Source organism: Schistocerca serialis, chromosome 4, assembly GCF_023864345.2.
Source record: "Schistocerca serialis cubense isolate TAMUIC-IGC-003099 chromosome 4, iqSchSeri2.2, whole genome shotgun sequence".
In the NCBI taxonomy this organism is placed as follows: Eukaryota; Metazoa; Arthropoda; class Insecta; order Orthoptera; family Acrididae; genus Schistocerca; species Schistocerca serialis.
The window spans coordinates 11,867,058-12,011,236 of NC_064641.1; the positions used below are offsets into that span (position 1 = coordinate 11,867,058).

The following is a 144,179-nucleotide window of genomic DNA, read 5'->3' on the forward strand; positions in this document are numbered from 1 at the left end:
CAAGCCTAACAATCCATTGCTTACACCAACAGATAAAGTAACAGAATAACACTCCAAAAGATCATTATTATCATAATGATAGTAATAATAATACCACCCAACACCTTTTCATTCACTGGTCCATGAACCCCTCCACAGAACATGTAAACAAAAACTCACATCAGCTGACCACCAAAGCTTTCAGCCACTCTCTGACAGGTATTACATTCATATTCAACACTCTACAACTCAAACCACACACACACAGATACAAACACGCACGTAGAGAGATAATCATCATGAATAGACATCAGTTTTCAACATAGACTTCGCTAGATTGGCAACATATAGGTAAACAAACCAAACAGGAGGAAACACAACATGGATACACAATATTTACGTCTTTAAAAGTACAGTTTTCGAACAAGTAGCTATAAGTAGTAGCAAAGTAATAATAGTGCACCATAAAGAAGAAAGAGAAACGTGGCGAAAAGTGTGAAAGAAAAAGTTCAGAACATAAAATTCTGCTTATGTTTCGGAAATGAAGTGGTGGTGTGAACTCCAGATCATATGAGAGGAAATGCAGATGCCAACAAATTGTAAGTAATTACTTATTTACTTAAAAAATGAGACGTGAACTGTTAGGCAATCTAAAGATAATAAAACTGTATCGCTCTAGATCCCACTGAAGATGTCTCAAAGTAAGAAAAAGGCGAAACGCGTCTGGGAAAAATAAGTTCAGATGCAGCAAGAGAAGGCAGTTTTATTTACAAGACAATTTTGTTGTTTGAAAAACCAAAAAACTTTGTTGGGCAAAAATATCAGTCCCATTACTTTTTCCACACACCTCGTAGACATGGTCTATCATCTTATCCAATAAAAAGCCAGGATATTAATACAAAGAAAAGATTTAATATTCATAAGAATAAATAACAAGTAAAGCCTTTGCTTTGAGACATTTTATGCGTTTTGTTTACTTTGCCTGAAGGTCGCATCCGCCACGACAGCCCTATTTACAAATTATTGACAATTCAGAGTGCCGATGTGCGTGGGGTCAGCCATGGCGGCGCAGCGGCGGCCCGTCGCTGTCGTCGTCATCTTCAGAGGGGCGGCAGGTAGTCGCCGCAGGTGGGGAATCCCCGCGGGGGCGGAGCCATGTCCTCGAGCTCGCCCACCTGCAGCACCAGCTCCATGCCGCTCAGCTGGTGGTACACGAAGTGGCAGTGCATCAGCCAGAAGCCTGGAAAACAGCCACACGCCTCGTCACTTCAGCCGGCTCACAGGCGTTCCACAGTGGCTTAGCTAATGCTGCGTGTGCACTGGCACGCAGTGTCAGTCGAGTGTCTAATAAGTATAAATTAGTTAAAGGCTCATAGGTGAGCAGCATCATAAGACATATTCAATAACTAAGGGGAAATTTGTATATGACATTGATCATTTGGGCGTTAAAATAATTCAACAGCTTGCGATGCCACTACCCGAATTTACTGTATTATTATTAGACCGTGTGGCATCGGACTTCCGGAAAGCGGCTCTCGCGTGTAATAGGTTTGAATAGACACCCTGTGGTGATCCAACTACAACACGGAACTTTTGGAACAAAACTTATTTTTACGTCTGTATTTGATTATTAGTAGCATTGATAATCTCTTTGAAGTGATTCAACAGGGAGCACTTAATTCTGTATGTTTGATATTGCCTAGCAGGAGGACCTTATTCATTTAAAACAATACCACAGCCTGAAATCGTTTCACAATACATAAACACACATGATAAATACTTGAACTTGTTTTAGGTCAATGTAAACTACACAAATTGTAATTACTCAATTTAAAGTTATTGAGCTTGCATTGTGCTGAAGGCACAATGTGTACTGTGGTGGCAGCAATTTCCTTAAACGCTTAATTAAACAACAATGTAGATCTGCTTGTCAATATAGTTACTGAAAACACCAACTGATAATCACGTTGCTCGGATGGAACCGAATAATTTTTGACTATGGCAATGTACTGAAAAGCCACCACATCGAGCTGGATAGTAATTAAGGTGGCACAGTACCTGGAATCTTCCATCCATTGCATGAAGCGGCGTCTGCTGCCAATTTCGGCGTTAATTCCGACTATTTTCTCTTCTAATATAGCTACCCCGATACTCACGCACTATGACTTTGCACTGATGTTGCTGCCCATAGAAATCACTGGATATGGGGTAATAATGAGCTATTTCCTTTAAGGGGAGGAACATTTATGACTAAACTACCAAATAGAAAAATTTGAATTTTTTTTTTACATATAGAGTGGTTTAGTATTGCAGTTATGACAGAGATATTTTGGAGTATCTTTTCTAGTTTCCTTCCAATTATTTTTTTTATTAATGACCCAAATTTTTTTACAAATAATTGCTTTATAATGAAACTGAAATGAAACTACTGAAGATATTGCCAAATGGCTGTGTTACAATGTAAGTTTGACCACTAGGAGTGCTGTATAAAAATTTCATTTCTCTAGCTTGAGTGGATTTTGAGAAAATTTTCCTTATATTCGAAAAATTCTAATTTACGGGAAATGGCTATCAAAGTTTCTCAATACATTCCTGCACTATAGGATGGATTATCAGGGTCTTCTTCTTCATCCTCCAAAAGCTTCCTCTTCTGTCTTCTTTTCTGGCCTGTTGTTCCATCATACTTCATATGCCTTTCTCTTCTTTCTGCTCCTCTTATCCTTTCTCTGTCAATATTTCTTAGTGCTGGTACAGTGTTCACCCCAGCTGTAAATCCTAATGCCTTCAGAACTTCACACTTCACACTGTTGCCTTGGTTGTAGGTTGCTATTGCATCATAAATACCAAAGTGCGGTGTTTTTATACTTACAAACACCCTTTTAGGAATCACTCTCCAAATCAAATTGTTTATGCTCTCATTAGGATTCTGCATCTTTCCGTGTAGACATTTCTGTAACAATTCTGGCTGTGCTAAGTCATGAAAAATTGGTTTTATTGTTCCCTCCTGATTCTTGTACATGCTGCATATTACCTGCTTTATACAAGAACTACAATACTACCAACAACAGGCGCAACACTGAACTAATTCGAAACGGTAAACAGCAAAGAGACGATGTTCCGCGCTCTTATTCATTGTAGTATCGCAACTAGGTATTAGTGTTAATTTTCTTTTCCCTACGTTCTTCCTCTTCTTATATACACGGTTACTAAAACATGGCATTGTAACCAGAACAAAAGTGTACGACAGTATTAAATGGAGCAAGATGTTCGAAATTCTGAGGGAAATAGGGGCAAGCTGTAAGGAAATACGGGTAATATTTGTCACAGAAAACAATGTAGCCAACCCTTGCACACTCGCTGTATGCATAACATAAGGCGCTGTATGCGTAACAGGCCGAGAAAATCCCAAGCAGTTCACGAGGATGTCACGAGAGGGTGTTAGATGCATTCGGCGGCCGCCCATTTCCTCTGCAGGCGTGGGGGAAAATGGTAATAACTCCACTTCTAGGGCGAGTAGAACAATATTTCAAAGTTTACATTAAAGAGGAATGTTGGAATTAATTTTCGGTATCAAAAAAAAAAATCGTAATTTTTTGGATTTGACCACCTCCGGCTCCCCTTAAATAATTGATTACACCTGGGGAATGCAATTTAAACCACAAAATTATTATTGTCTACAAACTTTACACACTGTAGAGAACTTGGTTTGACTATTACACAAACTGATTCACAAAATATAAATGTACTGGTAATGGCGTCGGTATAACAACCACTGTTCATAATAATACTCTTGTAAGATAAGTTCTAGTTCGTTGCTGCCGCAGCGAGCTCACCAATGGAGCTCATCAGTTATTGAGATCGCAATACGCCGTTGGATGCGGCTACTGGTCCCTTCACACCTCGCCGTTGGCACAAGCAACTCGTCGCAATTAACACAGCATTGCACCATGCAGTGCCATGTACCTCAGAGCGGGAAACCGTACTATTTTGCCGCTCAAGCCCATCTCCGTCATCTCCGTCGAAATACTGCGTCTTACAAGCTTTAGTGTCCATTTAACTTGTAGCCATACGATAAACGAAGTCCATACCTGTTTTCAGCTCACTTCTAAATGGTCTGTTAGCAACGTTACTGTAGCACACACCGGCACTCACTTTTACGCCACTTAACATCTGCTCTGCCTCAGAGCTACGCCAACTTACTTCTACCGCCAATATTACGCGCCAACCTGAACACTGTTCTCATTCTCGGGGATTCCCCCCACACCTGAACATTATTTTACATTACGCCAAGTTCTCTACTTACAATTAAACATACCATAGCATTACAATATTCAATTATATAAAAGTAATATTACATTTATAGTTTTACTAAACGTAACAATATTATTTAGTTTAATTCTTCTGTTATTTCGATGTCAGAGTGCAGCACAAGCCAGACACTGTCTCCCGCATAGCGTTCTTTAATTTAGCTGCCACCAGGCGGAAGCGCTTCCGCTTTGCCTTCGATTCTGGCCGACAGATGGCATAAGCGTCCACTTTCTCTACCGTTGCGCCTTGACTACTACTGGCATTCGCTAGACGGCACGTTGTCACATTACAAGCTGCCTGTCCAGGACTCAAACCCGGATTCTCTTCTTCTTGCCAACAGTCGACTTGACAGACTCGGCCATCTGCACACGTCCCCAAAAAGCACAGTATCTGAGTTCGAGTCCTGGTCCGACACCGATTTTAGAGTGTAGCTGTCGAATGATTTCAACGGCCAAAGCGGCAATGTTACACAGCTTTCCGTTTGGTTATAAATATAAGGTTGAACCGTACTTGGATGCTCCGCTTCTTGCGAATGATAGCTTTGACTACCCCGGTCATCTCTACATGCTTCCCGACCGACCCAAATTCCGAACTGCTGCTCATCTCTGAGGTGATCCTGTTCACATTCCCCTTTGCCCGTAGTCTCATGTATTCCTTTGCCCGTAGTCTCATGTATTCCTGCAAGGGGACAATGATCATATGCATCGGACGTGTCCAAAAGAACAGAGAATATGCATATCATAATATTAATATGTGAATACGAAAATTGAAGTACTGATTTTTAATATTAATTATACAAGCAGGCCAATGAAACTTATCTAATTCGAAAGGTACTATGTCGTTGATGTGCACAAAGAAAAAAACATATGTGTACATATCCGTTAAGAGAGGTAAAAGGAAGTAGATGCTTTCAACTTCATAATTCTGATGATATCTTCTCTATCAAGCCTTAAAATCTCCAACACATGAACATCGAAAATTGAAATGTTGCCCAGCGTGTCGATCAGCTGCTATTGTAGAGATGACACACGAAAGTAACAAATGCATAGGGGCAGCCTCTGTGTGACAACTGCTATGTCGACGATGATGTCAGCAGTTAAAATCAAAATATCGTACTAACGACGCCTGTAAATAAAGTTGTGTATTGGCGCCGTTATTTCACTTACTATTCTATAAGAGTAACTTTGTGATCATTTGCCGCCGTTATCTGAAAATTTGAAGTAAGTTCCTAATTTTTAATTTCTTTATTTTGAATAACTATGACTTCTGACTTCCCTTATAATATGGAAATTATATTTGTTTCAGGCTCTGCCTAGAAGGATGATGCTAACAGTTCAGAGTGAAAGATGCAAAACTAGACAGACACAGTCTTCGTTAACGAAGTAATAGGAATGAGGACATTCATAACGGTAATGCAGTTGTTCTATTGAACGAGCATAATTTGAATACATAATTTGAATACATGAACATTGAAAATTAAGGTTTGTAAAAATAATTAGTTAAGGAGGCTAATGAAGCTTATATAATTCGAAAGGAACTTTGCCATAGATGAGCACAAAAAAATCATGTGTACACGTAGCCATTAAGAGAGGTGAAAGAAAAGAGACATATACACACGAGAAAAGTTTTTCCCTGTCTCTCACATTGCTACCAACTTCTACCAAGCGCACCGATCAGGTGCTATCGTAGAAACGACACAGGAAAGTAACAACGTTCCGTGAAATCACATTCTATGGACGTCCATATTGAAATATTAACATCGCCCATTTAAATATTTGCAGTAACACACGCATTCTGGGCAGTTACTGATGTGTTGGTAAATGTGCCAACACCTTGTAGATAGAGGCGGCCTAAATGCACGCTATCTAACGCAGACGGGCGTGAATTCTGGAACAGGATAAGTAGTGAATTCTAATAAGAAAAGTATGCAGCTCCTCGAATACTTAACTTTATTCTATCCTTGTGGTACATCGCTCTTGATAATACAAATAAGACTATCTTCAGATACGGTTAATGGCGCCTTGCTAGGTCGTAGCCATGGACTTAGCTGAAGGCTATTCTAACGGTCTCTCGGCAAATGAGAGAAAGGCTTTGTCAATGTAGTCGGTAGCAAAGTCGTCGTACAACTGGGGCGAGTGCTATTCCGTATCTCGAGACCTGCCTTGTGGTGGCGCTCGGTCTGCGATCACACAGTGGCGACACGCGGGTCCGACATGTACTAAATGGACCGCGGCCGATTTAAGCTACCACATAGCAAGTGTGGTGTCTGGCGGTGACACCACAGTTACAATGCCACAAATGCTAGATCGTGAGGCTGTCAGCAGCCGAAAACCCGAAACGTAGTAACGGAACAGTTGGGGGGCAGCAAGCGTTATTTATTAGCGTCGTTTTTGGACTTAACTTCTGTCTCGTAGTAAATGGAACTAACTTTGTGTTCGTTTGCGTCGTCACCACAAAATTTTAAGTGTTCCTGATTTTCAGTTTCTTCATTTTGAATAGCCACAACTTTTCTTATTGTTCAGAAACTATATTCGTTTTAGGCTGTGCCTCGAAGAAGAACAGTAAGGATCTGGGCAAAAAAGACGAAGAGCTAGAAAGACACAATTTTTGCGTAGACAATGTAAAGGGGATAATGTGAACGTTAATGACGATAATACTATTTTTGTTTTGAAAGATACATTTAAATGGGCGCTGAACGTAATTCCAAATTATTTTGAGAGTTATAATTGCGGTTTGATGAATTTACTGTGCAGGATTTGTACTGCAAATCATTCGTACCTGAGGTTACGCGATATAATGACATTCACGTCGTGCAAGACAGACAATCTACAAAACAATTGAAGACATGGAAATGACAACATCTGCTGCTGACAAGAAGAAGAATACTATAAAATCTGTCGCTGCACATTCACTACTAGATGGACCCGCTGTCTTTTGTGGATGTAGACTGAACTTCAGTATTGATCTGAATGATACATTTTCGCATGGTAATGGTTGGCTAACTGTCGCAATTGTACGAGGTGGTACAGGAGTACCCAATGTATCAGGACTTGAAAGCTTCGTCGAGGGAAAAGAGAATTTGCCACCGTTAACACGAAATTTATTTTTCAACTCAATGTATCAAGGACCTCAAATAATCGATTAACTGAAGAGAAATCAAAGAATTATTTCGAGAATATTCGCAGCTACAATGCAGTATTTGCTATGGGTCAGTTCTGAGGCTGAAATTTCAGATACAGTTTTTCTTGGAGTGTATCACCTTTAAGATACATGGCATTTTTATCACAGGTCAGGTCCACTGAGCCGCACACAGTAGCCGCACGGTCTGGGGCAGCTTCTCACGGTTCGCACGGCTTCCCCCGTCAGAAGTTCTAATCCTCGCTCGGACATGGATGTGTGTGTATGTGTGTGTGTGTGTGTGTGTGTGTGTGTGTGTGTGTGTGTGTGTGTGGTGTGTTGTCCTTAGCGTAAGTTTAAGTTAGATTAATTAGTGTGTAAGCCTAAGGACCTATGACCTCAGCAGTTGTACAGATACGCGTCGAGAGACTATACGACTCTTTCAATGTGGATGTATAATATCGTTCTTCCCTTTGCCGTAACATTGTGAGGCGGCAAGCAGAAGAGGAACGTGAAAGGGATCACGTCAGAGGCGTGCAGAAATTGGGAATTTGGGTCGGTCGAAAAACATCTCCAGAAGACACTGTCCATTCCATTCAGCTGCTCTTCCAGGTCCTTTGCTGTCTCTGACAGAATTACAATGTCATCGGCAAACCTCAAAGTTTTTATTTCTTCTCCATGGATTTTAATACCTACTCCCAAATTTTCTTTTGTTTCCTTCACCGCTTGCTCAATATACAGATTGAATAACATCGGGGATTGGCTACAACCCTGCCTCACTCCCTTCGCAACCACTGCTTCCCTTTCATGTCCCTCGACTCTTATAACTGCCATCTGGTTTCTGTACAAATTGTAAATAGCCTTTCGCTCCCTGTACTTTACCCCTGCTACCTTCATAATTTGAAAGAGAGTATTCCAATCAACATTGTCAAAAGCTTTCTCTAAGTCTGCAAATGCTAGAAACGTAGCTTTGCCTTTCCTTAATATTTCTTCTAAGATAAGTCGTAGGGTCAGTATTGCCTCACGTGTTCCAACATTTCTACGGAATCCAAACTGATCCTCCCCGAGGTTGGCTTCTACCAGGTTTTCCATTCGTCTATAGAGAATTAGCGTTAGTGTTTTGCAGCCGCGGCTTATTAAACTGATAGTTCGGTAATTTTCACATCTGTCAATATCTGCTTTCTTTGGGATTGGAATTATTATATTCTTCTTGAAGTCTGAGGGTATTTCTCCTGTCTCATACATCTTGCTCACCAGAAGGTAGAGTTTTGTCAAGGCTGGCTCTCCCAAGGCTATCAGTAGTTCTAATGGAATGTTGTCTACTCCCGGGGCCTTGTTTCGACTTAGGTCTTTCAGTGCTCTGTCAAACTCTTCACGCAGTATCATTTCATCTACATCCCCTTCCATTTCCATAATATTGCACTCAAGAACATCGCCCTTGTATAGACCCTATATATACTGCTCCCAGGACATAAATACCACATTTTCCCCGGGCGCGCTACAATTCGAACAAATGAATTTCTTCCGTTGCTCCATAATCCAGGTTTTATGGGTTCAGCAGTATCAGTGACGAGTGGTTTTGGAATCCCAGCTAGTTCTGCAATTTCCAGCTTCTGGAGCTTCCTTCTTGTTCTTTTGCTGCTGAAGGTGTTCGCGAGTGCGGCATTCAGTTCTGCAATGACTTTTGGAGTTGACGTCCATTTACTTTTCGTCACAATCCTCTTCAATGGCTGTCTTTCACTTTCGTCCGGGTTCTAATGTAGCGGACGGTCTTTCTCCGCTTTCACAATATGCGCTTACATAGTTGGTGTCTCTTGCAACACCAAACTCTTCGGCTCTCTTTGTTACGGAAGCACCCATAATAGTAGCGTCAGCAATTTTTCGAACTTCGAATTCAATAGCTGCGACATAAGGCGCTTACAACTACACAGAACATTCTGTTCTGACCACGACTCATACTTACAAAATATTGAGGACATTGCAAAGGTGCCGTTCGTAGTCACATAAATACGCAACCTGCAGGCTGGGCTAGCAACTACGTTTATATTCAAGAATGCATTTCTCACATCGTTTCCATGTCTTTGTCCGGCACACTCTTAATAAAATTGCGCTCGTTTTGTTATTCCACAGCTAAATTACAGTTCTCTGGCTATAATTTTGCACGTACGGAATATCGTCCCGGCGACATATTTCAGACTGATTCGAGCGACTGGACGCACAGTAGCCTATCAACGCGTTAAGCCAGTGACAGCTCGAAGCAGCCGCAGACACACGGGTGGTGCGAGGCAGAGCGAGAACCCGGCCGCTGTTGAGGGCTCTCACTCCAAACCGGTTGCGGCAATGTCTACATAAAACGAACTTTTAAACTCGTAGAGTTATTTCATATTTCTTATTAATATTCTGTCTGATTCCATCGTTTTTCATTCCGGGCGAGCGTCTGTATACACTAATACTGCTCGTAAACTTGAGCCCGCTTGTAATTATTTTACTCGGCCGTGTTTTACACGGACCGGGTGATTCGCCGTTGTGTAGGATTCTTCTCAGTACAAAACTTGCCCTAACTTTTTATTCGGTTCCTTTCTCGTTTTCGTGTTTCACGCTAAACTTTATGGTATTGCGTAAGTACGTCTGCTTGTTAAACTCGTTTTCTGGCTTCTGGTCACAGTTTTACGATGAAACGCAATTTAAATAATCAATTTGTGCGCGATTGAAATACGAGCATTTTTTTCTCTGTATTTGCCTTATTTACATGTTCATTTAAAATTCTCTTCCTTTCTATCTCACCTTCCTTCTGGACCATAATCGTTTTTTCGAGCTGCAACAAACAACTCAGGAATTTTTCTTAACTCATTTATTTTTTTCGTCAATTTTGATACTAAAATTATAGCTCGATTACTTAATTTTTTGTTTTCGTCATAGACTACAAGCTGCATCCCAAAGATTTCACAAGGTGTTCTTAGAAATTCATCTTCGAATAAAAAAAGGTGTGAACATATTGAACACGCTGTGTTATCATGTTCTGGAAATCAGTTGCTCTACGCGACAGTTAATTAACCGCCGTTTTTTAATTACTTCTCGCTTGCACAGGTGCCGCATTTTATCAGCTTCGTAACATTATTATTCTACATCTACATCCATACTCCGCAAGTCACCTGACGGTGTGTGGCGGAGGGTACCTTGAGTACTTCTATCGGTTCTCCCTTCTATTCCAGTGTCGTATTACTCGTGGAAAGAAAGATTGTCGGTATGCCTCTGTGTGGGCTCTAATCTCTCTGATTTTATCCTCATGGTCTCTTCGCGAGATATACGTAGGAGGGAGCAATATACTATTGCCTCCTCGGTGAAGGTATGTTCTCGAAACTTCAACAAAAGCCCGTACCGAGCTACTGAGCGTCTCTCCTGCAAAGTCTTCCACTGGGGTTTATCCATCATCTGCGTAGTGCTATCGCGATTACTAAATGACCCTGTAACGAAGCGCGCTGCTCTCTGTTGGATCTTCTCTATCTCTTCTCTCAACCCTATCTGGTACGGATCCCACACTGCTGAGCAGTATTCAAGCAGTGGGCGAACAAGCGTACTGTAACCTACTTCCTTTGTTTTCGGATTGCATTTCCTTAGGATTCTTCCAATGAATCTCAGTCTGGCATCTGCTTTACCGACGATTAATTTTATATGATCATTCCATTTTAAATCACTCCTAATGCGTACTCCCAGATAATTTATGGAATTAACTGCTTCCAGTTGCTGACCTGCTATATTGTAGCTAAATGGTAATGGATCTTTCTCTCTATGTATTCGCAGCACATTACACTTTTCTACATTGAGATTCAATTGCCACTCCCTGCACCATGCGTCAATTCCTTGCAGATCCTCCCGCATTTCAGTACAATTTTCCATTGTTACAACCTCTCGATATAGTACAGCATCATCCGCAAAAAGCCTCAGTGAACTTCCGATGTCATCCACAAGGTCATTTATGTATATTGTGAATAGCAACGGTCCTACGACACTCCCCTGCGGCACACCTGAAATCACTGTTACTTCGGAAGACTTCTCTCCATTGAGAATGACACGCTGCGTTCTAACTCATTTTACTGTCAAACTGTCTCACTTCTCCCTCGGAGGGACTGATGGCCTCGCAGTTCAGTCTCGTGACACCCACCCAACCAGTTTCACACTCCGGTACAGTCTTCACTGTCACCTTGAAGTGTGTACGCAAACTAATTTTACTGATTTCGGCTACCTTTGCAGAGATTACATCATAATAATAGTATATAAAATTCTGTGAAAATAACATCTGCTTTCAACATCGAAACATTTACAGTTATAAAGTTGGTAGTTAAATTCCTAGGATCCTGAAAATTCGTTTGAATGCAAGGGTAGACTCGAATGCTGAAAGTATCTATGTTCACACCGTATTCCCATAGATCAACACGAGTTTTCCAAAAATAACCAAAATTCATCAGATAAAAGCGGGGAGCATTGTTTCCAGAAGATGGGTATGTTTCTTTGCTTCGTATATCAAACTATCAACAATGAGGTTGCATTCTAACTCATGGTCTAGCATTTCTCAGACTTTCTTTTTTTGCTCAAAGAATCATGTGAAGATGTTCAAGCTTAGTTATTCACTTCCCCCTGCACGACTGCTGCATTCCAGAGTAAAATGTTCCTACCATAGGAAGGCCAACAAAATTACTCGTCAAGTAAATGTTGGATACATCCTGATATGCCGGCCGTAGTGGCCGAGCGGTTCTAGGCGCTACAGTCTTGAACCACGCGACCGCTGCGGTCGCAGGTTCGAATCCTGCCTCGGGCATGGATGTGTGTGAGGTCCTTACGTTAGTTAGGTTTATGTAGTTCTGAGTTCTAGGGGACTGATGACCTCAGCTGTTAAGTCCCATAGTGCTCAGAGCAATTTGAACCATCCTGATATTCTCGTTTACGATTTTCCAGTCGACCATGCTCCTGAACGAAGACTCTGTAAATAATAACGAAGAAGAGAAATAAAGGGTAACACATAAGACAAATCTGTAACTCAAACCCGAATAATGGAAAGTGTTCAGGATGTAGGGCACGTTCTTTGATATACAGGGTTATCCGACATATACTGTGTCATCCTTACAATATATTATGTATACCGTACCTCCCCCTTTGCAGAGAAATGAGAGCTATCACGAAGCATTAAAACTGTTTGCCAAAGCAAAACGTTGCCTTTCACAGCCAAAATTCGTGACAGCTGAATTATCACTTTTTTATTCACCTCGTGTTCTGAATAGGTGAAGAAACTTGAAAACAATAAAATAAAGAGAGGCAGATAGAGAGACTTCTAGGCGAATAAGGGTATGCGGCATGGGCGTGATCGTCACCGATCCTGTTTAAGCTGTGTCTAGCTGCACTCATGCAGACTTGGCATAGAAAAAGGCAGGTTATGGGAGTGACAGGAAAGGATAGCAAGGTATGCGGTCTGTAGCCTGCAGATAAGCAGACTGTCCTAGCAGAAAATGAAGATGGTCTGAGCTATGTGATAAGAAAGTTTATAGAGGAATACAATAAGGTTGGCCTGAAAATGAACATGAAGAAGTGTGAGCACTTGACCACTGGAAGTGGAACAGTAAAAAATTTGGAGGTAGATGGAGAACCAGTTGTAAGTGTGGAAACGGCAAGGTACCTTGGCGTGTTAGTTAATAAACAACGTGCAAGTACCGATGAAATCACTAGTAGGATTAATAGCTGTAACAAAGACAATGAATCCTTTTCTGTGGAACAAAAAGATAAGAACAACGGAGAAGAGAGTGTGTAAGACTATAGTGTAAAGTGTAGTTTTATATGGAGCAGAAGCCTGGGACGTTAGCAAAAAGTAAGACTAAACTGCTTGCAATTGAGGTGGATGACGAAAGACGAGGGTCAAGTTGTAGTTGGATGGATAGGATAATATATGACGTAATCCGACAGAGAAGAAAAATGGATAGAGGTCATATCAAACAAAAATAGCTGATGTTGTTTGGCCATGTGAATAGGAAGACAGGGCATGGAGAACCAATTGTAAGTGTGGATGGGAGCTGGCAAGATGATGTGGAGCAGGCAATGGAAGCAAGGAATACGAACGTTGAGGAAAGGCAGCACAGAAGAATATGGCTACTGGAGGCGGAGAAACGGCTTCAGCGGTAGATAACCTCTAAGAAGAAGAAAAAGAAGAATAGGACAAGTTTATCCTGGTTCCAAGCCGTCCTCAGCAGCAGAAATGTGAAACCTATAGCTGTATTGAACCACACAACAATTCCCGCTATGCCGGCCGGGGTGGCAGAGCGGTTCTAGGCGCTACAATCTGGAACCGCGCCACAGCTACGGTCGCAGGTTCGAATCCTGCCTCGGGCATGGATGTGTGTGATGTCCTTAGAATTAGTTAGGTTTAAGTAGTTCTAAGTTCTAGGGGACTGATGACCTCAGAAGTTAAGTCCCATAGTGCTCAGGGCCATTTGAACCATTTGAATTCCCGCTATGTAATGTTGTAAACGGCTTTCTGGTACCTACCATATTGACAACCAACACTTACTTTCCCATATGTCGACAGCGTTTATTATGGTCTACGTATATGTCGTAACCAGAAATTTCAACCGCTTTTTTACCGCTTTCCTCCTACAGTGTCATCCATGTGTCCCCTCCGATGACCTTTGTAGTTTGGTCCCTTTAATCTTTAACCCAACCAACCATGTGTCCCCTAAATTTGTCTTCGTAGGCTGTGGTTTCTTCACCATTTCCTTCCTGCAGTTTTTCGTCGTTCTTTTAGTTTTCATCTTTCTGCTCTCTAAAGAGCTACTTTGAGTCGCTATAGTGGCGGGGCCTATTCACGGCTTTTCTGATGCTCACACGGTGCACTCTGGTCTTACAGAAACCTCAGTGAATAAGTCAACAGTTAAATGAGTAAAACAGCTAACTTAATACCTATCCAGGTACCAACGACGGTTGGTATCACTGCTTTGGCTCTGCTAGTAGCTCTCTCCTACATTCCAGACTCCAAGGAAGTGCTGCACACCATTCTGTACTAGCACTCCCACAGAGCGAGGTGGCGCAGTGGTTAGCACACTGGACTCGCATTCGGGAGGACAACGGTTCAAACCCGCATCCGGCCATCCTCATTTAGGTTTTCAATTATTTCCTTAAATCGCATCAGCTAAATGCCGGAATGCTTGCTCTGAAAGAGCACGGCCGACTTCCTTCCCCATCCTTCCCTACTCCCATTGGACCGATGACCTCGCCGTTTAGTTGCCTTCCCCTAATCAAGCAACCAACTAGACTCCCGGGAAAAGTACATAACTGAGAAATACAGAATTGATATGCGCGAGCCTTCTTCGAAGAACATCAGATACCGCTGATGAATTCTTCTCGTGTTATCAGCCGAGAGGTGGCGTCGTCTTGTTGCAACGATTCAATGAGTTTCGTACCCATCATCTTCTGGCTTCGCATATATCAGATACCGCTGTTTTGTTGGTCGAAACGTGGCCTCACACACTGCCCGTCAAGTTATTCGGGAGGAGGACTGTTCAAACCCGCGTCGGGCCATCCTGACTTAGGTTTCTCGTGATTTTCCTAAATCACTTCAGGTAAAAGCCCGGGGTGGTTCCTTTGAAAGGACACGACCGATTTCCTTCCCCATCCTTCCCTAATCCCAGCTTGTGCTCCGCCTCTAATGACCTCGTTGTCGACGGGACTTTAAAAACCAATCTCCTCCTCGACACGGTCATCCAGTAACCTTTGTGGGTACGCTTATGGACTGGAATACAAATCGCGTGGTGGGAGATTCTCGGGAATAGTTTCAGGACCTCTTTGATTCTTTGTGCTGAGTCGAGCGCATCCAGCGTGAAAGATATCGCGTAAATAAGTATAGTCGATTCAATGAAATGGAAATATGATTAGTCGACCGAATTAAATGGCGCTGTATGTTCTATTTAATGCCAGAAACAGGGCGCTCCTAGCAGTACCACGCCCGTAGCCGCTGATCGGCCATCAAGACACCAGACACCTACATCCGGACCGCTGCAGCCCTACATCCTAAACAGCTTACTGTTGGACCCGCCAGAGGTGGGTGCCGAGGAATAAGTGGGAGTGGGTGCTTTGACAGAAAGCAGAAATATTTAGAAGTAGACGTAATCTGAGTGACAGTGGTGTTTACTTAACTTAAATACAGCAAGTCCAATTGTATTCCATAAATCCGTTAGTCAGGGCCTAACCGTCATAAGTAATCACATTACAGTGAAACAACGGATATGGCTGCTGGGATTCCACTATCAGACTGAGCGATATCGGTGCTGCGACATTTTTGAGTCGTCTCGATAGAGACGTTACTCGCGCATTCAGCAGGAGGTGTGGGTTCAAATGTGTGTGAAATCTTATGGGACTTAACTGCTAAGGTCATCAGTCCATAAGCTTACGCACTACTTAACCTAAATTATCCTAAGGACAAACACACACACCCATGTCCGAGGGAGGACTCGAACCTCCGCCGGGACAAGCCGTACAATCGATGACTGCAGCGCCTGAGACCGCTCGGCTAGTCCCGCGCGGTGTGGGTTCAAGCCAGCCACTTTTGCGAGGCCTTCACGAGGTTTGCTGCCAACCTCGGGATGCTTCCTGCCTGGTGCGGTATCAATGTTGTACGACAACACAGTTGGAGTCTCGATATTCGACGACACCCGTTCTCCCGCCGAACTTCTGATTTGGACTGCAATTAATACTTTGTGGCAGCCGTCGACGACCTTGTACAGTGTATCCATACAGTCCCACTATCATTTCAAAAAGTCATAAGTTGGATACTACACTCAGCAGGGGAATAAAAGGACCACTTTTTTGAAACCCAGACGTCTTCTCCCATTGCCACACTGAAGTTTGAAATTTGGCTTGAAGGTGCCAGCAACCTTCCTCTGTAGTAGTGCAAAAGTGTGGCTCCCTGTGACGTCATACTCGGACTCGGCGATGCTCCAAACAACAAGGTGTCGACACGAGCAAAAATCAAAAAAAGGCCGCGGCTCAGAAGCTGATGTCAGGTGTAAAGTGGGTTAAAGATGTCACTGTGACAGCAGTTTCACCATAATTCTACCTAACGCCACCGTGGACACGTCACACCAGGGAAAAGGTCGTTGCAACCTGCCTATCCACGCTTCACACCATCATTTGACGCCTCTGCAGCGGATGTCAGAACCGCGACCCCCCGCGATAAAATTTAATGCATGCACACTGGATAGGTGTTCACAGCGAACTAAAAACGACAAAGACATTCGCTGCGCCACGTTGGAGCACACTCCGCTGCCCAAATAGCAGTATTCATTCACACTTGCGTTACCGATAATGAGGTACCCACATATGGCTTACGAATCCTCTTCCCAGTGCCAGCCGCTGTGGCCGAGCCGTTCTAGGCGCTTCAGTACGGAACCGCGCAACTGCTACGGTCGCAGGTTCGAATCCTGCCTCAGGTATGCAAGTGTGTGTTGTCCTCAGGTTAGTTAGGTTTAAGTAGTTCTAAGTTCTAGGGGACTGGTAACCTCAGATATTAAGTTGTAACGCCGGAAATGCATATCCTCCTATTTCCATCTATTTACTATAAATTTTTTCCCTTATTTTGTTACCTCAAGATATGACATTTCTGTGTCTTTATATATTGTGATTGTTTTACTATTTGTATATATATATATATATATATATATATATATATATATATATATATATATATGCATTTATGCCGATGTACAGGGTTATTACAAATGATTGAAGCGATTTCACAGCTCTACAATAACTTTATTATTTGGGATATTTTCACAATGCTTTGCACACACATACAAAAACTCAAAAAGTTTTTTTAGGCATTCACTAATGTCCCATATGTGCCCCTTTAGTGATTCGGCAGACATCAAGCTGATAATCAAGTTCCTCCCACACTCGGTGCAGCATGTCCCCATCAATGAGTTCGAAAGCATCGTTGATGCGAGCTCGCAGTTCTGGCACGTTTCTTGGTAGAGGAGGTTTAAACACTGAATCTTTCACATAACCCCACAGAAAGAAATCGCATGGGGTTAAGTCGGGAGAGTGTGGAGGCCATGACGTGAATTGCTGATCATGATCTCCACCACGACCGATCCATCGGTTTTCCAATCTCCTGTTTAAGAAATGCCAAACATCATGATGGAAGTGCGATGGAGCACCATCCTGTTGAAAGATGAAGTCGGCGCTGTCGGTCTCCAGTTGTGGCATGAGCCAATTTTCCAGCATGTTCAGATACACGTGCCCTGTAACGTTTTTTTCGCAGAAGAAAAAGGGGGCCGTAAACTTTAAACCGTGAGAGTGCACAAAACACGTTAACTTTTGGTGAATTGCGAATTTGCTGCACGAATGCGTAAGGATTCTCTACGGCCCAGATTCGCACATTGTGTCTGTTCACTTCACCATTAAGAAAAAATGTTGCTTCATTACTGAAAACAAGTTTCGCACTGAATGCATCCTCTTCCATGAGCTGTTGCAACCGCGCCGAAAATTCAAAGCGTTTGACTTTGTCATCGGGTGTCAGAGCTTGTAGCAATTGTAAACGGTAAGGCTTCTGCTTTAGCCTTTTCCGTAAGATTTTCCAAACCGTCGGCTGTGATTCGTTTAGCTCCCTGCTTGCTTTATTCGTCGACTTCCGCGGGCTACGCGTGAAACTTGCCCGCACGCGTTCAACCGTTTCTTCGCTCACTGCAGGCCGACCCGTTGATTTCCCCTTACAGAGGCATCCAGAAGCTTTAAACTGCGCATACCATCGCCGAATGGAGTTAGCAGTTGGTGGACCTTTGTTGAACTTCGTCCTGAAGTGTCGTTGCACTGTTATGACTGACTGATGTGAGTGCATTTCAAGCACGACAAACGCTTTCTCAGCTCCTGTCGCCATTTTGTCTCACTGCGATCTCGAGCGCTCTGGCGGCAGAAACCTGAAGTGCGACTTCAGCTGAACAAAACTTCATGAGTTTTTCTACGCATCTGTAGTGTGCCGTGACCATATGTCAATGAATGGAGCTACAGTGAATTTATGAAATCGCTTCAATCATTTGTAATAGCCCTGTATAATTGGTTTGTTTTGTAAATATTATTTGTATTTTTACGCTGAGTCTGGCCTAGGGAAAACTATGCTATCGATCGATTACATCGAGAGGTGGTGTGGAGGACTAAAGTGTTTAGGATCTTTGGTAGTGTTAACTCTGCCGCATGGAGCGCGGGCAGAGGAGGGTCTGGCTGGAGTAGGGCGGTGGAGCAGGTGTGTTGTGTGACGCTCCCGCGAGTTGCCGCGCTTTCGGGGTTTGGCAGCATGTAATTGCGCCCGACTTGCTATGATAGTTTCAGACACGGTGTCGCGGACAGGAAGCATTAGCTGGCGCACATCAAGAGCCCGTTTTGCCTGGTGACCGTGTCGAGAAGAAGGCGCGCCAACATCCAGCTTCTGCAACAGCGACGGCTGACAATGAGTGACTGTCGCCACCTCCACGACTGACGACTCCAAACCTTCAATCAGCCAACAAGGAAGACTGGAAGCATGTAAAGTTTTAGAACAGTATGGCAGACCTCAGCTTTTCAAACTGTTGTATCACAAAAGTACAGCAACTTAGCATGAACCTTTGTTGCTCATTGTCCCAATTGCGTTACCAAGCAGGGTCCCTTCCTTTTCTGGAATGAACCCGAGTGTCGTTGAAATTCATACGCCAGCATTAAAGTAATATCATTCCATTTCACTGCTTTAATTTCATAGTTCAGTTAAAGTATTCATAGCTGGCTACAATATTTATATTACACAAGCAGAAATTAAGAGTGCGAGTTTTGTTACCATATTTTAGCTTACCTGTGACTGCAGCTCAGCTTGGTACGAACTAAATTTTACTATTGTTAATTGTTCAGAATCATTTAATTCAAGTTCAAAGTTAAATCTCTTATTTCTAAATTGCGTAGATTCAAGTAGCTTTTGAAATGATTGCTGAGGTAGCCCAAGACTAACCTTATTTTATTGAATTTCGTAGTGCTTCAGAAACAAAGTTCACTATTAATTTCAGTCACTAAATTAACTCTCAATTTTCCAGTTTTATTAATTCTTTTGCTAAATTAAGTCAGAGTGTAGCGCAATGTATTACTTCTGACAAACTTTCAGTTTTCACACAACTAATTATAGTGCTAATTGTATGTGCATTAATCTTTCATTTTCAGTTATTATAGTAGTTGTCCATAGGACTGGCGACCGTAATTTTCCCCAAATCTCAAATATCTAATTAACGCCAATTAATTGTTAACATAACGACTGCACATTTACTTTGTTTATTAATTTTACCCTTTTCTCCAAATTAATTTCCACCAATTTCATTTGATTTTTCCTTTCATTTAGATGTAACCCTTTCCTCCCTCTTTACCGACAGATTAACTTCGATGACGATTGCTTTTCCCAAATTTCCTTGAGGTACACGTGGTTTAATTTTTTACTGTCATTAAGGTCGATAAGTGAGGGGGAGGTTACAAAGTGCCATAGTACTTAGAGGTTCTTCGCAGTATGCAAACGGGAAAAATTTTCCGGAGTTTCTCAGGGTCGTTTCGAATGATCTTCCATCCTGTCTTGTTATGTAGGTGTTACCCTCACTTCCTGTTACTGTGGGTTGGCGATTCTGGGCTCATAACCTGCGAATCTTTTATAGGAAAATCCTCAGTTGCTATTAATTTCGTAGGTCATTAGGAAGCTCTTGTGTACGGAGCTTCGAGTTGATGCGTGTACCCATGCTGACGGAGGGCATATCAAATATTTCATACTGTACTGGTACATCCTTTTCCTGTGTGTTTCTCGTGATTGTGTTCGAAGAGTTGTAGAAACTGAGCTCTAACATGGAAATGGAGTGTTTACAGACCCATTTTCCTACAACACATTTTCTTCCTCTGCATGTGAGGGATGTTTGCTGGAAGTTTAGCGATAGCATTTTGTTACACCCTGTGTATTCCGTGCATATGTACGGGGTGTAACTAAATTCCATTTAAAGAGTTTGACAACTTGTAGTATGGGCCAAGACGATTAAGTTCAGCACAGGAACTTAAGTCCGGAAACTTAGTTTTCCTGCTACACGCAAAGTATCACAGCACGTATTCAAATCATCCACATTTTCGGGGCTACTGGCTAGAGTATTTCGTATGTCATTCCCCGATCACGTGAAGTCCCATTCCCAGCCATGCACGTGCGCCAAAACATGTGGTTCTAGCACGATGGCGCACCGCGTCATATTTCTCGTGCGAGATGATCTGGACCAACGATTTGGGCGACTGGGGACAGGTTGTGCTACCGCGATTGCATAGCCTTTACGTTCTCCCGACTTGAACTCGCGAGACTGCTGCTACCTGCGATGTCACGTGAAATCCTTGGTTTACGAGTCCCCTGTGGCACCCGAGGAAGACCTGCTGGTGAGGATTTTGGCTGCGACCAACGATTGGTGATCGCGTGTATCAGACTCTGGCAGAAAATCCAAAGGGACTTTATAGTATGCAGACTATACTAATGAAAAGACACAATCGATGTCTTCTCTGCGCGATAGCAATGGAAATTCTCTCGATGACAATGGTAACGAAGCAGAGTTACTAAACACAGCCTTCCTACATTCCTTCACCAAATAAGACGCAGTAAATATTCCAGAATTCGAATCAAGAACAGCTGCCAACATGAGTAACTTAAAAGTAGATATCCTAGGAGTAGTGAAGAAACTTAAGTCACTTAAAAAATGCGAGTCTTCCGGTCCAGTCTATATATCAGTTAGGTTCCTTTCAAAATATGCTGTTACAATAGCTCCATACTTAACAATGATAGAAACCGCCCGCTCGACGAAACATCCGTACCCAAAGACTGGAAAGTTGCACAGGTCACAACAGTATTCAACAGTATTATAAGTAATACGCTAAATTGCATGTCCATATCATTCACTTCGACATGCAGCAGGATTTTCGAAAATACACTCCTGGAAATGGAAAAAAGAACACATTGACACTGGTGTGTCAGACCCACCATACTTGCTCCGGACACTGCGAGAGGGCTGTACAAGCAATGATCACACGCACGGCACAGCAGACACACCAGGAACCGCGGTGTTGGCCGTCGAATGGCGCTAGCTGCGCAGCATTTGTGCACCGCCGCCGTCAGTGTCAGCCAGTTTGCCGTGGCATACGGAGCTCCATCGCAGTCTTTAACACTGGTAGCATGCCGCGACAGCGTGGACGTGAACCGTATGTGCAGTTGACGGACTTTGAGCGAGGGCGTATAGTGGGCATGCGGGAGGCCGGGTGGACGTACCGCCGAATTGCTCAACACGTGGGGCGTGAGGTCTCCACAGTACATCGATGTTGTCGCCAGTGGTCGGCGGAAGGTGCACGTGCCCGTCGACCTGGGACCGGACCGCAGCGACGCACGGATGCACGCCAAGACCGTAGGATCCTACGCAGTGCCGTAGGGGACCGCACCGCCACTTCCCAGCAAATTAGGGACACTGTTGCTCCTGGGGTATCGGCGAGGACCATTCGCAACCGTCTCCATGAAGCTGGGCTACGGTCCCGCACACCGTTAGGCCGTCTTCCGCTCACGCCCCAACATCGTGCAGCCCGCCTCCAGTGGTGTCGCGACAGGCGTGAATGGAGGGACGAATGGAGACGTGTCGTCTTCAGCGATGAGAGTCGCTTCTGCCTTGGTGCCAATGATGGTCGTATGCGTGTTTGGCGCCGTGCAGGTGAGCGCCACAATCAGGACTGCATACGACCGAGGCACACAGGGCCAACACCTGGCATCATGGTGTGGGGTGCGATCTCCTACACTGGCCGTACACCACTGGTGATCGTCGAGGGGACACTGAATAGTGCACGGTACATCCAAACCGTCATCGAACCCATCGTTCTACCATTCCTAGACCGGCAAGGGAACTTGCTGTTCCAACAGGACAATGCACGTCCGCATGTATCCCGTGCCACCCAACGTGCTCTAGAAGGTGTAAGTCAACTACCCTGGCCAGCAAGATCTCTGGATCTGTCCCCCATTGAGCATGTTTGGGACTGGATGAAGCGCCGTCTCACGCGGTCTGCACGTCCAGCACGAACGCTGGTCCAACTGAGGCGCCAGGTGGAAATGGCATGGCAAGCCGTTCCACAGGACTACATCCAGCATCTCTACGATCGTCTCCATGGGAGAATAGCAGCCTGCATTGCTGCGAAAGGTGGACATACACTGTACTAGTGCCAACATTGTGCATGCTCTGTTGCCTGAGTCTATGTGCCTGTGGTTCTGTCAGTGTGATCATGTGATGTATCTGACCCCAGGAATGTGTCAATAAAGTTTCCCCTTCCTGGGACAATGAATTCACGGTGTTCTTATTTCAATTTCCAGGAGTGTATATTGTGCTCGAACATTTTGAATTACTTCGAAGAGAACGGTCTATTGACACACAGTTGACATGGATTTAGAAAACATCATTCTTGCGGAACACAACTATCGGCTAACTCACATGAAGCATTGAGTGTTGTTGACAAGGGATTTCAGATTGGTTCCGTATTTCTACATTTCCAGAAGGCTTTTGACACTCTATCACACAAGCGGCTCGTAGTGAAATTGCGTTCTTATGGAATATCGTTTCAGCTATGCAACTGGATTCAAAATTTCCTGTCAGAGAGGTCACAGTTCGTAGTAATTGACGGAAAGTCATCTAGTAAAACAGAAGTGATTTATGGCATTGCACAAGGTAGTGTTATAGGCCCTTTGCTGTTCCTTATCTACATAAACGATTTAGGAGACAATCTGAGCAGCCGTCTTAGGTTGTTTCCACAATATGCTGTCGTTTATCGTCTAGTAAAGTCATCAAAAGATTAAAACAGATTTCAAAACGAATTAGAGAAGATATCTGTATGGAGCGAAAAGTGGCAGTTGTCCCTAAATAACGAAAAGTGTGAGGTCATCCACATGAGTGCTAAAAGGAATCAGTTAGACTTCGGTTACACAATAAATCAGTCAAATCTAAAGGCCGTACATTCAACTAAACAACCAGGAATCACAATTATGAAGAACTTAATTGGAAAGAACACATAGAAAATGTTGTGGGGAAGGCAAATGAAATACTGCATTTTATTGTCAGAACACTTAGAGTATGCAACAGATCTACTAAAGAGACTGCCTACACTACGCTTGTCCGTCCTCTTTTGGAGTACTTTTGGGCGGTGTGGGATCCTAACCACACAGGGTTAACGGAGTACATTGAGGAAGTTCGAAGAAGAGCAGCACATTTTGTATCATCGTGAAATAGGGGAGAGAGTATCAAGGACACGATACAGGTTTTGGTGTGGGCTTCTTTAAACCATAGGCTTTTTTCGTTGCGGAGCAATCTTCTTACGAAACTTTTATCACAAACTTTCTCCTGCGAAAATATTTTGTTGACAGCGATCTACATAGGGAGAAACGATCATCATAATAAAATTAGGAAGATCAGAGCTCGCATGGATATACAGGGCTACTACAAATGATTGAAGCGATTTCATAAATTCACTGTAGCTCCATTCATTGACATATGGTCACGACACACTACAGATACGTAGAAAAACTCACAAAGTTTTGTTCGGCTGAAGCCGCACTTCAGGTTTCTGCCGCCAGAGCGCTCGAGAGCGCAGTGAGACAAAATGGCGACAGGAGCCGAGAAAGCGTATGTCGTGCTTGAAATGCACTCACATCAGTCAGTCATAACAGTGCAACGACACTTCAGGACAAAGTTCAACAAAGATCCACCAACTGCTAACTCCATTCAGCGATGGTATGCGCAGTTTAAAGCTTCTGGATGCCTCTGTGAGGGGAAATCAACGGGTCGAAGAAACGGTTGAACGCGTGCGGGCAAGTTTCACGTGTAGCCTGCGGAAGTCGACGAATAAAGCAAGCAGGGAGCTAAATGTACCACAGCCGATGGTTTGGAAAATCTTACGGAAAAGGCTAAAGCAGAAGCCTTACCGTCTACAATTGCTACAAGCCCTGACACCCGATGGAAAACCGATGGATCGGTCGTGGTGGAGATCATGATCAGCAATTCATGTCATGGCCTCCACGCTTTCCCGACTTAACCCCATGCGATTTCTTTCTGTGGGGTTATGTGAAAGATTCAGTGTTTAAACCTCCTATACCAAGAAACGTGCCAGAACCGCGATCTCGCATCAACCATGCTTTCGAACTCATTGATGGGGACATGCTGCGCCGAGTGTGGGAGGAACTTGATTATTGGCTTGATGTCTGCCGAATCATTAAAGGGGCACATATCGAACATTTGTGAATGCCTAAAAAAACTTTTTGAGTTTTTGTATGTGTGTGCAAAGCATTGTAAAAATATCTCAAATAATAAAGTTATTGTAGAGCTGTGAAATCGCTTCAATCATTTGTAATAACCCTGTATACAGGTGTTCGTTTCTCCCGCGCGCTGTTCGAGATTGGAATAACAGAGAATTATTGTGAAGATGGTTCGATTAACCCTCTGCCAGGCACTTAAATGTGATTTACAGAGTGTCCATGTCGATGTAGATACTGTATCTCTGTTGACTGGTCGGTCGTCACGTAGAGCGCTGTTTGAAAATGGGCCCAGAAAACAAACAGCAGGAGAGAGAGAGAAACGTGTATTGTCGTATTGTGCATATAGTGGGAAAACGGTACTTTTCCGGACGTGGTTTCCTGTGCTAAACTTAACCGTCTTGGTCCCCAGTACTAGTTCACAGTCTGTAAAGGGAATTTAGTTACATGCTGTAAACTTAAATAATATTCATTCATTGTGTTCTGTCCACATCGTTAATGCGCCTTGTTTTTTGACCGGTTGAACTAAAAATATATTCTTCTTAAAAATTTCTTGTAACGTTGCGAACTTGCCAGCGCTTCTGTAGCTGTGCATGCAAGAGCTTCAATGGAAATAACAGCCAAACAGTTACAGAATACTGGTTTATTATACCTTGACAATGGTTCGGACAGTTTTAAAACTGTCTTCTGTGGAAGATATCGTACGTAGAATCTCACATTATCACCACCCAGTGTGGGAGTCGTTGACTCTGTCTAGTATATCTGCGTATCATCCACTTAATCACTTTAATTTTATCCATGTTTTTCAGCTCCAAACGTGACTGTACTCAATACAGTCGAAGTATGAATTAAAAAAAAACGCCTTCAGTCACAAATTTCCGTGTTTTATTCAGTACACGATGCATTTCGGACCCTGTGGGTCCATCTTCAGGTGTAGTTCGTCTTAATACATGCTTTATTTGTTCTCTTGGATGAGATGAAATGCATATTCCTGTCACGAAAAGGTTTGATCTTAGGTTACGAACTTCGTAAGTCAGACGCGGAAAATACGTGCCAAATAGTGGAAAAGATGAATAGTGAATACTTACCAAAACATCCAAGAAAAGCGTTTTTAACGTTTTAGTAACAGCATAATTTTTTTCTACATCGTTTTCAAGCATATCACTTCATCCAAGAGGCACATTCGCTAAAACATGTTTGTAAACACTTCACAGATATTATTGTACATTGTGTGGTCAAAGATGAATTTTTCATAGTGCTAAAGATATAATTATTGAACAATTGACATATGCAGGAAACAATTGACACATGCAGGAAATAATTTTGGAACACATCTTTAAAATTACTGAAATAGCTGTGGCTTGCGATTTCTGTTTGTTCCTTTAACATCTATTCTGGTTTTTTGACTTTGTGGAGGTATATCTCCAGTTGTTCTAAAAGATTTAGGGTCTTACCACTGGCTTCATTACATAGTACTACCAAATTGTTTTCTATATTTTTGATGACACGCTTCGTTTCCAACATATGTTGTGCAATGACTGATTTTTCAAAGTTGTTGAGCCTGAAAGCATGTACACGTTCTTGAAAACAGGCAGAAACTTCAAAAACCTAACATCAAACCTTTTCGTGACAGGAATATGCATTTCGTCTCATCCAAGAGAACAAATAAAGCATGTACTAAGACGAATTGCACCTGAAGATGGACCTACAGGGACCGAAATGCATCGTGTACTGATTAAGACACGACAAATTGTGCCTGAAGGCGTTTTTTTAATTCGTACCTCGAGTGCACTTAATCACCATTTGAAATACGTGATTTGAAGGTAGTAGCTCTCTAATGTATAACTTTGTCTTAAAAAGTGCTTCGCAACTGGCTGGTTGTTATTTCCAATCCATTGAAAATTTCTGTAACATTCACTTCAATTTTTTTTTTCTAACTACTGGCAAGAATCAGCTTTCGGAAGACACTCCATAATGCTCTAGATTGAAAATGGAAACTGGCAGTGCTGTAAGTAGATGAGCCCTGTATCGACTCGTGCTACGCCTTGTGTTTAGATTGCATTGGTTTTCCTTTTCTTCCCCTGACATGTTTGTTTGATATGTTGTCCGTCATTAAGTGGCTGCTTGGTTGTCTTTTCCCTCTGCTATCGATATCTGCGTTTTTGCTTCCGGGAAACTGCTATGGAGGAAGTGAGATCTTTGACCGGTTGTAACTTCATGTGGTGGCACGGAAGTAGGGGAGTTGCGCGCAGAGAGTGTGGTGGACACGAGAGGGCAGTGTGACTCTCCAGCGCGGAGCAGGCGTGGTCGGTGGTACCGAGTCGCCACGTGATGTATGTCGGCTGTGTGTAACGAGCGGGTCGAGTTGACGGAAGAGCTCCCCGCGTGTTGGTTCTATACAGAATCGCCCCACGAGTAGTTGCTGTTCATTTCGCCTTAGTGGGACGTTAACAAGCTTCTTTAAATCCTCCGTTTCAACACTGGAGTTTAAAAGGAGGCACCTAACATGAAAGAGCGGTCACTACCCGTCAACGTTGCAGAGAAGACGTGAACTCCGGTGACAGAGCGTGTTGTCACGTGACCGTCGCATGTTGGGTATGCTGGCGACGCGTGCGCGATCGGATGTGTGGATCCTTGCCATCAGAGGTCGTGTACTGTCTGGTCGAGCATAATTGCAAGTTAAATTCGTGGAAGGTTTAATCATTAAGTAATAATTTTGTGTAACGAGCGTCTCTTCTGCCTTGTGACCTCCGGCGACCGTGTTTCCTGTCCCCGGCACCGGTGTAATTGAAGACAGTGGTCTTTCCTCCTCCTCTCGTCACTGTCCGATGGAGGCGTAGTTTTGGCAGTTTAATTGTTTCGCTTCTTGTTGGTTGATCATGTGGTCGCTCATTCAGGACTGTGTGGTGTAATGTTTCCTTGCATGAGGTTAGCTGTAATACTGTCAGCAAGTTAAGCCGTCTTATGACAAGTTTTCGCTGGCTAAAAGTCGGTGCAGTGACCAGCCTGAGAGTAGCAATTGTGTTTAAGGGGCGTATTTAAATTGGTCAGTATTCTGTCTGGCCACCTTACACGGGTCCGTCGTATCTGTTATGTTCTAATGATATTCCAGGACACTTTTGTTTAATTTTTTTTTTAATTCCTCCAAGTTTGTAAATTCTTTTATTGCCATTAATCGTGTGTTTGCTGAGACCTGTTTAATTTCCTTAATGGCGGTGTTGGAAGCTTCACTACCTCACCGTACTTTATTAACAAAGTTCTGTATTTACTTTAGTAGCCTTATAGGGAAGCAGCATACCCACGCCTTATGAAATTCTCATCAGTCTTTCCACTGTGTGCCAGCCTAGTCCGCTGTAACTAGCTCTGACGTTATAAATGTTGCGAAATACTTTAAAAATCAAGTAAATAACCTGAAACGTTTCTAGCATGTCAGGAGTAATACTAAATCAATATGTGTTGAATATCATTTCAATAACTTCAACCATTTTCGAAATTTGGACGTTTTTCTGTAAAAACCATTGGCGCAACAGAAAAGAGCTAGAAACTTAAAAATTTATATTTAGATTCCTTTTTCATAATAATTTAGTAGAAACAGTATTCTGGATCTCACAAATTAAAATTTTAGTTGAAATTCATGATTTTCTGGTTTTTGTCTTACAAATTAAGGAAGCAAGATAGATTAAGTAGGCGAATAAATAAGGCTAGGATGTTTAAATGTAAGTAGAAGGGAGATCCGCTATAATCATAAAAATGTGAGAAGTTTCAACTGAATAACTATAAAACTATAGCAATAGCGTATCTCCAAAGGGCAAGTTCAGAGCTCGTCTACTGCGTGTAGTGTAATTAAATTAATTCTCTCGCCCAAAATATTTGACTTAACCACGTCAGACTTTTATTATGATTACTTACCTGTGTGCTGATTGCACATTTAAATTGAGAGCTTCATCGGCCATCAGCAAAGGAAGCGATGATTTATTCAATAACTTGAAGTGGTGCATTACTAGCCTAGGGGCTAGTCGGGAGAGCCGATTTGATCAGGCGTTCCCTTAGCCGTCCGCACCGCGGCTTTGTATATAAGAACGCTGCGCGAGGAAGCAAGGCCCCAGTTCTCTCCAGACGCTGAATAGCCATCTGTGTCGGGAGTCACGTCGCATCGGTATCATTGCTATAAACAGCCTCGGATGCCGTACTAAGTTACTCGGGATACGCGTAACCATGAAATCGTTTTCGAGTGAAGCGATAATCCTGGGATGACATTAATGAGCTATCTTCAGTTTGTGTATGACGTATTTTCACGTGCCATCGTGGGACAGACATTCTACCATTATTTAGTGTGGCGTTTGATGAACATTATCATCAAATTATGGCGAGCATTCATTTAAACAGTTAATTTGAACAGTTATAGTTGCATCAGCGCATTAGACTCTGAACTGCTCTGTTAGTTGGATTGTGTGGATTCTTTTTGGTCTGTGACTTTCAGAATATAGTGAACATTTTAGACAGAATCGTTTTTGATTATGAATCCCAGACAATCTCCTAATTCCTCAGAGCTATAAGCTGTAGCTATTAAGTGTATTTCTCAGATGAAGTGGGCACTAGGAATTCTAATTACAGGCTTCACATTTTGCTAATCACTTTCTGGTTGCCAATATTGTAGTTAGAGAGCCAGTGTTGAGAACGGCAAACAACAGCATTAAATAAATAAATAATAGGAACCATTTTATACACAATCATTCCACCCACCATCCCACATATGGTTAATCGGCCAGGAAATGCATCTTTTCTACATTACAAAACATTCTACATTTAAATAACAACATAAATTCCACCAGCCACCCCACAGCCTGTTTACTAATGTTCTTTAATTTTTTTAAATTGTTGTATTGCTATAAATAACTTGATTGCTGTTAGTGGCGTGTTTAAAGGCTGTTTATTGCCGTACTGCTACTTTCTGTAAGACACGAATAAAACATTTGTGAAAATCTCAACTTTACAGTAAACTACCAGAAATTTGGCCCCGTTTCCCAACTTGTGGTGTGGCTTGTAGTAACCGCCACCACCGTATGTGTCAGTAGTTGCGATGCCTCTTGAGCCATCCAGTCTCGTGCCAACCCACTGTACCAGCCCACGGCAGCACGCTGCCCTTCCTTTCCCTGCGGCGGCGCCAGCCCGGCCTCCTAGCGATACTCACCCGGGTTGTCGGCGAGCAGGCGGAGCCGCACGTAGCCACCGGCGGGCACGGCCACCGTGTCCTTGGAGGGGGGCGCGCCGTTGCGAGGCAGCCACTGCTCTGCAGCCGGCGGGTGCCGCACGCCCTCCTCCAGCACCCAGGCGCGCAGCCCGTGCACGTGGAACGGGTGGCTCAGGCCGCCCATCACCGGCGCTGCAACACGTCCGTTCAACCCATTCAGTGTGTGCCACGTGTCAGCCCCTTCAAGCACTAGTCGTATATTCTCGATTTGAGAAATTAGCAGTTTACGAGGATTGTTGTACAAAACTCGACAGTATTTTAATTACTTTTTAGTCATCTTCTTTTATAACACAAATTAACAATTTTGTTAAATTTTATCCAGTCATAGACCTTGTAATGGTTCTCTATTTACGTGACCATTATGGCACTCCAACCCCTGTTCTCGATACCAGTAATATCGCACTACTTTTCTGCGAAGTAACAGACCTATTTTTCTGACAATATTCACGTTTGGTATTATTAATGTATAGGTATTGTATGTATTGTACTGTATGTTAACCAGGGGCCTAGAAACGATGGAGAGGCTCCATCCCCACCACAGCCGCAGTGGTCCACAACCCCACGACGACTACCACAGTCCACTTCACCCCTCCGCCGCCCCACACTGAACCCATGGTTATTGTGCAGTTCGGCCCCCAGGGAACGTCTCACACCAGACTAGTGTAACCCCTATGTTTGCATGGTAAAGTTATGGTGGTGTACACGTACATGGAGAACTTGTTTGCGCAGCAATTGCCGACATAGTGTAGCTGAGGTGGAATAAGGGGAACCAGCCTGCATTCGCCGTGGCAGATGGAAAACCGCCTAGGAACCATTCACAGACTGGCCGGCTCACAGGACCTCGACACAAGTCCGCCGGGCGGATTGGTGCCGGGGACCAGGCGATCCTTCCCGCCTGGAAAGCTGTGCATTAGATCGCACGGCCAACCCGGCAGGTGCTAATATATAGGTACTCCGATGTATCGATATATTACAGTGATATGGTTCTTGTCTGTATTCATTTCTGTGAGACTGTCATAATCTTTGACTTAATTGTAACCGTTTTGGCGCGAATGCGCACAGAGCAGTCTTTTTTTCACTTTGGCAGAAGTTAAGTTGTTATTTTACTTTGTAAAAGAACAGTCAAGTCTTGTGTTTGGTGGAAATTAAATATATCAAGATTGATACAAAACTGTTTTGTTGATGATGTGACAATTAAGAAGAAGTATGTGTGAATTTAAAAGAAGTTTAATAAAAATGTGAATCGTGAACACCAAGTAAAAAATTATTTTTACCACACCATTGTTCAGATCTGGGATTGTTTGATCATTAAGAATTTCCTGAAAAACGCATTTGTTAGGTCTTCATATATTGCTAAAATAGAGATCTAGACCTTCCAGCAGTCAAAGTGGACTCACCCTAGAATCTACAAGATGAGTCATAACAACTTTGACGGAATCTATGTGGGGAATCCATTCACGATAAGTGCCAAATTAATGACTTCTTTACAGTGACCTCATTATTTCCATTCTGACGATACCATCCACAGTCAATAACTATGTTGTTGCCTGATAAAGTGAACATATGCTGCGTAAGCAACATTATTAATCTGATTTCTAACCTACTTTGCAATTGGTGGTATTGTTAGAACCTGATATAGGGCAACAGCCTCGCCGCAGTGGATACACCGGTTCCCGTCAGATCACCGATGTTAAGCACTGTCGGGCGTGGCCGGCACTTGGATGGGTGACCATCCACGCTGCCATGTGCCGTTGCCATTTTTCGGGGTGCACTCAGCCTGGTGATGCCAATTGAGGAGCTACTCGACCGAATAGTAGCGGTTCCAGTCACAGAAGACCATGGTAACAACCGAGAGAGCGGTGTGCTGACAACGCACCCCTCCTAGCTGCATCCTCAGCTGAGGATGACACGGCGGTCGGATAGTCCACTTGTGGTCTGACGACGGAGTGCTAATAGACCTGACATAAGGGTCCACATGAAGTACACCACCAATGACACCAAAAGGTTCCAAGCTGCCTACTTTCCTCCTTGCTTTTGTATGTTAAGTTCATCTGCCACATGTCACGAATAGCGATAGGCAGAACACTTAACGTTCATCTAGCTAAAAGTCTCCTGACGTTACTTAATGCTGGAGAATGTAGACTGGTGTCCAAAATCAAAGCAACAAAAGGAAATCTTTCAAGGTTTTGCTGCAAAACAGTATGAACAGGTGATAGTAAAGTGCAGTGTGTTCGAAAAGTCTCTCCACAGTGCCGCATGATTGTTAGCCATGCGTGCCTTATGCCGCACTGAATATGCCGAAATGAAACTCAGTGAAATAAAAATTTTTAATTTATTAAATATTCATTTTTACTTACAAATTTTCACAGTAAATGTTGAAAGTGTCCTCCCTGTCGTTGAATACACAATTCAATTCGTCTAATCATGTTTCCAAACATAAGCTGTAACATTTCTTCTGTAACAGCAGCAGTGAAAGTGGGTATTGCAGTTTTCAGTTCATCGACGGATTTTGGACGATTTTTATAGACAGTTGCTTTCGCTGCACCCCAGAAGAAAAAGTCAGGTGGTGTTAGGTCAGGCGATTGTGGAGGCCAAAGTCCCTGTGAAATTATGCGATCGCCAAAAACATCAGCAAGCAGTGACATTGAAACGCGAGCTGTATCTGCGGTTGCACCATCTTGTTGAAGATAACTGTTCAGTATTTCACTTAACACAAGTTCTCCTACGACTGAGTACAGAATATTACTGCACTATCGTTGTGCGTTTTTTGTTTTATTGAAAAACCCAGGCAAGCAAACAATCATACGGCACGCGTGGCTAACGATCATACGGTACTGCGGAGAGACTTCTTGAGCAGCTCGTAGAAACGTGTAAAGAATACATAATGTAAACAACTGCAACATGCATAACGATAGGCAAAAATGTTCTTCGTTTTTTCCGAGTTACCAGATTCACACACACATTCCGACAACTGGTTAATGTGGTCAGTATGGGCTGTGACCACCTCTGGCAGCAATACAGGCCTGACAACGATGGAGCAAGCCGTGAATGATGTCATCGCAAGTCTTGGAGAGTTGGTGGATGCTTACGTGACGAAACCAGTGTAGTCCGGAGTCACACGACCGCTACGGTCGCAGGTTCGAATCCTGCCTCAGGCATGGATGTGAGTGATGTCCTTATGTTAGTTAGGTTTAAATAGTTGTAAGTCTAGGGGACTGATGACCTCAGTTGTTAAGTCCCATAGTGCTTAGAGCCATTTGAACTATTTTTGAAACCAGTGTCCCTGTTGTATCCCAGACGTGTTCTAAGGGACTGTAATAGGGAGAGCGAGCAATCCACGCCATGCATGTAGTATCTTCCGTTTCCAAGAAAACATCAACCACTCGTGCTCTATGAGGTCGAACATTATCGTTCATCAATATGAAGTCTGGGCCCAAAGCACCTCAAATGAGGTCCCAAGACCTCGTCACGATATCTGACAGCAGTTAAGCCTTGCCGGTTCAAGAATACAATTTCATGAAGAGGTGTTTGAGAGGTCAACACAATCCCTGCTCACACCAATAAGGACCCTCCTCGATACCGATCACGTTCCACAATATTTGGGTCCCGAAATTGTGTTCCACTTTCCCTCGAGGATCACACTCCAGACCAAATCAGGACTTACATCTGAAAAGAACATTGGCCCACCTGCTCGAACGTCCAAGTGGCCTGTTGACGGCGCCACTCTGGACGTTCCATTATGTGCAGACGCATCAGAGGTAGACATACAGTAGGTCTCCGATAATAAAGGCCATTCTGTTGAAGCCTCCTGTACACCGTTTGTCACGCTACAACACGTCCAGTGGATGCTTCGAGGTCAGATGCCAGTTGTAGTGTATTACGAAGGTGGTACTATCCTACACTTACATTCAAATAAAGGTCCTCTCTTTCTGATGTCACACACGGTCAGTCCTGCCCTAGTCTTCGGGATAGACTTCCAGTCTCTCTAAACTGTCGCCACATCCGAGGAACAGCAGAACGACTCACGTTAAGCTGTGGGGCCACACCAGTTTGCAACTGTGCAGCTCACATTCTTCTTGTAGCCCTCCACCACAGAGAGCCTTGTAGACGTCTCCTCTGTGCCGTACTGCACCATCTGCGAGCGTATACGCAGCGACTGTGGATGTGGGACTACCAAGCAAACACTACCCCACTTGATAGGACCCCTGACGTCATCTTTGGCGTGGTTGTCTGTTGAACCGGAATGCCATCGTCCACGCAGAACACCATCATACGGACATCTATTGACAGTTTGATTATATCGTGAATTAGACACAGGACAGGGAAATAGAGGTTTGTTGCTTTAATTCTGGTCACTAGTGTATTTTATAAAACTGCAGTGGCTGTCGGTCGAGGGTTGCAGTTATTTTGTAAGAATGCGTGACAACTGCTCAGTTCGCACACAACTGTGAAAGCAACAGATGAGGCCACACGGCTTCCAAAGGCTTTGTTTCGGCTTACGCGTGACAAGCAGTCCCTGAGAGGCCTCACCGAACACCACTTTTTTATTTATTTATTTATTTATTGCCAAATTATATACCTGTTACCTGGTGTTTTAAAACAGATCTTACATCTTATAATTTTCATTTTTTATCTTTTTACAGTTTTCTTTTGTTTTGTTTTTTCTACAATATTAACAAAAAATTATACTTTTCGAAATAATATTTTAAGGTTGAAATATAAATAAATTTTGTTGTTTTTTGAGAAGAATATAAAAAGATGACAGGATAGAGGAGAGATTGTTAGTACCATCACTGAAAGTGACTGACGGTGAATACCTTGGAATCGTTTTTTCGAGCCATTGACCGCCAGTCTCTCTCTCTCTCTCTCTCTCTCTCTCTCTCTCACACACACACACACACACACACACACACACACACACACACACACACACACACACACAAATGATAGAGAAATAGTATTGCTTATCCTATTTATTACTGATCCTATGTATTAACTACATTAGGTGCTCGTCCATGTACAGCATTTGGTGATTTCTTGACTAGATCGCCAACACCTTATGATTATTTACTGTCACATCTCAGCTTCCTCCTCCTGTCGCCCCTAATTGTCACTATTTTCGCTGTCACCGTGGGTATCGCTGTCCACCCTCTGGAGATCGTTGTTACGCTGCACATACGCATGTCTGTTATGTCGTGTACGCATGTACTCTTCATGTGTTGTTTCTGAAATACTGTTTGTCAGTGTGTTTAATTGTGCCCATTGTTCTTCGTCTCTTATTGCTGTGTATATATCTATGTCTGTATCTTTGTAGTCTAAGTGTAGTGAGTGTCTATTATTTGCGTATTGCCCGCAGGAAAAGACAGTGTGTTCTGTGGAAGCTTCTTCCCTGCATGTGCATGTAGGTGTCTGCCTCAGACTCACACGGTTTAATTACATGGGATAAGGTCCGAGTCCGGTTAAGAAATGTACCGTACAGCAGCTGGGATAGATATGTTTCATTCTCAACTGCTCCCTTATGTCAGGGAGAAAGTCGTGCAGTCTACGTCCCTTATCACTTACATCCCACTCACCTTGCCATGTATCCACACGCCAACTTTTAAGGTGACGTATCGTCTCTATCGGCACACCGGGTATTGTGTGTACCTTATATACTATCCCCACCTTTAACCAGTACCTTGCAACTCTGTATTTGATCGTGATATCTATGGGACAGTTAGTTAGTTACGTGTTCCATTGATCAATAGCACGGAAAACCGTTATGATGCTCACAGGAAACAAGTTTTTTTTTACATTATAGTGTTATACCTAAATATTTCTCTTATATATCCCATTCCCTTAAATGGCATGAAATGCGTATATCATATCTACAGATTTATTTACTCATATTCTAGAATTCATCTATGGTATAGAAGGAGTTGTCAAGGAGGTATGATTTCAATTTGTTTTTGAAACTATTATTGCTGTCTGTCAGACATTTTATTTCATCTGGTAATTTATCAAAATGTTTTATAGCAGCATATTTTACCCTTTTCTGTGCCAAAGATAGGTTAAGTAAAGGATAATGCAGGTCTATCTTTTTTTCTGGCATTGTAATCAGGAATGTCGCTGTTGATTTTAAGCTGGTCCATGTTTTTGAGAAAAAATTTCATTGCTGAATAAATGTACTGTGAAGCAGTTGTAAGAATTCCTAATCTTTTAAACAGATGCCTACAAGATGTGCGACTATGAACCCCACACATTATTCTAACTACTTTCTTTTGAGCACTGAATACCTTTTGCCTAAGTGTTGAGTTGCCCCAGAACATTATTCCGTATGACATCAGAGAGTGGAAGTGTGCAAAGTATGTTAGCTTACTCATTTCTACATCCTCAAAATTGGCAATTGTTCTGATTGCAAAAGTTGCTGAACCTAGTAGCTTTATGAGATCCAAAATATGAATTTTCCAATTAAGATTATCATCTTTATGTACACCCAAAAACTTAGTATGCTCTACCCTGACTACTGACTTCTTTTGATGTGTTATGTTTATTGAAGGAATTATACCTTTTTCAGCAGAAAATTGGATGTACTGTGTTTTTGCAAGGTTCAGAGCAAGCCATTCGCAGAAGACCAATTAATAACTTATCCAAATACCTTATTTGTATCATTTTCTATATGACTTTCTTTTACTGGATTAATAATTATACTTGTATCATCAGCAAACAGTGTCACTTCAGCATCTTGTTTCACATAAGAAGGGAGGTCATTCACGTATATCAAGAACAGGAGGGGACCCATGATCGAACCTTGTGGAACACCTAATGTAATTTCACCCAAGTTAGATATTCCGACCGCCACACACAGTGCATCGGCTGAGGTGGTGCTGAAGGCTCCAGATAGCCTAAGTAGGACACTTCTCTGCCCTCGTCTGAATGATGCTTTGTTGGTGACCACGTGCTAGCTGCGAAGATGAGTACTGATTCGAAGGGCACACAGTGCTATGTCCATATGACTGGTAGAGCTAATCTGTACTGTTTTGAATTTAGCCTCACCAGTTTGTGTAGTATTTTTTCTGCTTTGTCTTCTGTTAGCCTTATGTGTTCGTGGAAATTCAATTTTAGATGTATGTGTACCCCAGGATAGCACATAACGTGTGCTCGTTTGATGTTTGTGTCCACAATTTTAACCGAAGGATTCCTTTGGAGTTATCCTTTCAGTAATGTGTATGTTGTTTTGCTTTCGGCTATCCTGAGTTTATTGTTGTGACACCACTGTGTAGTTGTTTATAGTATTCCACTGGCTTTCTCTTCTAACTGGGCTCTGTTATTTGCGGTTACTACAACTAATAGGTCATCTGCATAGGCGACAATTCCGTCTGACCTGTCATCCCCATTCAGAAGTTGTAGAAGGGGGTCCGATTGTTATATCCCAGAAGATGGGGCCGCAGATCGACCCTTGAGGACAGCCTTTGGTAATTCTTTCAATTACTTTCCTACTGTCCATCTGCCATTCGACTAATCGGTCTTTACAGTAGTCTAGGAAACTATTGTACACTGACTGCGGTACCTCCAGATGTCTTTGAGAGGTGGCATGAGCCCCCTCTCATATTTCTATCTTACGATTTTCCTCTCTTATTGTATGCAGTGAAAAGTCGCTATTCCTTCACACGTAGACTTCTCACGCAGCGTCTCTCGTCACCCGGGTGGTCCAGTGACAGGCGGGCTCCGCTGATCTGGAAAGAGTTAAGCCAGCGGGTGTGAGGAAGTCGAGTGAATGCTTTGCAGACGCCGACATTGTCAGAAGACACGCCTGGAGGGGTCTGAAGTAGCCGCTGGGCTAGAGGTTCCATTACTTCGCAGAATCATAGCGAAAACACTTTCTGGCGGGCTACCAGCGAGGCGTGGAATGACTTGTGTACCCAGGCAGTTGTGGCGGGAAAATTCCCGCGCTTTCTGCAAAATAGTAACTGTGATTGGTTTGCTCAGGGCATAGCTCCGTGACGTAGCAAAATCAGCGCAGAAATTGGCGCCAAGAATCTCCATTGGTGGAATGGTAGTGCTCCGGCAATGGGGTGGAATTTTCCGCCGGTTTTCGAGTTGCTGATTGGAACGTTTAACCACGGCCACTGTCGTGGGGGCGGGAATGTTGTGTGTTCGGCCTGTATGGGTGCTCTAGGTAGTCGGCTCTCGCCTTTCGGTCGAGGACGTCGAAGCAACCAGCCATCGCCTCCGGTACGCCAGATCGTGTTCTGGCAGTTAAGAAGACAGTTTGGTAATGTATGTCCGCAGCACCGGCAGATAGGGATTTTCCTAGATGATAATCAGAGCTAAGCAGAGCGCGCCTGTTCGGCTTTTTCTAACTTTGCTCTGTCTTGAGTACCAGCAATTAATGTTGGGTTAGCTGTGTGTCTCTCTTAAGATTTGAGTGGCAAGGAATTGACTCCACATACCACTTCGTCATAAACCTCACAATCTAGTTTAGGGACAACTTCACCTTCACAACGTTTGTTTGAGTATCCGATTTGAGCCAGTTTGATGTATTATAAATGTTTCATGTGTTTTTGTTTATTATTTTGTGTTTAGTCTTAATAAATCATATTGGTATATTGGACAGAACTTTCATTCTGTTAATCGGTAGAGCAACCCTATCATTCCTCACTATGTTAATGAAACCTTCGTTTATTTAACTTATTTATCAAATTAAATTATTGCAGGTGCCAAACTCTTTTCTACTCCACTTGCAGGGTTGATTACAGTCAGTTCGCGTATATTTTTTAATCCATGTGCAACAGCAAAAGTCGGAGATAGAATAGGGGGGGCTTAGAGCATCATTTACATATGTAGATTCTAGAAGAATTTAGTGTTGAATACACTGCTTGCCCCGGCACCTCGCATCTTAACCTTTGAAACAGTGCGGGCACCAGAGATTATCGAATGCTCCGGCAATGTCAGTCATTATCGCCATGTCGTATTTCTGTTTTGTGGTGTTAACTATGTGTAGGGCCTGGCTGATGGCATCATCTATTGATCTTCCAGTTCTGAAGCCGAAATGGTGTTGGCTCATACCCCTGCGAGATCTGTGTGTTTGCAGGCGCTTACACAGTAGCTGCACTGTAGATCAAGCTAAGACTGGGTTCGCGGTATTCGGTACAGTTGGGCGTTGTAAAAGGCTGCGGGCTGTAGCCTCAAGTGCTGGCTGCCACCTAATAATTTGTGGTGAGGAATCACAAGTCTTGCTATGTCTGGGCCTACCGCGATGCGAGAAAAAGACGAAGTTCTCGTCACGGTGATTAGCCTTCTGGAAATTCAGAAGTGTATAAACAACGCTCTGATTCGCCCATCGCCTACCGACGGCAGACAGGAATTTCTAGAGCAAACTGCCGAGGAAGATGTGCTCTGACTGGGCCTCATCTGGAGTCGTTCTGTGTTGGGAATTTATTAAACGTGGCAGTTTTCAAGGTATTGGCGGAAAACAGTAATGTTTTTCTTGGTTGGCGATTGCGGCCGAAACGGCACAAACGGAAAAGTCGGGAGCAGCAACACTTGATGATAAGACACTCTTGTTTTGTATTTGGGAGGTGAAACGTCGATTCTGGTTCTTCACACGCGACCACGCAGCAGCAGATTGGTCGGGGTATGCTTCAGCATCAGCGATAAGTGGGCGTTGATGCTTACGAAGGAGACGTACCGTTGTCACAGTGCCGTTGATACCGAGTCCGGCGACTGTATCGCTTTAATTTATTATTCAGTCAACCACTAGAGTAACTAAATCATTCAGCAGGTTGCATTCACATACGATCGTGTTGTCCCAGTTGCTTCGTACCTTTACTGCAATCGTTTTTTTCTGACAGACATGCCACTGATGGTTGGTTGGTTGATTCGGGGAAGGGGACCAAACAGCGAGGTTATGATGGGGAAGGAAGTCCGCCGTGCCCTTAGGCAGGAACCATCCCGACATTTAACTAAAGCGATGTAGGGAAATCACGGAAAACCTGAATCTGGATGGCCGGACCCGGATTTGAACCAGCGTCCTTCCGAATGCGAGTCTAGTCACGTCTTATGCTATGTCACTGCTTTTAATAAGATAAAAAAATGGTTCAAATGGCTCTGAGCACTATGGGACTTAACATCTGAGGTCATCAGTCCCCTAGAACTTAGAACTAATTAAACCTAACTAACCTAAGGACAAACACACACACCCATGCTCGAGGAGGACTCGAACATCCGCCAGGGCCAGCCGCACAGTCCATGACTGCAGCACCTTACGCTACAGTCTGGAGCCGAGCGACCGCTACGGTCGCAGGTTCGAATCCTGCCTCGGGCATGGATGTGTGTGAGGTCCTTAGGATAGTTAGGTTTAATTAGTTCTAAGTTCTAGGCGACTGTTGACCTCAGAAGTTAAGTCGCATAGTGCTCAGAGCCATTTGAACCATTTCTGCAGCACCATAGTCCGCTCGGCTAATCCCGGGCGGCACAAGTGTTTTAAAATGTAGATTAAAAGCGCTCTACTTTGTCATTGTTACAGAAATAACCCATAAATATTTCTCACACACAGGCACAACCTAACTGAATGAACAAAAGTTGCAACATCAAGAAGGAGTTGTGCGATAAAACGAAAGTTGGTAGACGCGTTTCTACGTCTGAAAGTAGATGTCTATTCAAATTTAGCGCCACTATGAGGTTGCAAATCAGATTTGCTTTAAATATACGCCATAACGGTCGTGATCATTAGTTACTTTTTAAGTTGGCCGTTGTGAGTTGATGTTAGTCAAGAATGTCGTGATAACTCTCGCCCGCATACCGCTGTTTCAACCCATCATGTTGTATAGAGTGTCGAGATCATGCCTTAGCCTGCTCTATCACCACATCTGTCTCGAATTGAGCGTATATGGGACATCATTGGACAACTCCATCGTCATCCACAAACAGCATTAACCGTCACTGTATTCCTGACCAACTGCAACAGGAGTGGAACTTCATATCACAAACTGACATCCAGTTCATGTACAAAACAATACATGCACATTTCCATGCTTGAATTCAACATTTTCGCGGTTTCGCCGATTATTAATCCATCAGCATTTCACACTTGCAGTGATTTATCTCGCGCTTACATTAACCTGCTCTCTTGCAATATTAATCACTTTAATACGTTACTTAGATAAATGTATTCCCAAAACTTCGTTACTCTACGTTAATTATTTGTTGGTGTTGCGATTTTTTTTCCGTCACTGTGTATAGGTATATTATTTTAATTAGAGACCACTGTAGCTGCATGAAAGTCTTTTCAGTAGCAGTTCCCATTAAATGGTGATAACCACACAGAATGACTTCATTGTTTAATTCCACTATTTGTGGTTACTTGTAGATTTATCTAAAATGTTAAACATGGCTGCAATTCATCAGCAGAATAAATTTGAAGATGTTGCAGAAATCTGCCTGCCTCTGTCTCTGGCATTGTGAATACATATGTTATGAAAATATTTTATAATTTTGACTCCTGTCATAATTTTATGTAGACAAGAGCCTTTACCAGTGGGCAAATATATTTGTGCAGTTATTTTGACGTACGCTGAATGTAATCTGGTTGCTGTCTTAAGCCATGGCATGTGATATTTCTGGTTTTTATGTCGATTTTGTATATGACAGGAGACGCTCGGCTTCAGCTAATGTAATTTACCACCACTCCTATTGAAGAAAATATTTTTATAAATATCGAAACCTAGGTCAAGGGCTAAATAAACTTTCGGTTTGGCGGAAAGAATTTTACCGTGGTGATCGTTCGTCCCTATGTAGGTCGGTGACAATCAAATATTTTCGCATTCGGAGGAGAAAGTTGCTGATCGGAATTTCGTAAGAAAAATTCCGTCGCAACGAAAAATGCCTTTCTTTTAATGATGTCCAGCCCAAATTCTGTATCATTTCTGTGACAATCTCTCCGATATTTCGCGATAATACAAAAAGTGCTGTCTTTCTTTGAAATTTTTCGATGTACTCCGTTAGGAATGCTGCGTGTTCAATTTTTTAAATTTACATTTTGTTGCATGCTTCTCACAAATGATATCCACACTTGTACTCTCTTAGGTTACCGATCATATGTATGCAGCCGACAAGTATCTTCAGCGGATTCATGACACCCTTTTCCCCTTACAGAGGCAGGAAAAGGGTGTGTCATTCTGCTGGCTACCAGGGCACGCGGGCATTCAGGGTAATGAGGCAGCAGATGCGGCAGTTAAGGATGCCTGTTTGACAGTTACAGTTTCTAAACATTCTGCTCCTGTACATGCAGTTACCTCGTTACTGAGACGCAACATGGTGCGTCTGTGGGAGGCGGACTGGTTGGGGTTGGAGATGACCGGGGTGAGGCCGACTAAACCAACGACACGATCGTCGCGTTCCTTGTTCCGGCCATTGCGACGGCGGCTTCTGATGCGCCTCTGGACAGGACACTGTCCTCTGGCGCACGGATTCCTCCTTCTGCAGGATGACCCACCGGTATGCAGTGCCTTTAACTGAATGCTTTTTATACCAAGCCATGAGTGCCGCAACCCATTTACCAGTTATCCTGCCCTCTGTTTTAGGTGAAGATTTAGGGAATGCGATTCGTGTTTTAAGATTCTTTGTGATGTCTGGTCTTCTCAGCAGTGTCTCAGGTGGAACGTTTTAATGTATTTCTAGGCTCGTTGCTTCATCGTTTATTTTTCACTTTATGGTGTAAGCACAGTTCCTTGTTGTAATGCCACTTCCTCGGACGAGAAATAAAAATCAGAAATGAGCTCCCAATACCCCAAAGATTTCTCCCAAGTCCCAAATACCCAGAAAAGTGAATAAGCGAACGAAGTTCCATTTATGACTATTATTAGGACAATAACAAGTAATTAAATCAGGGATCTAAGACTTGACAATTTAGCAATCTACGAAAGAAAGATTAAATTTCAGTAAAATTAAAATCAAAATCATAATAAATCGCAAAATTACCATAAATTAACGTCCACAAAGTAGAACCAACGATCCCAAAGAATACTCCGTTTGAGTACTCACACGGAGTACTCTTTGGGAATCGTGAGTAATGACTACGTATAATTCAATGCATTGTCACTACGTTACGAGAGTTAGCCGAAGAAGGTCATACATTTGAATTCTCGTACATGTAGGAACGCTTAGATAGTTTTTGAGATTGAATAATTGCGATCTATTACGACGCAGTAATACGATCTTCTGACTTCAAATATCATGGCATTAGAATTCGAACGGAGGACTTTTACTTACTAGAATAAAGTGAACTTTGAACTAGATAATTGAACTAAACATTACCTAGACAGTGATTTAGGTAACGAACACTGATAGACAATTTTCATTCATAATAGCCAGTGGTTTATGGAACTTCAGTGATAGGTCCGAAGCATATAATTTAAATCCCCCCAACACCTGGGAAAGTTTTCTTCTCAAGGATCAGTTAGGAAGTGACTGATATTGTGCAATAAAACACCCTCTCGTGCCAAGTTGTGCATTTGTGATTTAAAATTCTATCAAATTATTGACATGAAACTCCCGAGTAATAATTACAAGCAGCGATAATATTTGACTGTAGCGTTTGGCGCTTGTGTAGAATCTTTGACTCAAATAACAGGCCCACTGTTACGATTTCTTAGATACTTGAAATTACGACCAGCTTGTACGGAATTTGTTGTGGATATTTCATCATTAATCAGTTAAACATCGATTACGAACGATTAATTAGGATTCTTGGTGAAGTAAATATCTCACGCACGTCGACATTTCGGTTCAGCACTGTTATTTTGTGTAGCGTCGTCTTCGTAACTTGATAACGATCTCAACACACTACCGACTGTCGCCGAGTTTTAGCCGAGGCCAAGTGCAAATCCATCCAAATCATCAAGAAGAAGAGGCGTTATATTGTTCTATTATTTTACATGTGTGGTTAAGTGCATGTACTTCACTCACGCTACCCTGAACCACCCGTCTTTTACTGCTTTGTGTGACAGTGTGAGTGAGAGTGTCTCAGGAATGCTGCGTGTTCAATTTTTTAATTTACATTTTGCTGCATGCTTCTCAGAAGTGATATCCACACTTGTACTCTTTTAGGTGAGTACGAGCACTGATTAGCTCGCTGTTAAAAGCCTCACGCATACCACCGCCACCATTCACCAAATAGGACTGATAGAGGAAATAGAAAAGATCCAAAGAAGAGAAGCACGTTTCGCCACAGGTTCGTGTAATGACTGCGAAAGCGTCACAGAGACACCAATCCATGTGCAGTGGCAGACGCTACAGCAGAGGCGTTGTCCATGACGGTGTAGTTTGCTGTCAGAATTACGACAAGGGAAGTCAGCCAGCACGTTGTTTCCTCCTACTGTATACGTAGCCAAAGGGCCCTCGGGGTAAAGTTAGAGAGATCCCCGCTCACACGGACGCTTAACATTCGTCCTTCAAGTGCACTGTTAGTGAAGGAACAAGAAAACAGTGTACTGGAACTTATGTTCGTTTTCCTATATGGGTATATGTTTTATTTTAGTTATGCCTACTCTTATCCATTCATTTGCCTAAGTAGTTTACGGTAAAGATTCAAATGCGGTATGCCTGCAGGAATCAATCCTGTGAAGCTAGCGAGAAAAGATGAAGAACATTAATTTTCTTACGTTTGTAAAAACTCGTGTCGGATGTTTCATCGATCTGGTGCTGTGTGTCTTTTCCGGTACATGATAGAGGAGTCGATTTCTGTTTATATCATTAATAGCGTGAACTACATTAATTACAGTACAAAGTCAACTCCATTTACTAGTTCCTTACATTGTCTTCAAAGAAGAAGAGGAGGTAAATAACTTCAAAAAATGGTTCAAATGGCTCTAAGCACTATGGGACTTAACAGCTTAGGTGATCAGTACTCAAGAACTTAGAACTACTTAAATCTAACTAACCTAAGGACATCACACACACCCATGCCCGAGGCAGGATTCGAATCTACGACCGTAGCAGCAGCGCGGTTCCGGACTGAAGCGCCTAAATAACTTCAAGGCGAGAAGAGCTATCATCTAATAATCCAATACTAGATGTTGCAGATTTTTCATGTATACGAAAAATCATAAGCCTGTCTGGAAAGTGTGCTGTGCGTAAAGTTACTATACAGTTTAAAGAACACAAGATAATATGCGACAATAGCCCATCCACATTTGCTGCACACTTAAGACACCAGCCACAAAGCACCTAATATAGATGGATCACTTCAAATATTACATAAGTCGCAGAAAGGTAAAGTCATGGATGTAATGAAAAGAAGTGCTTAGCAACGAATGCTCGAAAGTAACGTGCTCCTAATATAGCGTAAAACATCTCGGATTTATTTTATGAGCATAACATGGAGTCATAGAATGATGATGATGTTTGCTTTCTGGGGCGCTCAACTGCTTGGTCATCAGCGCCCGCAATCTTCACACAGGCAATTCTCTTTTCTCAGTCCAATGTAGTCACTGTCAGAAATGATGCTGACGAAATGACGAGGACAACACAAACACCCAGTCCCAGAGCAGAGAAAAATCACCAACACTGCCGGGAATCGAACCCGGAACCCCTCGATCCAGAGGCAGCAACGGGAGTCATAGGAGCAGCGACATACAAGGCATAATTTACTACTAAAAATCATCCACAAAGTAGTTGAAAATGGCCTAAGGCAATTGTACAATCGTACATAAAATAAAGAGAATGGCAGCTGAAGGCATCATGAAATCTTTCAAAAACTTCATCGCAGCTGCAAGCCATATCGCACTGAAAATTATAAAACTGACTATTGTTGGGCTTCTTGTGCGGGTCCAGCAAATTTCCATCGTAATTATTACTCCTAAAATCATTAATCAGTAGAGGAGAAAGAGATATTGGAATACCAGGTACCCACCACCACAAACCATAATTTGGATTGTGAAGCGCAAATGTAAATCTAGGAGATAGGACATGTATTAGGAAATTAGGGATTAAGTTCCACGGAATTACAGGCAACCGCAAGGGGCAGAAACTGTTGCGGAAAACTGATATTGTAATAAACAAGCAATGTACAACGTTTGGGGTATGAGCTACCCTGAGATGAAGAGAGTGGCACAGGGACAAGGAAAACGTGGCAGGACACATCAACCCAGCCAGAAAAACATGAACCAAAATAACAAAAGGGTGCCTGACACTGATGTTACGAGTCAGTAGACACGTGAGCTTGTTACGTAAACTAATGAGGTGTTCCATTGTGTCTGGCATATTTAAAGGCTGAGGGAGAGCTCTGTCATCTACAACAGTAAATGTAATGTTGCGAGAATCATGGGTTGCGGTACGGAGGCAGTAGAAACAAAGGAACTCACACTGGTCGACGAGCAGCAGGTCGACGGTGGCGCCGAGCGGCAGGCGGACGACGTGCGTGCACTCTGCGAAGCTGCGGCCGCCGCCCACCCCGGAGCAGAGGGCGCCCGGGGGCAGGTCGTCCAGCTGGGTGAGCAGCGGGCTGGCCGGCGTCACGAACGACACGTTGTTCATGGTGCCCGCCACCAGCACTGGCAGCGGCGGCTCTGCGGGCAGGCAGGAAGGTAAACACTGCTATCACCCACAGGCTAAGCTCCGAAAACGTTTACAGCCACACTACGACACATTCGTCCGGAATGAGCTCACCAGACAAAATACCAGTCACCCCCTTCAAAGAGCACAATCTTCATTCTTTCCTCCAGCACTCTTTGCTGCGTTCAGTAACACATACACACTTATCCAACACATACAACATTGATACATCTCACACACATACAGTATCTTAATTTTTGGCTGAGGCAACGTTCTCGACGAAGGACGATATTCCAGAAGCAAATTAATACAGTTCCAATCACCCAGTTGAAGGTGAATGAATGCCAGAACTGGTAAGCCCCTCCTCCCATCCATTCCCAATTGGGATCCCCCATCTGTCCCACTATCAGCTTGTCTGATAACTGGCTGAATAGGACCACGACTCTCTGATCGTGTCTCAAACCCCTTGGAGTGGACAGCGAAAAGATTTAAAAAATAAGATCTTTTGGCCTCTTGACCTTGACTTCAAAGGTGTTTGAATCCTGAATTCCTTGTTTGCCTGCCAGCCATCCTCCCACATCATGTACTACCTGACAAAGAAGTGAAACACCCAGATGTCATTCAGTGTAACTTACTAAAATCATGCACACACCAACCATCTGTGGATAAGTGAATGATTAGAGTAGCATTTCTCTGTCAAAGGTAGAACAGGCACCAGAGTGTATTCACATTGTTCACGTTCTACTGGGACAGTATTCAATGGATGAGAACAGCGTCAAAAAATGGTTCAAATGGCTCTGAGCACTATGGGACTTAACTGCTGAGGTCATCAGTCCACCTAACTAACCTAAGATCATCACACAGATCCATGCCCGAGGCAGGATTCGAACCTGCGCCTGTAGCGGTCGCGAGAGCAGCGTCAGATGCTGGTGGTGATCACTATGGACAGCATGGAACTACTGTGTGCTCGAGTGTGACAGGTTTATCAGCGCCTGACAAAGATTGAAAGGGGCCTCATTTTGAGTCTCCATTCAGCCGGATGTTCTGATCATGTAAATACAGATTTGTGAGGTCTTTCTTTATTCTTGTCAGAGGTACACTAAAATGAGCACATATACAATACATACAAAGAAAACTATACAGTATTCACCCAGAACTGGGCAAGTTCGAGAGCATTGGGTGCTGTAGACACGAACTCCTTCATGCTACAGCTGGTCGGGCATGAGTTACGTTTGAAGAGATGCCGGGTTGTCTGCAATTCACTGCATTCGCGCAGTGTTGTGTTGGCAGTTGGAAGTTCCATTGTACGAGATTGTACTTCGATCTTGCGACTTCGGTCTGTAGTCTGTTCAAGGACTTCCACATGATCCACTTCTACATGTGTCCAGTCCGCCTGCTTATCTGGCTGGTAACGTGCTCGCCTGTCAGCAAGCAGCCCTGGGTTCGATTTCCAGCCAGGTTGGAAATTTTCTACGTTCGGGGACTGGGTGTTGTGAGGTCCTCATCGTCACTTCATCCTCATAAACGGCGCGCAAGTCGCTCAATGTGGCGTCGAAGGAAATAAGACTTACACTTGGCGGCCGAACTTCCCCGAATGAGGGCCTCTCGGCCAACGATACTATACGCTCATTTCATTTTTTTTTTCTGTGTGTCCAGGCGGCAGGGATTCTTGTGGTGTCGTCCAGTTTGACAGGTGTTGGCATCTTCCTTTCCACTTGGTGAGTCAGGCAGCCGCAGCTGGTCCTTCTAAGGGCTGTGAAGTCGTTAGGAAACTCTCCCTGGACTTCAGTCTTGGCTTGGCAAGTTCATGTTCAAAGAGTGGATGTGAGATCAATGTGTTTGATTTACGCCTCTCGATGTGAGTGGTGACCTCTCTTCTGACGTGACATGGAGCAATCCCAGCGAGACATTGAACTTTGTCCATGGAATAGATTTTCCAGTACTGAACCGAGCATCAGCATTCCAGAAGTATAAGCGAATTTGTGGGGTACTGAGATGGGACAGATGTCCAATCTTGCACTGCGATGGCAGGTATACTTGTCAAGTTTGCAGTCGACCACGTCTGACCACCACAACGGATTATCGGCGTATTGCACACCAAGTACAGTGTAACCCTTTCACATCTGCGTCTGGCATCCGAGAACAAGTAATGTACTCCCCGCAACAGTGTCATCCCATACCGTTGGTGGAAGAATGGCAGCAGCCGGACTAGAGAGTTACCACTGCCATTAACGGCACATTATGACCTCGCTGTTTGGTCCACTCCCCCAAACAAACCAACCAACCAGCTATCTGGCAACTCTTGTTTTTAAATATCATACATTTTCCTGTGTCGTATTTGAAATATCATCAACGAAAAGCGTTCTTTTGTGCATTTTGAAACATCAGTATACTCCGAAGAGCAGAGTATTGTTCTGCTGCCATCGGACCCTCTCGCTTGCGATGAAGGAATTAAGAAACAATAAAAACATAAAAAACCACACACACACACACACACACACACACACACACACACACACACACACACACACACACTAGTCAGTTGAAGCGCTGTACATGGTGCAGAAACTGTACGAGACGTCAAATGACTTTTCACTTCAGATGTAAGACATGGCAATGAAGTGGTGTGTATGTGGCAGTCGGTTGTGTGGAATAGGCACAGTAACATGGGTCGGTGCAGGGACATGGCAGAATGGCAGAAAGGAGCACATGCTCACATTGTGCATGAAGATGCCTAACTTACTAATGTATCATTGTGGTCTAACCTACATGTCTACAAGAAATAGTGCATCACTCGGGATATGTAACGTGGCAGGTGAAACACTTCATAAAGAGATCCTAACCTACAGGTATCAGAGACGAATGTCGGTTTCAAACCTGACAGGAATATCTGGTGTCAGCGAATGCATGTGCATCTCAACCAGTTTCGATGGAAACACTGCAAAGGAAATTGCATGCATTGATGTATGAAGACGAATTGCTCGCAGAAGACTCACAGCAGCAAACTGACAGCAACTGGATAATGTCCGGCTGGGGGAATTTGACAGCTGGTGTAGAGGCGTATGGGGCTAATTTCTTTACAACATTAAGCCAATTGCGTGACTTTGGCACGACACCATACACGCTGAACCAAAACACCAGCAACGAACTTCCAGAGGTTGTTCAGGGATACCTTCTGAGTATTTTGAATTGAGGGACCCGCTGTCTCCGCCGGCTTATTATAGAGTAATAATGAAATTATGATTTATTCGGCTTGTTACCGCAATAACCCCTTTGGCCGTGAAAACACCTTCACAACAGTGAAAAAAATGGTTCAAATGGCTCTGAGCACTATGGGACTTAACATCTGTGGTCATCAGTCCCCTAGAACTTGGAACTACTTAAACCTAACTAGCCTAAGGACATCACACACATCCATGCCCGAGGCAGGATTCGAACCTGCGACCGTAGCGGTCACGCGGTTCCAGACTGAAGCGCCTAGAACCGCTCGGCCACCACGGCCGGCACACAACAGTGAAGAATCCTGTAATATGCTACAAGCAAAACTTACACCACACACAACACACAGTCATGCAACGACCCTCAGACGGAAGATTGTACTGCGGTGTGGTTGCCGTCACTGTGGGAACAGCTTAGCATAGAGTCGTTATGCCGCTGTTTCATTGCATGCAGTGAATTCATACACGGCGTGCAAGTCGGTCAACTCTTATTCAGTAAACCTATCCATACAACCGTGTATCACTGTTTAACACTGCCCAAAAAACAAACACAAGACAGAACCGAGCAGTAGTGGATAAAAGCTTGAAGGCGAAGAGTACTGTTGGCTATTGCTGTTGTCAACAGCAGGTACGTGAGCGAACAGAAGCAAGACACACAACGCATACCATTGTCATTTGCACTGTTGAGCGCTATTTTTAGTACAAAGCTAACTGGGTCAAGAAAACAAACGAAAAGCAACAGCTGTGAAAAGAGCCGCCTGGGATGGTGGGTCCGTAATACCAAAGGTATCCCCGAACAACTTCTGAAAAATTTGTCGGTCGACTTCAAGTGTATTTCGAGCGATTGAGTGCAGTCCTATGTACATGCGTAACTATTATTCAACCACATGGCACTATATACTTGTGGAAACCATATTTAAGCCATTGAAGTTAATTCAATTTTCTTGGTCCTGATTTTTGCACGTATCGGTAAACCTACAGCGCGAGTTACCGACGACATCTTTATTGATTTTGAGTTAAGCAATAAATTTAATTTAATGTTTTTCATTTTAGTATGCCATACATGTGTGGTGTCACAGCGAGACACCACACTTGCTAGGTGGTAGCCTTTAAATCGGCCGCGGTCCATTAGTATACGTCGGACCCGCGTGTCGCCACTATCAGTGATTGCAGACCGAGCGCCGCCACACGGCAGGTCTAGAGAGACTCCCTACCACTCGCCCCAGTTGTACAGCCGACTTTGCTAGCGATGGTTCACTGACAAAATACGCTCTCATTTGCAGAGACGACAGTTTAGCATAACCTTCAGCTACGTCATTTGCTACGACCTAGCAAGGCGCCATTATCACTTACTAGTGATATTGAGAATCATGTACTGGCAAGACCGACGTTCTTCATTAACGGATTAAAGTTAAGTATTCCACCAGCTACGTCCGTTTTTCTAAATTCTAATTTCCTTGTCCTGTTCCAGACCTCACGCCAGCCTGCGTGAGCTGAAACGCGTGCCTTGCGGCCTCCTCTAGTAACACGGTGTTGGCTCTCCTGCCAACCAAAACAACATGAATTAACCACTCTCGACTAACACACGTAAGTTAGTTCAGCTGATTACACGGTCATTAACGCTATTTAAACTTAGGTCGGCGATCCAGCTGTGTCCTAACACATTCGCCCGAAACCTCACTGATGGAATAGTCCTGTACACCAGTTACCATACAGTAGTCAAAATAAATGTTGCATATTGCTTCAGTGTCAGCACTGGATATAACAGGAAAGAAAACGGATATTGTTCTGTCAGCTACAGTCAAAAGAAAACAAAAATAAAAAAACGAAACTTCCTGGCAGATTAAAACTGTGTGCCCGACCGAGACTCGAACTCGGGACCTTTGCATTTCGCGGGCAAGTGCTCTACCAACTGAGCTACCGAAGCACGACTCACGACCGGTACTCACAGCTTTACTTCTGCCAGTACCTCGTCTCCTGCCTTCCAAACGTTACAGAAGCTCTCCTGCGAACCTTGCAGAACTAGCACTCTGGAAACATCCCCCAGGCTGTGGCTAAGCCATGTCTCCGCAATATCCTTTCTTTCAGGAGTGCTAGTTCTGCAAGGTTCGCAGGAGAGCTTCTGTAAAGTTTGGAAGGTAGGAGACGAGGTACTGGCAGAAGTAAAGCTGTGAGTACCGGTCGTGAATCGTGCTTCGGTAGTTCAGTTGGTAGAGCACTTGCCTGCGAAAGGCAAAGGTCCCGAGTTCGAGTCTCGGTCAGGCACACAGTTTTAATCTGCCCAGAAGTTTCATATCAGCGCACACTCCGCTGCAGAGTGAAAATCTCATTCTGGAAAAATAAAAAAGATAAACAAATTTTCAGTTGATAAACACTAACAAAAAGGCAAAAACACAAACTCCAAAAGATTCCATGGCAAACAGTACAGTTTGTAGATTAGATTAGATTAGTTTTCGTTCCATAGATCCGTGCTGAGGAGATCCTCGTGGATGTGGAAGATGTCAATTTTTTTTTTTTAGCTGAAATAACAATACTAATAGTATCAATATATACAATACATCATTTGTTTCTATTAAAAAATTCGTCAATGGAGTAGAAGGAGTTGGCCACTAGTAAGTCTTTCAGGCTCCTTTTAAACTGATCTTTATTTGTAACTAATTTTTTTATGTTTGCTGGCAAATTATTGAAGATGAGTGTTCCTGAGTAGTGGACCCATTTTTGAACTAAAGTAAGTGCTTTTAAGTCCTTGTGCAGATCATTTTCGTTCCTGGTATTGTATGTATGAACTGAGTTGTTTGTTGGAAAAAGAAATATATTATTTAGGACAAATTTCTTCTCACTGCCATCTTGCATAACATATTCTTTATGAACCAAATTAGCTCTCCTCGTTAAGTGCAGACACCTCTGAATGCGGTATGGCAACTCCTTACCAAATTGTCCAGATAGCCATGTGGGATACAGCTGCATTCCTCCACAGCGGTCTCTATGATGTTCTGTGATTTCTGATGGGACATGACGATCGTAAACCGCTCGTTTCAGAATGGCCCAAGCATTATCAATGCAGCTAAGACCTGGATAATACGGAGGCCGTTCCATCCGAGTGATTCGATTCTCGAAGAGACGGCTGTTCACAAGATTGTGACAATGGGGGTGGAGTGCATTGTCGTCCATCTGCGTGAATCCCGCTCCAATATGTTTACCAAATGCAGCCACAGTGCGTGCAAGGATGTCGTCCCTATACTTCATACCGGTCATTCTCCCATGGCCTGGCACAAGGGATGTCCTGCAGCCGTACATGATTCCGCCCCAAAAAAAATGACTGAACTGTCTTGATACAGGGTGGCGGCCTACGATACAGTTGGCGTCTAGACGTTGTCCTCATTGAAACTGGCGGAAGTGAAGCTGTGAGGACGGAGCGTGAGTCGTGCTTGGCAGTTGGTAGAGCACTTTCCCGCGAAAGGCAAAGGTCCCGAGTTCGAACCTCGGTCCGGCACACAGTTTCAATCTGCCAGGAAGTTTCATACCAGCGCACGCTCCGCTGCAGAGTGAAAATCTCGATCTGTTGTCGTCACTGTCTCGACACACGAATATCTGGCTGGAGACTGATACGGGTATCATCAGAAAAGAGCGGTTGTGTCCCGCTGCTGCCTAGTCCACAAAGATGTTTCGTGCCCATGCGATACGAGCACCTCTTCGAACCCGATGTAGAGGAGGAGCTCCTGTGACACACATTACCTGCTTATGGAGCGTTTGCAGTGACCACTGCATTCCTGTACCTGGTTGAAACTGCCACCGTAGACGTCTAGCATTGTGCTGAGGTTTTCTGCTTGCTGTTACACGCAGATACCGGGCCTACACACCTGTTGTTTTTCATCTGCAGTCGCTTCTGTGACGATGCTCAACCGATTCTGTCGTTAGAAACTTGTTCTAGATTCTCTAGAGACATCACTTTGCTTCACAGCGACATCAGCTGCGACGCTCGTCTGTCTCATTCCCTGCCCCATTACTATGACTACAATGAGCCTATCATTGTACGTTATTGTTGTGCGAACTTCCCTGAAGCAGCAAAAATCTCGTAATGACACACAGCACAAGTACTGCAATATTTACAGGCGACGCAGTTGCCATAGACTGCACAAACTGCTCCCTGACGGTAGAAAAATGGACTATTTCCTCTAGAATTATGTGACAAACAAACCAGTGAATTGATATCATGAGGTGCACTGTGAAACACGTCTGTATTCAGTAGCAGCGATGGCGATGCATGACAGAATCTCTGACCAGAGAGTTATTTATCGTTGCTAGTCTGCGCTTGACCGCGCGAGAGTTCAGTGCAGTTGCGAGAAAGTTGTTGTACGTAGCGAGTCGCGAGAGCATGTAGTTCGTTCGTGCTAGTAGCGCGCGAGAGACAGTCGGAGTCGTGTGTGAGGAGTCGGCGGGCGTCGACATGGGTCTCTGGTCAAGATTCGGGACAAGGTATATTTTTAAATAAGGTAATGACGCAGCATTGCGCACATGTGATAATGTAATGTATACTAACTGTAATCAATTTGTTCAAGAATTGCCCCAATAATAATTTTGTTCTGAAAGCAATTTTTTTAAGAAAATAATCATTACAATTGAAATAATATTTCCTTTGCTTTTCCTCCCAGAATCAATTTTATCAGGTTGATCTTAACGTTAATTTTGTAGGGACTTAACATTTTTGCACAGTTTTATTACCATTGACTTTTATTACTGTGGGAAGCTAACATTTGGCTCTATTTGCATTTTCATTCAATTCATATCATTTGATAATAATTGCGGGGAGGTTACACTTAGCACTTTGTCCATTTACATTTAAATATAATCTTAAAATTTTTGTGGGAAGGATACAACTGACGGGAAAGAATCGCAACACCATGAACGAGTTGTGCGACATAAACGAAACTCGTATGCGTGTTTCTACATCTGAAAGACGATCTGTATTCAAATTTCGCGCCAGTCGTATAAGAGTGGCGCTGCTAGCGCTACAAATGACGATGCAAATCAGGTTTGATTTAAATATTCGCTGTAAGGGACGTGAGCGTAAGTTAGCTTCGAGATTGGACATGGTCAAGAACGCCTTTGAAAGGTCCAAATTTGTGTGAAATCTTATGGGACTTAACTGCTAAGGTCATCAGTCCCTAAGCTTAGACACAACTCAATCTGAATTATCCTAAGGACAAACACACACACACCCATGCCCGAGGGAGGACTCGAACCTCCGCCGGGACCAGCCGCACAGACCATGACTGCAGCGCCAGACCGCTCGGCTAATCCCGCGCGGCAAGAACGCCTATAACAAGGGGAGGCCGCCAATTGTGAAATTCAGATTCGATTCATACATAATAAAAGCTCATGCCCAGAGGTGTAATGTGGCAAAGCACCAAGATGCACTTCTCAGCCGTTGTCGAGAAAATCGACAGTTAGAAGAAACCGTTGCGGTGAAATACTCTCTACGATTAATAATGTTCTACAGCGTCTTGGCGCAGCGGTAAGCGCTCGGGTTCGTAATCCGTAGGTCGCCGGATCGAATCTCGCGCTATGCAACATTTTTTTATTATTAGTTTTTTGTAATTCAAATATATATATATATATATATATATATATATATATATATTTAAACTATTAATGAATTGTTTATGCATGTTGGTGAAGGCGGATCGCTCTCCAATTGTACCGCCTCCATTTTTCCGTTTGTTTAACAGGGTGTACCAAAGCTCTCACGTCCGCACTGATTTTCGACGATGTTATAAGTTGCGCTAGGGGCCGCATCTACCTTCTTTCGAAGCTAGCAGGCAACTACGCTGTTATGCGGCGGCTCGTTTCGGCCCATTCAACATCTGTCCTTCAAGTGTAACGAGCGAGTAACGGAGTTTATGTTTCATACCTGCCACAGCAAATTTGTGTTCGTGCGGTCTCTATTCTAATTCGAACGTTTGAATTACGCTATACGTATTCGTTTCGGAATATCGTTTCTACGTCTTCCGTTAACTATACGTGGTTAACATTATGAAGACAATTAATAACATTTGTGAAATTCAACTTTGTTTGCGGAAAACATAATGATGTTCGAAGTCGCCAGTTTTTGCACGACAAACAACTTTCAACAACTTATTATATGCATAATTGTTGCAAGTGATTGCCGGGAAGTATATATATATATATATATATATATATATATATGTGTGTGTGTGTGTGTGTGTGTGTGTGTTTGTACACACATTTGAATTACAAAAACAAATACTAAAAAAAAGGATGCATGGTGCGAGATTCGAACCGGCGACATTCGGATTACGCACCCGAGCGCTTACCGCTGCGCCACGACCCTGTAGAAAATAATTAATCGTAGAGAGTATTTCACCGCAACAGTTTCTTTTAACTGTCGATTTTCTCGACAACGGCTGAGAAGTGCATCTTGGTGCTTTGCCACATTACACCTCTGGTCATGAGCTTTTATTATGCGCAGTATGAATCTAATCTGAATTTCACAATTGGCGCCCTCCCCTTGTAAGACAACAAAGACGCAATTATCAAAACCTCACTGAATGAAGTTCCACTCTGCAGCTACGTAACGAAGCGTTCCTTAGTGGCTACTGTGAGAGACGGAGTAATCCATCATAGCGTAAGAAGAAATCTCCGGCAGCTGCAGCGGGTAGCGCGTGCGTCTGAACGCAGATGGCTGACGTGCGAGTGAGTGAGCGCGCGTGCGCGTGAGCGGTCCGCCTTCGCCGCCGACGCTAATGACGGGCTGCAGCCGTCACATTAGGAGCGTAATGGAGGCGCCGACTCACGGAAGTAGCGGCGGTAGACGCCCGGCGCGAACAGCCGGCCCGCCGAGAAGAAGTGGAAGCCGAAGGAGACGGCGAGCCGCAGGTGCGGGGGCGCGTCGAAGGGCAGCATGCGTGCCGGCGCCGCCTCCGCCGCACGCAACGCGCTCACGCACAGCCCGCGGCCGCACGCACCGTGCAGCGGGTTCAGGTCCTGCCGGCAACCAACAACACCACACACGTCGACTTCGAAGAAGCTTTTGATAAAGTCAACAGAAACAAATTACACTCCAAGACCAAAACTCATAACACCCATGATAAATATCAGTCAGGCTTCCGAAAGCACCGTAGTACAGCAACTGCATTAATAAAAAGCAAACATGCTATGGACAGACGTGAAGCTACCATCCTAACACTGCTTGACTTTAGCAAGGCTTCTGATACAGTTGACTTTGAAATATTACTAATTAAAATGAAACAGCTGAATTTCTCAAACAGCGCAGTACACTGGTTCGACAGCCACCTCAAAACCAGAAGTCAACAAGTCATTTGTGGGTCAGAGAAGTCATCATGGAAAAACGTGCGCTCTGGAGTTCCCCAAGGCTCCGTCCTTGGTCCATTATTTTATTTATTTATTTATTTATTGTTCCGTCGGACGAAATTAAGAAGTCTCCATGGTCACGCAACGAGTCAATACATGAAATTATAACACGATAATAGAAACAGATAAAATGAAATATAAGAAACATATTCAGGCGACAAGTCGTAAGTTTAAATAAAGAAAATCAACAATGTTACACTGGAATTTGCTTAATTTTTCAGCTCTTCCAGGAGCTCCTCGACAGAATAGTGAGCTGTGAGGAAACTCTTCAGTTTAAACTTAAAAGAGTTTGGGCTACTGCTAAGATTTTTGAGTTCTTGTGGCGGCCTATTGAAAATGGATGCAGCAGAGTACTCCCTTCTGCACAAGAGTCAAGGAAGTGCATTCCACATGCAGATTTGATTTCTGCCTAGTATTAACTGAGTGAAAGCTGCTAACTCTTGGGAATAAGCTAATATTGCTAACAACAAACGACATTAAAGAAAATATGTACTGTGAGAGCAATGTCAGAATTCCCAGACTATTGGATAGTGGTCGACAAGAGGTTCTCGAATTTACACCACATATAGCTCGAACAGCCCGTTTTTGAGCCAAAAATACCCTTTTTGAATCAGAAGAATTACCCCAAAAAATAATACCATACGACATAAGCGTATGAAAATATGCGAAGTAGACTACTTTTCGTGTTGAAGTGTCACTTATTTCAGATACTGTTCTAATGGTAAATAAAGCAGCATTTAGTTTCTGAACGAGATCCTGAACATGGGCTTTCCACAACAGCTTACTATCTATCCGAACGCCTAAGAACTTGAACTGTTCCGTCTCGCTTATATTATGCCCACTCTGTCTGATCAAAATATCGGTTCTTGTTGAATGGTGAGTTATAAACTGTAAAAACTGAGTCTTACTGTGATTTAGCATCAAATTATTTTCCACAAGCCACAAACTTATTTCATGAACTACATTATTTGATACTGTTTCAATATTACACACAAGATCCTTCACTACCAAGCTGGTCTCATCAGCAAACAGAAATATTTTTGAATCACCTGTAATACTAGAAGGCTTATCATTTACATAAATAAGAAACAGCAGCGGCCCCAGCACCGACCCTTGGGAAACGTCCCATTGGGACTTCTCAGTGTACATTAATGATATTTCTTCAGTGATTCACTCCTGCAACTACCATCTCTATGCTGACATCCAACTGTACATATGTGCAAGCCCCAAGAACATTGCTGACGCAGTAGCGAGTATGAACGCAGATCTTTGCTCTGTTTCTCGATGGGCACAGAACCTAGGTCTGAAACTAAACCCCAAGAAATCCCAGGTCATTCTTATATCTCATCCAAAGTTAATCAGCCGGTACTTTCGCGAAACAGTCCCTCAAATACTCCTCAATGGTACCCAACTACCATACCAAAAAACAGTAAAAGACCTTGAAATAATCTTGGGTGAACACCTAAACTGGGAAGAACAAAGAGTTACAGCTTGCCGGAAATCGCTCTCCTCCCTACACGCAATTCAAAAATTTAGAAAAATATTTCCCACCCATGTTAAACAAAAATTAGTCCAAACACTAGTCTTGCCTAATCTTTACTACTGTGATGTAGTTCAACACGGCACAAATAGTGAAAATTCTAGATGCCTCGAGCTAGTGATGAATGCTTGTGTTAGATACGTATGCAACATACGGTTGTATGATCATATCAGTCCTTCATACTCCCAGCTAGGTTGGATACGCCCACATAAGGCACGCGATCTCCACACGATGTGCTTACTTCATCGATTTCTTAGCCACTGTAGCCCCCAACACTTATCTTCTCACATTAAACGCCTATCACCATTCCACAACCGCAATACCAGATCGGATACGTCTAGTATCTTGGCTGTACCTTTACATAACACAAAATCTTTCTCCATGTCATTCTCCATCTCAGCCATACGAATATGGAACGCGCTCCCCTGTGACCTGCGTCTTATCCAGAATCACTCAACATTCAAGAGGGAACTCAAAACTTACATATTAAGGACGGTATAGCCACCATTGTTGAGCCCCTCTCATCTCTTTCTTTCGCCTCTCCATCACAGCTTCGAATTTTACCATTCTATTTCTCTTCCTCTAACCTAATCTGCCTCTTCTATATCTCTTTCACCCCATTCTATCGTCTTATGTCTCTGCTCGATGAGAATAACTCACAAGCTGCAAGAACATAACGAGAAAATTCCCAACTAGCAATAGGACTGACATTCATAAAAGAAAAATTTGTTTACTTTCATATACATAGTCATTACTATTATTATTATTATTATTATTATTATTCTTGACTGTTATAATTATTTTTTGATTGTTATAATTATTATTGTACTACTGTAATAATCTCTATTTTTTCTTCTTTAACATTAATACTGTATAACACGTTATATGTCCTTAATGTTCTGTACAAACTGAAATTCGTTCAATTTGAGTATGCCTGGTTAGGTGTAATCTTGCCAGGTAAAATAAATGCATAAATAAATAAATAAAATAAAAAACGACGCATCGCAGATTATCTGAGTGGGACACAAATCCGTAGATCTGATGTACATGTACATACAAAGAAATGATTGCAATATCTGTTTCGTAATTACAAACCACCTTTTCTTGCTACAGTCTATTTTATTTCCTCCAGACGCGTATCGCATTTTTTTACTTTAAGGCATCTTCAGTGGCATCTAGAATGATACAGTTTTGTTTTGATATGTGTTATTGGTAGATTATAAAACAGTTCGCGTCTCGTTTTTTTTTTTAAATTTCAGAAAAATTGGATGATATATTCAAGAGAAAGAGCATCACGAACTGAGCAAGTTGAAACTTCACCTTCAAAAATTAAAACTGACTGTGCTGGTAAACTTCTACGTTACATGATTTTAAAACAGCTGATCAGAACTGAACGTACTCAGACATTTCTCTCTTTACTTATTCTGATCAACACTATACTGACACACAATATTTTTAGTGCAACGCAATCTGACTTTCAATAATCCGTACAAAAGAATGGCCCTGACTATCAATAACCTATACTTTCCATGAATCACTTACCTCACAAAAATCTTCGTTACTCGAACTACTGCAATACAGCGAGCGCCAATACTGCCAGCTAAATAAGAGATTGTAGCTACTGAAGGCACTAACTACTGATAGGCACAGTTAGTAAATGAAAGATTTTCATAGGAAAGAAACAATGTATTTACCTTAATAGCTTTCAAGAGTCATAATATACACTATTGGCCATTAAAATTGCTACACCATGAAGATGACATGCTACAGACGCGAAATTTAACCGACAGGAAGAAGATGCTGTGCTATGCAAATGATTAGCTTTTCAGAGCATTCACACAAGGTTGGCGCCGGTGGCGACACCTACAACGTGCTGACATGAGGACAGTTTCCAACCGATTTCTCATACACAAACAGCAGCTGACCGGCGTTGCTTGGTGAAACGTTGTTGTGATGCCTCGTGTAAGGAGGAGAAATGCGTACCATCACGTTTCCGACTTTGATAAAGGCCGGATTGTAGCCTATCTCGATTGTGGTTTATCGTATCGCGACACTGCTGCTCGCGTTGGTCGAGATCCAATGACTGTTAGCAGAATATGGAATCCGTGAGCTGAGGAGGGTAACACGGAACGCCGTGCTGGATCCCAACGGCCTCGTATCACTAGCAGTCGAGATGACAGGCATCTTATCCACATGGCTGTAACGGATCGTGCAGGCACGTCTCGATCCCTGAGTCAACAGATGGCAGATGGGGACGTTTGCAAGAGAACAACCATCTGCACGAACAGTTCGACGACGTTTGCAGCAGCATGGACTATCAGCTCGGAGACCACGGCTGCGGTTACCCTTGACGCTGCATCACAGACAGGAGCGCCTGCGATGGTGTACTCAACGACGAACCTGGGTGCACGAATGGCAAAACGTCGTTTTTTCGGATCAATCCAGGTTCCGTTTATAGCATCATGATGGTCGCATCCGTGTTTGGTGACACCGCGGTGAACGCACATTGAAATCGTGTATTCGTCATCGCCATACTGGCGTATCACCCGGCGTGATGGTATGGGGTGCAATTGGTTACACGTCTCGGTCACCCCTTGTTCGCATTGACGGCACTTTGAACAGTGGACGTTACATTTCAGATGTGTTACGACACGTGTCTCTACCCTTCATTCGACCCCTGCGAAACCCTACTTTTCAGCAGGATAATGCACGACCGCATCTTGCAGGTCCTGTACGGGCCTTTCTGGATACAGAAAATGTTCGATTGCTGCCCTGGCGAGGACATTCTCCAGATCTCTCACCAACCGAAAACTGACCGAGGAACTGGCTCGTCACAATACGCCAGTCACTACTCCTGATGAACTGTGGTATCGTGTTGAAGCTGCATGGGCAGCTGTACCTGTACACGCCATCCAAGCTCTGTTTGACTCAATGCCCAGGCGTATCAAGGCCGTTATTACGACCAGAGGTGGTTGTTCTGGGAACTGATTTCTCAGGGTCTATGCACCCAAATTGTGTGAAAATGTAATCACATGTCAGTTGTAGAATAATATATTTGTCCAATGAATACTCGTCTATCATTTGCATTTCTTCTTGGTGTAGCAATGTTAATGGCCAGTGGTGTATAAATGCACAACCCCACGACGACTACCGCAGTCCACTTCACCCCTCCGCTGCCCCACACCGAACCCATGGTTATTGTGCAGTTCGGCTCCCAGGGAACGTCTCACACCAGACTAGTGTAACCCCTATGTTTGCGTGGTAGAGTTATGGTGGTATACACGTACATGGAGAACTTGTTTGTGCAGCAATCGCCGACATAGTGTAGCTGAGGCGTAATAAGGGGAACCAGCCCGCATTCGCTGAGGCAGATGGAAAACCGCCTAAAAACCTTCCACAGACTGGCCAGCTCATGGAACCTTGACACAAGTCCGCCGGGTGGATTCGTGCCGGGGACGAGGCTCTGGCACCCACTGCGGAAAGCAGTGCGTTAGAGCGCTCGGCTAACCGGGTGGGCATGATGATATATACCTCCCTTTGTGGTTGGTATTAGCACAGTTCTTTTGGCATACTTATATGGAGCGCATTTACCATGCGTCGCGTAGAGAAATGGGTATAAAATGATGTTTAAAGGCAAGTGGACACAGTATGTCATTGATATGTGCAGGGACCCTTCACGTATGCTCACATCTTGCCAGTTAATTCAAGTGGACCTGAATGATACACTGATGAAGAAAAACATTATGACCACCTCTTTGATAGCTCGTTTGTCCGTCTTCCGAGGAAAAGAAATCACTGGTTCTGCTTGTGATGGATGCGACAGTTTGTTGCTAGGTTTGTGGAGGTATGTGGCATTAGATGTCTACGCAGAGCTCATGTAATTCGCTTAAATAACGGGCCGCTGATTTGCGTACTCGGTGATGGCGCCCAATAACGACCCAGACGGGTTCCGTAGTATTTACGTCAGTTGAACTTGGTCGCCGAGACATCAACCTGAGTTCACTACGGGGTGTTCAGAAAGTCTCCCCGCAGTGCCGTATGATTGTTAGCCGCGCGTGCCGTCTGGATTGTTCGCCTGCCTGGGTTACTTCCCTTCTAGTGGACTCTCCCAACATTCCACTGTTTCGTTTATCTCAGCCAGCGTCAGTAGTATCGTTGGTGTGTGTCGTTACGTGTTGACGTGAACGTTTAAGTTTTGTTCTTTTGTTCGTTTGTTTCGTTTTTGTCACTGTTAAAATGCTAACCATTGAAGAACGTGCGTTTTTAGTCGAACAACTGTTCAAAGCTGGCCGTCAATACACAGTTTCAGTTCGTCAAACATTTTATTCAGTTTTCCCGGAGACAACACTCCCACATCGCGATACTGTGCGAGATTTGATTAACAAATTTCGAAGTACGGGTTCAGTGACAGATCCACCGGGAAGTTGTCGTCCTACCGCTTTGTCTGAGGATAAACTGCTCGATATTTCCGATAAAATGTCCATGAGTCCGAACAAGTCAGTAAGAAAACTCGGCCAGGAAATCGATGATAGTGTCGGAACGGCCCACACAGCTGTAAGGAAAAAATTAGAACTTTTCCCATACAAGGTGACAGCCGTTCAAGAACTGATGAATACTGATCATGGAAAGAAAATGCATTATTGTCAATAGTTCAAAGATTTCTTTCTACAAAATTGAAGGGATATTCTTAATGAAACATTTTTTCACTGATGAGGCATGGTTTCATTTATCCGGGTACATAAACTCGCAAAATTCTCGTATGTGGAGTACTGCAAATCCATTGTGTATTCGTGAGAAACCACTTCATTCTGTGAAAATGGGAGTTTGGATTGCAATTTCTAGACGTCGGATTGTGGGTCCCATACTTTTCAACGAAACAATAAAGGCGCAACGATACTGCAGGGATAATCTGTACCCATTCATAGGAGGACTTGTGTTAAGTCAAATACTGAACAGCTATTTTGAACAAGATGGTGCAGCCGCCCATAAAGCTCGCGTTTCAATGTCACTGCTTGCTGATGTTTTTGGTGATGGCATAATTTCACACGGACTTTGGCCTCCACGATCGCCTGACCTAACACCAACTGACTTTTTCTTCTGGCGTGCAGCGAAAGCAACTGTCTATAAAAACTGTCTTTTGAAATCTATTGATGAATTGAAAACTGCAATATCCACTTTCACTGCTACTGTTACAGAAGAAATGTTACAGCTTATGTTTGGAAACATGATTAGACGAACTGCATTGAGTATTCAGTAACAGGGGGGACACTTTCAACATTTAATGTGAAAATCTGTAAGTAAAAATGAATGTTCAATAAATTAATACCTTGTATTTCACTGAGTTTCATTTCGGTATATTCACTGCGGCATACGGCACGCGCGGCTAACAATCATACGGCACTGCGGAGAGACTTTTTGAACACCCCGTGTAACGCTCCTCAAACCACTGTAACAGGGTTCTGGCTGCGAGACTCGGGCAGTTATACTGCTGAAAGATGACATCGCCGTCGGGGAAGACGTCAAGCGTGAAGGGACGCAGATGCGCAAAACTATAGACCTATATCTCTGACGTCGATCTGTTGTAGAATTTTAGAACATGTTTTTTGCTCGAGTATCATGTCGTTTTTGGAAACCCAGAATCTACTATGTAGGAATCAACATGGATTCCGGAAACAGCGATCGTCTGAGACCCACCTCGCTTTATTTGTTCATGAGACCCAGAAAATATTAGATACAGACTCCCAGGTAGATGCTATTTTTCTTGACTTCCGGAAGGCGTTCGATACAGTTCCGCACTGTCGCCTGATAAACAAAGTAAGAGCCTACGGAATATCAGACCAGCTGTGTGGCTGGATTGAAGAGTTTTTAGCAAACAGAACACAGCATGTTGTTCTCAATGGAGAGTCGTCTACAGACGTTAAAGTAACCTCTGGCGTGCCACAGGGGAGTGTTATGGGACCATTGCTTTTCACAATATATATAAATGACCTAGTAGATAGTGTCGGAAGTTCCACGCGGCTTTTCGCGGATGATGCTGTAGTATACAGAGAAGTTGCAGCATTAGAAAATTGTAGCGAAATGCAGGAAGATCTGCAGCGGATAGGCACTTGGTGCAGGGAGTGGCAACTGACCCTTAACATAGACAAATGTAATGTATTGCGAATACATAGAAGGAAGGATCCTTTATTGTATGATTATATGATAGCGGAACAAACACTGGTAGCAGTTACTTCTGTAAAATATCTGGGAGTATGCGTGCGGAACGATTTGAAGTGGAATGATCATATAAAATTAATTGTTGGTAAGGCGGGTACCAGGTTGAGATTCATTGGGAGAGTGCTTAGAAAATGTAGTCAATCAACAAAGGAGGTGGCTTACAAAACACTCGTTCGACCTATACTTGAGTATTGCTCATCAGTGTGGGATCTGTACCAGGTCGGGTCGACAGAGGAGACAGAGAAGATCCAAAGAAGAGCGGCGCGTTTCGTCACAGGGTTATTTGGTTATTTGGCGTGATAGCGTTACGGAGATGTTTAGCAAACTCAAGTGGCAGACTCTGCAAGAGAGGCGCTCTGCATCGCGGTGTAGCTTGCTCGCCAGGTTTCGAGAGGGTGCGTTTCTGGATGAGGTATCGAATGTATTTCTTCCCCCTACTTATACCTCCCGAGGAGATCACGAATGTAAAATTAGAGAGATTCGAGCGCGCACGGAGGCTTTCAGACAGTCGTTCTTCCCGCGAACCATACGCGACTGGAACAGGAAAGGGAGGTAATGACAGTGGCACGTAAAGTGCCCTCCGCCACACACCGTTGGGTGGCTTGCGGAGTATAAATGTAGATGTAGATGTAGATGTGGTTAACAGCTATCGGCATGTCATCGATTACTAACATAGCTCCCATGCAAGCGCAGGACAACGTCTCCCACAGCATAATAATGCTCCAACCACCCTGCGATCGTGGCGCGCGACACATTTCCAACCGTCGTTCACATCGATCACGGTGTTTGTGGAGACGATCATCGACCCAGTGTAGTAAAATTGTGATTCACTCGAAGAGCCGACACGTTTCGATTCATTGACTGTCGAGTCCCCATGTTCCCGTACCAATTGCAATCGTAACTGACGATGTCGTCGAGTGAGCAGGTTGTAAGTAGCTTGTTTAGGTTTTTATGTTGGTAACGCCACGTAGCGCTCTATATGAAAATCACTGGCTGTGCTTTGTGAAGTCTGTGGCTGGTTGGCATTGTTGGAATATTCGCTATTGTAGTGTTGGGCAGTTGGATGTGAACAGCGCGTAGCGTTGCGCAGTTGGAGGTGAGCCGCCAGCAGTGGTGCATGTGGGGAGAGAGATGGCGGAGTCTTGTGAGCGGATGATCTGGACGTGTGTCCATCAGAGAGAGTAAATTTGTAATACTGGATGTCATGAACTGATATATATATTATGACTTTTGAACACTATTAAGGTAAATACAGTGTTTGTTCTGCATCAAAATCTTTCATTTGCTAACTATGCCTATCAGTAGTTAGTGCCTTCAGTAGTTAGAATCTTTTACTTAGCTGGCGGTATTGGCGCTCGCTGTATTGCAGTAGTTCGAGTAACGAAGATTTTTGTGAGGTAAATGATTCATGAGAGGTATACGTTATTGTTATTCAGGGCCATTCTTTTGTAGGGATTATTCAAAGTCAGATTGCGTTGCACTAAAAGTATTGTGTGTCAGTTTAGTGTTGATCAGAATAAGTAAAGAGCGAAATGTCTGACTACGTTCAGTTTTGCTCAGCTCTTTGAAAATCAAATAACGTAGAGGTTTACCATCATTGTCGTTCTTAATTTTTCTAAGCGGATGTTTCAGTTTCAATGTCAACACGTCGGGATGGTCTGCTGCGGAGGTCCATGTTCAGCAGTTTACGGTGAACGGTGTGCTCTGAAACACTTGTGCGGGCACCAGCATTGTGCTCTTTCGGCAGAGATGCGACTGATCACCATCTAGCCCACTTTACAGAAGAGACAAGCCTCCGAATCCTCGTTCTGTGGAGAGTCGTGGGTGTCCGACCACTCAGCGCCCAGTGGTAGTTTACCACCGAGCGAGGTGGCGCAGTGGTTAGACACTGGACTCGCATTCGGGAGGACGACGGTTCAATCCCGCGTCCGGCCATCCTGATTTAGGTTTTCCGTGATTTCCCTAAATCGCTCCAGGCAAATGCCGGGATGGTTCCTTTCAAAGGGCACGGCCGACTTCCTTCCCTGTCCTTCCCTAATCCGATGAGACCGATGACCTCGCTGTCTGGTCTCCTTCCCCAAAACAACCAACCAACCCAGTGGTAGTTTCACTGTCCTTCTACCTCTTTCCATAGATGCTCACGACAGTAGGACGTGAACGTTCGGCCAGCTTCGCCTTTTTCGAGATACTCGCTCACAGGCTATGTGTAGTAATAATCTTCCCTTTGTGACAGTCGCTTATCTCAATGGATTTTCCCATTTTCACCCCTCACCTTCGGTACAGTGTTCACCCTAAGAGTCGACACGTTTGCATTGATCGAAGTCGAATCCCGATGGTCCCCGTGCGCATTGCAATCGTAACTGCCGATCTCATTGGATCAACGTGTGAACAGGTAGGGCTAGCCTGCTGTGAAGTCCCATGTTCAACGTTATACGAGGTGCATTCAAGTTCTAAGGCCTCCGATTTTTTTTCTAATTAACTACTCACCCGAAATCGATGAAACTGGCGTTACTTCTCGACGTAATCGCCCTGCAGACGTACACATTTTTCACAACGCTGACGCCATGATTCCATGGCAGTGGCGAAGGCTTCTTTAGGAGTCTGTTTTGACCACTGGAAAATCGCTGAGGCAATAGCAGCACGGCTGGTGAATGTGCGGCCACGGAGAGTGTCTTTCATTGTTGCAAAAAGCCAAAAGTAACTAGGAGCCAGGTCAGGTGAGTAGGGAGCATGAGGAATCACTTCAAAGTTGTTATCACGAAGAAACTGTTACGTAACGTTAGCTCGATGTGCGGGTGCGTTGTCTCGGTGAAACAGCACACGCGCAGCCCTTCCCGGACGTTTTTGTTACAGTGCAGGAAGGAATTAGTTCTTCAAAACATTTTCGTAGGATGCACCTGTTACCGTAGTGCCCTTTGAAACGCAATGGGTAAGGATTACGCCCTCGCTGCCCCAGAACGTGGACGCCATCATTTTTTCAGCACCGGCGGTTACCCAAAATTTTTTTGGTGGCGGTGAATCTGTGTGCTTCCATTGAGCTGACTGGCGCTTTGTTTCTGGATTGAAAAATGGCATCCACATCTCATCCATTGTGACAATCGACGAAAAGAAAGTCCCATTCGTGCTGTCGTTGTGCGTCAACATTGCTCGGCAACGTGCCACACGGGCAGCCGTGTGGTCGTCCGTCAGCATTCGTGGCACCCACCTGGATGACACTTTTCGCATTTTCAGGTCGTCATGCAGGATTGTGTGCACAGAACCCACAGAAATGCCAACTCTGGAGGCGATCTGTTCAACAGTCATTCGGCGATCCCCCAAAACAATTCTCTCCACTTTCTCGATCGTGTCGTCAGACCGGCTTGTGCGAGCCTGAGGTTGTTTCGGTTTGTTGTCACACGATGTTCTGCCTTCATTAAACTGTCGCACCCACGAACGCACTTTCGACACATCCATAACTCCGTCACCACATGTCTCCTACAACTGTCGATGAATTTCAATTGGTTTCACACCACGCAAATTCAGAAAACGAATGATTGCACGCTGTTCAAGTAAGGAAAACGCCACCATTTTAAGTATTTAAAACAGTTCTCACTCTCGCCGCTGGCGGTAAAATTCCATCTGCTGTACGGTGCTGCCATCTCTGGGACCCATTGACAATGAACGCGGCCTCATTTTAAAACAATGCGCATGTTTCTATCTCTTTCCAGTCCGGAGAAAAAAAAATTGGAGGCGTCAGAACTTGATTGCACCTCGTATGGTGAAGGGTGTACCCAAATCACTTGAGCCTGCACCAACATTGTGCTGTTTCGGCCACAAAAGAAAAAAAAAGGTTCAAATGGCTCTGAGCAGTATGGGACTTAACTGCTGAGGTCATCAATCCCCTAGAACATAGAACTAGTTAAACCTAAACTAACCTAAGGACATCACACACATCCATGCCCGAGGCAGGATCCGAACCTACGACCGTAGCGGTCGCGTGGTTCCAGACTGTAGTGCCTAGAACCGCTCGGCCACACCGGCAGGCTCCTTCGCCCACAGATCAGCATATATCGTACTTTACAGGGCAGACAAGCCTCCGAACTCCACGTTCTGTGAAGAGTCGTGCATCCAACTATTTACTGCGTAATGGTAGTTGCACTGTCCCTCTACATCTTTCCGTAGATACTCACGACAGTAGCACGTGAACATTCGACCAACTCCACAGTTTTCCACTTACTCGTTCAATGGCTCTGCGTAGTAGTAACCTGCCCTTTGTGACAGTCGCTTATCTCAGTGGAATTCCCAGTCGCACCTCACATCTTCGCTAGAGTGACACCCCGTCCGTGTCTGCCGCACTTACATACTTTTGTTACCGCGTCGTGTGCCCGCAACGCCACCATCGTCGAGGTGGTCAGTGGTCACGTTTTGGCTTATCATTGTATAGGGATACGGGGCACCGCACGACTGTTTATACGATGGCAGGCGAGGCGCAGGTACTCACGTAGGCATCGGCGGCGGCGAACCCTGCGTAGCCAGGGTCCCTGGTGAGAGGGCGGGAGCCGGCGCCCTCGTACTGCAGCGTGGCCAGCTGGTAGAGCCGCAGCGGCGCGCACGGCCCCAGGCCCTGCACGTGCACCCAGTAGGCGGCCGGCGGCTGCGAAGCCTCCAGCACCACGTCGTACCGCTCCCCTGCAACACGCACGCACACTCAACACCACGGCGCCTTCCGTGTCTCTCCTGTCAAATACAGCATGAGCACAAAGTCTTGCCCTGATTATAACAATTTATTGCAGAATAAAGAAGGGAAGGCAGAAAGGTGGAAGGAGTATATAGAGGGTTTATACAAGGGCGATGTACTTGAGGACAATATTATGGAAATGGAAGAGGATGTAGATGAAGATGAAATGGGAGATAAGATAATGCGTGAAGAGTTTGACAGAGCAGTGAAAGACCTGAGTCGAAACAAGGCCCCGGGAGTAGACAACATTCCATTGGAACTACTGACGGCCTTGGGAGAGCCAGTCCTGACAAAACTCTACCATCTGGTGAGCAAGATGAATGAGACAGGCGAAATACCCTCATACTTCAAGAAGAATATAATAATTCCAATCCCAAAGAAAGTAGGTGTTGACAGATGTGAAAATTACCGAACTATCAGTTTAATAAGTCACAGCTGCAAAATACTAACACGAATTCTTTACAGACGAATGGAAAAGCTGGTAGAAGCGGACCTCGGGAAAGATCAGTTTGGATTCCGTAGAAATGTTGGAACACGTGAGGCAATACAAACCTTACGACTTATCTTTGAAGAAAGATTAAGAAAAGGCAAACCTACGTTTGTGGCATTTGTAGACTTAGAGAAAGCTTTTGACAATGTTAACTGGAATACTCTCTTTCAAATTCTGAAGGTGGCAGGGGTAAAATACAGGGAGCGAAAGGCTATTTACAATTTGTACAGAAACCAGATGGCAGTTATAAGAGTCGAGGGGTATCAAAGGGAAGCAGTGGTTGGGAAAGGAGTGAGACAGGGTTGTAGCATCTCCCCGATGCTCTTCAATCTGTATATTGAGCAAGCAGTAAAGGAAACAAAAGAAAAATTCGGAGTAGGTATTAAAATCCATGGAGAGGAAATAAAAACTTTGAGGTTCGCCGAGGACATTGTAATTCTGTCAGAGACAGCAAAGGACTTGGAAGAGCAGTTGAACGGAATGGACAGTGTCTTGAAAGGAGGATATAAGATGAACATCAACAAAAGCAAAACAAGGATAATGGAATGTAGTCAAATTAAATCGGGTGATGCTGAGGGGATTAGATTAGGAAATGAGACGTTTAAAGTACTAAATGAGTTTTGCTATTTGGGGAGCAAAATAACTGATGATGGTCGAAGTAGAGAGGATATAAAATGTAGACTGGCATTGGCAAGGAAATCGTTTCTGAAGAAGAGAAATTTGTTAACATCGAGTATAGATTTAAGTGTCAGGAAGTCGTTTCTGAAAGTATTTGTATGGAGTGTAGCCATGTATGGAAGTGAAACATGGACGATAACCAGTTTGGACAAGAAGAGAATAGAAGCTTTCGAAATGTGGTGCTACAGAAGAATGCTGAAGATAAGTTGGGTAGATCACGTAACTAATGAGGAGGTATTGAATAGGATTGGGGAGAAGAGACGTTTGTGGCACAACTTGACTAGAAGAAGGGATCAGTTGGTAGGACATGTTTTGAGGCATCAAGGAATCACAAATTTAGCACTGGAGGGCAGCGTGGAGGGTAAAAATCGTAGAGGGAGACCAAGAGATGAATACACTAAGCAGATTCAGAAGGATGTAGGTTGCAGTAGGTACTGGGAGATGAAGAAGCTTGCACAGGATAGAGTAGCATGGAGAGCTGCATCAAACCAGTCTCAGGACTGAAGACCACAACAACAACAACAACAACCGTTTGACATAATAATTTACATTTGATGCCGTTATATAGGTTAGTGTTACTAGTTTTTTTTTTTAAGACGACTTACGTTAGTAAATCCAACGTGTGCTCCGTAGGTAGCCTGGAGAACGCCAAGGTACCGCCTCGACATTCTCCGAGCTACCAAGGGAGCAGTTCCCGCCAGGTGTTTCGTAACATGTGTTCTGTCACAGTACCCACAGCAGCTTGTATACTAACCTTCAGTTCGTCGACGTCAGCAACTGGTGTTATAACACCCCCCCCTGCTTCCCGGGATTTGCGAAATTACTAGTTGACAATGACCGTGAATTATGAATTTTGACCCGCGTCGGGATAAGGCATCCGAATCCGAAGTAAATAATGATTATTCCGCGGGAAACAGGAGACGTTATAACTTGATCGTTATTCAATGAGTAATTTCATCCAACAGCGATCGGTAAATGAAATAATGGAAATAATTTGGAAATAAATTTTGCCAGTGGAAACTTTGCCGAAAGAAATGATTAAGTTGTAAGAGGAATTAAAAAATCGATCGCCAGCTCAACTGGTGAGCGACAGTACTGTTAAGTACGTGAATAATTGTGTCAAAAATAAAGTTTACCTGTGTGTAGCGCAGCAGGTGGAATGGGAACTTCTACGTAAGTGCTGAGTCAGGCTCAGTAGTCATATAAAACCATGTCATATCAATCTAACTACACTTAAACATTAATGGTTAACTTTCAATAAGTATTTTGATAGTTATTTTGTTCATAACTTGTCAGCTGAGTCCAATGCTGACAACACAGATAATTATCTATCGAGATTTTGAATAATGGACTGTCATTCTGTCTTTGAAATTAGATACTTTGCACAGTTTAATCTACTCATAATGAAATATATTGCCAATAATTGATTAACTATGTTTTGAATGAAAATAATTCATTAATTGGGGGATTGTCAGCAGGAATAAGCTTTATAGTTTCAGGAAGTACCCTTGAACTAACTTCAGCTGAATATGCATTGAAATAAATCTTAATAATCAAATTTATTACTTCAGTCTATTATTAAGTTACTACGGTTGGCGTAAGCTTATTAAGTGCAACAATTAACTACGATAACCATTCTGAAATTTACTCTTCACCGTCTATGCAAATAATTTGATAATTAACATATTTTCTCTTGATAATGGCGTGACACGTTCGGTTCAATAAGGCAAGGATCGGAAGGGACCTACTTGGTGTTATTGTCGGGTGGAATGTAACTGCAACACTTCGATTATAAAGTGCTTGTTACTAATTGTTCAACTTCAGAGAAAAGCACAGTCACTGGCAAGCCTTCTACAATTTCATCCTACGAAAATTACGTGGATCTTACTTCCCTCGTTGTCGGTGGATCGACGGAAGTCCACGGCGGCGACACAATGTGGCAGCGGGCTTTTACTGTTGTGACTTGGGCCCATTTTTTTTCTTTATTGTGGTTTTTATCACCTTACACAAGGCGGGCTGTCAGCAGCAGAGTACGCCGCTCTTCAGCCTTGAGTTTTACAATAAGTAATACATAGAGGGGGCACAGAGAACACAATCAAAACGGCGGGCAAAACAATGTAGACACTAAAAAACAAAAAACATGGAGCCGTTCACGCTGGACGAGAAAACATCACTGACACTAGTTGACACGGCGCACAAAACACGGATGATGGCGACGGTACACGTGAACAGTGGCGGCGTGACGGCGAACAAACACTAAACACAAACGAAGGCACACACACGAGACACTGATGGCGATGACCTCCGGCGCGCGAATGTCCACTGAGCGTGTGCGAGTCCGGGGACCTGCCAAGAGAGGAGGAGGAGGAAGGGGAGTGGGAGAGCGAGAGGGAAGAGCAGAGATGCCACGGGCAGGGGAGATAGGGGGAGGGAGGAAGGGGGAGGGGAAGCCCGGGGGAAGAGGGGTGGAGGGAGGGGACGGGGGAAAAGGAAAGAGAAGGGAAGGGAAGAGGAGGGAGGGAGGGTGCCTAAAAGCAAAGGACACCGGAAGTGGGGGGTGGGGCAGGGACAAAGTTGATAGGAGGGGTAGATGGAGGGGAGGAGGACATCATCAGGGAGGGGGAGCTGGCGGAAGCCACCTTGGGAGAGGGTAAAGAGGGTGGAGAGATGGAGACCGGGTGGGACATGGGAATACAGGCACGGCAGTGGGCGGGGGTGGGAGAGGATCGGGGAGACTAGCGGGTGAGGAGGATCGAGTTTATGGGAGGTTTACAGGATCCATATCCTTTCAAGGAAAAGGAGGAGGTGGGGGAAGGGGATGAGATCGTACAGGATCCGCGTGGGGGAGGGGAGACGGATGCGATAGGTGAGGCGGAGAGTATGGCGTTCAAGGATTTGGAGGGATTTATAAAAGGTAGGGGGGGCGGAGATCCAAGCCGGATGGGCATAACAAAGGATAGGGCGGATGAGGGATTTATAGGTGTGGAGGATGGTGGAGGGGTCCAGACCCCACGTACGGCCAGAGAGGAGCTTGAGGAGACTGAGTCGGGAGCGTGCCTTGGCTTGGATTGTCCGGAGGTGGGGAGTCCAGGAGAGGCGACGGTCGAGGGTGACGCCAAGGTACTTAAGGGTGGGGGTGAGGGCGATGGGACGGCCATAGATGGTGAGATAGAAATCAAGGAGGCGGAAGGAAGGGGTGGTTTTGCCTACAATGATCGCCTGGGTTTTGGAGGGATACTTGGGCCCACAGTGCGCTTCACATTTAAGTCCTCGTTTCTTCAACACTATGCCCATTAATCCATAATAACTTGCCCGGCCATGCTTCCAGATATGCCGACCATTACTTCCCTGTCGTACTTAGACCCACACACTAGCCGTTAGACGTAACACAGCTAGGACTAGTAGCACTCGACTGTACGTCTTACTCCGAGCACGGCGTCACTGCTACTACTGCCCGCTGGCGCGCTTCCGTGCCCAGAGGCGTGACAAAACGATCTCTATGACTTCAACGTTAACTAAATATGCCCTGACTCACCAGTGTTAAGTATTACACAATTTAAACATAGTATTTACAGTACATGTTTACACTAGACAATACATCGTATACAAATAGTTTCAGGTGTTAAGTAAGCGAAAAAATTCATAGCAAGGACTGCGTTGTAGCGTCACACTGTGACGAAGACTCTGTCCTTGATATAGCCCCAGAAAAAAAAGTCAAGGGCCGTAATGTCTGGAGAGCGGGGTGGCCCAGGCTGTTGGACCGTTACTTCCAATCCACCGATCTGGATATTACTCCCCTCTCCAGACACTACGCCCTTGATTTTTTTTCTGGGGCTATATCAAGGACAGTCGTCAGACCAGTTGCTCACTTCGACGAACTGAAGGCTAGGATACAAGCTGCTGTGGGTACTGAGACAGAACACATGTTACGAAACACCTGGCGGGAACTGGAATACCGCCCCGACTTTCTCCGAGCTACCAAGGGAGCACACGATGAGGTTTATTAACGTAACTGGTCTTTAAAAAAACTAGTAACACTAACCTATGTAACGGCATCAAATGTAAACTATTGTGTCAAACGGTTATTCTGTTATAAATTTTTATAATCAAGGCAAGACTTCATGCTCACCCTGTACTACAGTGCAGCAACTGCATTAATCAGCTTGTCTGGCGGCAGAAAACACGCCGTGGATGGACATGAAGCAACCATTGAAGCACCGCCTTATTTAGGTAACAATTTTTGGACAAATTTCTGAGTGGAGACAAAAGAAGGCTCCCTAGCCACTACACAAAGGGATTTTGTCAGAATTTTCGTAGCCAAACGAAGACAACAAAATGGGCAGTTGGGTTATCAAATTACCCAGCGTGTGGTCTACTTTTTTAAAAATTAATTAGTTTATAGTAATCAGAGTAATTAACAAAAACGTAATTACTGACTTGAAGGAATACTGAAATATTACACACACACTTTCTGCTAACTATGCAAATGAAATAATAAAAAGTTCATCTCTTTAAGGATTACCCATTTTATGAATAACATGTTACATTGGTGCAAGAACTGTGGTATTTATTCTTTCGAGTTGGAAAATAAAATAAATACCGAGTTACTGCACTAATTGGGACTTCTCTGCTTTCTCTTGACCTATATACCGTTAACAATAATAGAACACCGATAGATGTTTAAATTTATTAAATTCAAAGCTTTCTGAACAAAAGTTGAAAAGGAAAACTTTTAAAAAATTAAGTCAAATGTTTTGTGAAATGATTTGTCCAAAAGTAAGAAAGAAAATAGATTAGAAAACATTTGACGCACCTCATCTGCTGTACATGTGTGTGTGAAATCTTACGGGACTTAACTTCTGAGGTGATCAGTCCCTAAGCTTACACACTACTTAACCTAAATTATCCTAAGGACAAACACACACACCCATGCCCGAGGGAGGACTCGAACCTCCGCCGGGACCAGCCGCACAGTCCATGACTGCAGCGCTTTACACCGCTCGGCTAATCCCGCGCGGTCTGCTGTACATGATTTCGAGCGTCATTCAATGGTGCCTCAAATGTTTCTCTAACGTATTTTATTTTTGACTTTCAGAAAAATCATTTCATAAAATACACTCCTGCAAATTGAAATAAGAACACCGTGAATTCATTGTCCCAGGAAGGGGAAACTTTATTGACACATTCCTGGGGTCAGATACATCACATGATCACACTGACAGAACCACAGGCACATAGACACAGGCAACAGAGCATGCACAATGTCGGCACTAGTACAGTGTATATCCACCTTTCGCAGCAATGCAGGCTGCTATTCTCCCATGGAGACGATCGTAGAGATGCTGGATGTAGTCCTGTGGAACGGCTTGCCATGCCATTTCCACCTGGCGCCTCAGTTGGACCAGCGTTCGTGCTGGACGTGCAGACCGCGTGAGACGACGCTTCATCCAGTCCCAAACATGCTCAATGGGGGGCAGATCCGGAGATCTTGCTGGCCAGGGTAGTTGACTTACACCTTCTATAGCACGTTGGGTGGCACGGGATACATGCGGACGTGCATTGTCCTGTTGGAACAGCAAGTTCCCTTGCCGGTCTAGGAATGGTAGAACGATGGGTTCGATGACGGTTTGGATGTACCGTGCACTATTCAGTGTCCCCTCGACGATCACCAGTAGTGTACGGCCAGTGTAGGAGATCGCTCCCCACACCATGATGCTGGGTGTTGGCCCTGTGTGCCTCAGTCGTATGCAGTCCTGATTGTGGCGCTCACCTGCACGGCGCCAAACACGCATACGACCATCATTGGCACCAAGGCAGAAGCGACTCTCATCGATGAAGACGACACGTCTCCATTCGTCTCTCCATTCACGCCTGTCGCGACACCACTGGAGGCGGGCTGCACGATGTTGGGGCGTGAGCGGAAGACGGCCTAACGGTGTGCGGGACCGTAGCCCAGCTTCATGGAGACGGTTGCGAATGGTCCTCGCCGATACCCCAGGAGCAACAGTGTCCCTAATTTGCTGGGAAGTGGCGGTGCGGTCCCCTACGGCACTGCGTAGGATCCTACGGTCTTGGCGTGCATCCGTGCGTCGCTGCGGTCCGGTCCCAGGTCGACGGGCACGTGCACCTTCCGCCGACCACTGGCGACAACATCGATGTACTGTGGAGACCTCACGCCCCACGTGTTGAGCAATTCGGCGGTACGTCCACCCGGCCTCCCGCATGCCCACTATACGCCCTCGCTCAAAGTCCGTCAACTGCACATACGGTTCACGTCCACGCTGTCGCGGCATGCTACCAGTGTTAAAGACTGCGATGGAGCTCCGTATGTCACGGCAAACTGGCTGACACTGACGGCGGCGGTGCACAAATGCTGCGCAGCTAGCGCCATTCGACGGCCAACACCGCGGTTCCTGGTGTGTCCACTGTGCCGTGCGTGTGATCATTGCTTATACAGCCCTCTCGCAGTGTCCGGAGCAAGTATGGTGGGTCTGACGCACCGGTGTCACTGTGTTCTTTTTTCCATTTCCAGGAGTGTATGTGACAATTTTTTCGAAATAGTTTTCACTGGCAGAAGTATATGTCTGTGGGAGGAGGGGATCGGGGGGGGGGAGTCAGAGTGGGGGGGGGGAGGGGGCATGAGTCCTGCTTAAGTAGCTAATTCGGTAGAACACTTGCTCGCGAGAGGCAAAGATCTTATGTTCGAGTCTCGGAACGGCTCACAGTTTTAATCTGCCATGATGTTTCATTTAGCGCTCATTCCGCTGCAGAATGAAAATTTCATTGTTTTTCTACTATGTTTTCTTAATGTTATATAAGAAAATGAAACAGCTTAATTTTTCAAACGTGCTGTGGTTCGATAGCCTCTTCACGGAAAGGTATCAGCGAGTTGTGTTGAGGTTGCACAACTCATCATGGTAATGTGTGATCTCAAGGTTTCTCTACGATTTATTTATTGCTCTGTTGTTTTTCTCGCTGAGAAGAATGATAGTGAGTTAGACTATCATAGGTACAAATTAAAGTGGCGAGCAGAGGACAATGGAACAAGCAAACAACCCCAGTGAACACAGACCCAGACAGTGGTTAGCACACTGGACTCCCATTCGGGAGGACGACGGTTCAATCCCGCGTCCGGCCATCCTGATTTAGCTTTTCCGTGATTTCCCTAAATCGCTCCAGGCAAATGCCGCCATGGTTCCTTTGAAAGTGCACGGCCGACTTTCTTCCCCGTCCTTCCCTAATCCGATGAGTCTGATGACCTCGCTGTCTGGTCTCTTCCCCCAAACAACCCAACCCCAACAGACCCAGAAACCGGGGGTTTCCCCAATACGAATATTACAACTGGTACGCGGACGGCTTATAACAGAGCCTCTGAGGATCCGAACTGAGATGTGCACTTGACGACAGACATACTACATCAAGTACTCCATGTGGCTAATCTTCATATGAAGGCACGCTTCCGCATATCTCCTTATCGATGTTTGGACATGTTCAAAAATCCCTGACATGTTCCAAATGCACTGACAACCATCTACAGTCAGTCTAGGAGTTTATCGACACTACCAACAGCAATGGAACGTATGAAAGCTTTTAAATATCCTCACACAAAAAGTCCAAGGTGTTCAAGTCGGGGGACCTTGGAGATCATAGTGCTGCTGAGCCACGACTGACAAGCTCACTATCGAAACGCGTTTAAAAGTACTAAGGTGTCCGGAATGATGTTGAAATAAGGATGTGGCAGTTTATCACTTTTTAATTTATGCCTTACTTTCGGTGTTTCGAAACACACATAGTCGTAGACATTAACAGTGTTATAACACTGCCATGTCCGCACTTGAGCATTTGTCGTACAAGGGGGAAACAGATGGCTTCAGGACTTATGTTTATTAGGATTAACTGCTTGTTTCATTCTTTTACAGGTGTGATCCAGAGTTTATAACTATTTCAATAAGGAGGACATGATCTCCGGTAACCGCAGTACGACTTTACTTTATTGGACGACTAGATCCGATAGCACTGGCATCATATGTTCCAACGTAACTGACCCATACTGGCCAACTACAGCCAGCCTGTAACACTATTATCATAGTGGTACCGAAATTAATCGTTGAATAAAGTACACACATAGCGCAGCTTCCCAGCAATCATGTGCTCCTTTTGATATTTCATTTGCTTTGCATCCTTCTAATATGTCTTAAGTTCCACCACTACGAACATTGCTGCTAGCCGGCCGGTGTGGCCGAGCGGTTCTAGGCGCTACAGTCTGGAACCGCGCGACCGCTGCGGTCGCAGGTTCGAATCCTGCCTCGGGCATGGGTGTGTGTGATGTCCTTAGGTTAGTTCTATGTTCTAGGGGACTGATGACCTCAGAAGTTGAGTCCCATAGTGCTCAGAGCCATTGCTGCTACCGCATAAAGTTTGAATGACGACATCTGTTCAATATCACGATGAGTTAAAAAAAACTAGATCTTAAACTAATCCTTAAGAAGTAATAGGTCATCGTCTGTGCCACCAAGAGTTCATCAGTGAAATATAAACGGATTGAGTGCCAAATAGGAGGAACAAAGTTAGAACAGGTGGACGGTTTCAAGTACGTAGGATGCATATTCTCACAGGATGGCAACATAGTGAAAGAACTGGAAGCGAGGTGTAGCAAAGCTAATGCAGTGAGTGCTCAGCTACGATCTACTCTCTTCTGCAAGAAGGAAGTCAGTACCAAGACTAAGTTATCTGTGCACCGTTCAATCTTTCGACCAACTTTGTTGTATGGGAGCGAAAGCTGGGTGGATTCAGGTTACCTTATCAACAAGGTTGAGGTTACGGATATGAATGTAGCTAGCATGATTGTAGGTACTAGTAGATGGGAACAATGGCAGGAGGGTGTCCACAACGAGGAAATCAAAGAAAAACTGGGAATGAACTCTATAGATGTAGCAGTCTGGGCGAACAGGCTTAGATGGTGGGGTCATGTTACACGCATGGGAGAAGCAAGGTTACCCAAGGGACTCATGGGTTCAGCAGTAGAAGGTAGGAGGAGTCGGGGCAGACCAAGAAGAAGGTAGCTGGATTCGGTTAAGAATTATTTTGAAGTAATAGGTTTGACATCAGAAGAGGCACCAATGTTAGCACTGAATAGGGGATCATGGAGGAATTTTATAAGGGGGCTATGCTCCAGACTGAACGCTGAAAGGCATAATCAGTCTTAAATGATGATGATGATGATTCTGTTGCTAGTGCATTCCATTTTGCATCCTCGTACATGACAACATTTCTTATTCATCAGTATTATTAGTTTCTTGTACTATGTAGTTTTAACCATTTCTCTAGAATAGCACATACAATCTGCAGTCATCTACAGGATAAATTTAGCTTGAAATTGGGACAGCACTTCGTCCAGTTCTAAATGTGTGAGATATGCTTACTAATTAAATATTTTTTACAATTAATTTCCTCAGGGATCTCCTTCCTCACACATATTATTTCATGTTGTTCCTTCAAAAGTGTTGTTTTTCAAAAGTTAGTTTAATTTTCACAGCCACACATTTTGAGACCACTTTATTTTTTAGACCTGTCAACTTCTTCTTCAGATTAGCTTCCCTCTCTCTTGCTGTCATGCATTTCTGTTAGTATGTCTTTACATATAATCAGAAGGAATCTATTAAGAAAATTACTTGACACTATGGTAGTAAGAGTGACATATCTGAAAATCACATAGTCATTACTATACGTTCTCAATTTTCTTCTCCTTCTGCTTCTTCTTCTCCTTCTTCTTCTTCATTTTATGTATTAGACAAATTGCTGTTACAGTATTCCATCTCTTGTATGGCCTTCCTACATTGCTTCTTCCAGTGCATTTATAAATGAGAGCTTTTACCGGGTGTGTTTCTCCGCTCATACAATCTACCTGTTCTTTCCATTTTCTCCTACTTTTTTTTATGGCATATATTTCTAAGTCTTCCCTTATACCCTCAGTTCTTTTGTCATGTTCTCTTGTATATCCTTCCATTCTTTTTAGAAACCTCAATTCCCTGTATTTTACTTTCTTGATGTCTTGCTGTCACCTAAGTTTCACTTCCGTAACTAAGGATTGGTACTGCTACGGTTTTGTAAATCGTCGGTTGGGTTTCTTTCCTGGCTTTATTCTGCAAATTTTTGGCAGCTGTTACTCAAATGGAGGTAAATTCATTTAATTTTTTATCGAAATCAGGGTTGTATTCCTATGTGACGTCAAATCCTAGCTACTTAAAATGTTTCACTTGCTCTGATATTTTAGTATGAAAGACATCTTCTGATCTTACTGGTTGCATTTATCTACAGACAATTTCAGGCTGTATTCTGAGACTGCCTGCTGAAGCTAATAGACTCCCATCTGAGAGTCATGTTCATTCTCTGCAATCAGTGTTAGGCCATCTGCAAATAGGACTGCATTTAGTGCCACAAGCTAAAAATACTCCTTTTGTATTCACAATATTTCATTTTCTGATCACTTCATCTATTTATATATTGAAGAGTGCTGGGAAAATACAGCATCTTTGTCTTATCCCTTAGCTAGTGTTAATTAGCTTTGTAATTATGGTTCTCCTACCAGCCACTGCCTGGTGCTGGGAATCTGAATGAGCCCATTATTTCTCTGTAGTCACCTGCTAGAGGCATTTGCTCTCTTTGCCGAAAATTCATACAGAATCACTGACTCTACGCAGCACAATGTCCAAGAAGAATTTCTATTAGGTATAAAGGAGACGAAAAGTAAACGGTATTTCTAGTACTAGCTGTCACCTTTTTATATGCTGTATCAATATACAGTAATGAGCAAAAGTATTATGACTGCTGCCTGCTGCGAGATTGAACGTCGCCTGGTTATTTTTCCAGGGTGTGGTGTGGACAGTAAGTGGAGCAGAGACAAATGGAAAATCATTCTAGCGATGGGCAGCAAACGGGGAAGTCAGCTCACACAAGCGAGTTTGTCAAAGGGTAACTTGTTATGATCCATTGCCTGGAAATGAGCTTATCAGAAACGGCGAAGTTGTTTAGGTGTACCGGTGCTACTGTTGTGAGCATCCCTGGGGATTTGTGAAGAATATGAAAACACGAATAGGCGACAAGCCGTTGAACATCACTGCCTCATCATAGAACATGGAGGTCGGAAGTTCGTCAGCTCTGTGAAGAAGGATGGGCAGTGATTTGTGGTCGTTTTGACGATTGAGTACAGTTCTCGTGCAGGCACAAGTGTTTTGCATCACTTAGTTGACTGCATGTTGTTGAACTTGGAGCTCCACAGGAGACAATTCATGTGTGTTCCCATGTTGACCCAACAACATCACTGGTTAGGATAGTAGTGAGCATCAGATAATAGCCTGTACCAAAGCTTAACACCTGTGGTGCCAACAACCACCTTCACATCAGTGCTCTTAGGATGCGTAACACGCATTGCAGGAAACAATCTCCAGACGAGAGATGACCTCACTCCAGCACTCCACCAGGAGGCGACCCAAGCACTGTTAAGAGGCCACGGGCCACACAGACCTATCTTCTTCTGCAAGACAATCGAAAATATTCCCAGTGTTTGTGGCCTCCCCACTGAAGAAGATACCGACCCTGTCATTGTGGTGGATTTGTGGGCTTGTAAATTTATTCCTGTTTGACTTACAAATAGCTACTCACTGGACTCAGACAATTTTGCACCCTATCGGACTTTGACTTTTATGATGTATGAGTTTAATGAACGTAGTCTCAGCTGCAAGAACTATTATTGCTGTATTTCAGGAAGTGAGTCGTTTTAGGTTTTGTTTCGATCCACATCGAAGCAGATGTGCAATTAATCTTCGATAAATAAATTTGTTCAATCATACCTAGATATATTTTGTGCCGCTGTCGGTGGATATGTGACAGAGTGTGCTCACCTTACTGTGCTTAAGAAATCGACAACTACAGAAGGATATGAACACATCATATAGCATTTTGTACTGCACATAGTAGAGGAAGTGTTTGGTGCCAGTGATCGTTTGTATCAGGACGACAATGCGCACCCTGTAATAAAGTAGCATCTCCAAGGGTGTGGGTTTTGTGGATAATAATACTCCTTAAATGGATTGTCGTACCCAGAATCCTGGCTTGAATGCAAATACACACTCTTGGGTTGAGTGTGGACATGGGCTTTGCTCCAGGCCTCCTGCCCCACTTTCTATCTTAGAGAAGGTAGAAAGTGCGACTCTTCGGATACCTTCCTCCTGAGGAAGAATGGGCTGCCATTTCTGTACATACCTTCAGACATCTCATTGAAAGTGTCCTCAACAGAGTTAAATCCACCATAAATGCGGCAGGTGGACACATCCCATATTAAGGTGCTCTAACAGGTGTCTGGATACTTTTGATCAGGTAGCACATAAGACTAGTGTAAGCACGAGGGTCACTGCAAAAGAAATGCACACTATTTTTGTAAAAATACAGTTTTCATTCTGCATGTATGAAAGTATCACAGCGTGTAGATACATCCTTCCCGCTTGCTTTCAAACTTAGTTCAACCTGTTCCCGTGAGTGGCGCCGTCACAGCATGTCTTCAAGATGGCTGCTACACTTGACGTTCGTCAGAAGCAACGTGCTGTCATAGAATTCCTGTGCTGTGAAAACGACACGGAAACATCCACAAGAGGTTGAAAAAGGTGTATGGAGATGCTGCTGTCGATCGCAGTACAGTTTGTCGGTGGTTACGTGATGAAAGCGGGCACGGCAATATTGAGGATTGTCCTCGCAGCGGCAGGCCTCGTACTGCGCACACTCCAGACAATGTGCAGAGAGTTAACGAATTGGTGACTGCTGACAGACGCAACACAGTCAACGATATGTCACGCTACGTTGGGATAGTGGTAGGAAGTTTTTAGAGAATACTAAAAGTGTTGGCGTTAAAAAAGGTTTGTGCCGGGTGGGTTCCCAGGATGTTGACAATGGCTCACAAAGAAACAAGAAAAACGGTATGCACCCAACTTTTGGAACAGTACGAGAATGGTGAAGATGAATTTCTGAGAAGAATTGTGACAGGTGATGAAACATGGCTCCATCATTTTTCAGCAGAGTTGACGAGGCAATCAATGGAGTGGCATCATGAAAATTCACCCAACAAAAATAAAAATTTCAAAACCACACCTGCTGTAAAGGTTATGGCTACGGTGTTTCTCGATTCCGAAGGACTCTTGCTTGTGGACATCATGCCAAGTGGAACCACCATAAACTCTGATGCATATGTGGCGACACTGAAGAAACTTCAAGCTCGACTGAGTCGTGTTCAACCACATCGGCAAAAGCAGGATGTTTTGCTGTTGCATGACAATGCACGGCCACATGTCACTCAAAAAACCATGGAAGCGATCACAAAACTCGGATGGACAACACTGAAACACCCGCCTTACAGTCCCGACCTGGCTCCATGTGACTATCATCTCTTTGGGAAACTGAAAGACTCCCTTCATGGAACGACGTTTGAAGATAATGACTCCCTTGCGCACGCTGCCAAACAGTGGCTCCAACAGGTTCGTCAAGAATTTTACCGTGCGGGTATACAGGCGCTGGTTCCAAGATGGCGTAAGGCAGTTGAGAGGGATGGAAATTGTGTGGAGAAATGAAAACATTGTTCCTAAGGGACGTATGTACACCCTGTATAACTTTCAAACATGTAGAATGAAAGATGGATTTAAAAAAACATAGTGTGCATATCTTTTGGAGTGACCCTCGTAACTACGACACCCATTCGAAGATCCAGTTCGAGCATGTGTAGAGCATGTTGGTAGCCAGTTACCAAGCAACTGAGATACGAAAGAGCTGTCAGAGAGCTCTGGATACCTAAGGGATCGCTGACCTGGCCACATGACGACGCCGTCGACGGTGCGCGGGTGGACGGGCGCGCCGTCGGCTGCGATGACGGAGAGCCGGTGGTGCTGGACGCTGAAGCGGAAGGGGCAGACGAGGCAGGTGGCGGCAATGAGCCTCAGGCGGTAGCGCCGGCCCGCCGCCACGTGGAGGCGCGCCAGCGGCGCCTGCGGCCACGGCCTCGACAGCCGGGGGCGGCGCGGCTCCGCCCGCAGCGGGTCGTGGTCGTGGTCGTGGCCGAGGTCGTGGTCGTGGTCGTGGCCGAGGTCGTGGTCGTGGTCGTGGTCGTGGTCGTGCTGCTGGCGACCGGGCGGCACGGCGGCCAGGGCGGCCTCCACCAGCCACGGCTCCAGCGGCCGCACCAGCGAAGCCAGCGATGGGCCCGGCACAGAGTCCTGCGCACCAGCGGCAGCACGTCAGTCAAACTGCTGGGCGTTCAAACATGTTACAGCTACCTTCTGGACTAATATTTCCGTTTTTCGTTGTAGGTATCTACACTGCTTGCCAAAAGAAGCAGAGCACACAGAATACATGATCGGAGGTCGATTTAACTTCATACACACCATTGGTGGGGACGTACACTGAGGTGATATTATGGGAGAGTGATATGCACATATACAGATGGAGGGAGTGTCATATAACTACACTACTGGCCGTTAAAATTGTTACACCAAGAAGAAATGCAGATGATATCTGGGTATCCATTGGACAAATATATTATACTAGAACTGACATGTGATTACATTCTCACACAATTTGGGTGCATAGATCCTCAGAAATCAGTACCCCACCTCTGGCCGTAATAGCGACCTTGATACGCCTGGGCATTGAGTCAAACAGACCTTGGATGGCGTGTACAGGAATAGCTGCACATGCAGCTTCAACACGATACCACAGATCATCGAGAGTAGTGACTGGTGTATTGTGACGAGCCAGTTGCTCGGCCACCATTGACCAGACGTTTTCAATTGGTGAGAGATCTGGAGAATGTGCTCGCCAGGGCAGCAGTCGACCATTTTCTGTATCCAGAAAGGCCTGTACATGACCTGCAACATGCGTTCGTGCAATATCCTGCTGAAATGTAGGGTTTCGCAGAGATCAAATAAAGGGTAGAGCCATGGGTCGTAACACATCTGAAATGTAACGTCCACTGTTCAAAGTGCCGTCAATGCGAACAAGAGGTGACCGAGACGTGTAACCAATGGAACCCCATACCATCACGCCGGGTGATACGCCAGTGTGGAGATGACGAATACACGCTTCCAATGTGCGTTCACCGCGATGTCGCCAAACACGGATGCGACCATCATGATGCTGTAAACAGGACCTGGACTCATCCGAAAAAATGACGTTTTGCCATTCGTGCACCCGGGTTCGTCGTTGAGCGCACCATCGCAGGCGCTCCTGTCTGTGATGCAGCGTCAAGGGTAACCGCAGCCATGGTCTCCGAGCTGATAGTCTATGCTGCTGCAAACGTCGTCGAACTGTTCGTGCAGATGGTTGTTGTCTTGCAGACGTCCCCATCTGTTGACTCAGGGATCGAGACGTGCCTACACGATCCGTCGTTACAGTCATGCGGATAAGATGCCTGTCATCTCGACTGCTAGTGATACGAGGCCGTTAGGAGCCAGCACGGCGTTCCGTATTACCCTCCTGAACCCACCGATTCCATATTCTGCTAACAGTCATTGGATCTCGGCCAACGCGAGCAGCAATGTCGCATTACGAAAAACCGCAATCGCGACAGGCTACAATCCGACCTTTATCAAAGTCGGAAACGTGATGGTACGCATTTCTCCTCCTTACACGAGGCATCACAACAACGTTTCACCAGGCAACGCCGGTCAACTGCTGTTTCTGTATGAGAAACATTCCTCATGTCAGCACGTTGTAGGTGTCGCCACCGGCGCCAACCTCGAGTGAATGCTCTGAAAAGCAAATCATTTGAATATCACAGCATCTTCTTCCTGTCGGTTAAATTTCGCGTCTGTAGCACGTCATCTTCGTGGTGTAGCAATTTTAATGGCCAGTAGTGTACTTTGTGTTCTGCCTTACGGCAGGTCTTGTCATGGGGGAAGCCTCGTCGGAGAGGTACGCTGCGTGAGCGTCTAGGGAAGTGATTCCAGTGGTGGTTTCCCATTGTCTTCCACTAATGATGATGAAATGGTAATGAGTACAACACAATACTCAGTCCCTGAGAGGAGAAAATCTCCGACCCAGCCGGGAATCGAACCCAGGCCCCTTGGCGTGTGTCCTATACAAAAGGTATAAAAGAGCAGTGCATTGGCGTAGCTGACAGTTGTACTCAAGTGATTCATGTGAAAAAGTTTCCGACACGATTATAGCCACATGACGAGAACTAACAGACTTCGAATGCGGAATGGTAGTTGGAGCTGGACATTTCAAAAATCGGTAGGGAATTCAATACTACGAGATCCACGGTGTTAGGAGTGTGCCGAGAACACCACATTTCAGCCATTACCTCTCACCACGGACAATGCCGTGGCCGACAGCCTTCACTTAACGATCGAGACCATCATTGTCAGTGCTAATAGACAAGCAACACTGCGTTAAATAAGCGTAGAAACCAATGTGGGACGTCCGACAAACGTATCTGTGAGGACAGGACAGTGAAACTGGCGTTAATAGGTTATGATAGCAGACAACCAACGCGAGTGGCGTTGTTGACAGCACATTGCCTGCATCGCCTCTCCTGGGCATGTGACCATATCGGTTCTACCATAGTCGACTGGAAAACCATGGCCTGGTCAGATGAGTCCCGATTTCAGTTTGTAAGACCTAATGGTAGGGTTCAACTGTGGCAGAGACCCCACAAATCCACGGATCCAAATTGTCAACAAGACACTGTGGTGGCTGCTAGTGGCTCCATAAGTCTGTGGGTTGTGTTTACATCGAATAGACAGGGTCCTCTGGTTCAATTCAACGGATCATTCAGTAGAAATGGAAAATTTTGGAAATCTGTGGTAAGGACTATGGGACCAAACTGCTGAAGTCGTCGGTCCCCCTAAGCCTACACACTACTTAATCTAACTTAAACTAACTTACACTAAGGACAATACATATGCCCATGCCCGAGGCGGATCGAATCTCCAACGGGGGGGGGGGGGGGGGGGGAGAGAAAGCTGCGCGAACTGTAACAAGACGCCTCAGAGCGCAAGGCTAAGCTGCATGGTGATTGGAAATGGTTAAGTTCCGCTACCTGGAGACCATTTGCAGTCATTCATGGACTTCAGGCTCCCAAAAAACAATTGAATGTGTATGGATGGCAGCACGTCCTGGATAGGGCGACAGTTGTTCACAATTGGTTTGAAGAATATTCTGGACACGATCTGGCCTCCCAGATTGCCCGACATGAATCCCATCGCATGTTTATGGGACATAATTGATAGTTCAGTTCGTGCACAAAATACTGCACCGGCAACACTTCCGCAATTATGGATGGCGATAGAAGCACCATGGCTCAGTATTTCTGCAGGGGCTTCCAACGGCTTGGGGAGTCCACGCCACCTCGGTTTGGTACACAACACCACACGACGAATTGCTGCACAACACCGAGCAAAAGCAGATCCGACACGATATTAGGACGTATTGCATGACTTCTGTGACCTCAGTGTAAATCATCAGAGTTGCAATTTTCTGTGAGAGGAAGAATGGCAACTAGAGTGTATTATTGTTGTTCGTGTTTAGTGTTGTTACCTGGCCTGGTAAGTTGTATGAGGGGCGTGAAGAGTGTCAGATGTTCAGTGATTAAAGACTCGGAAATGCCGCGCACTCCCATGAGACAGCGTTATCAGCACCTGACCTCATCATGTGTCTCCATTTGGCTGGCTGGTCAAATCATGCAATACCCATATTTGTAGGGAAATCGTACGTGATAGTCGCCCGACATTGGACTGCATGGGAACGTGGAGACAGGCTTACTCATTGTCAAGGTTATGGTCAACCACCTCTGAGCACCATAAGGGAGGATTAGCATGCTGTGCATCAGGCATATTGTAATGCCTTCACATCTGTGCATGCCATCTGGGAACAAGTAGTGGACTCTATTGAACAATCTGTGTCACCCTCGACCATGGGTCAAAGACTAGCAGCAACCAGGCTGCGAAATTACCGTCCCATGAACAGAGTGTTGTTAACACCTCAACAAGAACAGCTGCATTTGAGGTGGGTCTCGAATGGCAAACATAGACTGCTGATGAATGGTGTCGCATTGTGTTCAGTGATGAATTGTACCTCTGCACTACCAAAGACGACCAACATCGGTAAGCATAGCGAGCGACCTGGGGAGATGTTTTGAGATGTAGAACAGTGTTATTCCTGGCGTTATGGTGTGGGGAACCACTGGGTCTGACCACAGGTTACGGCTGGTAGTAATTAAGGGCACCCAGACGGCACATAAGAGTGTGTCATGGACACTTTGTATTATCCTGTGTCACCTCTCAAGCAACAGTATCGTGGTGTCATTTTTCAACAGTACAAAACTTGTCCACACATGGTACGTTTCTCCATCAACTGCCTGCTTGATGGAGAGGTACTCCAGTGGCCAACAATATCCCCAGATCTGCCCATGATAGAACGTGCATGGAGCCAGCTCGCATGTCAACCCTTTCTCAGCGCCAGTATCCGAGTTGCCAAGGACCACTTACAGTTGAGCGCCAGCTTGATTCTGGGGTCGATATAAAGGCTTTAGGCCACCCTTCCCAATCTAATCACTGCATGTATCCAGGTCATAGTAGGGTACAATGTTATACTAGTAAGTGGGCCTATACTGTCAAGTTCTTTGTAAATTTGACTAATTTTGTAATTGCTGATATAGCATCAAGTATCTAAGGTTGAATAAGTAGACTGTCTTTGTTCTACTGTTACTGTATGTGTATGCGCCCTCTGCGACAACAGTCATATCTAGAACCTGCTGCTGTACAATCCCATATTTAGGAAAGCTGTCTGACAATTTAGCCAAACCCTCACATCCTGCAACAACAAAACTTCATTTTATGTAAGAGGCATTACAGTCCATATTCTGTTCAACAGCAAGGACAAAACAGAGTTATTAAGTAACAGTGGTGTTTTTAAAATCACTTGTAATGGCTGCAACAAACTGTATAAGTAGCCTGTTTATATATTTGTATGTTGGCAGCGCGATAGACTGCATTAATAACTCTGACAGCGATGTGCGCCCTCTTTAAGAGACTGTGTGGCTGGTCGGACTCGCAGTTGGAGGTGAATGGCCGGCAGTGATGGAGGTTGGAAGTTTATAGTTAGCAGAGATGGAGGTTAGAGGTCTGCAGTGTTAGCGCGAGGGGGCGGTCTGGACGTGTCCGTCATAGAGATTTAAAACTATTGACTATTATATAATTTTTTGGAACTGGATGTCACGGACGATTATATATTTTTTAAACCGGAAGTCACATTATTAAGGTAAAATTAACTAAATACATTGTTTGCTCTGCAACAAAATCTTCCGTTTGCTAACCACATGCCTATCAGTAGTTAGAGCCTTCAGTGGTTAGGATCTTTTATTTAGCTGACACTACTGGTGCTTGCGGCATTGCTGTAGTTCGCGTAATGAAGATTTTTTGTGAGGTAAGTGTCTTATGAAATGTATCGGTTATCGTTAGGATTTCTTCTAATTCAGGGGTATTCTTTTGTGTTAATTATTTGAGCAGTCAGATTGTGTATGAGTTGTATTTGTCACGAATAATTCTGCAGGTCAGATATGAAATGATAGAGACAAGCAAAGTGACAGTACGTTCAGTTTCACTCAGCAGTTCCAGAATTAAATTAAGAAGTTTCACCTTCCCAGTTATTGCAATTTAAGTAAAAAAACTATTAAACGAAGAAGTTTCAACTGTATATTTTTCAGACATGCAGGGCCATAACAGCTAGGCTGATTGAACAATACTGCAGCTGGAAATTGCATAAGTCAGACCCCATCTTTGCCAAACATGTGCTGAAGGAAGGACACAAATACCAAATCCACACAGAAGTACTACACGTAGCCAACAAAGGAGAAAACAAAGCGTGTTAGAAGCACTTGAGATAAACAGACACTTAGCCCAAAATCTCTAGCTGGTTCTAAATGATCATGTACAGCTGAGCACATTACCACTTTTAAGCTTCACATGATGCTATCAACCAGTCACATACCCACAAACCGCCACAATGACACATAATGCTGCCCATTCCTATTCCTCAGGCCATAAACTTCTACAATATAACTTGTAATACTTCTCTGCCGTATATTTTAACCATGTACTATGTTCAATACAGTCCACTGAATAAAAATATTATTGACAATGTAAAATATGTTTGTTTCTCAACAAAGGTTGCGAGTGCTCAGTTACAGCGTCATAACCATTTATTCTGTAATAACGTAAGATTATATATTCTAATTATTGTGTATAATACTGTCCATTGCTTAGAGATTGGTTTCCATTGAAAAAAAAAAGTTTCTTGCACAACATAAATGAAAAGTATTCATTTTAACAGTATCTCAGAAAATAAAATCCATTTAACCTGTAATATTCCGTACTTTAATTATTTATTGTACTTAACAATAGCCATTGTGTAAAATGTAATTTCAAAATTAAGAAAGAAGTTCGGTGCACAACACGCTATACAAGTGATTGTATCTTCACCTATAATGTTTTAATGTTTGGTTACCTAAAAACCAGTGTCCCTTCCAGACACTAGACACTTGTTTCCTGAAGATGGCCTAATAAGCCGAAAACTGGTTCGAAATAAACAAAAATCAGTAGAAGAAAAACTGTGTACTTGTTATTCAACCTTAAGTATGGAAATGCTCTACCAAGAAGTACCGGAAGAATCCATAAATAACATCAGATATACTTTCAACCCGTGAATTTTCATTTCGTTTCGTCCTCAGCTTCTGGCTGCTTCATTCTTTTGCCAGGCGATGTATCTGCAAACCGCATTGCTAAATTCATCTATTTAACAACACCGAAACTTGAGGTCAACGAGTAAACGTGACCCCTTTAAACTGTGCGCTGACAGTAGCTGCCATAAGAATCGATTATTACGCAGTTGATAAATAAAAAAATATAATAGTTCGTCCCACCGCCAAATTTCTATACCATCGATACGAGCAATCACAAAGCTTTTCATTCCGAAAAATTCTAATTATTGGCCTGTTAGCGGAACTTAAGGTATGAGGGCGGCTCGTTGTTCGTGCCTGGATAGTTCAGTCGATAGGAAGATTGTTCACGAAAGGCACGGTTCCGCATAGAAGCCCTGATCCGGTGTGCAGTTTTAATCTGTCAGGATGTTTAAAAACAGCGCACATTCCGCTCCGGGGTGAAGTATTCACTGTAGAAGTGGTAATCAGCCTGCAAATGAAAGCCGCAGACACGCATACCGAGGGCTCAGTACTTGTAATATACCATTTGCTGACAATGCCTGTGTGCTATTTCTGTGGCTATTGTCTGTGAAAGGGCCAGTTTCTGAGGAGAGGGGAGGGGGAGGGTGTTTCTACAGCGTGGAACTGATGTGTCGGTCTCTCCTTAATCCTCATAAGTGGGCAGAGATCTTGGCAGGCGGGGCTGGCTGACTTAAGGTCGAGTGATATTTGCTATCATGATCGGCGTTTTCCAACACTTGCAGGAAAACTTCTGAAAGTGCTTAACAGGAAGTAGCACATTACAGAAGCACTGTAGGCGGGAACAGGAAATGGCCAATGAGAATGCGCCTGATTCGGATTGGCTGGAATGACCAAATCTTAAACAATTTCGTGAAGTGGTCTGGAGGTGGCGAAATCGAGGTGTACGAGGTGCGAAAATAAAGTAATGAGAGTGATTTTCTTTGCAAGATGTGGCAACCCTGCAGGCTTGTGTAGCCACAACATCTTTGACCTCGGTCTATAAGCTGCTTCTAGTCCAAACAGCACATCGACGCAACTGCTCAGTCCTGAGAAGTGACGCGCGGGATTAGCCGAGCGGTCTAAAGCGCCGCAGTCATGGACTGTGCCGCTGGTCCCGGCGGAGGTTCGAGTCCTCCCTCGGGCATGAGGGTGTGTGTGTTTGTCCTTAGGATAATTCAGGTTAAGTAGTGTGTAAGCTTAGGGACTGATGACCTTACCAGTTACATTTGAACATTTAGTCCTGAGAAGTGCTATAATAAGTTAACACGTGTTAGTGTCTCTCGTCACGGAAATGTAACCACATAATACTGCGCAACGAAATGGCATTTCTTTTTGCGTTAAATTGGGAGAAAACGCGACGACAACTTACAGTAAGCTTCAGAAGGCTTTTGGAGAGGAGGTTATGTCAAGAGCTCAAGTTTTTCGTTGGCATTAAATGTTTAGTGAAGGCAGAATGAATGTTGAAGATGAAGACCACAGTGGACGACCAGCAACCTGCTTGTGTGCTTCTTTGATTCCAAGGGAATTATTGATAAAGAGGTGGTGCCTCGTGGACAAACAGTTAACCAATATTACTACAAAGAAATTTTAGAAAGACTTCGCAAAAGAGTTCTTCGAGTTCGTGCCAACATTGCTGATAATTGGATTCTACATCACGATAATGCGCCATCCCATACTGCTCTGTCAGTACAGCAATTTTTACCCTCAAGACAAATTTCAGTAACACCACAGCCACCTTATTCACGAGATATCGCTCCGTGCGACTTTTTTCTATTTCCAAGACTCAAAACGGCGGTCAAGGTACACCATTTTCAAACAACACAAGATGTCCAAAAAGCTGTGACGAGGGTCTTGGAGGATATTACAGGAGATGAGTTCGAGAAATGTCACCGTCAATGGCAGAAGCGCTGGAAAAAGTGTGGAATCAGAAGGGAACTACTTTGAAGGGGACAAAACTAAACTTGACTTAAACGGTAAGCAACATTTTTTTTTTTTTTTCACGTCAGCCTCATTACTTTATTGTCGCACCTCGTAGAAGTCGTGTGTCGTAGAGGATGGAGGCCGTATTTTCGTAGTGCCCTTCAGAAGCTGGCACAGGGTATCTTCCATAATCAGTAGAGTTATTTCTTGCAGTAAGTGAAACTGAAAGAGTTCGAAAGTGCGTTCCGTGCGCCGTCACGGATTTGCAGTTGAACTTTCCGGTGTTCTAGAAGAGAGTTGACTTTAGGTGATCGCACACATGCTAGGTTCGCAGAGTACTTATATCAGGCTGCGAAGCCTGTAGTTAGCTGGACGATAGCGTTCCAGTGAATAAGATGGATTTTTCGAGGTTTCGTAGAAACCAATAAAGTACATTTGTGCCCGAGAAAATTTGAGAATGATATTTTTGTGTGATTATTTCCTACAGACTTTGAACTATGTTACTGTTTTGTTGTTGAGGTGATTTTTGGTGGGAGTTGTTAGGAGCCAATTTGAGACAGTGTACTAAACTGTTAGCCGGCCGATGTGGCCGAGCGGTTCTAGGCGCTACAGTCTGCAACCGCACGACCGCTACGTTGCAGGTTCGAATCCTGCCTCGGGCATCGATGTGTGTGATGTCCGTAGGTTAGTTAGGTTTAAGTAGTTCCAAGTTCTAGGGGACTGATGACCTCAGATGTAAAGTCCCATAGTGCTCAGAGCCATTTAAATCATTGTTTGAACTAAACTGCCCGCATCTCGTGGTCGTGCGGTAGCGTTCTCGCTTCCCACGCCCGGGTTCCCGGGTTCGATTCCCGGCGGGGTCAGGGATTTTCTCTGCCTCGTGATGGCTGGGTGTTGTGTGCTGTCCTTAGGTTAGTTAGGTTTAAGTAGTTCTAAGTTCTAGGGGACTTATGACCACAGCAGTTGAGTCCCATAGTGCTCAGAGTCATTTGAACCATTGTTTGAACTAAACTGTTAGCGCTGATTATATTCCAATACAGTGTTCGGATCTCGAAATATTCCTGACAGTAGTTGGACTGGTACAGCGCATTAATTATTGACTTCGCGGTAGTGAACTGTTTGACCCTCTCTCGCAGGAAAATACGAAGCTGGCAATTCTTACTTACTTGAGGGATTCATAAGTAACGCGACACTTTTTTCTCAAAGCAGGTTGGTCTTATTCAGGACTCGAACACACCATATTATTCCGCAATCTTTTCGCTACAAAATCCTACTTTTGAACGTAATCCCCGTTCAGTGCGACGGCCTTATTCCGCCTCACTGCGATGGCCTGTATTCCCACATGGTACCAGCGTACTGGTCGACGTCGGAGCCACTGTGTTGCTGAATCAGTAACCTCCACATCAACCACGTACCGCTTCCCGCGGGGCGCATCCTTCTAGGCCCACGCAGGTGGAAATCCGAAGTTGCGTGACCCACGCTGTAAGGTGGATGAGGAAGAAGAGTCCAATGAAGTTTTGTGAACTGCTCTCGGCTGCGCAGACTTCTTTCCGCTCATGCGTTGTCACGCAGAAGTTCGTTTGCACTTCTGTGGCGACGAACCCTCTGCCCTCACGTTCCAATACTGCAGGAGTCACAGCTGTCTGAGACCGAACGGCACGCGTGAGATGGGACGAGCAGGCGCGATCTTGTTGACACGATCAGAGATGCCTCGCCCAATGGATTTCCGTGCTTTTGTTCACTTACAGCTCTCTGTAGACATTCTGCAAGCGCCTATTAAAATCTGCGATCCTCGGCTTTTTCGTCAGAAGAAACTGAATAACTGTTCTCTGCTTGGAACGCATCTCCATTACAGACCGTAGGGGCTGAAGTGGGAATATTTCACGATGTTCCATAACAAATTCCGTATTTTTTCAACCGAAATTGGCCGATAAAAACAATGTGTTGCATCACTTATTGAATGCCTATTGTAAACTGTTTTTATGTGCGTAGCAGCATAGACTAAAAAGGTGGATCAATCAACAAACGACTCCGATTAAATGTGTGGAGCACTACATCATGTTCGAGGGGCGTTTGAAAAGTCCGTGCAAAGTCCGAGAGATGGCACCACTGGTGTGTATCTGTGTCATATTTAGTTAGTAGCATCTTTGGAAAAAACGCACACCAATTTCCAGCCATTTTGGTCTATTTCTTTCTGTTTGGCATTCGTGTGAATCAAGGAAGTCGAGTGATTGTCAAAAAATGGACGAAGAAGAAATTCGTATGGTGATGAAACATTACTTTATGAAAGGCAAAACGCCTCAGGAGACTAAACAGTAGCTTGCTAAACATTGCAGTGACTCTGTACCTTCGATTAGAACAGTTTATAAGTGGTTTCAAAAGTTTCGGAGTGGCCATATTGGCACAAGTGATGCTGAACATTCTGGACGCCCTGTGGAGGTTACGACTCCAGAAATCATTGGTAAAACCCATGATATGGTGATGGATGGCAGAACAGGTAAGATGCTTGAGATTGATAGTGGTGTGGGCATCTCGAATGAACGGGTAGATAATATTTTGCACAAACATTTGGACATGAGAAAGCTTGACCAAAATCGGAATCGTGTGAAGTGTAGCAAGGATAGTTTGCAGCTGTTCAGGAAGAATCCGCTGGACTTTAAGCGTCATTTCGTCACTGTGGATAAAACATGGATACATTACTGTACTCCTGAGACCAAACAACAATGTAAACAATGGGTTATCAAGGGAGAATCTGCACCAAAAAAGGCGAAGACCAGTCCTTCGGGCGCAAAGGTTATGGCGACTGTCTTTTGCGATTCGCAAGGGATAATCCTCGTCGAGTATCTGGAAAATTGTGAAACTATTACAGGTGCATATTATTCATCGATATTGGACCGTTTGAAAGACGAGCTACAAGAAAAATGCCGGCGACTGGACCGCAAAAAAGTCCTTTCCCATCATGACAATGCACCAGCACATACCTCAGCAGTTGTGATCGCAAAAGTAATGGAAATGGGATTGGCTCTGAGCACTATGGGACTTAACTTCTTTGGTCATCAGTCCCCTAGAACTTAGAACTACTTAAACTTAAGTAACCTAAGGACACCACACACATCCATGCCCGAGGCAGGATTCGAACCTGCGACCGTAGCGGTCGCGCGGCTCCAAACTGTAGCGCCTACAACCGCTCGGCCACCCCGGCCGGCGGAAATGGGATTCCAACTCGTTTCGCATCCCCCTTATTCTCCAGACTTGGCTCTCTTGGACTACTGTTTGTTCCCCAATTTGAAGAAATGTCTGGCGGGACAAAGATTTTATTCAAACGAGGAGGTCATTGCACCAACTAATAGCTATTTTGCAGTCTTGGACAGTTCCTATCATTCGGAAGGGATCAACAAATTAGAACAGCGTTGGACGAAGTGTATAAGTCTAAAGGGAGACTATGTCGAAAAATAAAAAAGGTTTACCGCAAACACGTAAGTAGTTTTTATTTTTGCACGAACTTTTCAAACGCCCCTCGTAATTTTTCTCGTGCGCTGTACATCGCCAAGAGTGTTGGGATTCCGCCTACAGCGTGCAATAGGACTCGGTGCTATGCTACGGAAGCTGTGCGGCAGGGACGGAAGGGACGTTTCTGCATCTACGCTCCTGGAAATGGAAAAAAGAACACATTGACACCGGTGTGTCAGACCCACCATACTTACTCCGGACACTGCGAGAGAGCTGTACAAGCAATGATCACACGCACGGCACAGCGGACACACCAGGAACCGCGGTGTTGGCCGTCGAATGGCGCTAGCCGCGCAGCATTTGTGCACCGCCGCCGTCAGTGTCAGCCAGTTTGCCGTGGCATACGGAGCTCCATCGCAGTCTTTAACACTGGTAGCATGCCGCGACAGCGTGGACGTGAACCGTATGTGCAGTTGACGGACTTTGAGCGCGGGCGTATAGTGGGCATGCGGGAGGCCGGGTGGACGTACCGCCGAATTGCTCAACACGTGGGGCGTGAGGTCTCCACAGTACATCGATGTTGTCGCCAGTGGTCGGCGGAAGGTGCACGTGTCCGTCGACCTGGGACCGGACCGCAGCGACGCACGGATGCACGCCAAGACCGTAGGATCCTACACAGTGCCGTAGGGGACCGCACCGCCACTTCCCAGCAAATTAGGGACACTGTTGCTCCTGGGGTATCGGCGAGGACCATTCGCAACCGTCTCCATGAAGCTGGGCTACGGTCCCGCACACCGTTAGGCCGTCTTCCGCTCACGCCCCAACATCGTGCAGCCCGCCTCCAGTGGTGTCGCGACAGGCGTGAATGGAGGGACGAATGGAGACGTGTCGTCTTCAGCGATGAGAGTCGCTTCTGCCTTGGTGCCAATGATGGTCGTATGCGTGTTTGGCGCCGTGCAGGTGAGCGCCACAATCAGGACTGCATACGACCGAGGCACACAGGCCAACACCCGGCATCATGGTGCGGGGAGCGATCTCCTACACTGGCCATACACCACTGGTGATCGTCGAGGGGACACTGAATAGTGCACGGTACATCCAAACCGTCATCGAACCCATCGTTCTACCATTCCTAGACCGGCAAGGGAACTTGCTGTTCCAACAGGACAATGCACGTCCGCATGTATCCCGTGCCACCCAACGTGCTCTAGAAGGTGTAAGTCAACTACCCTGGCCAGCAAGATCTCCGGATCTGTCCCCCATTGAGCATGTTTGGGACTGGATGAAGCGTCGTCTCACGCGGTCTGCACGTCCAGCACGGACGCTGGTCCAGCACGGACGCTGGTCCAACTGAGGCGTCAGGTGGAAATGGCGTGGCAAGCCGTTCCACAGGACTACATCCAGCATCTCTACGATCGTCTCCATGGGAGAATAGCAGCCTGCATTGCTGCGAAAGGTGGATATACACTGTACTAGTGACGACATTGTGCATGCTCTGTTGCCTGTGTCTATGTGCCTGTGGTTCTGTCAGTGTGATCATGTGATGTATCTGACCCCAGGAATGTGTCAATAAAGTTTCCCCTTCCTGGGGCAATGAATTCACGGTGTTCTTATTTCAATTTCCAGGAGTGTACATCCATACTTTGCAAGCCGCCTGACAGTGTGTGGCGGAGGTGCATTACAGATGCATATTATTCATCATAATTGGACCGTTTGAAAGACGAGCTGCAACAAAAATGGCGGCGATTGGACCGCAAGAAGGTCCTTTCCCATCACGTTTGGCACTGACCGTGACGATGCCGCGTCCGTTGATGAGGAAGGCGTCCGGGTTCTGGCCGGCGCGCCGCTTCCGGAGCCCCGGCAGGCGGTGGTCGGCGGCGGTGCGCAGCCAGTCGGTCACGACCACCACGTGCGCCGGCAGGTCGTGGTCGTAGAGCCGCGCCTCCAGCCAGGGGTCGCGCGACCGCGCCTGCCGCACCACCAGCGCGCCCACCACGCCCTCCAGCTTCTGCACGCCTGCGCAGCACACAACACCTCCACCAGTGCCGCTGGAAAGCACTGCCTCCACAACACCGTCTCAAGCACTGTTCTGAGTTACTCGTCTTTTGTGTCCTCGGAGTCTTTGGTGAAGCCATACACGAATAAAACGTTCTCCGTTTTCATGCTGCGTCAATTCGAATAAAATCCTCGAGCTTCCGATGACCATTTCCGCCATAGTCGTCAGGAGTTCACTGACTCCCGGAGCTCCTACAGTTTCTCTCTTATATAGGCAAGATGACATTATCAGCAGCAAATCAGATAGACCCACTGTGGGGCGCGGGCGTAAGTCGACCGGGAACCTAGCAGAACTGTTGCCCGTGGCAGTACCGGCATGTGTCTCTATTAACTGTCTGCGTGACGTTAAGGTGTGCACGTGACCAGCAAAACCCGTAGATGTGTCTTCAAAACAACATCTGTGGGATGAGCTTGCCAGAAGCCAGGATATCAAGGATCTGTTGCAACAGTCTTGGGCCCTCTTGCTTCAGGAGAGCACACAAATACTTTAAGATTCCATTCCCAACCAAAGGAGCTGCAACGTCACACTGATAAGTGGGCTAAAAGGGACAAGCTCTTTGTAAATTTGAGTTGATTTTTGTAACCATTGAAATTGCAAACGATCTGAATCTGTGATATTGATTTCGTTTCCTTCCCCCCTTCCTTTGTCAGGTAGTGTGTTTTTAACAGTGACATACGTAATGATTTTTTGAAAACGAAAAAAATTAGTTTTACGATGGACTTAGGCCCTGACGACGATGGCAGAGGCAGTCATTTTTTCCCTTTATTATTATTTCACCCTGCAAACCCCATATGGGTGGAGGCGGGCTGAAAACGGTAAAATTTTCCGCTCTTCAGCCAAGCGAATGGGAAGATATATAATGAGCATGAGAAACAAACATGATGGCTGCTTTTGTATTTTCAATTAAAAATGAAAGATGGACAGCTAAAAATTGAAAATATGTACATTTTAAAAACACATCACACAATGGTGAAATTCTTCTGATAAAGAACACCGAAGCACCGCACTTTCACTTAAAATTTGAAGGACCAGCACTGGTGAGGAGTATTCTGAGAGGAGAGAATGTATTCCACAGGCTTGAGGGGTATGGTTAAAAGACAGGCATGTGTGAGGTAGGAGAACTATGGGGATGATAGGTAGGAAGTGAGACCAATAGTGGGAACATAGATGGCGGGAAAGTCCGAGGGTGACAAATAGTGTGATCTGTGGGTATGATAGTGATTACAAGAGGAAAGGGATAGGGATGGATGGAGAGGGTAAAGGAGAGAGGAGCTCTGATGTGGAGTGGAACAGCTGGGGAAGAAGTAAAGTTGGTAGAAGCAACAAGTATTGGGGTAGATATCACTGTCAGGGAGAGGGAGTTGGTTGAAGTTGCATTGGGATAGGATATGGAGCGTGTGTAGGTGTGTATAGCTGTAGGGACGGACGGCTGTGTGTGTAAAAGCATGGCAGCATAACAGGGCCTGTGATCAGAGGAGAGACAATGAGATTAACGGACAGAGATGCAGAGGCGTTCAATGTCTGAGGAAGGGTGAGAATTTGATGAGACTGTGCAGGGTTCGTGTGGGGAAGGTAAACGGATATGAAAAGTGAGATGGAGCACATGAAGTTTAAGGATTTGGAAAGTCCGCGCCGGATTAGCCGAGCGGTCTAAGGCGCTGCAGTCATGGACTGTGCGGCTGGTCTCGGCGGAGGATAGAGTCCTCCCTCGGGCCTGCGTGTGTGTGTGTTTGTCCCTAGGATAATTTAGGTTAAGTAGGGTGTAAGCTTAGGGACTGATGATCTTAGCAGTTAAGTCCCATAAGATTTCACACACATTTCAACATTTTTTGAACACTGATTTGGAGAGACATATACAACTTTTGTGGGGTGGAAATCCATGGAACATTTGCAAAGCAGACGATGGTTGGGATCAGTGGAGAATAGTGGAGGAGTGTAATCGCCAAGTTCGGCCTGTACATAGTTTTGGTGTATTGCGGGCTTTCTGTTGGATGGTTAGCAGGTAAAGTTTCCACATTAATTGCCAGTTAAGGTTAGTCCAAGATATTTTAGTGCGCTACTTAACTGGATAGAACGGTCGTAAATTTCAAGGCGGAAGTCATGGAAGTGGAAAGTGTGGGTGGTTCCTCCTGCAATTACTGCCTTGGTTTTGAAGGTGTTGATCTTGAAGAGCCTTTTGTTAACCGTGAGGTAAAGTGATTGAGGTAGATATGGAGCGATCATTAGATTTTGCTGGAGTGCAGCATAGAGAGCGAGGGTATCAGAATCATCAGCTCACTGAAGGAGGTGGACTGGAGGCGGTGGTTTGGGCATACCAGCAGTGTAGAGGAGATAAATGAGAGTAGAAGGGACGGAGCTTTGGGGCACCCCAACAGTGGGATGGAAGGTACAGGAATTGGTATTGTTAATAGTAACAAAGGATGGATGATCGGATAGGAAGGATGCAATAAGGTTCAAAAATGGTTCAAATGGCTCTGAGCACTATGGGACTTAACATCTGTGGTCATCAGTCCCCTAGAACTCAGAACTACTTAAACCTAACTAACCTAAGGACATCACACAGATCCATGCCCGAGGTAGGATTCGAACCTGCAATAAGGCAGACATTGTTAAATGGAAGAGCATATGTGTGGAGTTTGAAAAGGAGACTGGACTGTCACACACGGTCGTAGGCTCTCTAAGACGAGGGAGACAAAATAGCGGATTTAGGGTAGCTGCTGGGATAGGAGATGGGTGAAGTGCAAGAGCTGATCGTCAAACTGGAATGGAAGCAGTACTGCTTAACAAGAAGAAAGTGGTGTTAGTTCTTTTGTGTTAGCAGAAGAGCCAACACCGTGTTACGAGGGAAGGCCGAAATGCACGCGTTTTAGCTCACGCAGGCTGGCGTGAGGAGGGAAGAACTATACTGACGTGAGGTCTGGAACATGACAAGGAATGAGAATTCAGAAAGCGGACGTAATTAGTTTGATACTTAACTTTAATCCATTAATGATGAACGTCGCTCTTGACGGTACATGATTCACAATATTATCTGTTCAGAATACATAGTAATTATAGTAACTGAATGTGGCGTCTTGCTAGGTCGTAGCAAATGACGTAGCTGAAGGCTATGCTAAACTGTCGTCTCGGCAAATGAGAGCGTAATTTGTCAGTGAACCATCGCTAGCAAAGTCGGCTGTACAACTGGGGCGAGTGCTAGGGAGTCTCTCTAGACTAGACCTGCCGTGTGGCGGCGCTCGGTCTGCAATCACTGATAGTGGCGACACGCGGGTCCGACGTATACTAACGGACCGCGGCCGATTTAAAGGCTACCACCTAGCAAGTGTGATGTCTGGCGGTGACGCCACAAGTTCAAGAGCTGATGGATGCACTGTGGGAGGATGAAGGCCTTGCCAAACAATGAGGTGAGGCAGATTGGAGGGAAGGGCGTAAGAAGGAGGTGTCAGTATGGGGTTTGTGCAGATGGGGGCTAGGGGGAGGTATCAGGAGGGGTTTTGTGCGGTTTGAGGAAAAGTAGGATTTTGGAGATTGAGCCAGTCATTGAAACCTTGCGATTTTATCCGAATGTGACGTGGTAAGTTGAAATAGAAGTTAATGCAAAATTTTGTCATATGATGACATGGTGGAGATCGTGGCTGTTGTTGAAGACAAATGTTGATGGTGTTGGGACAGCAACCAGCCAGAAATTTACCTATACAGTACTATATGTATATTTAAAAAAATACTTCATAATTAATGTAACAATATCAACTCAAAAAATCAATGTCTCAGTACTAGTGTAAAAGACATTATAGTTGCGTAAATGAATATATGATCCATTCCAAACATAGGACATCATCGACAAATGTTACGATATATCATAGCATCTTTGATACTCATATGTTTGTAAGCTCTTTGTATCTATCAAAACATGAGGTGCGTGATAGAAATCGTCTCGGTAACAAATCTAAAGTGTTCAGTGAGAAAAATTTACGTGTGGAACAATAAGAATGCAGGGGGAATGTATTCACAACTGTTGGACGAATGCTATGAAAACAAACACTCCAAACCGACATTTCACGTAAGTCACATGCAACGAAAATCTGTAACGCAACCATCTAGATTAGATTAGATTAATACTTGTTCTATAGATCATGAATACAACACTTCATTATGATGTGGAACGTGTCAGGTTAATAAAGGATGTCTGTACAAGATATTACATTACACAAAATATTGCATGACACTAATGTTTAAGTTTTTTCCCCTTAATTTATATTAAAAATTCAGTCAATGAGTAGAAGGAGTTGTCAACTAGAAATTCTTTTAACTTATTTTTAAATGTTAGTTGGCTATCTGTCAGGCTTTTGATGCTGTTTGGTAGGTGACCAAAGACTTCTGTGGCAGCATAATTTACCCCTTTTTGTGCCAAAGTCAGAATTTAACCCTACATAGTGAAGATCATCCTTTCTCCTGGTGTTATGGATTTGCACGCTGCTATTACTTTTGAATTGGGTTGGATTATTAACAACAAATTTCATACGTGAATATATATACTGTGAGGTTACTGTGAGGATCCCTAGATCCTTAAATAGATGTCTGCAGGATGACCGTGGGTGGGCTCCAGCAATTATTCTGATTACACGTTTTTGAGCAATGAATACTTTTCTACTCAACGATGAATTACCCCAGAATATGATGCCATACGAAAGCAGTGAATGAAAGTAGGCATAGTAAGCTAATTTACTGACATACTTATCACCAAAATTTGCAATAACCCTAACAGCATACGTAGCTGAACTCAGACGTTTCAGCAGACCATCAATGTGTTGCTTCCAGTTTAACCTCTCATCAATGGACACACCTAAAAATTTTGAAAGTTCTACCTTAGCTACAGACTTCTGTTCAAAGTCTATATTTATTACTGGAGTTGTGCCATTTACTGTACAGAACTGTATATACTGTGTTTTATCAAAATTTAAAGAGAGTCCGTTTGCTGAGAACCACTGAATAATTTTGTGAAAAACATCATTTACAATTACATCACTTAGTTTTTGGATGTTATTACTATACCTGTATCGTCAGCAAAAAGAACTAACTTTGCATCTTCACCAATGTGGAATGGTAAGTCATTAATGTATATCAAGGACAGTAAAGGACCTAAGACCGAACCCTGTGGGACCCCGTAGTTGATAGCCCCTCCCCCCCCCCCCCCCCCCCGCCAGTTTGAGGAATCAGCTGTTGTTTTAACGGTACATGAACCACTTATTTCAACTAATCTGTGTGTGACATCTTTATACTTATGTATTATTTATATTTTAGGACAATTAACCTGTAAAAAAAACACCCCATGTGATAAGGAAAATGTGTAAACCGTCTGAGGATGAATCACAACGATTCGAAACCCCTAACGGTACCCTTTGAATAAAGGAACTGAAGGTAAATTTGTGGCTGGTTGCTGTCCCAACACCATCAACATTTGAAATAGAACTTTTTATCCCTAGGTGACAAGTGTTTGCGCGACCACCCCGCACAGTGTGCGCGCGAAGGCAAGCAGGCAGGCAGGCAGGCAGCGGTACGCACCGTCGTGCGAGTGCCAGAAGTGGGTGCCGGGTGTGTCGGCGACGAAGTCGTAGCGGAAGGAGGTGGCGGCCGGGATGGCGCACTGCGTCACGCCTGGGGCGCCGTCCATGTGTGGGGAGAGGCGCTGCAGCGCGCCGTGCCAATGGATGGCCGTGCTGTGGCCCGCCAGGCGGTTCTCCACGTCCACCACGACGCGGTCGCCCTCGCACACCTGGCCACCCACACATTAGATTACATTAATACTAGTTCCATCGATCATGAATACGACATTTCGTAATGATGTGCAACGAGTCAAATTTTCCATTACATGACATAATTAAGTTAATTTAACAACATAATTAAGTTAATATAACAACTTTTATTTTTTATTTTTTTTTAACCTTTTTGTTTGGTTTTTTTTCTTTTTTTTCTTAATTTATATTTAAAAATTCCTCTAAGGAGTAGAAGGAGTTGTCATTCAGAAATTCTTTTAATTTCTCATCAAAACACTTGGTTATCTGTCACACTTTTGATACTAAGTGTCGGAAGTTCCATGCGGCTTTTCGCGGATGATGCTCTAGTATACAGAGAAGTTGCGGCATTAGAAAATTGTAGCGAAATGCAGGAAGATCTGCAGCGGATAGGCACTTGGTGCAGGGAGTGGCAACTGACCCTTAACATAGATAAATGTAATGTATTGCGAATACATAGAAAGAAGGATCCTTTATTGTACGATTATATGATAGCGGAACAAACACTGGTATCAGTTACTACTGTAAAATATCTGGGAGTATGCGTAGGGAACGATTTGAAGTGGAATGATCATATAAAAAAATGGTTCAAATGGCTCTGAGCACTATGGGACTCAACTGCTGAGGTCATTAGTCCCCTAGAACTTAGAACTAGTTAAACCTAACTAAGGACATCACAAACATCCATGCCCGAGGCAGGATTCGAACCTGCGACCGTAGCGGTCTCGCGGTTCCAGACTGCAGCGCCTTTAACCGCACGGCCACTTCGGCCGGCTGATCATATAAAATTAATTATTGGTAAGGCGGGTGCCAGGTTGAGATTCATTGGGAGAGTGCTTAGAAAATGTAGTCCATCAACAAGGGAGGTGGCTTACAAAACACTCGTTCGACCTATACTTGAGTATTGCTCATCAGTGTGGGATCCGTACCAGATCGGGTTGACGGAGGAGATAGAGAAGATCCAAAGAAGAGCGGCGCGTTTCGTCACAGGGTTATTTGGTAACCGTGATAGCGTTACGGAGATGTTTAGCAAACTCAAGTGGCAGACTCTGCAAGAGAGGCGCTCTGCATCGCGATGTAGCTTGCTCGCCAGGTTTCGAGAGGGTGCGTTTCTCGATGAGGTATCGAATATATTGCTTCCCCCTACTTATACCTCCCGAGGAGATCACGAATGTAAAATTAGAGAGATTCGAGCGCGTACGAAGGCTTGCAGACAGTCGTTCTTCCCGCGAACCATACGCGACTGGAACAGAAAAGGGAGGTAATGACCGTGGCACGTAAAGTGCCCTCCGCCACACACCGTTGGGTGGCTTGCGGAGAATAAATGTAGATGTAGATGTAGACTATTTGGTAAGTGACAAAAGACTTTAGTGGCAGTATAATTCACCCCTTTCTTTGCCAAAGTTAGATTTAATCTTGAATAGTGAAGATCATCCTTTCTCCTAGTACTGTAGTTATGCACACTGCTATTACTTTTGAATTGGGTTTGGTTGTTAATAACAGATTATATGATGCCATATGCAAGCAATGAGTGAAAATAGGCGTAGTAAGCTAATTTACTAAGATGTTTATCACCAAAATTTGCAATGACCCTTATTGCATAAGTAGCTGAACTCAAACGTTTCAGCAGGTCATCAATGTGTTTCTTCCAATTTAATCTCTCATCAATGGACACACCTAAAATTTTTGAATATTCTACCTTTGCTATATGCTTCTGATTAAGGTCTATATTTATTAATGGCGTCGTACCATTTACTCTAGGAAACTGTATGTTCTGTGTCTTATCAAAAGGGTCACGGAACAGCCGCTCTTTATGTGCCGTTCAGCGTACCGAACTTCAAAACATATACAGGGTGCGTCACCTAACATTACCGCTGGATATATTTCGTAAACCACCTCAAATACTGACGAATCGATTTCACAGACCGAACGTGAGGAGAGGGGCTAGTGTAATTGGTTAACACAAACCATAAAAAAATGCACGGAAGTATGTTTTTTAACACAAACCTACGTTTTTTTAAATCGAACCCCGTTAGTTTTCTTAGCACATCTGAACATATAAACAAATACGTAATCAGTGCCGTTTGTTGGATTGTAAAATGTTAATTACATCCGGAGATATTGTAACCTAAAGTTGACGCTTGAGTACCACTCCCCCGCTGTTCGATCGTGTGTATCGGAGAGCACCGAATTACGTAGGGATCCAAAGGGAACGGTGATGGACCTTAGGTACAGAAGAGACTGGAACAGCACATTGCGTCCACATGCTAACACCTTTTTATTGGTCTTTTTCACTGACGCACATGTACATTACCATGAGGGGTGAGGTACACGTTCGACGGGCGTTTCGTAGGACGTGGAGGACGCATAAATTGGCCAGCCCGTTCCCCTGATCTTACACCTCTGGACTTCTTGCTGTGGGGTACGTTAAAGGAGAATGTGTACCGTGGTGTGCCTACATCCCCAGAGGATATGAAACAACGTATTGTGGCAGCCTGCGGCGACATTACACCAGATGTACTGCGGCGTGTACGACATTCATTACGCCAGAGACTGCAACTGTGTGCAGCAAATGATGGCCACCACATTGAACATCTATTGGCCTGACATGTCGGGACACACTCTATTCCACTCCGTAATTGAAAACGGAAACCACGTGTGTACGTGTACCTCACCCCTCATGGTAATGTACATGTGCGTCAGTGAAAAAGACCAATAAAAAGGTGTTAGCATGTGGGACTGATGACCTCAGAAGTTAAGTCCCATAGTGCTCAGAGCCATTTGAACCATTTTTTGTTAGCATGTGGACGTAATGTGCTGTTGCAGTCTCTTCTGTACCTGAGGTCCATCACCGTTCCCTTTGGATCCCTACGTAATTCGGGGCTCTCCGATACACACGATCGAACAGCGGAGGAGTGGTACTCAAGTGTCAAATTTAGGTTACAATATCTCCGGATGTAATTAACATTTTACAATCCAACAAACGGCACTGATTACGTATTTGTTTATATGTTCAGATGTGCTAACAAAACTAACGGGGTTCGATTTAAAAAAACGTAGGTTTGTGTTAAAAAACATACTTCCGTGCATTTTTTTATGGTTTGTGTTAAACAATTACACTAGCCCCTCTCCTCACGTTCGGTCTGTGGAATCGATTCGTTAGTATTTGATGTGGTTTACGAAATATATCCAGCAGTAATGTTAGGTGACTCACCCTGTATATAGTGGCAGCAGAGAACGCAGGTGGTGACACATGTGAACATCAGAGAGCTATTAGATCAAGTCAGTGTTGTTAACTGCCAAAGACAAACACTAATTACCCACAGAAGAGCAGAACTATAGTTAGAAGCCCACTCGGGGAAACATCTGTTCGCGTTCAGGAGACACGTAGGTACATCATCAGGTAGTGTATGGGGATACTGGTACACTTTGTTTATGTTGTAAGTTCTGGCTTACTTTATTTACGAGGGTCACACCAAAAGAAATGCACACCATTCTTTTGAAATCCCATCTTTTATTCTACATATTTGAAAGTTTTACAGTGTGTAGATACATCCTTTAGGAACAATATTTTGATCTGGCTACAAAGTCTTTCGCGACGTATTTCTTGAATAAAAATCTCTTGGTGTACATGCCGCGTCAATTCAGGATAAAACTCCAAGCTTTCGACCACTACCTCCATGGTCGTCGTCAGGGCTAAAACTGACTGTCGTGAACCAGCGAGGCTCCCACTTTGCGAATGCGGTAAGAATTACGTGGGCCAGTCTGTAAGAACCGTTGCCGACCGCTGCATCGAGCACCAGCGCCACCTCAAATACAGGTATTTGGAAAAATCAGCGGTGGCTGAACATAGCCTGCTTAACAAGCATACGATTTTATTTGAAGAAACCAGAGTAACAGCCCACGCATCGAATTACTGGGACTCTGTGATCCGGGAAGCAGTCGAAATTAGAGTTAGCGATAATAACTTTAACAGAGACAACGGCTATGCACTTAGCAACGCTTGGAAGAGTGCACTGGACAAAGAAAAATCGCAGTGAAAAACTTCCCGCACTTTACCTCCTGATTCAAGCGATTGCGCTGCAAGCAACGCGTGATAGAAACTACATCTATGGAAGTAGAGGGCACCACGTCACTACTCGCCATATCGCTGTTGCTATGACGTATTCCAGCCAACCAGAAGCCGTCCTTTGCATATAAAAGTGGGAGCCTCGCTAGTTCACGACAGTCAGTTTTAGCCCTGACGACGACCATGGAGGTAATGGTCGAAAGCTTGGAGTTTTATCCTGAATTGACGCGGCATGTACACCGAGAGATTTTTATTCAATATTTTGATTTATCCACATAATTTCCATCCCTCTCAACTGCCTTACGCCATCCTGGAACCAGCGCCTGTATACCCGCACGGTAAAATTCTGGACCAACCTGTTGGAGCCACTGTTTGGCAGCGTGAAGAAGGGAGTCATCATCTTCAAATCTTGTTCCACGAAGAGAGTCTTTCAGTTTCCCAAAGAGATGATAGTCACACGGAGCCAGGTCAGGACTGTAAGGCGGGTGTTTCAGTGTTGCGCATCCGGGTTTTCTGGTTTTTTGACTGACTTGTGGCCTTGCATTGTCGTGCAACAGCAAAACATCCTGCTTTTGCCGATGTGGTCGAACACGACTCGGTCGAGCTTGAAGTTTCTTCGGTGTCATCACATATGCATCACAATTTATGGTGGTTCCACTTGGCATGATGTCCACAAGCAAGAGTCCTTCGGAATCGAAAAACACCGTAGCCACAACTTTTCCGCCGGCCGAAGTGGCCGTTCGGTTCTAAGCGCTGCAGCCTGGAACCGCGAGACCACTACGGTCGCAGGTTCGAATCCTGCCTCGGGCATGGATGTGTGTGCTGTCCTTAGGTTAGTTAGGTTTAACTAGTTCTAAGTTCTAGGGGACTAATGACCTCAGAAGTTGAGTCCCATAGTGCTCAGAGCCATTTGAACCATAACTTTTCCAGCAGAAGGTGTGGTTTTGAATTTTTTTTTCTTTGGTGGGGTACTTGAATTACGTACCCATTACGGCACCTCACCTTAGCCTCTCGATACCAGCAACATTCTCCTGTGCTTCTGTGGGGTAGTTGACATATTTCTGAGACAACATTCAGATTTGATTTCATTAATGTAGAGGTACTTTGATACACCGATATGTTTATATTGCAATGATATTATTCTTATGTGTATTCTTTCTTTTGTCACAATGATCTTTGTCGTACTTGTAACTCTGATTTTTGGGCGCGGAAGCGGTTATTAGAAACTCAAGTCTTGGTCGTCATGTTGAAAAGACGCAAATAGTAGTCAGTTTATGAAATGTGAACTTTAACAGTGAGGAAGATGTTTTCAAGTATGTTTTGTATTCTAAAGTGATGTTTTAGAATAACTTGCGTGATATTGCAACAAAAGCAATAAAAAAGAAGTGTAACTTAAATTCGGAGTCCTGATTACTTTTTCACATCACCATTGTCCTAACTTTCAAAGGTTTAATCTTCAAGAATGGTTTGTGAAACACATCTATAAGACTTTTGAATATCGCAGAATAACACCTAGGCCTCTTTGCATCCGAGCTTGGAATCATCACTACCTAGATTTTCGACGATTGAGCCACGAGTTCACAACGCGACCAGCGTGGCAAACACGAAAAGATGAGTGCCTAGTTTATAAATTATTTCAAGAAATGACTTTACTAACTGTGCTCTAATGACACCTGCCACATAATACAACTTTGTTGTTGCCCGAAAATGCGATATTTAGTAGCGTGAGAAACACTGCAATCATAATTAATTTTGACCTTTGTTGTGGTAGGGTTGTTAGAATTTGCATGATGCCACTCCATTGGTTGCCTCTTCGTCTCTGGTGAAAAATGATGGAGCCATGTTTCATGACCCGTCACAATTATTCCAAGAAATTCATCCCCACCATTCTCGTAGTCTTCCAAAAGCTCGCTGCATACCGTTTTTCTTCTTTCTTTGTGAGCCACTGTCAACATCCTGGGAACCCACCCGGCACAAAACTTTTTTAACGCCAACTCTTTCAGTATTCTGCAAACACTTCCTTCCCCTGTCCCAACGTAGCGTGACAATTCGTTCACTGTGATGCGTCTGTCAGCAGTCACCAATTCGTTAACTCTCCGCACATTGTCTGGAGTGTGTGCAGTACGAGGCCTGCCGCTGCGAGGACAATCCTCAATATTGCCGTGTCCGCTTTCATCACGTAACCTGCTTGCCCACCGACTAACTGTACTGCGATCGACAGCAACATCTCCATACACATTTTTGAACCTCTTGTGGGTGTTTCCCACTGTCTCGTTTTCACAGCACAGGTATTCTATGACAGCACGTTGCTTCTGACGAACGTCAAGTGTAGTAGCCATCTTGAAGACATGCTGTGACGGCGCCACTCACGGGAACATGTTGAACTAAGAAACTTCCTGGCAGATTAAAACTGTGTGCCCGACCGAGACTCGAACTCCAGGAAGTTTCATATCAGCGCACACTCCGCTGCAGAGTGAAAATCTCATTCTGGAAACATCCCCCAGGCTGTGGCTAAGCCACGTCTCCGCTATATCCTTTCTTTCAGGAGTGCTAGTTCTGCAAGGTTCGCAGGAAAGCTTCTGTAAAGTTTGGAAGGTAGGAGACGAGATACTGGCAGAAGTAAAGCTGTGAGTACCGGACGTGAGTCGTGCTTCGGTGGCTCAGTTGGTGGAGCACTTGCCCGCGAAAGGCAAAGGTCCCGAGTTCGAGTCTCGGTCGGGCACACAGTTTTAATCTGCCAGGAAGTTTCATATCAGCGCACACTCCGCTGCAGAGTCAAAATCTCATTATGTTGAACTAAGTTTGAAAACAAGCGGGAAGGGCGCATCTGCACACTGTGAAACTTTCACACAAGCAAAATGAAAACTGTATTTTTACAAAAATAGTGTGCATTTCTTATGGAGTGACCCTCGACATCAGACGATCCAGGTCACTGACATCTCCATGAGCTACACCCACTTATCTAGGACATCATGAAGTCCTTCTCCTCCCGCACCCTCCCTTCCCCTCCACTCCTCCACGTCCCCTCTTCCATCCTCTCCCCCTCTCTCCTATCGGACGCTCCCCTCCCACTCCTCGCTCCAGCAACAAAATAAAACAACCAATGAAAAATCGAAGATGGTAGAAACAGTTCAGTTGTGCTAGCGTGACGATGAAAAAACCATGCTCCCTTCTTCCATCCCCCCTCTCCTCCCCAGCCAACTACAGCGGCGTGTCATAATGATGCATAAAAATGACATGTTCATGAAAAATGGCAAAGATATTTACCACGAACATGCACACACACACACACGACACAACCAGCACCGTGTACCACCCCTCTCTCCTCTGCTTCAATGAGAGCCTAGTACTTTGACCATCATTAAAACGAAAGACCCAGTTACGATGGAACCCCATCAGGTCAGTGCTCAAAAGTATCTGAACGATCTGTGTTATTTATCAAAAAATACATCAAACACCCGCTCTGCTGTCATTCAATCACAGCCTAGTGTTCTACTCACCATTAAAATGGAAGAGCCAACTACTGTGGTGCATTATCCGTAGAGTGCTTAGAATTATTCATATGATCTGAATTATTTATCGAAAAATACGTCACACACGTCTCTCTCCTCTCCGTCAATCAGAGCTTAGTATTTTATTTACCATTAAAATGGAAAAGCCAGTTACAATGCGGCCTATCTGGCCGTGCTCAAAAATACCCGAACGACCTGAATTATTTATCAATAAAGATGTCACATACTTAGAGAATTATCTGTACTGCGTTAAATAATGACAACTTGTCAAAATTTCACTGAAAGCTACACAAGGTTCCTCTCCTAACAGTCCTCAGAAGCGGTTTCTCTAGTTTTTCGCCAGATGTCTGAAATTTCATTTTTACAATGTGTAGCTGGAGTCAGGCCAAATGAATACTACTCATCGCGTATCTCATGAGACGTCCAGTGTCATCTGTAAGCTTCATTTGTTTCCCATTTCGCTTTCCATTGACACAGCGCGCCGCACGACATTTGATGAGCTGTACTTATTCGTTTGGGCAGACTCGAGTTACAAATTGCAAAAACGAAATTTCAGATGGTTCAAATGGCTCTAAGCACTATGGGACTTAACATCCCAGGTCATCGGGTCATCAGTCCCGTAGACTTAGAACTACTTACACGTAACTAACCTAAGGACATCACACACATCCATGCCCGAGGCAGGATTCGAACCTGCGACGGTAGCAGCCGCGTTGTTCCAGACTGAAGCGCCTAGAACCGCTCGGCCACAGCGGCCGGCACGAAATTTCAGACATCCGCCAAAACACCAGACAAAATGCGTCTGACTGCTCTTAGGAGAGACACCCTATATATCCTCCGCTGTGGGATATTACTACGAGTAAATAACATACTCCCCGTAACTAGTTAAAAGCCAATGTTTGCTTGTACAGTGTAATATGACAATGATTGTAAGACACATTCTCGATAAGCAGTTAAGAGCCAATGTTTGCTTATGCAGAGTAATTAACGAATTACTAATATTCTGTTGTCAAATATGACTTTTAGTTTAAATGCTATTCCACAAAACCTCAAACACATGAAATAATGTCAACTGCTGCTTTAAGTCACCTGTTGCCATCATCTCAGTACCACACTTGGCTTAAGAAGCCACACATTAATTATTTTCCTTTGCTACGATCTTTGCCAAGTGTCAGAATGTTCTTTTCAAGTCGGAAATATCTACAAAAATATGTCAGGAATGCAAAAAAGTGTATTGATTATGTCGAGTAACGCAATGCAATTCTTCACATACACACATATTCGTCAAATTAGCAGCTAAAACATGGTTGTCAACTCTAAAGTAAGTACTCCCCCAGCGCCGTTTTCATACTTAAATAGTTCTAAGTAACAAGACAAAATAACGATTGACGTTTGGAGGTAGACATAAGGAATCGACTCGTGAAACTAGCCTGACTAGACTTTTAACAGCAAGAATTATGTGATAGCTAAAATTTACGATGAGCAGGTAAGCACACAAAGAAACAGATACCCTGTTTCATTGTAAGAATGTAATTAATTAGGCCTGCGCTTGATGTACGCCACAATAAACCTTCAAATCAAATATTTATACACCTAAATTGTGATACATTATAAAAATATAATCGTCAGTACTGATTAATAGTTATTGTTTTTATTCAAAATGATCCAGAAACCTGCAGTGTAACTAACGCATTAGTACTAGGCAGTTATCAAAGATGACTTTTAGTTCAAATGCTATTCCACAAAACTTCATAAACGCGAAATAAAGTCAACCCTTACTTTAAGCTTGTAATCAGCTACAGGTTGTGTACAGTAACAACTTTCGATTAAGTTTGAAACATTTACGAATCAGAACTACGGTGACAAGGCTTTCTAAACGTCTAAAAGTTTATAGACCGTATTTCTTTTATTCAACTATTAAATAATACCATCGTCTAGTAAAAAAACACAATATGAAAGCACGCACACATACATACACAGATTGAATTTTTGTAGTAAACATGCAAGTATAATTACAGATCTCAGTGAAAATTCAAGCAAAGTAAAATTGCATTATTTCTCGAAATGTGTAAGATTTATCACACTTTGCAAGCATAATAAGACTTCAAATTAAATATTTCCACATCTAAATTGTCTGGATTACTAATTAAGATACATGCAGCTTGCTTTGTGCCACTGCTTAAATAATAACTTCTGTAACTTGTAACCCTGATTCTCAAGCCATTCCCTATAACCCATAGCTCTGTGGCCAATGATGATTCGTAAATGGGTCAATGATGGTCAGTGGTCAATGACGATGACCAGTGGTCAATGATGGTCACTAGACTGGTCAGTGACAGTCAGTGGTCAGCGATGATGATCATTGGTCAATGATGGTGGTCAGTGGACAATAATGAGGATCAGCAGCCACAGATGGTCATTGGTTAATGATGACGATCAGCAGTCAATGGTGGAAGCTGGGGGCAGGGAAGAGGGGAAGGGGGAGGGGAGATGAAAAGAAGACGAAGGCTTAAGCAGTTTCCAGAAATCGAGGTTAAAAGTTACACAAGCCTGTTGAACACCTTATGATAAGGCCAGCCATCAAGCAGTGTTGTTAACACTATCGATCAAAAATTAGCTGCAGCGAACTCACAATGCCTCAACAATGATAGATGGAAGAGAGAAATATCGTCTTATGAAAACTATATTACTATTCCGCCCTATTACTGCGTCAGTTCAAAGCTTAGGTATTCGTATCTATGCTGAAAGACAGATGGTTTTTGTGGAAACCTACTTCTGCACTGCCATTCATTTTAATTGTTACTGAACTGAGTTTTCTGCTATCGTTACTAAATTACGGATGTGATGTGACATTGATAAAATGTGCGTGGTGCAAGTCTATACTTCGTTTCCCATGCTTTCATGACGGATAACACATCAAATGCTGTCTGCCTACTAATGACGTCTAAGATTTATAAGCCAATGACTTCACGGGCGTGAATGTACAGATAAGTAAACCAGTCCATCACGATTCCTTATTATACCTCAATTATACCTCTCCACCAATCTGTTACCTTGATTCTCACTGTTTCCGTAAACACAGGATTCCTTGTAACAATACGAATGTTTGTTGAAACATGAGAAAGTAAAATAACGAGGTTCGAACGCAATACTGTTAGCACCAGTTGCACTAACTTCACTGCTCGACGGTTAGCACTCTGGTGTCGTATTCACGAGACTCACAATTTGACCGCTGATTTCTCGGAAACGCTTGAGAAGCACATCGTACTAAAGAAGTGCTTGTAACAGCTAAGTGTACACTACAATCGTGCTACATACAAGTAAATTCCATTCCCTTCTGAATATAATAACCCTTCCATGTGGCTCAAGAGCCTGGAGCCAGTCTTGCGTGCCCCTAACCTACCGAAGCAATCCCACCGAGGAGAGGAGACCTACACTTTAACGCAACATCTCCACGTCATTGAGAGGTGAAGGCTACCTTTAAAGGCTGACTGGAATATTCCGTGTTCCGACTGGTATTCGAGCCCGCTACCTTCCAGTTTCCAGACACGCCCTTTACCCCTTGCGTCTAGACCACCACGCCCGACACCTGTTGGTGTATACTTCCTTTGTCAGTGTACAGTGACAAAGGACCCAACATACGACGGTGAGTCAAATAAAAACCCTAAATTTGTAATAAAAAATCGAAATTTCGCGTTGTTATCCTTAAGTTGGTAAGCATGCTAGAAACAGCGTGCTGAATGGCCTGTAGGTGGCAGTATAGTGCAGATGCACACATACCGTCGCAGTATCAGTATAAAGATGGCCTCCCCACTTGCGACTTGCACCAGGGAAGAACAGCGTTCTGTTATTCGGTTTTTGCGTAGTGAAGGTATGAAACCTATTGAAATTCATCGACGAGTGAAGGTTCAGTACGCTGATGCATGTTTGTCACAGCAGCAAGTGTACGAATGGAGTAGGAATTTCGCAAATGGTGTGACTACAGTGGAAGATGCTCCTCGTCCAGGTCAGGCACAGCGAGTTGTGACTCCACAGAACATTGCAGCAGCTTAAGCCATAGTGAAGGAAAACCGCCGAGTGACACTGAATAACATTGCAGTATGTTTACAGATTAGTCATGGTCAGCACACCACACTGTGCATTATGTTCTCCAGTTTCACAAAGTGTCTGCAAGATGGGTGCCACGGCAGCTGACTCCTGAAATTGGAGAACGACGTGTTGATGCTTGTGAAGAACTTCTTCGGCGCTTTGAACGAGAAGGTGATGGCTTCCTTACAAGAATCGTTACTGGGTTCACTTAGACCAACCGGAAACGAAGAAAGCGAGCAAGGAATGGCGGCATTCCTCATCACCAAAACTAAAGATGTTTCGAACAGAACCATCAGCAGGGAAGGTTATTCTGACTCTCTTTTGGGACGAAAAAGGCGTCATTTTGGAGCATTACGTGCCTACAGGGACCACTGTCACCAGTGCATCATACACAGATCTCCTAAACAAATCATCAGCGGCCTGCAATCAAATCAAAGCGACGTGGAATGCTGTCAGCAGGTGTCCTTTTGCAACATGACAATGCGAGGCCCCACACTGCCCGTACAACAGTTGCAACAATCACAGACTTGCATTTTGAGTGTCTTCCTCATCCACCATATTCACCAGACCTTGTCCCTAGTGATTTCGATATGTCTGTGTCACTCAAAGACGCAATGGGAGGAAAGAAGTTCCGTTCTGACGAAGAGGTACGCCACGCGGTGCATGAGTGGTAGCGCGGACTACCAAAAGAATTTTTTGTAAAGGAATTTATGCACTTTGTAAGCGCTGGAGGACTTGCATTGAGCGTGGGGGAGATTATTTTGAAATGTGATACAGTTTTGTACCACTTCTGCACAATAAATAATGTTGTTGTTGTTGTGGTCTTCAGTCCTGAGACTGGTTTGATGCAGCTCTCCACGCTACTCTATCCTGTGCAAGCTTCTTCATCTCCCAGTACCTACTGCAACCTACATCCCTCTGAATCTGCTTAGTGTATTCATCTCTTGGTCTCCCTCTAAGATTTTTACCCTCCACGCTGCCCTCCAATACTAAATTGGTGGTCCCTTGATGCCTCAGAACATGTCCTACCAACCGATCCCTTCTTCTAGTAAAGTTGTGCCAAAAACTTCTCTTCTCCCCAATCCTATTCAGTACCTCCTCATTAGTTATGTGATCCACCCATCTAATCTTCAGCATTCTTCTGTAGCACCACATTTCGAAAGCTTCTATTCTCTTCTTGTCCAAACTATTTATCGTCCACGTTTCACTTCCATACATGGCTACACTCCACACAAATACTTTCAGAAACGACTTCCTGACATTTAAATCTACACTCGATGTTAACAAATTTCTCTTCTTCAGAAACGCTTTCCTTGCCATTGCCAGTCTGCATTTTATACCTTCTCTACTTCGACCATCATCAGTTATTTTGCTCTCCAAATAGCAAAACTCCTTTACCACTTGAAGTGTCTCATTTTATAATCTAATTCCCTCAGCATCACCCGACTTAATTCGACTACATTCCATTATCCTCGTTTTGCTTTTGTTGATGTTCATCTTATATCCTCCTTTGAAGACACTGTCCATTCCGTTCAACTGCTCTTCCAAGTCCTTTGCTGTCTCTGACAGAATTACAATGTCATCGGCGAACCTCAAAGGTTTTATTTCTTCTCCATGGATTGTAATACCTACACCGAATTTTTCTTTTGTTTCCTTCACTGCTTGCTCAATATACAGATTGAATAACATCGGGGAGAGGCTGCAACCCTGTCTCACTCCCTTCCCAACCACTGCTTCCCTTTCGTGTCCCTCGACTCTTATAACTGCCATCTGGTTTCTGTACAAATTGTAAATAGCCTTTCGCTCCCTGTATTTTACCCCTGCCATCTTTAAAATTTGAAAGGGAGTATTCCAGTCAACATTGTGAAAAGCTTTCTCTAAGTCTACAAATGCTAGAAACGTAGGTTTATCTTTCCTTAATCTTTCTTCTAAGATAGGTCGTAAGGTCAGTATTGTCTCACGTGTTCCAATATTTCTACGGAATCCAAACTGATCTTCCCCGAGGTCGGCTTCTACCAGTTTTTCCATTCGTCTGTAAAGAATTCGCGTTAGCATTTTGCAGCCGTGACTTATTAAACTGATAGTTCGGTAATTTTCACAATTGTCAACTCCTGCTTTCTTTGGGATTGGAAGGTTTTCATTTGACTCACCCTCGTATATCCAAATTAAACGCACCGAAAACAGTTCACGGTGTTTCAGAGGAGAGAACAGGAGGACGCCCAGACTCACCTGTATGGAAGGTCCTGGCAGGCGTCGGTTGACGGCGATGAAGCCCCGCTCGACGCCGTCTGCAGCGACGCACTGCGGTGCGAAGCAGGCCGTCTGGTTGCTGGGGCAGCCGCCGCACGCACTGTGGGCACGCACGGGGGTCAGCGTCCCACGAGGACACGCTTTCAAGGCGTACATCGCTTGCTCAAGTGGTTAATACAGTCCCACGTATTGTGGAAGTTAAAGCCACCTGTTACCAGCTCTGTTGAGTCAGAGTAAAAGTTAGCCTGTTCCTTGAGGCTGAAGTTAGTGTTCGGTTGTTTATACGTGGTGTCTCAAACCTTTTGGATCAAACAGTGATTCCACAGCCGATTATATTGAGATAGAGAACAAATGTTCGGAAAGGCATACTGTAAGAGGTCCATGATTAAGGAATTTGTTGCTAGCGCACTCGAGCAGATGTAATTTCGATGGATTGCTCACGCGCTGCCTACGATATGTAAGCTATAAGAGAATCTCAGACCAGAGAGCAGTGTTGTATGGAGTAAGAACAGTGTAGCAGTTGGAGTAAGTAGTTGCTAGCGAGCAGTCGTGTGTATGGAGTTGGCTGGGCCGGTCTTGTGGAGCGATGGCGGTGCCTGAGCGTTGTAGTATAAGGTAAAAGCAGCCTCGTGCATATGTAGTATTGTTATAACAAGTCCCATGTAAATGTCTTTTAAAAAAAAATCTCTTAATAATAATCTTTCTCATGAAAAGTAAAAATAAATAAATTGCGTAAGCTATTGATAATAAAATGTGACTAAATTCTCAATAAAAAAAACTATGGCTCACTTATAACCTTTCAATAATTGACTGTGAATTCAAACTGGTAAATTTTGGACGTCAGCAGTGCTGCGTCATGGTCCTGCAAGATCATACTGAATAAATTGAAAATTCTTACCTCAATAAGGTCCCCGGATAACGCATATATGTCTGCTCCTATAGGAAATTTTTCTGGCACAGCCGAGTGCAATGCTGGCCGATAGATTTGTCATGTATAAAAAGAAACAACTGATTATTCTTTTTAATAATCGGAATGACCAAGGATTGGAGAAATTAGTAAATTCTTTAAATTGAAATGAATGATTGTCAAAAGTTACTTTTTTTGAGAAAGATTATTATTAAGAGATTTTTTTAAAAAAACATTTACATGGGACTTGTTATAACAATACTACACATGCGCGAGGCTGCTTTTACCTCATACTACAACGCTCAGGCTGCACCATCGCTCCCCACGACCGGCCCAGCCAACTCCATACACAAGACTGCTAGCTACTACTTACTCCAACTGCTACACTGTTCTTACTGCATACAACACTGCTCTCTGGTCTGAGATTCTGTTTTAGCTTACATATCGCAGGCAGCGCGTCAGCAATCCGTCGAAATTACATCTGCTCGAGTGCGCTAGCAACAAATTCCTTAATCATGGACCTCTTACAATATTTATTGTGTTATGGACACATGTAGCGTACACCACATAACAACAACTTAGCTCATTGCAACTGTTCGATCTTGTACTTGATGCTCTTGATAAAGATGAATGTGTCATAGGCATATTCTTGGATCTTTCAAAGGCGTTTGATACAGCCGACCACAAGATTATGTTAAATAAAGTACAAGTATTAAGAATATGAGGGGTAGCTAACGACTGGTTTCGATCATACCTAACAGATAGAGTACAGATACCAAACATTTAGTAAAACACTTATCAGAACCAAAGTGCATTAATATAGGGATTCCGCAAGGTAGCATATTAGGACCAATACTGTTCCTGATATACATAAATGACTTTCCCAGTAGTATTACTCATGGAGAAACAATCCTCCTCGCTGATGACAGCAATATTACAGTCACTGAGAAAACAAGAGAACTCCTTGCCGAAAAAGCAAATGGAACTCTCAAGGAAGTTTATGATTGGGCAATAAGTAATAAAGTGACATTGAACATAAAGAAAACTAATGCTGAATTTCAGTTTGAAGAGGAAAAATGACAATATTAAATTAAATGTAGATGGCACCTCTATAGACTGTGTAACAAATGCAACATTTCTAGGAATAAATATTGTTTCCCAGTTGAAGTGGTGTCAACACGCAAAGGTACTTGCGAACAGAATGTCATCAACATTTTATGCCATTAGAATCCTATCATCAGTTTGTAACATGCAGTGTCTTTTAGTTACATATTATTCATATGTACACTCAATTCTTAGCTTTGGAATTATTTTTGGGGGAACAAATGCACAAAATATGAACACAGTTTTCAAACTCCAGAAACGAGCCATAAGAGTAATAACCAAAAATACTAGTCGAGTTCATTGTAAGGATCTGTTCAGAACACTGGGTATTTTAACTGCTCCATGTGAATACATTTACCAGTCAGTTGTACACATCAAAAATAACATTGGTAATTACTGCACAAACAGCTCTGTCCATGACCATGCAACAAGAGATAGACTCAACTTACATTTACCAAGAAAAAATAAACATAGAACTCAAAACAGCATTTTCTTTCAAGGAATAAAACGGTACAATAAATTACCAAAAGAGATTAAAGAAATTGCCAAAAAAAAGGGAGCTAAAAAGTACCTGTTATGCAATACATTTTATACATTGAAGGATTACTTAGCTAAAACAGAGTAGGGGTTTGATAAAGAATGTTATACAAATAAATAATAATAATAATGATTATAAAATATCCAACTTACCACATGACACCTTCATTTTATGTTTTTTTCCTTTCTAGAAATACTTACCCCCAAGCTATGCATAGCACAGTACTAACACCTCTTCCTCTTTCTGAGCCCAGCTTCTCACTCATTATGGAGGGATGCCGACTCAGTTTTTCAGGATAGCAAACGGGAAGCTGCGGTATAGAAAATGGCCCAGAGATCACCAGTGTGTGTGTGTGTGTGTGTGTGTGTGTGTGTGTGTGTGTGTGTGTGTGTGTAGTGAGTGAATTGTTATGAAACAATGTGCATATAGTGTGTGCAGTGACTGGTAGTGAGATATGAGTGAACAATGTGGCATTACATTATTTAATAAGAAATTTGTAAAAAAATTATTGTACACCAGGAGTAAATTTCACGATTGCCTCTAACTAGAAGTCTGTAAATGTATGTGTATACGAATTGGCTTATTTTAAACTGATTTAAATTTGTAAATACTTTGATATGTCCTATATCCTTGTAACAAGAGATCTACGGATGAATAAACCTACTACTACTTAAGTGACGACCACCAACCTCAGTGTACGCATGGCAACGGCGCATGAAACTCTGCCGCACTGTCTCAAAGATCCCTGGTGTGTGTTGCACCAGACAACCGGCAGCTTGTAACCTAGCAGGCAGGTCTCCATCCGTTCCTATGGTGGTTTCGTGCACCAACGTCTTGACGTAACCCTAGAGCATAGCGTCCAGAATTGTGAGAGCCGACGATAGCGTTGGCCATGTGACAGGATGCCCCCATCCAATCCAACGATGAGAGTATGTGTTGTCCAGATGCTCTCGGCTGGTGCACCACCGTGTAGAAACCACATTCTTTCATGGACAACAAGGGGAACAGTCTCCAAAAACTGAGGCACCACGTCGCCCAGGAACACCAGGTAACGTGGACTAATCAAATGGGGAGGCAGCAAATAAGTTTGTGATAGGTGACCTTGGAGAATGTCCGCCACTGACAGAAGTGAATGTGGGGCTTAAAACCCTTTGGTCCCAGTGCTTCCACATGTTCTTTATGGCAGGGGTAATGCCTGTTCCACCAGTACTCTCCACGCTGCGTCCTTGAGAGTGTGCGTTTCACGGGCCAGTTGATGGATGCTTACTGCTGGGTGGTCGGCCATACGATCCGACGCAATCTCTTCAAAGTCATACATGTCTTTGGCGAGAACCTTGACCGGCTGTCTGTGGCGTGAACGACGCCGTCTCTCTTAAGTTGCTATCCACGGATATAAACGTCTCCCATTTAGGATGACGCCCGTTGGGAAAATGTTATCTGCACATTCGTGCTGATTTACGGGCACTACATTCTGCCGGATCGTACGTTAAATGCATGTCTGCCAACGCTCATGACGAGTGATGTTCCATCTTTGACTCCGCGTCATGCACTGTACACAGTAACACACCTCACCATGGAGACTTCACAAGCTGTCTGATGCGATGGAAAACTGACACTAAGGATAGTGGTGTTCATGCGGTACAGGTTAATGCGATGGTGTGATAGCTGCAGTCATCACATGACACACATGCTGTGAGCTGTGTTGTGTGTCTGTTTGGTGATCAGATGTGTACGCTGTTTATCACTCGCCGCCTGTTCCAGTGTACATCAGACACCTGGGATCTTGGGGAGAGTGTGGCAGGACTTCATACGTCGTTTCAATACACGCACTGCGACAGGCGGTCGTCGCTTTGAACAACTACTATTGGCTACATTGTCTTTATGTGGTGTATGCTGTGTACGTCCATTACACAATAAATATGAATTTCCGACAATTCGTTCCCTTTCTCGATATAATCGGTTGTGGACCATCTATCACCTGTTTAAATTTGACCCAAAAGGTTTGTGACACCGTGTACACGGATGTGACTCTGACTGGACATCAACAGTCAGGATCTCTGTATCGCTATCCGATGTTATACCTACTGAAATGACGTTTAGACCAGGCTTTCCAAATATTGTGTTACCAAACGTCTTATTGGTCTTTCAGTGATGAGATTCATTCAGTTTATGTTTCGTGTATTTATCGTTTGGACCCCTATGGGTCTGACTTTATTTACTTGGTTCAAATGGCTCTGAGCACTATGGGACGTAACTTCTGAGGTCATCAGTCCCCTAGAACTTAGAACTACTTAAACCTAACTAACCCAAGGACATCACACACATCCATGCTCGAGGCAGGATTCGAACCTGCGACCGTAGCGTTTATTTACTTATTTATGTGCTTCTTTGCAGATGTTAGCCAGTAAAACTTCTTTATCAGATGAATTAGTTTCAATATTAACTGATATTATTGTAATAGCCTGCTCTGAAAAAAGACGTTGTGCTTTGTTGTCCAGGTGGTGGAAGGACCTGCCGCTGGCATTCCTCCTAACGTCCCTCAGGGTACGCAGGGTCGTCTGAAATCTCATTTTGTTCATTGAGAATAATGTTCCAAAGTGCTTCGAACTTCAACCCTGCCATTAGGTTTCTTTACAGCACAATATTCTGCACGAGTTTGCCGCGCGAGATTAGCCGAGCGGTCTAGGGCGCTGCAGTCATGGACTGTGAGGCTGGTCCCGGGGGAGGTTCCAGTCCTCCCTTGGGCATGGTTGTGTGTGTTTGTCCCTAGGATAATTGAGGTTAAGTAGTGTGTAAGCATAGGGACTGATGACCTTAGCAGTTAAGTCCCATAAGATTTCACACATTTTTTGCAGCAGTTTCTCTAAATTCTGTATATGTCAAAACATTGATACAGCTTTGAGTGAGACTGGGTACATTGTTACAGGCTGCCTACGACTAACTTAGCCTATATTAATGAAATGTACCAAATTAAAGGTACAGCAACGCCAGGTATTCGCAGGACAGCAGCTTCAGAACTAGGGAAGAGGAAACAGGAAACTGATTCCAGACACCGCTTTTTTGTTCAAATGGCTCTGAGCACTATGGGACTTAACTTCTGAGGTCATCAGTCCCCTAGAACTCGAACTACTTAAACCTAACTGCCCGAGGCAGGATTCGAACCTGCGACCGTAGCGGTCGCGCGGTTCCAGACTGTAGCGCCAGAACCGCTCGGCCACTCTGACCGGCGCTTGTTTGTACACGAGCCTCAACGACGAAGGTACACATCAAGAAAGAGCTTCATTCAGACCACTACAGCAATTATTTCATCTCCAGCAACTTGCCTAATGAAACATTGGCTAGATTCTTTGCCTGGAGCCCGCCGAACGAAAGTCAAACAGGAACGAGCCGCAGCTTCACACCTACCTTGTGTGACAAGCTGAGAATTCGGGTGTCACGATTCAAAGTCAGCCTTAGGAAATTGTCCTTAGTAGTGATGATCAGATTTGGCTAGTGTGGTGATTTACAAGACCAACAACAACTTTTAATCTGCAGGAACCTGATGCATACACGCACGACCAGTGATCTTGCTGTAGTTAACGAAATACCAGACAAAACCGCAAAATTCAGGACACTCCACAGATAATGAAGAGAATTATGTAGCTGTTTATTTTTTATCTTCCTCCCTGAATCTATAAATTCTAGTTGTAAATATTAATTACTGTGTTTTTGTTGTTAGTACTTTCTGTCTGTATTTTTTGACTTTTCTCTGTGCCGGCCGCTGTGGCCGAGCGCTTCTAGGTGCTTAAGTCTGGAACCGGGCTGCTGCTACGGTCGGAGGTTCGAATCCTGCCTCGTGTATGGATGCGTATGAAGTCCTTAGGTTGGTTAGGTTTAAGTAGTTCTAAGTCCAGGGGACTGATGACCTCAGATGTTAAGTCACATAGTGCTTAGACCCATTTGACTGTTCTCTGTAACTGATTTTTTGTTTCTAATTAATCTGTGTGTGAAAATTCTCAGTACTCTACCAGTTATGTAATATTCATGCCTTGAACATGTAGAAAGAGTAAACATAAGGGCGGTCAAAAAGCTTGCGTTTGAGGGTGTTGCTGCATCATATGTACATCTCAGAGCAACTGCGATGTGGGTACATAAGCACAGACATACAAAGCGTGAACATTAATAAAACCGGCATACTGCAGGAACGGATTCCTGGCTGGAAACGGAAGAAAAAACGTCTGACGAACATTTGTCTGCAAATGCATCTTTGCCACTGTAGATGGCGCTGATAATGAGAGGTCTTCTGACCACGTGCCGAGTGTATGTTGCAGGCGGTGCGATGGACGAAGCGTGCTGTAAGTAGCAGAGTAGTCCGGCATTGATGTCGGGAACAAGTCGAGGTGGTGTTCGTGTACGGCCAAGCAGATGGTCGAGAGGCAGCAGGGCTATTCCAAAACAAGTACCCTCACGGACAACAACCACATCAGGCAACACATCTGAAGCCCTTTCTGGGCGTCTGTGTCGTCATGTGTCCTTTCGGACACACGAACATGCAGGGAGGCCGCAGACTGTTCGTACACCAGATTTGAAGGACCTGCTTCTACACGATGTCGAGACGAACCCTAGCGCAAGCTCCAGGTAAGTGGCCTGCCAACATGGTGCAGGCCACAGTACGATTACGCGTGTCCTGCATGACAACCTCTACTCTCCCTATCACCTGCAACATACAAGGAACACACGGCAAGTGATCCGAGGAACTGTCATTTGTCAGCGCCATCTGCCGTGGCAACGTTGCATTTCCGGACCACGTGTTCATACGACCTTTTTTCCTTCATTCCCAGTCAGGAATCCGTCCGTGCAGTTTGCCGGTTTTATTGATGTTCACCCTGTATATGCAAGGGGCTTGTGTGAATTTTGAACGGAAACGTTTTCATCGCCTTTGTACATAACCGAACCAAATTTTAGTCTCTGGTCGCTTTGGACTGGTGTATGTTGTATAGAACTGGAAGTAAGCGCTCATGTCACTCCCACTCCCCACCGCTGACGCAAGTCATGGCAGTAAAGTGGAGTGTACGTATGTTGTTGTGTGACTGTATGGAATCGGCGCAGAAAGATTGGTTCAGATGTTCAAATGTGTATGAATTGCTAAGGGACCAAACTGCTGAGGCCATCGGTCCCTAGACTTACACACTACTTAAACGAATTACGCTGAGGATAACACACATCCATGCCCGATGCAGGATTCGAACCTGCGACCGTAGCAGCAGCGCGGTTGCGGACTGAAGCGCCTAGAACCTAGAACCAACCGGTCGGCCACAGTCGCCGGCATTGGAGGAGGAGTCGCCAGAATAAAAGGAGATAGGAATTACTGTGTTGTCAGTAAAGAAACAATAACAGGAAAATGGGTCGTATCAGTGACTTCGGAAGTGGACTAGTCATTGCATGTCACCGGACTAACAAAGCCTTCAGGGACATTTCAGCCCTTCTAAAGCTGCCCAAGTTGACTGTTGGTGATGTGACTGTCAAGTGGAAAGTTTACTTTCCGTTGACAAGCATACGATAACTTTTTTTAATAGATACTGTCCTTGAACTGACAATGCCATAACACGGCGACATAATTAACTTTTTGTTCCTATAATTAACTTTATTAGTCGCAAAATTTGTTATTGCCTGTTCTTTTGTCTTTGCGAGTTTACTGTAAATGTTACTTACATGTTCTTTACGATAGTTGCTACTTCCATAACGTAAGGCAATATGGACGGGAGAGTTAAGCGCTCAACGTACGATATATATCCGTAATGTATAACTTGTTTTTTAATATTAGTTATGCTTTTACTTTTTATAATAGAAATGTTATTAATATCGTAATTTGGCAACCTACAAGTGGATTCTTCCTCTTGTTTTAATATTGTTACTAGTTATGTTTTAGTAGTTACAGATACCATTGCAATTTTATGAATTTTTGTTACCTTTTAAATATTTTCTTAAAACGTACAACACGAATGGCAGTAATATAGAGGGCGGTAGTTACTACTGCTGTCACATGCAGAGGTTGGCGGCCCAGTTTAACAGATGTTTGGTATGTTTGGTACCTCCAATGTCAAGTGCTACCGTCTGGTATTACATTTAATTCATCATGACTTGGATATAATGGTATGTAAATTTACGTTGCAGAAGATCATACACGAGGTGTAGAAGTATGAAACCGGAATTTCCCTATAGACGGTGCTAGCCGTCAGTGTAGGGCCCGTGAGACCGCGTCTGCAGCGCCATCTGCTTCCTGGAACTGCTGACGAGGAATGTCAAGAAAATGGGTTCCGCGTGAGCTGAATGAAAGACAGCAAGCAAATCGAAAGACCACTTGTGAAACGCCGCTCGCCAGATGGAAAAGGAAGTCGTTTCTCTATCGAATAGTAACCGGTGATGAAAAGTGTGTATATTTTGAGAATCCTAAGCGTCGTAAAGCGTGTGTGAATCCAGCCAAACCATCGATATCCACTGCAAGACCAAATCGCTTTGGATAGAAGGCAGTGCCTTGTGTTTGATCGGATCAGAAGGGTGTCATCTACTGCGAGCTTGGGAAACCGTTTACACTGATCGCTACCAACAGCAAATGATCGATTTAAATCGAGCATTATGTGAAAAACGACCGGGATATGGAAAAAGGCAACACAAAGTCATATTGCTCCATGATAACGCCCCATCATACACAGTAAAACGGGCCAGGGAAACGATCGAAGCGTTCAGTTGTGAAATACTGGAGCATGCGGCTTATTCTCCAGAGTTGGCTATCTCTGATTGTCATCTATTTGCATCACTGGATCACGATTTCGCCGACTGGTTCGCTTCAAAAGAAGAACTGTTTCTGCCGTGGCATTCATAGACGGCCGGAGGGGTGGGACAAATGTATAAAGAGCAATTGAGATTATTTTGAATAAAATATTTTTTATCAGTTTCAGAGTACAGATGTGTAATTATTGCAGTCAAATTACGGTTTGATACTTATACATCTGAAAAATGTGATACGGTTTTCATTTATACACTGTTCGGAAAAAAATTAGTACACCTGGAAAGTCTACATCGATTTTGATCCAATGACTGCATATGCTACCTGGGCCATAGTAAATGTACTGATAATGGTTTCAACGTCGTCCGCCAACGGACAGCATAGTGGCTTAGCTACCAGAGCGCCATCTGTGTGTAGACTTTAAAAGGGAATGCTCACAGCCAATAGGCTCGGAGTGGTGCAGACGTGTGAAGCAAGCAAGCAACCATGCCATGGAGACGCACTCGCGGTTCGTACAGCCAACTTTGCGAGTTTGAAAGGGGTCAAATTCTGGCCTTCCGAGTGGCGAGATGGTGCTTTCGGAGAATTGCGTCAATAGCTGGACGTGCTTCACGAGTTGTCCAACACTGGTGGTATCTGTGGTCACGTGATCATCCTCACACCCGCAGACGAGGTTCTGGACGTCAATGCACTGTCACGCCCGCCAGGATCGTCGTATTGTGAGGGCATCAGTGGCAGACCGTACAGCTACCGCAGCACAGATAAGAGGGCTTACGAGCGTAGACGTGTCACCATGGTCAGTTGCAAACCAGTCATTAGCACTGCAACTACGCACACACACACGTCTAGCCCTTCTTCCACTCACGCTACGGCATCGACGTTCACGGCTCGCTTGGAAGATGGAGCGGCGCACCGTGCTCTTCAGCGATGACAGCAGATTCCGCCTGCACGTAAATGACGGTTGTTTTCGCCTACGACGTAGACCTGGCGAGCGCTGTCTCGTATAGAGCGCTCGTCCAAGACCAAATGTCCCCACCCCAGGTCTTACAATCTGGGGTACGAAAAGCTGCAACTCTCGTTGGCCTATGGTACTTTTGGAGAGGACGCTAAGCAGCGCTCAGTACGTGCAGAATATTGTTATACATCTACATCTACATTTATACTCCGCAAGCCACCCAACGGTGTGTGGCGGAGGACACTTTACGTGCCACTGTCATTACCACCCTTTCCTGTTCCAGTCGCGTATGGTTCGCGGGAAGAACGACTGCCGGAAAGCCTCCGTGCGCGCTCGAATCTCTCTAATTTTACATTCGTGATCTCCTCGGGAGGTATAAGTAGGGGGAGGCAATATATTCGATACCTCATCCAGAAACGCACCCTCTCGAAACCTGGCGAGCAAGCTACACCGCGATGCAGAGCGCCTCTCTTGCAGAGTCTGCCACTTGAGTTTGCTAAACATCTCCGTAACGCTATCACGGTTACCAAATAACCCTGTGACGAAACGCGCCGCTCTTCTTTGGATCTTCTCTAGCTCCTCCGTCAACCCGACCTGGTACGGATCCCACACTGATGAGCAATACTCAAGTATAGGTCGACCGAGTGTTTTGTAAGTCACCTCCTTTGTTGATGGACTACATTTTCTAAGGACTCTCCCAATGAATCTCAACCTGGTACCCGCCTTACCAACAATTAATTTTATATGATCAGTCCACTTCAAATCGTTCCGCACGCATACTCCCAGATATTTTGCAGAAGTAACTGCTACCAGTGTTTGTTCCGCTATCATATAATCATACAATAAAGGATCCTTCTTTCTATGTATTCGCAATACATTACATTTGTCCATGTTAAGGGTCAGTTGCCACTCCCTGCACCAAGTGCCTATCCGCTGCAGATCTTCCTGCATTTCGCTACAATTTTCTAATGCTGCAACTTCTCTGTATACTACAGCATCATCCGCGAAAAGCCGCATGGAACTTCCGACACTATCTACTAGGTCATTTACATATATTGTGAAAATCAATGGTCCCATAACACTCCCGTGTGGCACACTACCCGTTCTTTTGCCGTTCTTGCAATAGAAAGGTGAAGTGTCGTTCCAACAGGATAATGCTCGCCCGTACTCCTCGTGAAACGCAAGGTGCTCTACAAGACGTGCAGCAACTTCCCTGGCCAGCACCATCTCTGGATGTGTCTCCAATCGAGGACGTGTGGGATATGATGGGACGAGGAGTGATTCGTGTTGACTCGTGAACCAACAACTCTACTATAACTACGTGAAAATGTCGAGCAGGCGTGGCATAACGTACCCCAGGACAGCATCCGTCTTCTGTACGATGGACTGGACCCCAGAGCCAGCGCCTGCACTGCCGCCCGTGGAGGCTACACCGCGCACTGATACTCCAAAAGTGTGGAAATAATGAATGAAAGGATTTGTGAGTATGGCTCAAATGGCTCTGAGCACTATGGGACTTAACATCTATAGTCATCAGTTCCCTAGAACTTAGAACTACTTAAACCTAAATAACCTAAGGACATCACACAACACCCAGTCATCACGAGGCAGAGAAAATCCCTGACCCCGCCGGGAATCGAACCCGGGAACCCGGGCGTGGGAAGCGAGAACGGTACCGAACGACCACGAGATGCGGGCAGCATGGGTCGATAACAGGCACATCAGAACCGCTTGTGGTACTGATCAGTACATGTAATCATTACATGAAACCCCATATGCACTGCTGCAACAATAAATGTTGAGTGAATTGGAAGCCTCTAAAACTTTTATTTCCGACAGTGTATTTCAGGGCCTGATTTTCATTATGTTTTTGTATTCGTGTAGCACTGAAGGTAGCTACACAGTAGCTGAAGTCAATTTTCAATTAACAGACTGAAAATTTTCGACTGTTGACGCCCTTCCTCCTATCGTGGGTATCATAGAATATTCCTTCAGTCCTATTTCCAACGAAATCCCGAACATACAATTGCTCGAAGTCTTTATCACAATCATCCCCATCCATTACGGAACCGCACATCTCATCAGCAATAATGACAAGCATTTTATCATCACTCTTTCATCAGATAAATGCTTTTGTATGTGTGGTAATTGCTTTTTCAGTGGCTGCAAATTGGCAGGTAGGCTGTGGTAACTAAGTGATAATTAAAGAATCGTGGTAATGCTCGTTTTATCTGAGGTACAGCCTCATTTTAATAGCTTCCTGCTACTATCAATGATGCGGCTGCGTAGGAGGCTTCATCCCTCCAACGTCTTGCTCGCTGCTCAGCCCCCTGCAGGCAACCACCACGTACCTGACCCTGAAGGTCACATGTCGACCGGAGGCTCGGTGGTTGGAAGCGAGGAGCGACAAGCAGCGTCCAGTGAAACCTACAGTGCGACTGGGTTTTACCTCCTTCCGACTACGACGAGCTGAAGAAGTAGAACTTTCAGGGCTAAGAGTGGGACGTTGGATCTTGACACATGGATTTCCCTTACGGCGGTACCACCCATCAGCGTGTCGAAGAAGCGGAACACGGGTGTCGATACACCATATTTCAACCGAGTGTGTTTCTTTTGATGACCTGAAAGCAGATATGTCTCCCACACATGACCTGCCCTCTACTTTAAATGACAATTAGAGGTTTCGTGTGTTGTCAAAGTATGGTGTGAGAGATTTCAGTGTGTTGCAAAGTGGCTGGGTCAACCACCATTTCTAAGTAATCACCAATCCACAGTAATATGGTCTTTCGAAGCGTATCTGTGATAATATTCTTCAATCGATTTTTTCCGCAGTTATTTTACTGTGATCTTATATGCATATCGTGGACTGCCTTTAATGACCCTCTATATAACAATGTTGTATTTTAAATTCTTGCTTCTTGTGCAGTGTTTGTTGATTGTCCCTGTTTTTAGAATTTATTGTTGTTTGGCCAGATTTTAACCAACCTCGTCAGTGTTTATTTCACGCAAGGACGCTGATGATTTCGCAGTTTAGCGTCATAAAAGAAGAAGTATTAACTAATATTGTTGTCATTAAAATAAATGTTTGCCGCGCGCAGTGGCCGCGCTGTTTGAGGCGTCATGTCACGGACTGCGCGGCCCCTCCCGTCGGAGGTTGGAGTCCTCCCTAGGGCGTGGGTGTGTGTGTTTGTCCTTACGATACTTCAGATTAAGTAGTGTGTAAGCTTTGGGACTGATGTACCTAGCAGTTAAGTCTCATAAGATTGCACACACATTTGAACATTTGAAAAAAAAGTTTGAAGCTCTCTTTTTTTTATGTATGAAGCTTTGTGATAGCCTATGTAAACTATCATATTGAGACTCAATATTTTAAGTATACAGTACATCTCTTCACTGATCATCTCAATATATGATTCTTAATACCCATTTCATGCATCGCATCTTTTGTTATGTTATCTTATATTTACATTTGCGATTAAACCTTGCGCAGTTATTATTCTTTTCTAATACTATTTGAACTAATTACATGTCCTATAAATAACAGGTGAGCAATGTTATTTGATTTACAACAATAAGATAGTTTGAAATTTCATGTGAGCATTTCTATTTTATTAAAAGGATAATTTCTAATTCATAAAAATGATGCTTCTTTAAGGTAGTACATTTTGTAAAATGAACGAATAGAATGTTCTAGAAAAATAATACGTAAGTTCGTGACCAATTATTGAAACTATAAGCAGGTCTGCATATAATGACCTTTTAACATGGTTCATAAAAAATGAAATGCACCATTGTGCCTATAGCATTGTAGTCTCCGTAAATTGCAACAATCAGAATAATTAAGCGCCATAAAACTGATTTGCATATTTGTATAGTAATTGTTAAAGATATTTATTTTATGACATTCAGAGTAGAAAATATTTGTTTTAGTTGAAAAGATATTTGTACTTCGCCTTGACCTTTATGTCACATGTTAAATTATTTGTATTAACAGTTTTTTCATTGCATTTAATGGATAACATGTATTCCAATAACACTTTAATTTGGTTGCATTCTCATATTATTTAAGGAATCCACACAAGTCAGGCCAGACCAGATCATTTTCGGTTTTCAGAGTCAAGATTTTGTAATTGTGTTTATTAATGAAAAGTTATGAAGTTACAAAGAAATCATTAACGTTCACATAGAATAATAGTTGTTGGAAAATCATGTATTAAGTTGTCAAAGTGGAACACAGCTCAAGAGATTCATCCCATACTTTCAGTAGCGATTGAAAGCAAAATGTAAAATTCAGTGTCAATAATGGACACCTCGAACTCAGAAATTTAAGTATAAATTTTCAACGAATGTTTCCTATTCTAAAAATCCCCGTGTAATTACTTGCAAGTATTCGCATTCAGTGTTGAGTACAATGCAAAATACAAAATCCGGGTGTGTTTGGGAGTTATATATCTTTGAACCTGTTAAGTTGTGTTGGGTTTAGATACAACACTTCCAAATATTTTTGATGCTTTGGGACTTGCCACCGATGTACTAATAAGGTACTATTAATTTGCCCTCGTTGAAAGTCGCTAAAACTCCGACATGACTACAGATCGATATGAGGTCAAGATCACATATCATAACGAGAAAATAAAAGGCAACTTCAAAGCGCAGTCGGTAAGACCCACCGTGATTTAATGACAAAATTCGGAAAATCGTGTGGAAGCAAACACAGTTGCACTCTTTGTTCAAAAGAAAACATGCAATTTACGACAGGCAAATGTTAGCAGAGGTTTGTGCATCTGTAAAAAGATCGCTGCGCGAAGCAAGCAACAACCACCACCGCCATTCCTTAGCAAAGGATCTAGCCGAGAACCCGAGCAAATTCTGGTCCTGCGTAAAATCGCTAAGCGGGCCGAAGGCTCCTATCAAGTTACTCGTTGTCCAATCTGGTGTGGTTCTAGAAGATGGCAAAAGGAAAGCTGAAGTTTTAAATTTCGCATTTAATAAATACACTCCTGGAAATGGAAAAAAGAACACATTGACACCGGTGTGTCAGACCCACCACACTTGCTCCGGACACTGCGAGAGGGCTGTACAAGCAATGATCACACGCACGGCACAGCGGACACGCCAGGAACCGCGGTGTTGGCCGTCGAATGGCGCTAGCTGCGCAGCATTTGTGCACCGCCGCCGTCAGTGTCAGCCAGTTTGCCGTGGCATACGGAGCTCCATCGCAGTCTTTAACGCTGGTAGCATGCCGCGACAGCGTGGACGTGAACCGTATGTGCAGTTGACGGACTTTGAGCGAGGGCGTATAGTGGGCATGCGGAAGGCCGGGTGGACGTACCGCCGAATTGCTCAACACATGGGGCGTGAGGTCTCCACAGTACATCGATGTTGTCGCCAGTGGTCGGCGGAAGGTGCACGTGCCCGTCGACCTGGGACCGGACCGCAGCGACGCACGGATGCACGCCAAGACCGTAGGATCCTACGCAGTGCCGTAGGGGACCGCACCGCCACTTCCCTGCAAATTAGGGACACTGTTGCTCCTGGGGTGTCGGCGAGGACCATTCGCAACCGTCTCCATGAAGCTGGGCTACGGTCCCGCACACCGTTAGGCCGTCTTCCGCTCACGCCCCAACATCGTGCAGCCCGCCTCCAGTGGTGTCGCGACAGGCGTGAATGGAAGGACGAATGGAGACGTGTCGTCTTCAGCGATGAGAGTCGCTTCTGCCTTGGTGCCAATGATGGTCGTATGCGTGTTTGGCGCCGTGCAGGTGAGCGCCACAATCAGGACTGCATACGACCGAGGCACACAGGGCCAACACCCGGCATCATGGTGTGGGGAGCGATCTCCTACACTGGCCGTACACCACTGGTGATCGTCGAGTGACACTGAATAGTGCACGGTACATCCAAACCGTCATCGAACCCATCGTTCTACCATTCCTAGACCGGCAAGGGAACTTGCTGTTCCAACAGGACAATGCACGTCCGCATGTATCCCGTGCCACCCAACGTGCTCTAGAAGGTGTAAGTCAACTACCCTGGCCAGCAAGATCTCCGGATCTGTCCCCCATTGAGCATGTTTGGGACTGGATGAAGCGTCGTCTCACGCGGTCTGCACGTCCAGCACGAACGCTGGTCCAACTGAGGCGCCAGGTGGAAATGGCATGGCAAGCCGTTCCACAGGACTACATCCAGCATCTCTACGATCGTCTCGATGGGAGAATAGCAGCCTGCATTGCTGCGAAAGGTGGATATACACTGTACTAGTGCCGACATTGTGCATGCTCTGTTGCCTGTGTCTATGTGCCTGTGGTTCTGTCAGTGTGATCATGTGATGTATCTGACCCCAGGAATGTGTCAATAAAGTTTCCCCTTCCTGGGACAATGAATTCACGGTGTTCTTATTTCAATTTCCAGGAGTGTAGTTCACGCAGGAAGATCGTACAAACGTACCGTCGTTTGACATTCGCACAGACTCCCGTATGAAGGTCACAGAAATAGGAATCCCTAGCCTAGAGAAGCAACTGAAAGAGTAGAAAACAAACAAGTCGCCAGGTCCGGATGGAATCCCAATTCGGTTTTACTTTACGGCACTGGCCCCTTACTTGGCTGGCATTTATCGCGAATGTCTCGCCCAGCGCGAAGTGCAAGCGACTGTGAAAAAAAGCGAAAGTGGACCTCTATATAAGAAGGGTGAAAGAACTAACCCGCAAAATTTCAGACCAATATCCTTAACATTGTTGCAGAATTCTTGAACATGTTCTCAGTTCTAATTGAATAAAGTTCCTCGAGACGGAAAAGCTTATGTCCACAAACCAGCACAGTTTAGAACACATCGCTTGTGCGAAACTCAGCCTGCCCTTTTCTCACATGATATGCTGCGAACCGTGGGTGAAGGGGAAGAGGCAGATTCCATATTCTTAGATTTCCTAAAAGTCTTTGACATGGCGCCCCACTGCAGACCGTTAAAAGAAGCGCGAGCGTACGAAATAGCATCTGAGATACGTGAGTGGCTCGTTCTTAAGTATGTTGTTGTTGTTGTTGTTGTGGTCTTCATTCCTGAGACTGGTTTGATGCAGCTCTCCATGCTACTCTATCCTGTGCAAGCTTCTTCATCTCCCAGTACCTACTGCAACCTACATCCTTCTGAATCTGCCTAGTGTATTCATCTCCTGGTCTCCCTCTACGATTTTTACCTTCCACGCTGCCCTCCAATGCTAAATTTGTGATCCCTTGACGCCTCAAAACATGTCCTACCAACCGATCCCTTCTTCTAGTCAAGTTGTGCCACAAACTTCTCTTCTCCCCAATCCTATTCAATACCTCCTCATTAGTTACGTGATCTACCCACCTTATCTTCAGCATTCTTCTGTAGCACCACATTTCGAAAGCTTCTATTCTCTTCTTGTCCAAACTGGTTATCGTCCATGTTTCACTTCCATACATGGCTACACTACATACAAATACTTTCAGAAACGACTTCCTGACACTTAAATCTATACTCGATGTTAACAAATTTCTCTTCTTCAGAAACGATTTCCTTGCCATTGCCAGTCTCCATTTTATATCCTCTCTACTTCGACCATCATCAGTTATTTTACTCCCTAAATAGCAAAACTCCTTTACTACTTCAAGTGTCTCATTTCCTAATCTAATCCCCTCAGCATCACTCGATTTAATTTGACTACATTCCATTATCCTCGTTTTGCTTTTGTTGATGTTCATTTTATATCCTCCTTTCAAGACACTGTCCATTCCGTTCAACTGCTCTTCCAAGTCCTTTGCTGTATCTGACAGAATTACAATGTCATCGGCGAACCTCAAAGTTATTACTTCTTCTCCATGAATTTTAATACCTACTCCGAATGTTTCTTTTGTTTCTTTACTGCTTCCTCAATATACAGATTTAATAACATCGGGGACAGGCTACAACCCTGTCTCACTCCTTTCCCAACCACTGCTTCCCTTTCATGCCCCTCGACTCTTATAACTGCCATCTGGTTTCTGTACAAATTGTAAATAGCCTTTCGCTCCCTGTATTTTACCCCTGCCACCTTTAGAATTTGAAAGAGAGTATTCCAGTTAACGTTGTCAAAAGCTTTCTCTAAGTCTACAAATGCTAGAAACGTAGGTTTGCCTTTTCTTAATCTTTCTTCTAAGATAAGTCGTAAGGTTAGTATTGCCTCACGTGTTCCAACATTTCTACGGAATTCAAACTGATCTTCCCCAAGGTCTGCTTCTACCAGTTTTTCCATTCGTCTGTAAAGAATTCGCGTTAGTACTTTGGAGCTGTGACTTATTAAACTGATAGTTCGGTATTTTTCACATCTGTCAACACCTGCTTTCTTTGGGATTGGAATTATTATATTCTTCTTGAAGTCTGTGGCTATTTCGCCTGTCTCATACATCTTGCTCACCAGATGGTAGAGTTTTGTCATGGCTGGCTCTCCCAAGGCCATCAGTAGTTCTAATGGAATATTGTCTACTCCCGGGGCCTTGTTTCGACTCAGGTCTTTCAGCGCTCTGTCAAACTCTTCACGCAGTATCGTATCTTCCATTTCAATTTCATCTACATCCTCTTCCATTTCCATAATATTGTCCTCAAGTACATCGCCCTTGTATAAACCCTCTATATACTCCTTCCACCTTTCTGCCTTCCCTTCTTTGCTTAGAACTGGGTTGCCATCTCAGCTCTTGATATTCATACAAGTGGTTCTCTTCTCTCCAAAGGTCTCTTTAATTTTCCTGTAGGCAGTATCTATCTTACCCCTAGTGAGACAAGCCTCTACATCCTTACATTTGTCCTCTAGCCATCCCTGCTTAGCCATTTTGCACTTCCTGTCGATCTCATTTTTGAGACGTTTGTATTCCTTTTTGCCTGCTTCATTTACTGCATTTTTATATTATCTCCTTTCATCAATTAAATTCAATATATCTTCTGTTACCCAAGGATTTCTATTAGCCCTCGTCTTTTTACCTACTTGATCCTCTGCTGCCTTCACTACTTCATCCCTCAGAGCTGCCCATTCTTCTTCTACTGTATTTCTTTCCCCCATTCCTTTCAATTGTTCCCTTATGCTCTCCCTGTAACTCTCTACAACCTCTGGTTCTTTCAGTTTATCCAGGTCCCATCTCCTTAAGTTCCCACCTTTTTGCAGTTTCTTCAGTTTCAATCTGGAGTTCATAACCAATAGATTGTGCTCAGAATCCACATCTGCCCCTGGAAATGTCTTACAATTTAAAACCTGGTTCCTAAATCTCTGTCTTACCATTATATAATCTATCTCATACCTTTTAGTATCTCCAGGATTCTTCCAGGTATACAACCTTCTTTTATGATTCTTGTGCCAGTCAAAATAATGTGTAAAACGAAGGAATACTGAGTACCTCGCGTTTGGTATGTGTCGTGACTAACGCTGATGTAGTAACGGGCGGTGTTGTGAAGTTTGGAAGTTCTAGAACTGTTTAGCTGGACAGATATTCGCGTGTGGAAATTTGGCCTTCATAGTATCCGTGTGGCAATGTTGCAGTATTCAACCACTCAGCATTTTTTGGCGAGCAGTTTCTTTTTTGAGAAATCCGCAAGAAGGACCGAATGTAATAACTCATGTTAGTAGTGAAATTAATGACTGTGAGAACGTTGTTTAATTCGGGGCCCGATTTGAACAGATTTCTGGCTGCTCTGCATGTGCAATGAGTATACGAATTGTGAACGTGAAGAAGATAGCCAATAGTTTAAATGTGGACTTAATAGCACCGTTTCTTTGGCTATATGGACAAAATAAACCTTTTTGTGTGGAAATTTCGGACATTATTTTCCAGTAGCCAATCCTTTTTCTTACCACCCGATAAATTTTTTAATGACAGGTTTTCTACAGAACTTTATTTCATTACTAGTGTTGTGTGGCCTCAGTAATTGTACATATTAGATGACTTTTTTATCAACGCTGCTTTTACATCATCTTGTAAATATCTACGTCGCCGAGTGGAGGGACATCGAGCAGCCGCCGTTCTGAGGTAGGTGAATTCTAATTTGCTGCCTGCACACGGAGAACTCAAACCCCAACCCCGCCGAATGTAGTGTATCGGAACTTGTCGTCACTGAGTGACTGTAGGAGGACGCAAGATAACTTAGAAAAAGTTTCCAATTGGTGTGATGAACGGCAGCGTTCTCTAAATGTAGAAAATGTAATTTAATGCAGATGAACAGGAAAAACAACCCTGAAATGCTCGAATACGTCATTAGTGGTGTGCTACTTAGCATATTCGGGTCGATGTAATATCTAGGTACAACGTTGCAAAGCGATATGAAATGGGACGAACATGTAAGAATCGTTCTGAGGAAAGTGCGTTTCAACTGTTAAGGAGACCGCATATAACACGCTGCTGGTACCCATCCTTGAGTATTGCTCGAGCATTTGGGGTCCCCACCACATCGGATTAAAGGAAGACATGGAAGCAATTCAGAGTCGAGCTGCTAGATTTGTTAGCGGTAGGTTCGATCAAGACGTAAGTGAAGTAGAGATGCTTCCGGCACTTATATGGGAATCACTGGAGGAAAGGTGACGTGTTTTTCAAGGAACGCTATTGAGAATATTTAGAGATCCTACTGCCGCCAACGTACTCGTACATTTCACATAAGGACTACGAACATAAAATAAGAGAAATTAGGGCTCGTACGGAGGCGTATAGACAATCTTTTATCCCTAATTCTAAATCCGAGTGCAACAGTAGGGAAAATCACTAGTAGTAACACAATGGAAAGACGGAAACGCATGAAGGCTTGCCATCGTTCATTTTTAATTAATTCAGTCATGAGTCTGTACGCATTTCATGCACGATTATCTAAATAGGAAGGCACTAGGAGAGCATAACGTGGGTCGACAGCGACTGCATACTGCCTACCTCAGCATATACAGGGTGTTTCAAAAATGACCGGTATATTTGAAACGGCAATAAAACCTAAACGAGCGGCGATAGAAATACACCGTTTGTTGCAATATGCTTGGGACAACAGTACATTTTCAGGCGGACAAACGTTCGAAATTACAGTAGTTACAATTTTCAACAACAGATGGCGCTGCGGTCTGGGAAACTCTATAGTACGATATTTTCCACGTATCCACCATGCGTAGCAATAATATGGCGTAGTCTCTGAATGAAATTACCCGAAACCTTTGACAACGTGTCTGGCGGAATGGCTTCACATGCAGATGAGATGTACTGCTTCAGCTGTTCAATTGTTTCTGGATTCTGGCGGTACACCTGGTCTTTCAAGTGTCCCCACAGAAAGAAGTCACAGGGGTTCATGTCTGGCGAATAGGGAGGCCAATCCACGCCGCCTCCTGTATGTTTCGGATAGCCCAAAGCAATCACACAATCATCGAAATATTCATTCAGGAAATTAAAGACGTCGGCCGTGCGATGTGGCCGGGCACCATCTTGCATAAACCACGAGGTTTTCGCAGTGTCGTCTAAGGCAGTTTGTACCGCCACAAATTCACGAAGAATGTCCAGATAGCGTGATGCAGTAATCGTTTCGGATCTGAAAAATGGGCCAATGATTCCTTTGGAAGAAATGGCGGCCCAGACCAGTACTTTTTGAGGATGCAGGGACGATGGGACTGCAACATGGGGCTTTTCGGTTCCCCATATGCGCCAGTTCTGTTTATTGACGAAGCCGTCCAGGTAAAAATAAGCTTCGTCAGTAAACCAAATGCTGCCCACATGCATATCGCCGTCATCAATCCTGCGCACTATATCGTTAGCGAATGTCTCTCGTGCAGCAATGGTAGCGGCGCTGAGGGGTTGCCGCGTTTGAATTTTGTACGGATAGAGGTGTAAACTCTGGCGCATGAGACGATACGTGGACGTTGGCGTCATTTGGACCGCAGCTGCAACACGGCGAATGGAAACCCGAGGCCGCTGTTGGATCACCTGCTGCACTAGCTGCGCGTTGCCCTCTGTGGTTGCCGTACGCGGTCGCCCTACCTTTCCAGCACGTTCATCCGTCACGTTCCCAGTCCGTTGAAAGTTTTCAAACAGATCCTTTATTGTATCGCTTTTCGGTCCTTTGGTTACATTAAACCTCCGTTGAAAACTTCGTCTTGTTGCAACAACACTGTGTTCTAGGCGGTGGAATTCCAACACCAGAAAAATCCTCTGTTCTAAGGAATAAACCATGTTGTCTACAGCACACTTGCACGTTGTGAACAGCACACGCTTACGGCAGAAAGACGACGTACAGAATGGCGCACCCACAGACTGCGTTGTCTTCTATATCTTTCACATCACGTGCAGCGCCATCTGTTGTTGAAAATTGTAACTTCTGTAATTTCGAACGTTTGTCCGCCTGAAAATGTACTGTTGTCCCAAGCATATTGCAACAAACAGTGTATTTCTATCGCCGCTCGTTTAGGTTTTATTGCCGTTTCAAATATACCGGTCATTTTTGAAACACCGTGTACATTGTCTAGTCACATTAATGTGACCACCTGTCAAGAGCCTAAATAACCACCTTTTGCGGCGCACACTGCTTGCGAGTTTTGTGGGAGTATGAAAAAGTCATTCCTATGCTCTTCAAATCACGCACGTGCACTCCGAGCTGTGTGACATGTTGCATTGTCCAGCTGATAATGCCATCATGTCAAAAAAAAAAAAAAAAAAAAAAAAAAAACGCATGTAGGGGCGGACATGTTCCCCAGGTGTAGATGCATACTTGCGTTGATCCACTGTTACTTCCATAATGACGAATCACCCGGATGCAGGCTTTCAAAAATAAAAATCGTGTGGTGTGGTGGCCCTCAACCGCGCACCCTCCGACTCAGAGTTGAAATATTAAAAGTTCTGGCTGGTTTCGTTTTTTAGGGGCTGAGATACCTAGTCGCCACATTAAACGCCAAATACTGCTGAGTCTACAGTATACTGTATGAATATACACATGAATCGAATACTCGAAGTTTCCTATCACTCGGCAATTGCGAATTTTGAATGTTATATAGAAACTTATAAATGAAAGATTGCAATTAACTGAATTCTGCAGGTACTATTTTAACGACTTTAAGTGATGGGTACGATAGCAGAAGTACCTTTAAGAATCCCCTTTATTACTGCAAAACACTTATTGGTGTCGATGGTCCAGCAATTAAATAAAATAAAAGTTGAATAACAGGGAAACAATAGATTCCTACTTCACGTAATTAGTTATGAACAACAACATAGCTCACGAGATATTCACTTCCAAACGCGTACTGCATCTTCACTAAAGAAGCCACAGAAATCTCACAATGTGCACACGTCGGCACTGCGACATATTTCTATCCCATGCGCCCACGCGCAAACTGCACCACTCTCAAAGTCTTTCGCGCCTCCCGCGTCCTCTCCTATACTGTACGCAACTCCCCTGTCTTCTCTCGAAACGATGCTCCTCCCCCACTTCCATACGGTCTCCCCACGTGTCCTTTTTGGAACGATCGCTGTGATTGGCTAGATCGCTCCTGCCCTGTCCCCAAGCCAACGCACACTCACAAACAAAATGTAGCTCATTCGAAATACTGGGTTTCCATTTAAATAACTTGAAATTAAATAAATATTCCTACGGCTCGACTATAAACAAACTCTAACACACATTATTAAATACATAAACAAATTGAATAAACATATATCAAAGGAACAGAACAGAAGTAAGCCAGTAGCCTAATGACTCTGTGCTTTCTAAAACACAGTAAATAATTGATTAATTTCTTCATGAATAGTACAGGGCTATTACAAATGATTGAAGCGATTTCATAAATTCACTGTAGCTCCATTCATTGACATATGGTCACGACACACTACAGATACGTAGAAAAACTCATACAGTTTTGTTCGGCTGAAGCCGCACTTCAGGTTTCTGCCGCCAGAGCGCTCGAGAGCGCAGTGAGACAAAATGGCGACAGAAGCCGAGAAAGCGTATGTCGTGCTTGAAATGCACTCACATCACTCAGTCATAACAGTGCAACGACACTTCAGGACGAAGTTCAACAAAGATCCATCAACTGCTAACTCCATTTGGCGACGGTATGCGCAGTTTAAAGCTTCTGGATGCCTCCGTAAGAGGAAATCAACGGGTCGGCCTGCAGTGAGCGAAGAAACGGTTGAACGCGTGCGGGCAAGTTTCACGCGTAGCCCGTGGAAGTCGACGAATAAAGCAAGCAGGGAGCTAAACATACCACAGCCGATGGTTTGGAAAATCTTACGAAAAAGGCTAAAGCAGAAGCCTTACCGTTTACAATTGCTACAAGCCCTGACACCCGATGACAAAGTCAAGCGCTTTGAATTTTCGGCGCGGTTGCAACAGCTCATGGAAGAGGATGCGTTCAGTGCGAAAGTTGTTTTCAGTGATGAAGCAACATTTTTTCTTAATGGTGAAGTGAACAGACACAATGTGCCAGAACTGCGAGCTCGCATCAACGATGCTTTCGAACTCATTGATGGGGACATGCTGCGCCGAGTGTGGGAGGAACTTGATTATCAGCTTGATGTCTGCCGAATCACTAAAGGGGCACATATCGAACATTTGTGAATGCCTAAAAAAACTTTTTGAGTTTTTGTATGCGTGTGCAAAGCATTGTGAAAATATCTCAAAGTTACTGTAGAGCTGTGAAATCGCTTCAATCATTTGTAATAACGCTGTATATATGGGATAGGAACAAAGACATGACGAATAAATATATTTCTAAGCATGCTACTACCGTTTTTTCGTGTAACTCTGGACTACTTATGGCCTGATGCGATCAATAGTAATCGGCCACTTTCACCTCCAATAACTCGTGTACTATTCAAGTTACATGCCTGTAATTTATACCAATTTAGGTTTACACTAATAGTCTTCAAAAGACACGTCGATCGACAAAATTGGATCAACCGTTCAGATTTTGAAAATTCGTTTCTGGGTGTTACTTGTATAATTCATCATCAGATACTAAACTTTAAAGTAATAGAGATATTAAAAATCGTCGTGCAAATAATGGTAATGTACATGTTTCTTTTTGAGGTTTCATAATTGATCCGGCTGGTATTAATTTCTATACGAACTGTGAAATGTCCGCCATTAAGGTTTCACAAAGTCCGCCATCTTTGGCACTGCCAGCATGTCTCCTTCATCGATACAGCGTCACTATGGAAACCCCAGCCACACGGTCGGCTGGACCACGTGGTCCGGCCGTTGTGCGGCATCACGTGGTTGCTAACGAGCCGCGGTTTGCCGG

The 144,179-nt window shown here is 44.2% G+C and overlaps 1 protein-coding gene and 1 pseudogene across 1 annotated transcript; one reads left to right on the forward strand and one right to left on the reverse strand.

Moving 5' to 3' along the window:
* Window positions 1–1,021: 1,021 nt before the first annotated feature.
* LOC126473659 (uncharacterized) lies at window positions 1,022–118,823 on the reverse strand. Its single transcript, XM_050100890.1, has 10 exons — window positions 118,647–118,823; window positions 104,518–104,728; window positions 98,689–98,915; window positions 84,949–85,026; window positions 84,621–84,798; window positions 69,367–69,554; window positions 56,554–56,743; window positions 46,331–46,534; window positions 29,928–30,119; window positions 1,022–1,219 (listed from the first exon to the last, which is right to left on the reverse strand). The coding sequence occupies exons 1-10, from the start codon at window positions 118,821–118,823 to the stop codon at window positions 1,080–1,082; spliced, it is 1,785 nt and encodes a 594-aa protein (XP_049956847.1). The 3' UTR covers window positions 1,022–1,079.
* Window positions 31,627–31,744, forward strand: LOC126475664 (5S ribosomal RNA; annotated as a pseudogene).
* Window positions 118,824–144,179: the final 25,356 nt, after the last annotated feature.

Excerpts from the sequence above, each read along its gene's own strand:
- LOC126473659 (XM_050100890.1), bottom strand. The coding sequence starts at position 118,823 with ATGTACGCCTTGAAAGCGTGTCCTCGTGGGACGCTGACCCCCGTGCGT. Across the intron at positions 85,027-98,688 it reads ACGGACGCGGCATCGTCACG|GACTCTGTGCCGGGCCCATC; the intron begins GTCAGTGCCAAA and ends GCTGGTGCGCAG. Across the intron at positions 1,220-29,927 it reads CCTGCTCGCCGACAACCCGG|GCTTCTGGCTGATGCACTGC; the intron begins GTGAGTATCGCT and ends GCTGTTTTCCAG.